The sequence below is a fragment of the Cyprinus carpio genome, chromosome B8 (genome assembly GCF_018340385.1).
Source record: "Cyprinus carpio isolate SPL01 chromosome B8, ASM1834038v1, whole genome shotgun sequence".
NCBI classification, from domain to species: domain Eukaryota; kingdom Metazoa; phylum Chordata; class Actinopteri; order Cypriniformes; family Cyprinidae; genus Cyprinus; species Cyprinus carpio.
In genome coordinates, this window is record NC_056604.1 from 10152842 (window position 1) to 10274737 (window position 121896).

A 121896-nucleotide genomic window follows, 5' to 3' on the forward strand; every position below is an offset into this window, starting at 1 on the left:
ACAAAACTTAGTTTTCTGAAAGTCACGAAAGAAATAGTCGCAGATCTTAGTGTTTACAACACATTCAAATAGCTGCAATAATTATTTAATAATAATAAAAAAATTAAGTAAAAATGTAATAGATGTGAAGCAGTGGGCTTTGGACATGCTCAGGACATATAAGAGCTCTAGGCTGCTGTCCCAATCCCGTTCTCCCTTCTCTTCTCTCACATCTGATTATCTATAAGCGCACAACTTTCCCACTTTTTTTTCCACTTTTGCAAAAAGACCTGCAAAATTATATACAAATATTTAAGTTTAATATTAATTTTAAATAATAATGTTTCATATTTAAATATTATAAATGATATATAAAACGTATACAATATATATATATATATATATATATATATATATTTTTTTTTTTTTTTTTTTTTAATATATATTTTTTTTTATAATATTATAATTGTAATTTTACACTTTTTCATATTTTTTCAATATTTAGGGGGTCTTTTTGGTCTTTGTGCTCTCTCCAAGCATGCATATATATATATATGAGGAGTTTATTTGCAAAAACAGAAACTCTGTTTTTATTAATTTTCTTAAGTAATGTTATTTTTAATGTGTTATGTTTTTATTGTGTTTTATTGTGTGAGATAGTTGTATTTTTTTTAGTTATTATTTAATCAAAACAACCCAACCATTTGATTGACATTAATTGGTATGCAGAACAAATAAACATGATTTTTTTAATGGTATTATTTATCTGTTTTTGCAAAAGAACTCTTCATATATATATATATATATATATATATATATATATATATATATATTTACATTTAAATACACAGAATATCATGTGATATTAGATACTTACTTGGTTCTTTGTGCTCCTCTGGGCCAGATGAACCCTCAACCAACAGCCCAGACAAGCCAAAGAGCTTCTTCCCAGCATCCTCAGCTACCTTCAAGGTGTTTGGTGAACCAGTAGGAACATGAGCACCCCCAAAGTCAAAATCTTTTCCCTCCACTTCTCTGTAGCGGAGATGGGGTGATGCCGCTGGTTCCAGACAGCCCTTCAAGCGCTTGGCAGGGAGGAAGGCAGACTGGTAAGCCCCTGCATCACGCTCCTCGGGTGGGGAGGAGAACGGCCGGAAGGCCCCCACAGCTCCGTGGTTGAGCATACCCAGCGGTGAGCAGTCAAGATTGGGTGGGGCAAACTGTGGGTGAAGGTGGAGCAGAGGGGTGGGAAAGTCGCGAGTGGGAAAGCCTCCTTGCCGATGATACATGGAGGCAAAGGTGTATGAGCTGCTGGGGAACGGGAGGTGCATGTCCTTTTCCAAAGTGACCGGCACTCCAAACGGCCGAGGGGGCTGGCAGGGTACAGAGGCATCTCGTCCAGCCTCGGCTGTTGATGCCAAAACCATGAGGGCAGGGGAGGTCAGCGGGCTGGGCATGTAGGAGGAGTTCTCCATCTTAAAGGCAGTCCGATGGAGGTCCATTTGAGCAATGAAGTGTCCACTCAAACTCAATGTAATGTGATGAAGAGGCCTGAAGAGCACTCGACTCAATGCTTATAGACTTAAGTCTTACAGATCAGTCATTCTCTGACGGAAATCTGTTGAAAAAAAAAAAAAGAAAAGAAATCCAAGTCAGAATTATGAGCCCAAAAACAACTTCTGGTGGACAAAAAAAAAGCAGTTATTTAAGTATACAGGAAGACATTCCTTAAAGTCTATATTTTCATGCAGTCATTTTCTTTCTTTAAAAAACTAAAACATTTAGTGACTAGAATAATTAGACCACAAATGAGTCCTTAAAGAAATGCCTAATAGTGCGTGCAGGATGAACATTATTGTGTGAATTTAACCAACAAGGTGCTATTATCAGAAGTCTGTCCTTTAATACAGCCTTTATGTTAAACAAAGTTAAACAAAGGTTGAGCTAATTAATGAAATGCATTTTCATAAAAATAAATAAATAAACCATCACTACATAAAATGATTAGTTTAATGTATTCTTGTTTAGACTACCTGTCTCATGTATGGTGATGGTGCTGCTGTTCTACATTAATCTGCGTTTATCAATCCTAAACAGCTCTACACTTCCCTTTATGATTTATATATGTGTATATATATGTGTATATATATATATATATATATATATATATATATATATATATATATACATATATATATATAAAGCTAAACTGAATCGAAGCTCTATTATTACTCTTAATTTTGTGTTTGGCAATCCTACTTTAAATAGCTCAAGATTAATGATGCTAGTGAACTTTTTGTATTGCTAATTTTAAATGGATAAAATATTTAACTAGACACTTTATAACAATTTAAATACTGAATATATTTTTTTTAAATAACTCGCTATTTATATACATTCTCGGTCATTTGGAAATAATTGCGTATAAAGACAACAACAATAGCCCATCATATTAATTATTATTTGTAATAATAATAACAAAAATAACAATGATAATAAATAAATTCGAAATAATAAAAACTTTAAAACTTAATAAAAAAGCTAATTAATTATACATATGGAGCAATTGTTTTTATATTAAAAATTAAGCAAGTAAAACCTTAATATTTTTACGAGTTCGCATAAGCGGTGTGAGTGATTGTCTTACAAACTGGAAACAAACTTTTAAATATTGCATTTAAGAGGTGATACAGAATCTGAAATCCGCTTTAGACTAAATTCGATATAAATAGTACCATTCGGTTGCAGCCAGATGTTAAATTTAAACGTAAACTTTCTAATTTGAAGGTGTTATAAGTTGTTTAGGTCACAGGTGTTTTTCCGTTCTTTGAAAGATGTAATTATGCAGCTTTCACAAAAATCAATATCATACAACTTTTCTTGAAAACATGATAAATTTGATGCATCTTACACTCAAAGTTTTAGTGGACTCCGGGAAAGTTAACTCATAATGTTCAGCATGCGACAACAACTAAACGTAGCAAAATGATCCTTTAAAAACTAAACATCTAGCATAACACAACAAATATCCCATTAGTAAAATATAGGGGGAAAAACTTGAAGACTTGTAGTACTCACAATACTGTAGTCAAACATCTTTATCTCAGTCGGACATCAAACTGTTATTTTATCCAACTCGAACCCAGATGATGTCAGTCAAAAGAGTTCGCGAATGACTGAATGAAAAGCGCGGAAAGACGCCTTAGAAAAGCTTTTTTTTTAGTTTTTGAAAACAATCAGGGAGGTTTAAAGAGTTGAGCTGTTTAGCCCGTGCCACCGCTGTGATGTAGATTATGCAGATGCGCGCGATGTGTCAACATCCGATCCGCGCGCACTTCTGTTAATGCTGGCTAGTCGCTCACTGTACTCGCTCTCTCTCTCTCTCCTCTCAGCCCGTCCCGCTCTGTTAACTTTAAATTTATCATCTTCTACCTCCCTGTCCGCCTCGGATGTTTTGTCAAATTTAGATCTCCATCCCGCGCCTCTATAGGGAATGTCAATTTATCTGAAGCATATAAATGAACACCAAATATTTCCAATGCTTCAAACATACCATTTGTATGTGTATAGTACGGAATCAATACACTACCACGGGTGTCCATCTGCTGGTTAAACATCATATAGCACCTTTAGCGGGGCATTCAATTCACTTAATCTGCCACCCTCCAGAGAACATTATTATTACAAACAGTGTAAGTGTAAAAAGTAGCTACCACAAATATAAAACTGTGACAAAACTTGGCTTATTGACTGTAAGACAAATGCTGCTTCTTTTTCCTGTTATCAAATGATCAGTAGTTGAACAATAAAATGAGAAAACGTTCCATTTATTTCAGTATCTGTTTTGAATCTCATTTAGCCTATTAATAGAATTTTTATGTAGTATTTTATTATATATAATGCATGAATGCAATCTTAAAGTCAACAGGCCAATATTAACGCAATAAACAATTTGGCCACCGTAAACGTATTTGAGCATAAATAAAAACAAACATAAGCATACATTTACTGAAGACTTTGTCCATCCTGTCTCATAATGAGAAACTGTTCATATATAGAGAGAGAACACAAAATAAAGTTACTCCCTCATAAAGAACTAAGGTATTAGCTTCAGTAAATTAAATCATAGTTTAATAGAGGTTTCAGACCCGCTAATTATGACTTCCAAGATCATTAACAAAGTCTTTTAAGTCTCTTCCTTCATAATCCAAGTCCTTAAATGAAAATAAACGAATAAATTTGTATGCTAGAAGGCATGTTTTTGAATATTGAGTCGTACTCTTCTTTTTGAAATTCATTTATTCAGTGGTGAATCAAATTACTTCAGTTAATTCTGCAAAGCCATGCACCTAATTGGAGTTTAATTGCTGTTTGTAAGTTTTCGGGACAAGCAAGAAAGCAGCGTCTTTAGTCGCAGGTAAAGATGCTTCAAATAATGTCATGCACTGGCAGAAAGCTTTATATAAATTATATATATTTAGTTCTGGAGGAGATAGAAATAAAATGCTATTTTCTCTCCAAATATACATATATAGAGGAAGATATTGTTGGCAGACTCAGGATGGAGAACTGTAGTAAGTGTCAAAGTGATGAGCTGTCTGTGCTGCCTCACCATCTGTGCATATATGTGCATGTTAACCGAAGAACTCCCAACACAGGCAGAAGGCTTGAGTGTGACAAGGAATACAGCGAGACGCATTATGGTGTCCATCATTGATTGATTGCTTCCTGGAGTGTTTGTTGATGCTTGCTGGAAGCAAAAGGTTAAAATATGATACTCCCCTGTTCTCTCCCCCTCTGTGTCCCAGCAGCACCTCTGTTTACAAATTCACATCGCGTTCTCTTTCACTCAGAGTATCCCGCAACCACATCTCCACAACAGAATGCAAACAATACAGTCTTAAAATCCGACATCATAGAGTATTTTCTAATCAAGAAACGCAACAGAAAAACTGTCTTTCTTTCTGTGCTGAAATAATTTCACATGCATAAGGCTTTCTAAAACGGACAAGGACATGCAGCAAATCCTCATGTCTTTTTGGTCAAGTCCGGGCGGGCGCACAGAGCTTAGGGGGCTGAACAGGAGTGTATGGGCTGTGAAGTGAGTAACAGTGAAAGGCAATGACAGGCTGAGACCCCCAAACCCACTGCCTCCTCCTCCCCGCCTCCCTCTGTAAGCTCTGTCTCTCCTCGCCACAGGGCTGACATTGACATGACACTCCCAAAATAATGATCAACAAACACTCCTTGCCCGAGCGCAAACGGCCTTCCTCACAGTGTCAGCAGTGATTAACAAAGACCCCTGCGTCACTACAGACAGAAACACCTAACGAGGGTCTGAGGTTGAAGGTGGAATGCATTGAACAAATTCACACAACGTGATCAACTTTCTTATACTGGGCCATTGTGTTCATACTGTTACCAGAAGCAAAAATACAGACTATATATTGCTTTATAACACAAACATAGGAGAAGTGTGTGGGAAAAGTCATTATCCTCACCCATATTGACGTCTTCAAAAGCCCTACAGACATACCAGGCCGCACTTCTGTTCTCTGTCGTTACTGCATGTTACCTTTAGGACACAGAGAAGCAGAAAGAACGATATTACGTCCCTCCACAATTACCAAGCTAAGCGAATATTAAAATGTCTGGCTCCATCAGTCGAGGCTATCGTGATTGGTATTTTAACCTTTGACTACAGTACAAAGGAACCAGCTCTTGGAACCAATATTGGAAGGACGAAATCTAATTCTGGAATGATCCTTAGTAATGAGGGGGCTGCCGTGGGGGCTGGATAATGCATATATGAGATATTATTTTGGGGCTGAAAGTGTTGGGGCAGAGGGGGCTCTCCGAGAGTTGAATAATCACAGGCAATGAGGTGTAGCCTGTGTGACAGAAACACCTTACTGTCTTGCCCGAGGATAGCACTCTTAAATCAAACACAAATGATTTTTATCACATGCAAATACCCCTTAGGTTTTTTGTGCGTGTCGTGGGGCTTTATTTTCAGATTTTTAGTGCAGAGTACATTTCTGTCTGTGATTTGAATGGACAGTTTGTCATTGAAGAGCTAAAAAATAATAATCAAAGCTTAAAGGTGATGCAATATTTTCAAAGTTAAATATTTGCTAACAAAACATGCACTGTTTGAGCATCCTGATCAGTGTAACATATTGTTTTAACATTGACTCAACCAATAGAGTGAGTTCGGAGAGACTTCCTGTTTGTCACACCAATGGAAGACAGGAAAAAACTTGTTTGAAAACAAATTATTTTTGCAGTTCCATTTGGTGTTGATGCTATAATTAATAAAAGGTTTTTTTTTTTTTGGTTAGTTTTTTTTTTACAGAAATTAAGCCGAAATAAAATATAAATTTTTGATGAAAAACTACAACTTAAAAAAGAAAAAAAAAGAAAAAAAAAACAAGCAGTACATTAAATTAAGTTTATTAAAATGTAAATAAAATTACTTTTTAAAAAATCGAAAACAGAAGTAAAAATAAATAAAAGCAAAAATTAAATATTTAAAAACTAATAAAAATACAAAAGTACATAACAAAACTACAAAAATGCCTCAGAAATTACTTTCACTTTAAATGTTTTGACAAAATGAGAATGATGTATGGAGTCAAAATATGCCTGATAAGCAAAAATAAAAAATAAATAAAAAATAAAATAGGGACATCATTTCCTCACCCTCATGTTCCAAACTCAAATGACTTGATGTCTTCTGTAGAGGATAAAATATTTTGAAGAAAGTTGTTTTTTCCATATATTCATATATGACATGACTAAAGTAGCTTGTATTGTAAGTCTCCTGAGTGACATGATCATTTTGTGTGATGAAAAGACTGAAATTTACATCTTCGTTCACTCTCAGTCAAGTTGAATCAAATCAAATCAAATAACTGATTACCTCATGTATACAAATCAAATATGGCAGCACAACACAAGCACCACAGAAAGCCAAACAAGTTTAGAACGACATAAGGATGAGCAAAATATGACAGAATTTTCATTTTTAAGTGAACTCTCCCTTTAAAACTCAAATCCCCTCTCTCTACTCTCCCACGCCCGCTGTCCCAATTAAACAATTCCGGCTGTGTGAGTGACTGGCGGGGGCAGTGGAGACAGGTCTGGCTCTGTTAAAGCCACACTCGGCTAGTCTACCGTCGCCCAGGACCTCCGCCGGCTCTATTCCCGGCCCCTAATCAGTGTGTGAGCGTAATATCAGGCTGGGTTAGGTGTCACCATGTTAGAGGCGTTAATGGAAGAGCTCCATCCACTCAGCCGGGGGGACGGCATTACCTCGGGCTGTCACAGTCGGCTGAGGATTGGGACAGTATTACTGCCGGCTTTCATACAACGTTGGTCACTAAACTAATGGGGGCCTCGGCGGAGGAGACGGAGCTGGGAGAGATGGAGATGAGATGGAGAGGCGTGGGGGAGGAGGAGGAGAGGAAATGAGAACGGGGAGTGGTAAAAGAGAGGGAGATGGAAAGGAGGAGAGGGTCGTCTAGCACCTTCTCCTAATTTGCAGGCTCTAATGTATAGGAGAGTGGGAAAGCTCCTGATGCTGAGAGATTCAATCTGATGTGATTTAAGAGGGTGAATGAATAACTTTCTTGAGAGAGTCGAATCCCCGAAATGATAAATGTTAGGCCGAGGACACTTCAGAACATCCAGCACTTACCCTAACGGTTCACATGCCACAATTCAGCGGCATCAGCCTCTGTGAAAGATATCTCTATGCAGGGTGCAGATATGCCAATTCATTTTGTGTCCAAAGATTTGACAAGCTAGACTGAGTCTGAACAGCGTTGGTCAAACGCTCCACTGCTGCCAATCTCTCTCTCTTCTCCTCCTCCTCTTCCACCCTGACTCCTCAATCTTCTTTTCTCCAGAGATCCTTAAGCCGTTCGCCAAGAAATCGAAAAGTCAAGGCAGCAACAAAGACTGTTATATCGAAAAAAGGAGCTAATACCATTTTAAGTGTCGGGAATGAAATGAAAGCCTATATATGCAGCTTCGGAGTGGGAGATAACACCTTGAGAATGGGTGACATCAAGTGAAAAAGAACTGAGGTGGCGGGGGGATCAGTGGCCTGGGCTCAGAGTTGAGGAACTGACACTGTCTCTAATACAAGTGTTTAAATATTTGATGCACTGGGATAAAGAGGGCTCCCCTTTGAATGAAATTGAGTGTCTGCTGGAGAATCTATTACCAAGAGTCTGATGCAATTTGACAGTGGCAAAGCAGCCTGGGTGTTATTCTTCAATGGCTCCCCAATCTCCTTTCATTACTCCTCTTAAATGTTTCTCTGTCGTGCTTGACTTACTTCTGATTACAGCCTCTTTCAAGGAAGGGAAAGAGAGAAGGGGGGACGAGAAGGAGAAAAGGCAAGGGGGGGGGGTGATTCCGTATACTGATTCAATCATAGAGAAGGCCAGACATTTGTAGTGGCATTATATTTTTCTGCGCAACAGATCTTCTTTGCAGTGTACTGGTGACTGTATCTATTAGACAACAGGAAAAAGAAAAAAAATAAGTATGAAATATCAATTTTTATTATACAAGACACTACCATTCAAAAGTTTAAGGTCAGTAACTTTTTGAAAGAAAACTAATCTAAAGTGACAGCAAACGTGACAAAAAAAAAAAAAAAAAAAAAAAAAAACGTTCTTTTGAACGTTCTATTAAAAGAATCCTGAAAAAAACTATTTCCACAAAAATATTAGGCAGCACAAGTGTTGTCCACACTGATAATAATAAGAAATGTTTCTTGACCAGCAAATCATATCATAGAATGATTTCTGAAGGATCATGTGACACTGAAGACTGATCTAAAGATGCTAAAAATTCAGCTTTTCCTTCAAAGGAATAAATTATATGTATTTTAAATATTAATAATATTTCAAAATATCACTGTTTTACTCTGTTTTGATCAAATAAATGCATCCTGGTTGAGCAGTTTATAAAAATTAGGTATATGTCCTCACACCACATAATAAGTCTTATGGCTGATACCTCACCTTAAAAATATCAATACCACAGAACAGAAGCTGTTTGGTGTACTTGATTTATAATATTCTTAATAATGCAGTATCTTCATATTGTGAATCTCTGGTGCTGTGAGCTGCCCTGTAACAAGCTGCTGCAATAAACATCATTTTGGATTTCTCTGTATCACCCAGCTGCACCTGCTGTGGCAGTTGGCGTGCAGTCAGGCAGTCTACCAGGTGTGCATAAAAAGACAACAGCATCCTTCAGGATTGACACTGATGTATGGCTTGTTAACACCGCCGCTTCTTGTATCCTTCTTGACACCCATTATGGCAGGCTCACCTGGTGCTGGCGCGTGAGTTGCCTTTTCTTCAGCAGATCAATAGTTAATGGCACTTTGTTCCACAAACCAGGAAAAGCAAGTAAAAGCCATTGATCATGTGCCACATCACTGTCATTAATATGCATATTTCCTTAACCTTCCATATGGAGGAGTTTAATCTGCCTCCTCCTCTTACCTTGGGGGTGCCAAGAACCCCAAAATAAGATGATTCCCTTGCAAGAACCCCCTTCATAAATTATAAAGGCAGTTATATACATTTTCACATATACAAACCCATTTATAATGTGACATTTTTTTTTTCTGAAATTAAATAATTTAGCTTCTGCATCACTGTATGAAAGCCAAAGCAAATGATTAATATATTATCTGCTAAATATTTTGTTGTAAGTTGACGGCATACCTACTATTAGAGAGTTGTTTGATGTATAAAAAAATTAAATTAAATGCTAATTTATTTGTATAACAATTTTCACAATAAATATTATAATAAAGCAGTTTTACAGAGATTTATTTTCTGTCAATAGGATAAAATAACCATTATTCATTTCAATAATTATTTCCAATCTGTTTTAAATTTACCTTAAATTAAAATAGTAATGAAATATTTTGTTAATATTATTACAATAAACAAAATAAAGTAATATGTTAAATTTGGCAGTCTTAAAAAAAATTCTTGTAACATTTTTTGTTTTCTCAAATATTCAGTGGACGCCCAAGCAACCTTTCCAGAATCTAGTATAAAAAACATGGTCTAATCTACAATTTAAGACCAGTCTATTAGTTCTTACAGTTTATCAGCATGATTTCTGCTTTGCACAGATGTGCTTCTCACATAAAAATTCACATCTGGGGTCTGTACAATAAAGCAAGAATTGTACGTGTGTGCAGGAAAAATACAATCGCCCGCACACATGGAGACACACACATCCGTGAATGCACAATAAAGAGATCATCGGATCATCATTTTATAGATGCATCCAGTTACAGTCATATGTAATCTATACAGCACAAGGGCCTGTGTTAAATCACATACTGCCTGCCTCTAAATTCCTCACTGCTCTGAGGGGAGAGAGAGACAAAGTGGAAAAGGCCTCTGAACTGCAGCTTGCTACCTCTCAGCTTTGATTTCCTGCCTGGTGTCGCATCTGTTTTTACTGACGACACCGTTACAGGCGGGAGGTGACAGGTAATCAGCAAAACAAGGTGAGAGGAGAGTCAATGGCGGCCAGCAGAATTGCAGGAGGCAAGAAGATCAGATGGGTCATGCAAGGAGGAGGTGATCTAAAAGATTTGAATCCAACAGACACAAAATATTTGAATTACATGAAAACAGACAAGGCAAATTATACGGTTCATTCAGCCATGCACAAAACAATGTGCTGTGCATTATCTCCTCAGTGTGCAAATAGCTTTGGCAGTCCACTCTTCAATATTTAATTCATATATAGAAAGCTTGATGGAGCGATGCAGCGCAGCCATTTTTAACCTTTCCTCTATTTGTGTGTGACTAATGTAGCAGACATCAGTCTGCTGCTCTTTTTCAGGCTTGTGTAAAATGTTAAGTGGGAGCAGCACCACCTAAGGGGAAGCTATTCCTGCCTAATTACCACAATACTAAGGACATCTGCATGTTAGCACATACAAGCTGCTGTGGCACATCACTTCACTGTCATTATGAGGCCCTGAGCCTTTGCCAATGTCACCACGAATTAGTGGAGGCAAACTCTGAGCCTTAAGGCAAAGTCACAGATGGGAGGGGGTTAAAAATGAGAACTGTCAGGAACCTTGTGGCACACGCCTTACTGACCTGTTATACTGCTGTCCTTAAGGGAAATCATGAAAAAACTCAGTTTTGAAGTAGTTATCAAGACAACCATGGGGTTGACATCCATCCATTTTCCAAACTGCTTGTTCTATTCATGCATGTAGATGCAAATAAAATATTTTACTTTAGTGTAGCATATCAAATATAATTCTGACATTTAAATCTTAATTAATACACAACATTGCACAGCAAATATTACATATTAAAAAGTTTAAAGAAATCACATTTACTAAACTGTTGTCATGTTTTTCTGCACTATTAGAACTGTGCTGTTTTTAGCTGGGCCAGAGGTACAGTACCTTATAACAGTATAGTAATACTAATACCAGTACTAATAAAGTAAATAATAATCTATAATGTATTTAAAAATTATAGCACTACGTAGTATATAGTAATAATAAAGTAACATTATACAACTTTTCTCTCTAAATTAACAAACATTTCTAACTTTACTTTTTTTTTCTACATGAATTTTATGTGAAGACAAAACTGTGTGTGGTGCACACTTTGGTAGAAATTTCAGAAAAAAAAATCAGTTTAATATAATATAGATTTTGGCTCTCTGCTGCTTTTTCCTGCTATTGTTGAAAAAGCAAAAGAAATGGTTCCTCTGCCCTGTGGGTGTAATGCAAGTCATAACGGGCAGCAAGAAATCCAGAACAGAGAGAACCACAGTACGTCCTGTTATCCTGTGTCCAAGATAGGTAGCGGTTGAGGGGGAGGGCTATGAGAGGTAGCGAGGCATCACATCTCCTCCATTTAATTGGCAAGGGAAATGAGTAGGGATGTGGCTAGTATGAATCCAGTCAGTCAGTCACATAGTCTATTACAGGCACACTGGCATTCCAAACTGGCTCTTACTGTCCTGATGGAGGTGTCAGGTCAGTGCCGAGCATGGCTCCCCTCTGGCTCTAACGCCTCTGTCCCGCTCTGTGCTGTCCAGGTGACGGTGATTGTCTCCAGGATTCTCGTGGCGGGACGACTCACCTGTCACTAACTGGTCACAAAGCATTTACCTTGTGACAGAATTCCAATTAGACTGTGATAGAGGTGACACCGGAGAAAGAAGGGCGGAGGTGAGATGCAAAGACGAATGCAGGCACAGAGCGAGGGACGGAGGAGAGAGTGCTTATGTTTACAGACTGAGAATGAATATTACACTTTACCCATTTAACCAACATAAACTTTCAAAGGACTAAAGCAAATATCATGAGCTGTATTGTAGTAATCCTGTGTCTCTCAAAACCATTGTTGACAGAGCAATAAAATAATACTTTGGGACTAAAGGAGGCAATGGAAACAATCCCTGAAGAATGTTACCTTCATCTTAAATAGGTCTCCAGTGGCAGATGGTGTTGATCCTCACCTCTACGATGTTAAGCCGTGTGTTGAGGTTTGTCAGGAAACCGTCTTGACAGTGAAGTGTCAGAGGTGAGCATGCCTCTGTGTTGTGGACAACTGCGCATTTACACATGACACAGTTCTAATTATTGTAGACAGGATGTCATCACCTCACACAGATAGGGTCACTGGGGTGGATCATATGTTGATATAACTGCAACACATTTATATTACCATGACAGGACTCTGTTGACCCATAATCTGGAAAATGGAAAGCATAAACAAATAAGGACTTAAAGAAACAGTTCACCCACACAAAAAAAAAAAAACAATTCTGTCATCATATTCTCACCATTAAGTCATTGTCAATCTGTTTCACTGTCTATCTTTTGTGGAACAATATGCATATATTGTATATAACTATATACTGTATAGTTATATAGCATAAATGTACTATAATTTATATTTTATATAAAATATTACACACATTTCAAAAATAAAAAAATAAAATTCCGCCTCGGGGCCCGGTGCAACCGCTCCAGTTGCAGGACGGCCCTGCTCTCAATTATACTGAAATGTCAGTATAGCCAACATTACATATAGTGTACAATGGTTAAATATTGGGGGAGGGGGTCAATTTCCTATAGACATCAGTAGTACTGGTATCAGTGATACTCGCCTTCAGTCATAAAAAAGATGGAATATTAGATTTTTCATATCACAGTTATTGTGGCCATAAGAATCCATGATATCGATATATCGTGATAGCTATAGAAACCTTGGGGCGAAAAAGATGTCAAATTATTTTTTACTTTGTTTATTGAGTTTTTCTTTTTCATCCAACGAACATAAGGATACAGACAAACGTAGCGCACAAGACTCTGGCTTTCTCCGTTTTCTTTGAAGCTCCTATGAAATAACATGAGAGAAAATACTGTCAAGTTTCCCATTCTATGACTAGTAAAATAATGACAACTCTGCTGAACACGGCTCTCCTCGGAGTAGCTGCGAGCACTGCTTCTTCTTGTTTGACAGGTGTCAGCGTTAAGGCACAATACTGTCACCTGGGCGTTCAAACAGGTACTGGCGCTGGAGTATTTACATGTTCTGTTATCATAAGAGAACTGTTTATTTTAAATATTGCGGTTATCGCTAATACCGGTATACATCACTCACCAAATTAACATGATATCGATAATTGTTACTTTGAATATCACTGTTATCATCAATACCAGTATATCGCGACACCCCTAATGTAAAGCGATTGAAAGAACGGAAAGTAGAAATAAGAATCTCCAACGACAACTGGCAGTGCTACATTTGCTACAAGTGCCTGCACTTCAGCGTCCATCCATCTATCGCTGTTCATAATACTTGCGAAATAAGTTGACACAATGTTTACAGTATGTTTACACAGCATTTTAAATCATGGCAGGTGAGGGCATTTTTGAACGTGTCTGGCCAATCAATGTCTACTTACATCACGGGTAGTACCAGTTGTGCTGGTTAGACCCTGCTCCGGAGTAGGAGCTAATCTGGTTCTCGAAAAAGGCAGTCCGGTACTAAAATCGCACCCAGTTCCGGCGGTGTGAAAAGGCCAAAAAGTTAATTTGAAGTAATTAAATTTCATTAATTTGTAGATTGAATGTGAAATTATTGCAATATAAAAGTACATTTAAGAAACTTAAATGTTAGGTGGGACTAATAAATAAATTTACTGACTCCAAACATTTGAATGCTAGTGTATAACAATTACAAACTCAAGTGTGAACCGGACAGTTGATTGCAAAAGACACTTTCAGGAGCAGGAGCAGGAGCTGCTTTGTGGAATACAACACATCTCTTTTTTTCTGCTCTGGTTTAAGAACTGAACCATAACAGATACTCCATAACAACTGAAGAGAGTGAAGTATCGCTCCATGTCCAGATCGATAGTGAATTAGCCAGTTCGCTCATCTCTTCAGTGGACTGTTTTGGTGGATTGATTTCTGGCCGCGTAGGGCAGCCGAGGTGACGCTGACCAAGAGCATTGTAAAACTTTTTTCAACATCCCACTGGCTGCATCCTGACCTCACAAGGGAAGGGAGTGCGTTTACATCCCATTTCAGTTTGAGGAGAACGAGTTATAACGATTGCATCCATCTCACCACACATGAATGAGAGTGTGAAAGTGAGTAAGTGTGACATTAAGCAATCCCTGCTGTTCTTCATTGGTTCCTGTGGTCTAGAACAAGTCAGGTATGTGTGTTTGTGGTTGCAAGTTGGTGGTTTTTGATGGATGAGCAGGAAGGGAACTGATGGATGAGTCAGTTCTCTGTTGGGACAATATGATGAAGACTATGAGCCAACATACCCAAGAAAGAAGTCTCATCTCTGGCCCTTCCCACAGTCCATTACACACAGGCATGCACTCTGGTGATGGAATAATGATTCACTGAGATGAATTGACAGTATGCTGGTCTGAACTGGTAAAGAAAAAGACCCACGACTGTACTCTTGTTTTAAAAATACCCAAACAATCATAGTAACTAATATTAATTAGTCAGGGCATCAATATTAAGGTTAGGCGTCCATACGTATTTCCAAATTCTATGCAATTTAGATTTTCAGGCACTCTATTTGATTCATGTGAGTTTCAAACAAATGTTTTTTTTTTTACAAACAAAATACACACACCCGTCCCACACATATACATTTGTCTCTATGTGAATACAGTTTTCAGAATTCAGATCAATAACATCTTTTTGAAAAGTTCATTAAAAGAACCGACTCTTAACAATCATTCTTTTTGGGAATCGGACTACACAGGTCATGTTATATGTTTTTGATCCACTACAAAGAGCCAGTTCAAGATCAATTAGTTTACGAATCTGACTACATTGGTCACATTGTATGTTTTTGACTCACTACAAAGAGCCTGTGCGTAAGATTTTTTTTGCAAATCGGACTACATTGGTCACGTCGTGCGTTTTGACTCACTAAAAAGAACCACTTCATATAGAATCATTTGTTTGCAAATCTGACTACACTGGTCGTGTTATATGCTTTTGACTCACTACAAAGAGTCAGTTCATTAGAAACATTTGTTTGCGAATCTGACTATATTGGTCGTGAGTTACTAAAAAGAACTTGTTTATAAAAATAATTTGTTAAAATAAGACTACACTGATCGCATTCACATTTTAAACTCACACTTACAACTGATAGCACTATACAAATTAGCTTGCACACAGCAACTGAAAATAAAGAAAAAGATTTATCTTGGGATTTTAAGTATTGAAATACAAAATACTGCTCCAATAAAAACAGCAAGTAATCAAATAATATATGTGTGTTATGTTTTTGCTTTGAATATGACAATTTGATTTGCTTTTACTGGTGAAACGATCTATTTTACGCATACACTCACCATGCAAACCATCAGATAGCACTTTTACCTATTGTGATGATAACAGCTTTAACAAAATCCCTCTGCTGTCCTAGATATAAAACCTAGACATATTTGTTATCTTCCCTTTATCTCAGTCACCTCACTGTGTCTCATGCCATCAGATTCTTCAGTGTCTTGATGGCATCAGATTCCTCAGCCAATCTATTATGGCCTCACAATGGGAAGTGCGGACCATTGTCCCAAGTCGTTCTATCGCCGATTACTCTTTGCAGTATTGAACGAAATGCTGTCAGATTGCTTGTCACCTTGGTGATAAATTATAAGTGTGTGTGTATTTGTGCTGTGTGTGTACATGCCCTTTATCTCTCTGAGAATTTGATAAAATGTGATTGATCTCTCTTGAGGCTGCCAGAAGCTAAAGAGGCCCTAGGTGCAATTGTTTTATCATCTTATAATCAAATGATTCCCAAAAAGCAAATCAGAGAATCTTTTATCTCTCAAGTAGAAAACTGGATTAGGCAGGGAGAACAAGAGAGGAAAACCATACATTCAGCTACGTGAAACCAGCACCCAAGAGGGACTCAACATACTTCCAAGGGGGCCAAAAGATAGCTTAAAATGACTGAAAATAAGACACAAAAAAACTTTAAACTAAACAGAACAGACACAAATCAAGATGTAAGGTGACATCATATTTTCATTTTAATTCGTTCACTCAACAACTGTCATTTTTATTAAAGAACAAAGGTACTCATATAAATTTTTCAAGTTATGTCAAGCTAAAATATTTTATAAGGTAGAAATTCCTATTTGTACGAAAGAGGATTAGGGCCAAGCAATAATAAAAAATAAAACCATCTCGAGATGCAAGTCATTATAATGACTTGAAGATTTAAACACTAAAGAAAAAAATGTCGAAATAAAATGTTGAGAATAAACTCAGCAAGAATAGTTGCTGTGTTTCCAGAAAAAGCTTGTTAAATTTAGAGAAAAATGAAATGTTGAGAATAAAATACAAGAAAAAAGTTGTTTCGGGATAAAAACTTTTTACATTTTGAGAAAAATTTCCAAATAAAATGAGACTAAACACATTGTCAGACAACAAAGCCCTCCTTAAGTTGTTTAATGTCGATTAATACGTCATTATTAAACACTCGTAAGGCAATTGATTTCCACTTTTCCGATGTGATATATGATTATGTGATGAGAAAAGGAAGAAGAGCGAGTTTGGCCAAAAGTGGATTTGAAACCTAGTCAATTGCATCATATGCTACATCCACGAGCATTACTCTCCAACCTGATGCTGTCAACCACTGTCCAATGAGATAAAATGAAAATGACACAAGTGTGTTCATTCTCAGCATTTTATTTTGACTTTTTTCGCGATTAGCGAAATTTTTATTTTTTTTTGTTGTTTTTTGAGTTTATTTTATTTTTTATTTTTTATTTTTTTTTGATGTTTTTTGTGTTTAATTTTGAATTATTTAGTATTTAGTTTTTTTTTGTTTTTATTTTTTATTGTTGCTAATCTTCTTCCATATATTTGAGAGGTAAATATAATAAAAAATAAATAAAATAAATATTTAACTGCCCATGAAAAATGTAAATGCTAATTAACTTTATTTTTTGAAAACAAGTTTGAAAGTCAGCAGATTTGTCATTACAGCAGAAATACAATGGAGTGTCATGGAGTCAAAAAGGATGAGAAACACCAGTCTAGAATCCCGTTTAGAATGCCATTAAACACAGGGTATTCATCTAAACTAGCTACAATTAATACTCAGTAATACTGCAGACCATAGGAAAACCCAGTCAACTAAAACAGATTCAGAGTGGCTTGTGAAGCTAGAAATCTTCACCAAATCACAAGTCGAGAAAAACTACACAAGTTTGAGGAGATGTCCTGAGCAGAAAACATTTTGTGATGCTTCTTAGACCACTGACTACCAAAAATAAAAATAGAGCCAATTACTGCAATATCCTCTCTGAGGGATGCCATGATAGGTTGTCAATAGGCAGGCTAAGTGAATGAGTTTGCATTGTCAGTGCAATGCATTCTAATTGACTCCATCTCCTCCTAGTGGCAGTCCGATACTGAAGTGGGCAGACTCGAGTTTCTCATTATAACGCAAGTAATTGTGGTCTGAGTGGGTCTGTGGATTCAGTCCTACAGCAGTCTGACAACCTCTGTGTGCGAGAATGAGTGTGCGCGTGTGTTTTGTGGGACGGAATGGCCCTTCTGCGACTGATTGTGGAAGTAAATGAGTCTTCATCTACTCGAGAATGTCTGTCCCTCAGCCAGAGTGACAGAGAAACAAGAGTGGTTAACTTTTCTTTCTCTGTCTGTTAAGTTTAGGGCTCTGCAATGCAAATTGAAGCTTAAAATAAGCCATAGGAGATGTGCAGAACAGTGTAAAAAGTTAACTTTTTCTATATTGTCACACTTTCTGTGTTTTAGGGTATAAGCATGCATCTGTGTGACAAACAAGAACTCAAAATGTTTATAAATGAAACAGACTTTAACCTTAAATAGCCACACGGCAATATTCCTTCTCCTGAGGAGACAAGACACATTTTTTAACAGTCCTAAATCATAAAAATCCAGCTCAAATCCAGCTATATTTCAATAAACCACAAGCTGGTTTCACAGAAAGAGTGAAAAAGCCCTCCCATAAACTCAAGGGATATAACAATGAAGAAATAAATCAAGTTCTCTCAAAAAGCGTGCAAATGACATCACACCACGGCATAACAATAAAGCCTGAGCATAGATGTTGTTCAGATGGGAGATGCTTATGGGGAGCGTCTCGCTGCTGCCTTACGGCCGTGACTGTCATTTGGCTATTATTATAAAGAGTGAGTGTAATGCCTGGCTGCATGAATAGGATTGTCGTGCTGATTGTGATGTATAGTTTTTCATTACCATTCCCTGGCCTTTGCCATCCAGCATGTAGGAAATCCTATTTATCCCCTAATTTGTAAGCCCCCCAACCTTGGTTGATAGCAATCAGAGCCTGTAATTGTGTGCGCCGCCGTCGGACAGCGTAAAGGGTGACAGCGCGAGAAGGCAGGGGAGGGGCGGTGAGAAAGGAATAGAAAAAGTGACAAAGAATGAGAAAAGAGAGGGAAACATCTGACCTGAAAGCTCTTTTAAAGCACACAAAACACATTGCACTCTTCAAAACAGGAAAACTGGTCTATTTGTAGCTCCTGCTGCCCACCAGAGAACTGTTAGATGTGAGAGAAATATGATATCACTTCTGGAAAATTTTGAGTGTATTAAAGAAATAGTTAACCCCCCCCAAAAAAAAATTGTATATATATACGTTTTGCAGAAGAAATATATGTCATACAGGGTGAGTAAATGATGACAGTATTTTCATTTTTAGGTGAACTATCCCGAACATCCTGCTTTCTAAACTGTGCATTTAGGCAGTTTAAATAGTTTTTATTAGTAGCTTTTTAAACATTGCTATCAAGACAAACACTTCATGCAATTCACACTACACTTAGTCTGTCTGCGCCGCTAATGAATTCGTAATTGACTCATTTCTATGCACTGTGCCAAAAGGGATCTTTGCATTAAATGTGTGATTGCGCCCTCTATTAGACATCATTAAACCAATTCCAGATCTGTCTTAATAAGACTTTATGAGCCTTTCTTAAAGCTCTAATTCTCTTCTCTGCCCTCATTCAATACAAGTCAAATATTCAAAAATATGAAAATTGCAAATTATATCCTTATTTTGTGATCATTTTGTAATAGCTTAATAATGGACTGTGAATGGTAAAGATGAAGACTTGCTGATGAGGTTTCTATGGAAAGCCATTTATGCCACATTAAAAAATAAATCATAAGTCGAAATTATGAGACAATAATTATAATTATAATAATGAGATTATGACATACTAAGTCAAAATATTAAGATTGACATTATAAAAATAAAACAATTATGATATTTAAATGCCACAATTAAGACATTAAAAAATCTAAATTGTGAGATAAAAAGCAATAATTTTAAAAAGTGTCCCCTTTAATTTTCTAATTGATTTTTCACTATTTTTTTTTCATAATTATGACTTAATATGCCATAATTTCAGCTTTTTTAAACCATAATTTTTTTATCCTATGTAAGCATACATTCAAATAAGGTTTGCCTTGTTAACTATTATAAAGATGCTTTAAACACAACCTTATCCCAAACATGCACACACTGAATGAATCCAACCAATCTGACATGCATTCCCAAAGCATCTTGTCTTTCTACAAGCACCCTGAGCTGTAATTAACCCGTCTGCTCAGGATTCCAGCTGAACGTATTGATTTTCTCACATTGGGAAGGACTGAAGATGACACTTTAGTGCCTTTAGTGAATTGATAAGTCTGCCTCGCTCACCCGAGGCCATGTCAACAACAATCTGTTTATAGATAGAAAAGCAATCAATATCACTGGACTCAAAAGTGAAATTCAAATGTTGGTTCAGAGATATGACAAAGTCTTGACAAGAGGTACCAAAGTCTTGCAAATTTTATGGTCCAAGCTTTATTCTTGGGTTTAATCTCTCGCTGAAATTGACAGCAGAGGAAGAGGCCTGTCATCCGTGATAGCTCAGCAGCATCTTGGGGTTGAATCCTTTAAATCTGCCACTTTCCCTGGGCTTAGCCCTGCAATAACCTCTCTCAGAGTACACACGCAAAGCCTGTTTCAACCAACAACTAAATTTTCACAGGCTTTGATAGCAAATGTAACCCTGGCTTAGGCATTTTTGGGATTTAATATAATGGTTCCTAAAATTAGCAGCCTAGGTTAGCAACTAGCATGAGTCATTTTTACCTTCACTTCTTCTCACCACACTTCAGTGCTCCTCCGCTGTGGCATCAGCTGCTGGAGCTAATGAAACGTCAGTCTGATAATTGAGGCAGTGCTGGTCAAAGGGATGGAGCAGAATAACTACTCTCTGTCTTGCTCACAGCCATCTGGTTCATTGGCTTGGCTGCTATAGATGGGACAGAAACAGCTTTCTCTCAGTGCACTAAACAATGTTTTACTTAACAGTGTGAGTAAAAGCTTGTCAATGTCACTTCAAAAGCATTTCCTTCATACTTAATACTTTCTAAAGGATAAGGATCTTGTTACATATATTCATTAGATGTGACCATAATTATTTTCATAAGTATATATAAAATTCTATTATGCCTAAATAAATTAAAAAAAATAATAGCCAAAATGATTTCAACACATTATAAACTAAATAACCCAAAACTAAATAACCAATTAATATTTTATATATTGTAAATAAAATATTTAATATAAATGTGTGATAAAGTATGCATCCCTAGTATATATTATACAATATATAGACTACCATTGATAAGATTGCGGGAAGAAAGTATTTTTTTAAATGTTTTTGAAAGATGTCTCTTATGTTCACCAAGGCTGCATCTATTTTATCAAAAATTCAGTTAAACCGTAATACTGTGAGATATTATTACAATTTAAAGTAACTTTTTTTTCTATTTTAATATATTTTAAAATGTTATGTATTACTGTGATGGCAAAGCTGAATTTTCTGCAGTTATTACTCCAGTCCTCAGTGTTACATGATTCTTCAGAAATCATTAATAGACTGATTTGGCCCACAAGAAACATTTCTTATTATTGGAAACCTTTTATAACATTATAAATGTCATACTTTAACTTAAATTTAAATGATAAATTTAATGCATCCTTGCTGAATTTAAGTATTTATTTCTAAAAAAAAAAAAAAAAAAAACCCTTACCACACACTTGCCCTTATAATACAATTAAAAAGTTAACAAGCTGCATTCAGTAAATCACAAATGTAAATGTTTCTGCAGTATATTCTAGAAAAGTGTATTATGTCTGTCCCCAGTTACATTTCCCCCTCTTACCAAGGTGTCCTACTGAGTGAACAATGAGTTTTCTCCAGAGAGACACAAAGTGTCCCCATTTAACAACCTTTTCTAACCATCTTAAGGGCATTGATAATGAAACATTGTCCAAAGCAGTCTGGGGTGGTTAAAACTGGCCGTGAGCATAAGTACTAACGGGTGAATGGGACAGTAACCTCATCTAATAGGTAAAAGGAAGTTGAAATGAGATACACTGACCTTTACCTGCAGACGTCCACTACTGATTATCAAATCTGAAGTCAGCAAACTCCACTGTAACTCAAATAAAGAATTTCATCGTCTTTGTTGTTTATTGGTTATGATTTGATGTTTTTTGATATTAAAAAAAAAAGTAATGTTAATGTGCGTTTTTTTCTAGATTTTTAAACGAGTTTCACCCTTTCAGAACATTTACTGTGGAGTTCAATGAAAGCTCATTATCATCATCTGACTGTGATGGAGATCTATGCATTTTGATAGAGTGATGAAAACTGTATGAAGCCTCGCTCCCTTGATGACAGACCTCAAGTCGTCTTTTTCTTGACTAACTCTTCTCCATCATATCCCTACCGCATCTGCTTCTAGGCGTGCTCTCAGACAATGACGTATAGCCACAATTAGCCCTGGAAAGACTTCAATTATGATAAAAACCCTTCACCCCTCTTAGGCCATGATTAAAAAGCTCTCCTCCACTCCAGTGCCTCTGATAAAGAGCTCTCGTTTCACACCATCACTTCTTCGTCGGGATAATAAACCACTCCGCCAGGGTTCTGCCCGATGCCTTTTACCTCTCCATCCCCTTACGTCTGGTGTCCCACTGAGGAGGAATGCTCAGCCATTTACATTTTCACATGGGTAGCAATGCAATGACCCTGTTTGGGCTCCCAAAGTCACATTAACATGAATGCAAGCCATTCACCCTGCACTCAAGACAAAAAATAAACATGAAAAGCATAAGAGGAAAGACATGAGACTGCTCACATGACCTTCATCCTCATCTGAGAATGACACAAATGCCTATTCAGAATTTTGGAATGAGATTTGCTTAGTAACACGTTTGATAAATGGATTTGCTGTAATGAGATGGAGCCATCACAAAGTCATGAAAAGAAACATAGAGGAAGAGAGAGAGGGGAAAAGAAGGATCATCTTTCGGCTGTGTTCTGTCAAGGGAGAAATTACACACTTACTGATTTTTTTTCCCAAGGATGGCCACCATAGATCATACGTCGGGATTTACGAGCCAATTTCCAACATGAAATATAGACACCAAGAATCAATTTTACCACTGTTTTTCACTTTCTTTTCTCTCAACAGATCACAGCTGCTAGCTTTCCGCAGGTACCATGTTAACCGCTTTATTATCTAAAGTCAGACAAGAAAGATAAAGAGGATTCATTCTTTTCCAGTGGACACTACCACTTACCTCATATTTAAAACAATGTTAAGGGAGCTTGTAAAATAATTAAAACTTGCTGAAACTAATTACTTACTCTGTTTCTGAATTTTGTCCATAATTACTTATTGTGTATATGATATTAAAATAGCACACTGATAATATTGAGTAACATACATTACAGTTTGTGTGAAATTGCGTAAATTTATAACGTGTGTCTCACAACGACAGGTACTATATGAGAACAAGTCCACACCACAGGAACAACGATAATGATACACAGGAACGATGTAGTTCAGTTGGAATCACTTTCAGAACACGATAAAACACTGACAGCCAATCAGAATCCAGATTTCAAAGAACCTAGACATTTAAAACGACGGAACTACACACCATCAATTGCTGTGTAAGCTAATATAGTTATCAAAGAGAAATATTCTTACCATTGTTGGTGAGAACGGGCCTCCTGAAAGCCAAAATCATTTTGCAAGTGATTCCAACAAAATCGTTTCTCTGTGGACTTCCATAGCCTATTTAATACAAAATTATATACGACTGTTAAAGCTTTTTAGTTTTATTTTTCGTGATAAATGTGGTATAAACGCACTCATTTTCATAATTATAGCATATTAAACAAATATTAAAGCGTTACAGTTGTCCTTGGTGTTAATCGCTTTTTAACTCAAATTATACATACATTTTAATAAAATATATTTCCAACTACAGATAAACGAGGTGTTACCTTCTAAATAAAAATAAATTTGTCATATAAAATACAGGCTACTTTAATAGCAAACCTTAAAGTCAGAAGGTCTTCTGTTACGCTACTTCTGCCTCAGTTGAGAGGCTCACTACCGCTCTTTAACTGTCTCGAATAAATTTATCACGGGTTTGCGGGGTTGGCATGTAAATTATAAATGTTCTCTGTCATGTTCAATACTGTAATGAATTTACTGGAGGTGTCTTTATCGCGACGAATTCATGAAGTGGCGATGACGAGCAGCAGAGCTCGCGCCGTTCACGTTATTGATGCGCGCGCTTGACAGCTAATTTAAAACGCACCGAGCGCCTCACAAATGCGAAGCGAAATACACGAATGTCACGGAACAAACAACGCATGGGTGTGTTTAGTTAACGCTTTCAGCTTCAATATCAAATGATGGTAAAAATTTTACCTTGGATTTTAGTGTTTTTACAACTACATTTTTTTTTTTATCTAAACCAGTCCATAACCGAAATAGCAATCATATTACAGCACTGAATCATTACAGGATATTTATATTCTACCTCGTAGATGATAACCAGTGATAGAATACAAAATATAATTTTTTTCCTTGCATTTAACTTTGAATGCAAGGCTTCGAAAAAACATTTATTAAACACAAGGACATTTTACAGGTAACAAGCTCAACATACAAGAGCATCTGTTTGAGATAGGTGACACTCTGGCTCTTCTGAGAAAACGCAGGATTGCAGGTGAAAACAGGCAAATCAGGCTCACGCATACCATCTGTCCAGCATACATTCATTTCAGACAGACAAGCAGACTTCTCTTTTTTCTGTCTACTAGCTTCTGTTTTGTCATGTGCCGATTAGCTCTCTTTGCCAATTTACAGTTCATCTGGGTTTGGGCTGCCTGGTTGGACAGAAGAGGTGCTATAATGGAATAGGTTGTCAAGGGTGGTCTGTGTCATGGTAGAGGTTTGGTCTGGAGAATGGAGAGAGGAGGGAAGCAGTTGGGATTGAGGAGCGGTGGACAGAGAGGGTAGTCATTGTGTTGAATACATTAACAGAGACAGCGGTCATCAAAAGAGCAGATAACAGATGACCTACAACCACAACCTCACCCTCTGACCCTGAAGCAGGCAATCACTTAAAGAAGCTCCACAAACCTCTCTATCCTCTTCCAAAAATGTCCAACTGAGTTTACTAAATCATGTATGTCATGGTTTCTTCACCTTCTTGATAGATGAGGAACTCGAGGCAGATTCTCTGCGTTTACGCTGTGAAAAGAGAGGAAAACATGTTGAAATAGAATTTTATGAAAGATTTTATTTTCATTTTAAATCACATTCATTAATTCAATAAAAAATGATTCTTTTATAATTCTGAAAAAAGTATGCTTTAAATCAATACATCAAGGTAGACAAGGTATAATTAAAAACGATTATGTAAAAATACATATGAAAAAAAAAAACAATATGAAAACAATTGAATTTAGGTTTCAAATATTCAAATAAATATTTCTAATGTTTAAAAGGAGATCAAATTGCATGATGATGCCTGCTGAGGTCTATCACTAAAGTAGTTCTATCATATGAATTACCAAACAAATAATTTCATGTCATGGTAATTTACAGACATGAACTTCCCTCTGAAAACTCACCGAATTTGGCGTGAGTGGAGCTCCAACCACATCAATTATCTGCTCTTTGGCTTCGATTTTGATGTCATCAACGCTGGGCCAAGATTGACTGTCAGGTGCTCCACCGCTCTCGCTCTGTGGTGTGACGGCGCCCCCTGCTTTTAGCAGAGCATCATAGCGGTGCCGCAACATCTGCTGTTCGTACTCACAGTTACTGCAGGCCTGCTTCAACTCATACACCAGGACCAGGTCGCTGCGAAGTTCATTAAACATCTGCACAATCTCCTCTGTGGGCATTGGGTTGAGGTCTGTCGAGGAAAGGAAAAAGGGGATATGTTATGAGATGGTTCAAAGCAAATTCTGTGTTTAGAACTTGTAGTTATCTTTTTTGTTTCCAAGAATTGATTTTAGAAGGTTTAGCTGAAGAACACTACACCTGGGTAAAGAATTTCTCCTTTCACAATCCCAATACTGATTCTAAAAAGTCCATGATCAATCTTTAATTTTATTCTATGCAAGTGTTGTCTGGACCATGGCAAAATAAGTCATATTTTACCTGAGTTTAAAGTCTGAACTGAATAATTCTGTTTTTATTTAGCTGAGTTTAAATATATACAGCATGAGCACTGATTAGTCAAAGTCAATGTTTTTTTTTATTTGTATTTATATGATTGTTTGTTTATACTGATTTGTCCAATGTGGTTAAATTCAGTATTTATTATTTTCAAAGTTATTTTAAGTGAAAAGTCCATATAATTCTTATTATTCTTTAAAAAAATCATTAATAAACCCCATTCAAAAGTCTCAATATCTATACTATTTAATGTGATTTTCAGCAATTGAGCTAAAAAAAAAACTTTAAAAAACGTTATGTTTTTTTTTAAAGAAATTTATGTTTTTGAACAAGAAAGAAAATTTCATCATATGCAAGCAAAATCAATATTTTAACATTTTTTTCTAAATGAATCACTTTAATTATAATTGAAATTATTAAACCTCTTTATTACCATTCACTAGAACCATATGATAGGCAGGAAGTCAGAACACTGAAGAAATGCTTATATAAAATGCTACTAACCCACTCCTTGTTCCGTCAGGATCTGTTCAATTGCTTTTATTTTCTTCTGACCAACTGAGCTGGGCAGCTTCATCTATGCACACAAATTTATTAGTTAACAAAATCTACAAATAAACTTTCAGTAAACATAAGTTGTGCTTGTGTACTTGTGTCTTAATCCATGAGGTGTTGGAACTCTAGCTGGAACATTAACACCTTTAATCTCAGATGGCTACATGGTAAAAAAAAAAAAACTTGGGAGCAATGGAATAAAAATGGGGTCATCTTTCATTCATAATACCCCTGAAATGCACTTCAGAGAGGGCAGATCAAAACATGTTTATGCACCCAAGTCTGACTAACAGATGACCAGCCACATCTGAGTCATACACTACCCCAGTACTATCCTTAATGTGTTTTATATAGAGCGACCTCCCTTCATTACTCTTTAATTGGGATGAATTTCTTTTTGTTAGTTTATTATTCTTATTATTGTTTTGTTAATTAATCTACTGGTTGATGATGGGGGAGTTGTTAGACACAGGCCCCTGCAGCGAAGAGGGATGTATCATAATATCCTGCATAGATCGTATATTAAGAAATGGATCAGGGGTCAGTTTTGTTGAAGCGTGTAAGTTGATCTTACTCTCTGACTCCGTAGTGAAACACCAGCAGATTTGAAGTCTGGGAATTTTATGCCTGCGGTTTCAGGAACAGCCTGCCATTGGACAGATGAGAGGGCATTAGAGGAGCAAGTGCTAGAAAGTATTAAAGTTTACAGATTTTTTATTTTTTTCACATTTTGCAAAGAAAGTGCAAAATTAGAATGATCACTATTGAAAATATTTTTTTTTCCTCCATCAATTTTCCCCATTTCCGCTATTACTTATCACAGACAGGTTAAAAAAATTGAATTTAGACAGTTTGAGGTGTAAATAAAGAGATAATTACAGGTTTTTCAGTCTCTCGTTTCTGCGGCAGCTTCTTCTTGGTGGCTTTACGTTCAGCTCTGCGCATCTCTGTCGTCGTGTCAGCCGCTGTAATGAGCTTCTGGAGGTCCTGGGCCTTCTTTTCACGCTCCTTTTTGCGTGTCTCAATCTTCCTCAGCTCCTGGATCAGGTATTCCTCCTCTGCCACCTACAGGAAGGAAAAAGAAGCACATTGTCTAAATGAGATCAAGCTTGTCCTCATCAGATATAACGAACTTACACACCAGTATCTCAACTGTGTCCCATTAATTGCCAGCATTATTTACAGAAACTGCAGTTTTCCACCAAGATTTTACTGAAAAGTAAAATAACATTTTTATTTATATTTATTTGATGATACAGTTGTATTACAATACTAATATATTTGTGTTAAGGGATGATAATAATAATAATAATAATAATACCAAAATTATTATATTCTAATAAACACTGAAAATTGGTGGGAGCTCTCAAAGTGCACCAGATTGATGGATTTAAATTTAAAATGCATAAATGTTTCTTCCAACCCCCCACAGTCTCACAAAATCCTGTGTGAAAACACTGCATCACTGTTGCAATAATTGTTATGTAGAATGAAAAAGATCAGTGTTGGTCTCACCTGCTCTGGAGTGCGGCTGAAAAGTCTCTCGAGCTGCTCTTTCCTGCGTCTCTCATGACCAGCATCAAATATGTAGATCTTAGGCTCTGTCCCTGTTCCTGCCCGAACTTTTGTCAGTTTGCCACAAACGCTGTAATAACGCTCCTTAAGATCCTCCACAGAGCGCTTCTACAACAATATCAATGAAACCAGTGAAAAAATGTGATTAGAATAAAGTAAACTGTAGCATAGTCTAGTTACTTTATGTTCAGTACAATGCTGAATCTTTATGAGGAACTTACTCTATACTGCTGGTGATCATAGCGATCATGGATAACAATAAACCGCAGGTCGAAACGTTTGCACAAGTCGAACAGGTGATCCGTTTCAGCTTTCGTCCATCCATCATCATGAAGATACATCTGATACTCCTGCTCTGAGTACACAGGCACCTGCACAGTCTTGAAACAGAAATAATATTTTTTAGCAACATGCAATTACATGAATTTCAATTTCAAAACAAGAACACTGCATTATCTCTTCTCTCCTCAATCAATGCCATTTTTTATTTTCTGCTACTCTGTTCAGTATGACCCTCTCTTTCCTACCTTGTTGAAGCGAGCAAATGGGTAGTCCTTTCCTTCCTCTGCTGCACGTCTCCAGTGATGGAAGATGGCACCATCTTTTCTGGCTGTATTGGAAAAGGGCATCCACTTCCAGGGCCGCACCTTCTTACAGCCAAGTTTTGCTTTCACTGTCCGGTAGCCTTGCGTAGTATCACTCGGTAACAGGGGAGGGGCATCCCGACTGAAAGAAGCGAAAAAATACAAAAGTTAATTATATGCTGTCACTTTTCAGTGTTACAGTATCAACATCTAAAGGTAGCATACAGGGCTCAACAATAGAAGTGTTTTGTTTATGCTGGATTGGTCAAACTAATAGCTCAAAATTTTACTTCCACCTGCCAACATTTTAACTAGTCCCACAGTATCAATGTCCAAAGGCAGCATACACTATAAGATAGTATATAGATTATATATAGATATATATATATATATATAATAAATATAATATAAGCACCTATGATCTAGCGGTTAATATATATATATATTCTCAATTCTAGTTTCTATATATATATTTTGTATTTAGGGCTGTTATTATATATATATACCCATTATTGTTAAGAACTTTGGGGTCAGTAAGTTTTTTTTTAAACAAATTAATATTTTTATACAGCAAGGATATATTCAATTGGTCAAATGTGACCATATAATCATATATAATAAATGTAATATATAATAAAATCTCATGAGAGCTATTAAAGCAGCACTATGTAAGTTTTGGCGCTCTAGCAGTTATTAAACAGAACTGCACGCATCTCGCGGAAGAACATTCTAGCCCAGCGGTTCTCAATTCTAGTCCTCGCGCCCCCTGCTCTGCAAATTTTGTATTTAGGGCTGTTCGATTCCACAGTTTTTGGAATCGATTCTGATTCCAATTCCTGGTCCTGGAATTGATGGGAATTCCAAGAATCGATTCCTCACTGTTGTTTTCGATTCTTTTCCAATTCTTGTTTGTTTTTTTGTTTTTTTTAGAATAAAGGAACCTAATCTCACCATGATGACTACAGGATCGGTCGTATAATGCTTTTTTTTCAGCTTTGCCCGTGAAATTAGTCAGGAGCCCAGCTCAGCAGGGACATGCGTTTATCGCATGAGTTTAAATAAAGACATGAACGTCCAGGACTTAAATAAATGCAAAATGGTTAAAATGCACAGTTCAGCTGAATGATGAAGTTTACTTTGTATACTTTGCACAATATTAACAAACTGTACACTGAAACAAAATAACCAGAACTTATGGTTTATTTGTCAATCAGACGCGCTCTCGGCCACTGATCTATGCTCGTGACGTGTCCTTTTATAATTATCATTGGCTGATAGAAATGTTTTAAAAAAAAATAGTATTTTAGATGGTAATAAGATCAAGACCCTCAATGACGTCATGATCTATTTTGTCATGAACCGCTCAAAATTGTGGACAAGCCAGTTCTACCGTAAAATAACCTCTAAATCGTTTTATATATATATATATATATGTATATAAAATTGAAAATAATCTTTTATCTCACAACTGTTGTAATTATGGCTTTGGTGAACTGTGCTTCTGAAACGGAAGGCTACGTCCTAAAATTTAATTGATCAGTACCGACTTGTTTTCTTTCTGGGTTTTTTTTTCGTGAATTTAAATGTGTGCAGCCTTTGTCGGATGTAGCCTTCCGTTTGAGAGACTCCCATAGATAAGCTTTGTTGAACTGAAAAAGACTCTGAATGAGGAGTCGACTCCCCTCGGAATCGAGGAATCAATTCTTTTTGGAATCGATTCCCAGCCCTATTTGTATGTCTCTCTTATCGCTTCAGACTTTTGTTCTATTCGAACGTAAGTGCCCTGTGAAGTGGACATCTCAGGATATTTCGCCATGATTCCAGTTCGAAGCAAACATATATGTTCCATTCAAAGTGCATTGAAGCGTGCGAGACGTGAATTTAAATTGTATTTATTTACAGAGGTATACTTGTGAAGACGTTGCGAAGACCTAATCCGTGAATGAATGTTCCGAAGTGAAGTAAACTTAACAGATTCCCCCTGCTCTGGGAGTAGGGAAGCAATGAACACTGTGTAGGGAGCATGTCAATGGGAACACAGTTCATGCACGGAGCTCACTTCTAATGAGCTGGTTATCTGAATCAGGTTTGTTAACACAGAGAGACGTGCGAAATATGCAGAGCTGGGTGGGGGCGCGAGGACTGGAATTGAGAACCGCTGTAACCGGAAGCTACTTCTCCAAGTTTATGTCTATGGCGATTCACGCAGGTATGTGTTATTCCGCAGCGGTGACGACCCCAACAGGCTACAATAGTCCAAAAATAATCACTTATTATAAACGTATCGTAGTGATTTGGGATAAGACAAAAAGGCGGTTTGGTAGATGAATTTATGATGTACTCGCTCATTATATACATTTAGCAAATTTTGAACAGAAAAAGATACATAGTGTTGCTTTAACTCATACAAACCTATTTGCTGTACAACTAATACAACAAAACATGTTATTCTTTTTTTCTACTCATTTTACTGATTTCAAAGAATGATCAGTTCAAATAGCAAAATTATATGCCATTAGTCATAGGAATCATTTTTAGAAGGCAATGCAAATACGTAATAATAATAGTTGCAATAAAGCAGCGAGGTAAAAAGGCTGAGCAGAGAAAGCCAACTTACTTTTTGTCTGAATACAGCAGGGCATAAACTTCTCTGTGCATTCCTTCTGGTCTCTTGAAGGTTAATGTCTCTGTCACTTTCTTGGCTTTTTTCTACAACAACAAACAGAATAAAAATTGTCTCAATAATACAAAGCCAAAACGTGTCACAGTAAAATATAAAACCCATTTTAAAGCTCCATCTACAGTCAAAAGCCCAGTGGTGTTGGTTCTCCTCTGTGGCAGGTTACCTTGTCTGAGTTGATGATGTCCTTCTTGCTGATGGGACCTGAATCGTCTCCTCCTGCCAGCTCCAGAATATCCCTTACATCAGCACCGGTCGCCATGGCGAGGGACTAATAGTTTAGACAAAATGATAAGCAAAGAGGTGCACTATAATATACAAATACAATGAAGTGTTTGGTTTGCTTTTGAATATGAACTATTCACTGAACTAACGTACATCTGATAGTCGTTATACTCTAACACAGAAAATACATCAGGGTTAAAGGTTCAAAATTGTCTGCTGGGTCTGTTTGAGCAAGTAGAAGATAAAGACATAAACCATAGCTAATAAACGAAGCGCTAATGAACTCGGAATCAATGGGCTTACATGCTAACGTTACCTGACAGTCGGGAACCGCATTGAGCGTGTATAGTATTTTTAGAACTGCATTTATGAACTATAATTGTATTTAAAATAACGTTTGATCTTACCTGATAAAAATACGGATAGTCTGATTATCTAAAATATATGCTAGTCTTTATTTACGGGACAGTTATAGCCGAAATGCTATATTCAACGGCGGATGCAGATCTCCTCTTCGATGGTTAGCTCCAGTTCTCTGTGCGTCTTGACACACTCTTGCAAACGGTTGCCACCTATCGGACAAAAGGAAGAAGTGCATCTACAATACTGTCCTCAACCAGAGTTCATGAAATGCCTTACCTTGGGGTTTGTGCGTTTAAAAATGTCATCTGTCACTGCATAGAGTCAAACAAACAAAACAAGTTTTACAGTGTAATAATACATTTATTGTAAGTGCATGGTAATTTGCAGACAAAAAAACACATGCATTGTGTTAAACTATTATCGTCACAGCAGAGAGGCAACAGTAACCCTTAAATTGACCTTACCACTCTTATGAAATCTACAGTCCAAAACCAATAAAATCCTTATACATTAAGTAAAATTCAAAATCAATAAAATCCTTATACATTAAGTAAAATTTGCATTAAAATGAGAAAAATATAACTGATGAATAAAATACTGCATTTAACCACATACTATAAAATTGTCCCTGATAGAGCAGCGCCACAGAATTTTAACAACACAGGGCAAAAAAAAAGCAAGTAATATAATGCAGTGATAACCTGTTTAGTAGTGATAACAGTGAAAAGTGATAACCTGTATTCACATAGATAGATAGATAGATAGATAGATAGATAGATAGATAGATAGATAGATAGATAGACAGATAGATAGATAGATAGATAGATAGATAGACAGATAGACAGATAGATAGATAGAATGATAGATAGATAGATAGATAGACAGATAGACAGATAGATAGATAGATAGATAGATAGATGATAGAAAGATAGAGCGATAGATAAAACGATAGATAGATAGATAGATAGATAGATAGATAGATAGATAGATAGATAGATAGATAGATAGATAGATAGATAGATAGATAGATAGATAGATAGATAGATAGATAGATATGCATACCAAAAGCTCTATAACCACTGATCGATGTAAATTACATTTATTTACGCTACTGTAAAACAGTGTTTATGTAAGCAATGTTATTTTTGATTGATTACAAAGCAATAACTGAAGCCATGTCGTGCAGATTGCCTGATTACATGTGTTGAAAAATGTTATATCTAAAGAAATATCATTGATTACCATTACAGCTAAAGCTTTTCATCATAATCTTTCCTTGTGGGAGAGCAACACAGCTTTTCAAAAACTACAAATAGCATGTCAAGTTTCACACATCACTTTCAGCCTCCAAATATGTTCTGTCCCTTGAATTATGGGAAGGGCAGATTAATTTTTGTGCGGATGTGGTCTCGCTTGACCTCTCGTTCCCTGAGATAGGCCTGCAGCTTGTCTGTTGAGAAGCAGACCACAGAGTCAGTGTGTTTGGAAGGAGGACGGTCTCCTTGTATCCAGGGGTTTTGGAGGCACTCTGCAGCTGTAGGTCTTGCCCTGGTAAAACATGAAGCCACGTCAAATACTGCCTTTGTCCACATATTAACTGATTCAGTCAACACATTAAGTTTAGAAGCAGGATACATCTAACTATTGGTTTTGGGTCTACTGATGGAAAGTCATAATGATTAGTTTTCTGCCATTAAAGCATCATCCGACTACAATAACATGAAATCTCACTGTCTGTTGTTTGGATTTAAACACTCAAAATAAGCAAACATCATCTGTGAATTTTACCAGGCTTTGTTGCTCAGGGTGTTCTTCATAAAGTTGATGGCTCCCTCTGAGAGACCTGGGTAACAACGATTAAACTGGATCTTGCCTTTTTTGATGTTTCGGTCCCTCTCCCAATTTATTTCAGCATGGAAGGGACTGTCTGCACTCAACCTAAAGATGAAAATTAAAGAAAATTTGAGGAAATCAGTGAAAAATGGTTGAACAGTAAGTTAAGGCCTAATGGTGCTGTAACTATTTCTTATGGTTATGGATTTACTGAATGAAAGGACTTACATTATAAAAGCCAAAACACCAACAGCCCAGATATCAGTTTCAGGTCCAACTCCTTGTCCTTCTAAGATTTCAGGAGCTTTAGGAAGGACAATATAACCTAACAAACAGAACAGAAAATATTTTTCATAAACTAATTGGTTTGTTGGTGATAAGATACTGGATACTATTTTTCTCTTTTTAAGATGACAGGCAGCCCAGAAAATGAAAGTAGTTCCATTTACATTTACCATTCAACAATTTGAGATCAGTACAATTTTATTTTTTAAAAAGAAATTACTTTTATTTAGCAAGGATGCATTAAATTGATCAAAAGTAACAGTAAAAATGTATGACTGTTTCCATATAAATTAGCAGCACAGCTGTTTACGACATTGATAAAAATGTCATCACAAGAATAAATTACATTTTAAAATAGATTAAAACTATTACTATATTACTGATTTTGAATGTATTTTTGATCAAATAAATGCAAGTTTGGTAAGCATTTTAAAACATTAAACAATTCGACTAAACTGACCCCAAACTTTGCAACAGTAATCTATAATGACTGAATAAATCACAGCAACAAATTCTAGATCTTATACAGTATCACTGATATACCTTTATTATCTGTCATTTCTTTGATGTGTTCAACGTTTAGTGCCTGTCCTGGAGTGAAGGGCTGAGCAGAGCCCAAATCAACAATCTTCACTGCATTTCGGCCCGTCACAAGCATGTTGTCCGACTTTAGGTCCAGGTGTACAATGCGTCTGCTGTGCAGGTAATCCACAGCACTCAGAATCTGCTCTAGTAGGTCAGCCACCTGTGTTTCTGAATACAGATTCCTGTAGGCCATCAAGAGTAAAGAGTAAGGTCATTTTGTACAACACTGACTGTCAAAGATAATGATTTTCACTAGTATCTGTCAATATATAATTTGTAATTTATAGGACTAAATAATTGAACAGAACCCTTTAAACAGTATTACTCTCACCTTTCTGCAAGGTTATAAAGAAGCTCTCGTCCTGAGCACAGCTCCTCTATAAGCACCAGGAAGGTGGGGGTGAGGATGGCCGACTGCAGCTGGACGATTCGAGGGTGGTTCATTCGGCGAAGCAGCTGATATTCCCTTAACACCAACTGCCTTTGCTCTGGTCTGTAAAGTGTCATCTTAGCAGCTAACATCTGAGAGCTGCGGCTATCCTCACACTGCATAACCACACTGAAACGGCCTCTGTCAAAAGAGATACAAGATTATGTACTTAAATGTAGTTAATAAAAAAAAATTACATAAATGAGCAACATAAAAATATCGGAAATAATGGTAATCAGCGTTTTGTGAGTCAGCAATTCTGCTTTCATTTCATATATATATACAGATTCATTAAAGCTATGTAGAGCTTAAATATTATAGTATAAGAGCTTAAATACTATAAAGGCTGGTTCATACTGTCCCAACAAACACCATCAGGGTAAAAAACATACTCATCCAACAAAAACCAAATACTATTTTAGAAGTGTTTGTTGTGGCAGTGTGAACTAACCCATAGATTGAGTTTACATAACTTATTAAAGAGGAGTAAATACTCAAAACACACACACACACACACACACACACACACATATATATATATGATGTCAAGTACCTGTTGATTTCAGACAGGAAGCTGTAAGATTTCTCAGTGCCAAGACCTCCAGGTACAGTGACCTTTGACCCAATAGATTCCATTTTAATGAGAGGATTGTGAGAGTCTGCAAAAATAAAATGAAATAAAAAATAAATTATTCGTAATAAATTACAATAAATTCACTTTCTTTAAATTTCCTTGAAGTAAACTCCTTTATATTCTGAGAATATTCCATTTATTTTATGAAAAGATATGATTACATTATATTTAAAGATAATAGGGTGTACATATTTAAAGATGCAGGGTGAGGTAATAAATTTTAAGTACTTTTAGATAAAAATAAGTATTATTTCCAGCAAGTCTGTACCTTCATAAGGTGTGGCCATAAAGGCTGGTGGGGAAGGGTCACTAAAAGGTGCCAACCCTGTCTTGGTGTTATGGGACACTCTGAACATATATCCCGGTCCTCTCGGAAGGGCATTTACTGTATAACAGCTGTCTGTAACATTCTCTGCCAACATTCTCCATTCCACACCTAATATAAAGGACAAAACATTCTTTATGAAGCACCACAGAAAAACACAATGAGAAACAATGCTCATAATACAGGATGTATATTCTCAGTATGTATTCTTACCATTTACACTATACTGAATACAATATGTGACAAGTTCTTTTGATGGCACAGGTTTCCAGAACACAAGCGCTCCTCCCCCTGCTAGCTGAATGACATCTGGCCTGGATGGTTTGACTGGACTTTCTGGTTGGAAATCAGAAAAAAAAATTCATAACTTTGCGAAATACTCCACCATTCAAAAGTCTGGGGTAGGTTAGATTTTTAATACCTTATTTTCAGTGAGGATGCAATAAATTGAACAAAAGTGACAGTAAAGACATTTATAATGTTACAAAAGATTTCTGTTTCAAATGCTTTTAAATGTTCTAACAATCACAATATCCTGAACAAATGCATCATGGTTTCAACACTGATAATAATAATAGTAACAAATCAGCACATCAGAATTATTTCTGGAGAATTTTGTGACACTGAAGACTGGAGTAATGATGCTGAAAATTCAGCTTTACCATCACAGGAATAAATTACATTAATTCAGCCTTGGTGAGCATAAAAGACTTTTCAAAAACCATAAAAAAAATCACACAGACCCCAAATATTTCAACGGTAGTGTATCTATAAAAAGCAATTATATGGAACAGATTAATGATTTATTAGTTGTTTAACCTTTGGTTTTCTTAAATATCGGCACTTTCAGCGAGAACAATTTGGACTTCTTCTGAGGATTTTCAGATGAGGTGGCGGCTGTTACTGTGGTCATTTTCTCTGGCATGGCAGGGGAGGAGTTCTTCACAATTGGTCCTGTTAGAAAGAATCTGAGATATAATTATTATGCACAAGCAAATGTATTTTTGAAAACTGAATAGTGTATATTCAACAGTAGCATACCACCTTTCTTCTTCCCTTCATCCTCGTTGCTGGACTGTCGGGTAAACAGTTTTGTAATGCTAGAGGCTGAAGCTCGCATCTTCTTCCTCAGAGTTAGAAGAGGGGTCTTGGGTTGTGAGGATGCTCCTTCTGTTTGTTTCTTTTCCGAGCCTTCTAGTTGAGGAGAAGAATGGCTAGCCCAAGAATGTTTACGGAAGATCTTCATGAATCCAGGCTTGGAAGATTTCCCACTAGGAGGTTTGGCTTGAAGAGCTGGGGCTGAGGCATGTCTTTGAAGTAACTCTTTGCTTTCTCGTCCTGCTACTGCAGCCTGGACAGGAACAGCAGAGGAGCTTCTTCTCAGAAGGACGCCACTCTTATTGCGCATCTCATTTAGTCCAGAGCTTGAACTGTTGCTGCGCCGTCTTGGCGGGGCTTGCGGGAGATCTTGGCGAAGAGATCTCAGGACCCTCTCCATGTCTTCATCCTCAGAGTCTTGTAGTAAAGAGCATGGAGATGTTTTTCCAGAGGATCCAGCGATCAAGTTCTCATCATGGTGGTGTCTGTGGGAGAGTTCTTGATGTGAGCCTATCCTGCTAGAAGCTTCTGAACCGTGGTCAAGCGAACATGCTAGTGAAAGCTGTGAGCCATCCACGCTCTCCTCATCACCTAAATGTCTTGTCTCTGTTTCCCTGACCTGCAACTGGTTGTCATCCTCACAAGAACTTTGCAAGGCTGGCTGATGTCCTTCTTCAGGCTCATGAACCTGTGCTCTGACCTTTCTCACAATTAATGGGCCCTTCTTTGACAAAAACGCAGAGCGACGGCAAAGTTTCCTTCTCACTTGGACTTCTTCAGATTTCTCCTCTTCTTCATCAGTGACATCTGGTTTCTGGCTTTCTTCAACATCATGCTCATCTTCCTCTCCCTGCACTGTTGGCTCAGTTGAAGTTGGAGAGCGTTGTGTGTATACATCTAATGACCTGCTTCTTCTCTGGGTGTGTATGCTTGGATGGGCAGCACTCACTCCACTATCAAATGAGCTTGACTTGAGGATAGATGAATGCATTGATCCTCTTCTTTGGTTACGATTAGCCTCTAAGTCTGGGGAATCTTCTACATACTCTATGAGGGGCTCATTTAACCTGCCGGAGAGGCTGGCACGGAGGGGTTTACGGCCACGCTCTTGCTTTTTAGCTTGGATTTTATCCCGAAGAGTCATGTGACGAGCAGACATGGGTGAGAGCTGCTCAGAACTGCAGTAAAAAGTGCTCTTGATGAGGCTACGACGTGGTATGGGATCCAATCCTTCATCTCTCTCAGAGAGGTGAAGATTGGGGCTACTGTCCCTCCTCTCCAAACTGACTGGCTCTGTTGATGGTGCGGTCGTGGGAATCACCAGTGGGCCACTGTGAATGCGGTCCTCACCAATAAGCACATCTTCTTCATCCTGTTTTAAAACTGTGGGTGTCTTTGACACATGAGCGTAAGGGTCATATTCTTCCTCTTCTTCCAGTTCATCTTCATCCTCCTGGCTCACCTGTTGGAAGAAGTCCCAAGCATCTGCTTCATCAAACTCTGAGGAGGATCCACTACTTAGGGAGGTGCTGCTGGGCTCCTGGGTTTCCCTTGTAGCTGTAATCGAAACGTCACGCAGAGGAGCCTCCAACAACTCTGGGATTGGTCTCAAAGTCAGAACCGAGCCGAGACATGTCAAGGAACGCTGAAAGAAAAGGGAAGAAGCACAGAAAAGACATGAAAGAAGAAAGTTTTCCTGCATAATCAATGACAAAGTAAATCATTTCAACTCTTACCTGCCATTTTCTTCTTGAAATAAAAGATTTTAGATGTTTGGTATTTATGTCCTCAGGTTCTTCATCTTCATAATAACCCTAAAAATTATTATATTTCTGATGAATGTCAATTTTAACTTACTTGTGCACACAGCTTATTTTATGTTTGCTTGTTGGTATAAACAGATGACTACCTACCTGAAACCACTCATGACTCAAACACTCAGATGCAGAGGGTCTTATTCTGTGAAGGTGAAACAAAGCAACTCTATCAACTGCTGCTCACAAAAACTTTAATTACATGTAAGTAAGCCGAGCTTACTCTGGGTCTGGCTGTAGAACCCTATGTAGGAAGTCCTGTGCCTCCACACTTCTGCTTGTGATCTCAGGTGTGTCCCAGTACAGCACGCCCTCAGCGACCTTCATCAGTGTGGAACGGTCATTCTCCCCGAAGAAAGGACAGTGGCATGTTAAGCTACCCAGAAAAAAAAACAATATTCAAGAAAACACTTAATATTTTCTAATAGTACAATTATTTCTCAGTTTTATAGCCATACAAAATTGCAGCATACAGAGAAACCAGAAAGAAAAACAGAAAAATATCTGCTTGCTCCATTTCTTCAATGCACTCACCATAGGTAAGTAACCACACCAAGAGACCTGAATAAATGAATAATGAAAAAATTCACCAAGCAGTAAAAGGACAATTGCATTTCTGAATATGAGAAATTCTGTGTTTACCACAATTTGCAACAAGCCACAATAGTTTGTTTACCAGATATCAGTGGCTACTGTCACAGGTTCTTGGTGGACAATTTCTGGTGCAACAAATTCAGGTGTCCCAAACTTGCTGTACTGGTGTCTGGAGTTGTCAATTTCCTGGCAGAAGCCAAAATCACAGATTTTGATGTCTTCTCTTGCAGGGGACACCATTAGGATATTGTCTGTCTGCAAAGAAGAGGTTTAAAAATAAGTTTGACAAAATGTTAGAATGACAATGTAATATATGTATTTATAATATGTATGTATTAAAATATATTGATGCTTAAATTAATGCCACATATAATACTGCACTATAAATATATAGGTCATTCATAAAACTCTAGATGGCGCAGACTGATGGGTTGTTAACGTAACTGATGATATTCAGAGAGTTACATGACTTGGCACAAGCTGATTGGTTCATGCTGCATATGCAGCCAATGAGCTTACTGCCTTGAATTTATATGGATGGCTAGCATTCACTTGAGATTCCTGAAGTGTGCTTTCAGAGTTTCTCTGAAACCCTCCACCTTCCCCAGCTCCACCTGTATAGATCTGCTACAGGTTATTTTATATGCTATTTGTGCAGCAGCAGTATGCCTTAAATACTCACGACACATTATCGCCATATGCATTGGCAGTAGCAAGTTCCTGTACATGCTTGAAGCAGCAGCAATCTACAACTACAGCTATAACCAACAGCAGCAGCAATTCAGCATCAGCGTAGTAGATCTATTTCGCCAAGACCAAATACATTAACATTGTCATATCCATCACCATGCTAAAATCTTACGAGAGTTGTCATGATTGAACTATAATTTTTTTTTTTTTTCTTGATTGAACTATAATTCCTACTAATATAAATTAAGGATAAACACTTACTTTGATATCGAGATGTAAGATGTTCATACTGTGCATGTATCCAATGCCCTCCAGAACCTGCTGAATATATAACTGGACCTAAAAACAATGAATAATAATTATCACATTTTCTTGATTACTGTATAAAAGTGTGAATGACATTCAATGATTTCTCAATATTACCTCCCTCTCCGAAACCGATCCCTTTAAAAACAAATGATCTAGTAACCCCTGTGTAGAACATCTGTGGGAGAGGAAAAAAGAAATGTATATATTTGATTACATTTTGAAAAAGCTAATGGTAATTATTGAATAATTAAAAAAAGCAATAAAAAATTTAATCCTACAATTCTACAACCAAGACCAGTGTGCGTCTTGTGGTGAAAAAGTCCAAGAGGCATGTTAGTCTGCGGTGAGCTAGACGGGACAGTAGGTCTCTCTCCTGGAACGCTCTGGTCCGCGTGCTGCTTCTGAGTGGAAGGAACTTAGCAGCAAAACATTCACCACTCGCCTTGTGTGTGACTTTTTTAACCACTCCAAAAGTGCCCCTGGTTGTCCAGGAAAAAAAAGAGAGAAATGTTAATAAGGGCTATAAAGGATGTTTTACAACAAATCAGATATTACATTAACTATTATGATATTTAAATAAGGAGTTAATGCTATATTACATAAACGTCAAGATTTATATGATGATATTACCTCCCTATTTCTTCATGAACATCATATACAGAATGTAATTTCCGTCTTTTTCCAAACTCCACTTCTCTGTCTTCCCCAATGTCAACTGGACCTTGAAAAAAAAAAAAAAACTTAAACACACTATTCCTTGGCAACAGACATTCAGGGTTTGTAAAGATAAAACACATGGTAATAATAAAGCTTTCCAACTCACCTGTGTCAACACTGAGTTTGGCGAGGCAAGATGCTTGTCCTGCACTGTTAATAGCTATGCAGCTGTAGGTGCCACAATCCTCTATTTGAGTATTTAGCAAAGTGAGAGAGCAACGTGCACTACTATGAAATATTTCTGTGTAGTCATTGGATAAGATTTCCTTGTCATCCTGAAGGAAACCAAATAAATAAATTTCACTGCAGTACACACAAGTAAAGATTATTGTGTTTCCATCATAACATAACAAAATCGGTAAGCATTGTCACGTTTTGTATTTATAATACCTTAAACCACTGAATATCTGGGGTGGGCTGGCCAGTAATAATGGCTGAGAATGTTGCAGGCTGACCAGGCCGGACTGTCAGGTCTTCAATGGCCACTTGCACAGCTGGAGGCTCTGAGTAAATAAATGATAGATTGAGAAATTCCTATGGTTATAATTTTTCACACAAGTTGATTATAAGCCTCATATAGTCTGTACCTGTCAGAAATTCCTCCTCTGTGTCTGAGTAAAAGTGTTCCTCAGGCTCCATGGGTCTCTCTTCCTGTGCCGCCTGTGCCTGCCTCTCCACTACATCCTGTTCTTTAAGTGTTTGTGTGTCTTCAACACTAGCAGCAGGTCTTCAGTACCACACATTTTGCATTAAATTGATTGACAGACAGTAAAATGAGATAATCAACTGTCCTGAATATCACTGCTTAAAGAACCACACAGTACAGCATGTATGCAGTATAATTAAACTATACATAAAGACTATGTTTATAGCCCAAAGACTACACAGACTGTATGTAAACTTACAGTTTGGGGTTTCCAGGCTGAAAGAGTATATGAAACAGGTTCTTCACAAAGGAACTGGACCAACCTTCTGACTGGGGCTCTATTTGAAAACATTTAGGTTGTCAAACTGATAAAAATGATTTAATTTTACATACACTAACGTTCAAAAGTTTGAGGTCAATAAGATTTTCCGTTTTTTATAAGTATACTTTTATTCAGTAAGGAAGTCTTTTTTAAAGACATTTAAGACATTACAAAATATTTCTATTTCAGACTAATTCTGTTCTTTTGCACTTTCTATTTATCAAAGAATGGAGTTCCAGCTTTGCGATCACAGCAATAAATTATATCTTAAAATATAGTAAAATGAATTTGTACAGATACAGTATTTTTTAACAAATAAATACAGCCTTGGTGAGCATAAGAGACTTCTTTCAAAAACATTTTTAAAAATCTTACTGACCCAAAACTTTTAATGGTAGTGTATACTGTAAAAAATAAATATAATCTATTAAAAATATATAATATTTATGGTTTAATGTTAGTGTTTAATGTAATATATTAATATTATATATTATTTATATATAATATTTATGAAAATTAGATAATGCCCTAAGTTTTTTTTAAACTAAATAACAATAATAAATAACTGTACTTACATAAATACTGCAAACATAAAAAAAAAAATAAATAAAAAATGAAGTAGAATATTTGTTTTCTTTCTTCTCTTAACTCAACTGTAAAATAATATAAACACTTACCCATATAAGGACAGGTATACAAACAGAGCAAGAAGTGACATAGCCTTTCCCGACCAGTGTTTTAAAGTCACAGATCACATGTATACAGTCACATTGCCTCACAAGCAGCGCAAAGAGCCACTTGGCCATATCTGCAGCAAGGCTTGAGTCTTAGCACATAACCAGCTTTGAAGATGGACGTGGCATGTTAGCGGAGCATGCACTGACAGGGAAACCATGAGAACATGTATATAAACAGATATGTGGAACAGACAAGGAGAAGAAAAGAGACAGAAAGAAAGGAAAAAGGGAAAGTAGCATGCATGCAAAATGCTGAGGCATCTGTGTGAAGACACTTACATGATGATTTTGATCAGATCTTTAGTCTCCTGCTCTGTGACTATAAAGGAAATTGGATGGAAAGTGTGTTAAACTAGATGTGGAAATGCACATGATTGACAAGTGTTCAAAAGTTGCTTATGAACCACGTAATGTATAAATGAAAACATATAACCACAAAGGTATATTAAAGAAAATGCATGATATGATACTGTATACTGTACATATGATATATGAAGTAGCATGCAGTTTTATTTAACACCAAATGAATTAAAGACAAATAAAATGAAACCTTACACTACAGTTCCAAAAATTGGGGTTGGTAAGATTTGTTTAGTTTTTTTAATTAATACTTTCATTTAGCAGGGACACATTAAATTGAACAAAAACAACAATACAGACATTTATAATATATATATATATATATATATATATATATAATATATATATATATATATATATATATATATATATATATATATATATATAATATATATATATATTTTTATATTTTTTTAAATAAATGCCTCAAAATACTCAAAACTTTTAATTCTTCTCAATTTTAGAATTTTCTATTCATCAAAATATCCTGAAAAAATCAGTGTATTAGAATAATTTCTAATGCTTTGCCATCGCAGGATACATTAAAATAGAAAACAGTTATTTTAAATTGTAATAATATTTCACAACTGTTTTACTGTATTTTTATTTCAAATAAATATAGCCTTGATAAGTATAGCAAAACATTTTTAAAAAAGATTAAGGAATTATACCGACCCCAAACTTTTGAAAAGTATTGTATATGTACATATAAAAAAAATTATATTATAATGTAAGTAAATGTTTCCAATGACATAATGCAATGCAGATGCCTCTATGAAGATGGCCGATGAAGTTTTTGATAGTTTGAGTGATCCCATCAAAGGTTTCTTCCAGACCAAGAAGCTCTTGAAAATGGGAAACTGTTGGTGAAATTCAGCACAACATAAAAGTACATTTTATTAATACATATGATTTTAATTTGAAAATGGTCTTCAGAATACAGAGCTAGTTGTTAGAGGAGTGGAATGGATATTCAGAAGATCTGGTGTTCCAGTGACGAACGTGAGGAATGGGTGGGAAGTCGGAGTTGGAGATGACTGTGGTATGTGCTCCTTCAAAGCCTACTGGTGCCCACCAACACATGGTGAGACTTAGTGGCCAAATACACACCTTCTCTGCCTTAAACAGCAACTGCTGTTCACATTCCTCTTCATCCTACCTGGAGTTGGGGTAGTTTGTGATTGCTTTTGGGTCCTGACTGTCACAGGTAATGGTGCTGGAGGGCAGAGTTCAGCTTTACACTTGGCACTGCCCACTTCATTCTGTAGCTGTATCATAAACACAGAGAAGAAGTATATAATGGGATCCATATATGATATAAAGTCATCAAAAAGTAGCAGAAGACTCTGGTACCTCACACTGGTATTGACCTAGATCTGCCTCTTCAGCTCTCTTTATAGTGAGAGTGAGAATTCCTGTTTGGACATCAGATTGAATCTGGTGTTTCCTGTTATCCTCAAGCTGAATGCCATCCTTAAACCACCTGTGCATATAGATTGTCTGAGCTTTTTTATGACCATATAAATGCCATTACATTAATATGAGTGAATGGACCCAGTTGTACCTTATTGATGGTAAAGGAGTAGATTGTGTGGAGCACCTGAACTGCACATCTTGTCCTTTTACAAGCACTGAGTTCTGTAGTCTGGTTGTAAAACTTGGAGGCACTGTGGGAAACAAAAACCTTTTTCTCAATTTTTGCTAACCAATTATTTACTGTGTCACCTTTAAAACTTCTTACACTAGCATTCAAAAGTCTGGGATCAGGAATATTTTCGAAAAGTTACTTATGCTCACCAAGGTCGCAGGATCAAAAATACAGGAAATCAGTAATATTGTGAAATATTATTACAATTTCAAATAACTGTTTTCTATTTTAATAAATTTTAAAATGTAATTTATTCCTGTGATGACAAAGCTCAATTTTCAGCAGCCTCATGTCTTCAGTCACATGATCCTATAGAAATCATTCTAATATACTTTTTCGGTGCACAAGTAATTTTACTTATGATCAGTTTTGGAGATATGTGCTGCCTAATATTTTAAGGATTAAATTATAAAAAGAATGGTTTTTGATCAATGTATGTAATACATCCTTCCTGAATAAAACTATGTAAACAAAATCTTACCGACCCCAAGTTTTGAACAGTACTGTAAATGCAAGAAATGTGTTTGGAAATTAATACAAACATTATAACAGATGGCCATAATAACAATTTCTCAAAAACTTACCATCAATCATGATATTAGCCAGAGTGCTTGCGTTCCCTGCATGATTGGTTGCATAACACATGTATTGACCTGAGTCCGCCTCTATGACACCAGTCAGTACAAGATAACAAGCACCTAACTGTCCTTCTGATGTAATGTGATGCTCGTCTTCTTTCACAGCATGACCATCTGAGGACAGCACATCAGCAGAACCCATTTATACACTATGTAAATGTTAACTTTCTATATTTATACACACACATAGATAGTATTATTCACCTTTATACCACTTTATTGCTGGTTTTGGTGTACCAGTGACTTTGCAGACCAGTTTTACAGTTTGTCCAAGCTTTGCTGGATAGTCAGTAAGATGCTGCTCAAAGCACGGGGCAGCTGTACATATAAAAATAAGAGATGTTGCAAAAATGCAATCATTTCAAGCAGTCACAACGGATTTTTCTTAAGTTTGCTCTTCTGTGACCTAACTTACTCCAAGTGGGCTGTTTGCTGCGCTGCTGCAGGTCTCTCAGATCTTTGAGCCAGGAGAGGCGGAGGAGGATGGATCGAGCTTGCAGAATGATTTTTCTCACCATTCCCCGGTGCTCGTGCCAAAGACCAAATGACCTGTCATCTCCTTCCACTGTATCCTTTACATCAATATCACTCAGCTGTGAAGAAAGCAAATGCTTTTGGAATGGATGTGAAATGGACTGCAGTGATTAGTGCTGCCTTGATATACATGATATTACATGCGCAGTGTACTATACACATATCTTTTCAAATGCAAGGTGAACCTTTTCATTGAACTGCATTTAGATTGAATTTCATCAGTGACATTTAGCTACAGTATGTTTTCAGTAGGACAGTATGTAGAATAGACTGTAAAAGTTTTGTATTACTAAAAATGCTATACTAACAAATGCATAGCTGATTATACCTTCATCTTATTCTTGAATATGTAGGCCTCAGTGTATGTGCCAAGTTCTCTCTTCGGCTTGCAGAAGACAATACAATCTTTGAAGAGAAAGACGTGGCGGTGATGTCCTCTTTGAGAGGTTTTGACCTCAGGAATTTCCTCCCATACTGTAAAATGGCCCTGGAAACACATTGACACTATCATTAGCAGAATGATACCTTCCAATCCTTACTCACACTTGTCACCCTGTCAACCTGCAAACAGAGAGGTTTAGGTTATAATGATACAGTACCTGTCTAATGGGTTCTCCAAGCCCCTTGAGAGGTGCAGGGTAATTCTCAATCATGGACAGATGATGCAAGTTCTCTGCACGCCAAGGCAAGCTGGAAACAATGGCAAAGGCGTCCTCCAGCAGGCAACAGTTCTGTCCGCTTTTTGCTTTGTTCCTGATCAGCTCCTAAAAAGACAAAAATGGAAGCTTCTAACAAGCTGTATTGAAAGCAATAATTTTTTTTTTTAAATTGTTGTTTTTTGCTGTTTGTGTGTGAATATATTTAAATACAGACTGCCCCCAACTTTTGAATGGTTGTTGAATCTAAATCATATTATATATATATATGTGTGTGTGTGTGTGTGTGTGTGTGTGTGTGTGTGTGTGTGTGTGTGTGTGTGTGTGTGTGTGTGTGTGTGTGTATTTGAAAGAAAATGAATAAGCTACCACACCTTAAGTACATTTTTGTACGTTTGAATTCTCTCCATGGGTCTCTGCAAATAGGTGCTAACATTGAAGACCTGGGTATCCAAATGTGCCAACTCTGTGTTAGCATATTGCTGGAACACAGTAGAAATAGAATTTTGGTTTATTTTAAGATACTTCACATAATTTAAAAGAAGGATCACTTTCTGCCAAACTTAAAACAGTATGTGCTCTTGCCTTGAAGAAATGCTGTGTGTTTTTGTCTGAGATGCAAGCCTCAGCTTGGGGCAGGCCTGTTATGAACTGGAGATACATCTCAAAGTCCAGTGCATAACTGACAAAACACTGGGCTACATCATCATCTGAGAAACACATCTCTAGCTTAGGGAGAATACAGCTGTGATGAAGGGACAGAGGGACCAAGAAGTAAACAACCACAATGTGAATGCATATATTATATTATATTTAGTGCTGTCAAACGATTAATCGTGATTAATCGCATCCAAAATAAAAGTTTTTATATACATAATATATCTGTGTACTGTGTATATTTATTATGTATATATAAATAAACACACAAACAGTATATATTTAGAAAATATTGACATGTATATTTATATGTATATATTATATAATATATACATATATTTAATATATAAACATAACATTTTTCTTAAATATATACATGCATGGGTATGTATTTATATATACATAATAAATATACACAGTATACACACATATATTATGTAAACAAAAACTTTTATTTTGGATGCAATTAATCGCAATTAATCATTTGACAGCACTAATTATATTATATTATATTATATTATATTATATTATATTATATTATATTATATTATATTATATTATATTATAGAACAAAAAAGATGTATTTACCATTCATGGACACTTGCAATATCTCTGATATTGCGAAATATGTACTCTTTTTGACTTAGGATGGTGAGAGGAACTTGAGAGCTTGTCTCTAAGTATTGTAAATGGTGCTCCACAAAGAAGTTCATCTCACGTACAAAATTATTCTCACCATCAAGAAGTCCCTTGATCAAGCGACTGGAAATAATAAAAATCATCAAGTTAGTCAATTTAGGGTTTCACAAAACCTAATAATACAATAAACAATAAAGACATTGTTATTTGTAATCTGTGCATCCTTAAGTGAAGCTGAAATAACTTCAGAATGCAAAAATACAAATACATCTAAATTCTATATATATATGAAAAACTTAAACTAAAAAATGACTAGTCTTGTAAGACTTTGAACTTCTGGTAGACTTAAGTCTGATTTACCTTTGGATCAAACTGTGCTCATCCTTTGTAAAAACTGTTTTGCCTTTCTCAGGGGATTCTTTTGTCTCTGCTTCATGGGCCAATGAAAATATTTCCTTAGAGAGAGAAAAAAAATGAAGTATTATTAAAATACTGTAACAACATTTTATATTATATGTACACACACATCCATTCACCCTTGTCTTCTTTTCTAGGTACGCCGGGGATACCCAGCCTTGATGGGATGGTGTGATCTTGGTTGGCTTTGTACGGACAAGCCACCTCACAGGATGGGCTGAGTCCAGGACCTCCACAAACTGGCCTTCCTTTAGTACAAAAGCCTCTTTGTTTCCTCCCAGAGGCTGACAATCACTTTTGGCTACATAAATATCAAAGGTCTACAAGGTGACAAACACATATACTCCATATCAGTGCATTTTCTGTTTTACTTTTCACTTGTTTCGAAAGCACTCTGAGCGACAATATGCACAATGAGTTCCAAAATTTTTATTATTGTTAATTTATTATAAAAACTTGCTACCTCTCCTCTATCATCATCTCCATCTGACTCAGAGAATGACTCAGCATTTGCAGAAGACTTGTAGGAATGCATGCGTTTGGGTGAGGGTGTCTGGCTCTGTGAATCGCCACCTATGCCAAATACAAACGCAACAATACAGAAGTCCACAAGGTACAGCATATTAAGCTTCTCAAACTGCTATTAGGTGCATATTATTTAATTATCTCTGAGCTTTAAAACATAACTTGTAGTACCAAAAGAACTGACCTTTCACTTTAAGCTGGTCTGTATTCTTTGAGGATTGCACACTAATTATTTTTTCTTCTTCACAAGTCTGAGTAGTAGAAGCCTCAGTTTTTGACTTCTCTGCCTTTTTACCTCTGTTTGAGAACATTTTCATTTAAAAAACATTGCAAAGTATTATTCCAAAGTACAAATAAGTGAAAAATGCTCTTACACTGCCATCATTCTTTATAATAAAGAACCCTTGAGAGGTCTTTACAATGTAAAACTCACCTAGATTGGTATTCTGTCTCAACATCTGGGGCTGTGTCATAATCTGAGTAACAGGATACTAAAGAGGATGCAGAATTACAAAAAACAAAAACGTTCAGCTGCTATTCATGTGCAAAATACTAATACTAATCACGTTTTCCAGTTGTTTTATTTTTGTTTAATTTTTATTTAATTTAATTTTAGATTATTTATTTTTTTATTTTTGTAATTTTTTATTTTCAGATTAGCTGCCATTAATCAGTCATAGAACATGACATAATACATGGAATAATTATTGTCTTTAGTGGCATCAGTCAGAAGTTAATATCAGTGCGGACCTAATCTTGCTTCTATTATATAGCATAAAAGTATAATAAACATTTTGAAACAGACAGAATATTTAGACAACTCACTAGAGCTGACTGAAATTAGACTTCTCCTTTTCTCCTGGATCTTGCTGTAGGTGTCATCTGCCGGTAGGTCATAAACCAGTCTCAATGACTCCTCTTCAGTGTTAACTGTTGGCAAAACCTCTTTCTCAGAGACCATTTCTGTACCTGGAGTTTGTGCAGTCTGAACAGTTTGCGATGGCTTCTGTGGTTTACCCACCATCACATTCCCATTGTAACTAACTGCTCCAAACTTGTTTGCAACTTCGCATGTGTAGATTCCAGCATCTTTGTTTGTAAAACTGGAAATTTCTAGAAGACACCTACCATAGGCATTATGGGTGATTTTGTGCCTTTCCCCAGGCTTGAGAGTTACTCCATCTTTAAGCCAACGGAAAGTGCTTATTTTACCTTCCACAACACACTCTAGGAATGCAGTGCCACCAAGTTCAATATTCTGGTTCTTGAACACTTCTTTAAAGATGAGCCGCATGTCCTTTCTAGTTTTGTAGCCCTTGAAAGCAGCTTGTATTTTAATCGCAGCCTCAAGCATCTCTGGCTCATCTTCAAAATCTAGGTCTATACCAGGACCATCTTGTTCTGCTTTTAAACTCTTCGGTTTGTCAGTATCCACACTTGTGATCTGCTCTGGCATCATCTCCTCAGGTTGAGTGCTGGATCCTCTAGAAACATCTTCCTTCTGTCCTTCAAGGACACCCTCCTTCACATTTTTCTGATCTTTATTATCCATGTGTGGCAAGTTTGGTTCAACTTCCTGTGATGCCTTCTGCACTTCCCTCAGCGATATTGTTATAGCTTTCTCTGCAGGAATTATTTGTTCTCTTAACTGCTGTCTTGTAATACTTGGTGCCTTTTCCTTAACGTGCTTTGGTACTTTTATGCTATGTTCATCTTTGACCTGCTTCACTTTTTTCTCATCTCCGCTATCAATGTGTAGTAAGTTTGGTTCCACTTCCCGTGAATCCCTTTGCACATCCCTAATGGACATTGTTGTAGCTTTCTCTGCAGGAATTATTTCTTTTTTGAATTGGCTTGCAGTTGCAATATTTGTCACTTTTCCTGTAACATGCTTTAGTACTTTAACCTTATCTTCATCCAGAGCTTGCTTCACATTTTTCACATCTTCACTATCAGTGTGTGGTAAATTCAGTTCTGAATATTTCTGCACATCTTTGATTGCTGTAGTTTTCTCTGCAGTAATTATTTCTTCTTTGAATTTCTGGCTTGTAATGGCAATATGTGTTGCTTTTCCTGTAACATGCTTTGGCACTTTTCCATGATGCTCATCCACAACCTGCTTGACATGTTTTAGTTCTTCACTATCAGTGTGTGGTAAATTCAGTTCACCTGCCTGTAATTCCTTCTGCACATCTCTAACGGGCATTTTGGTGTCTCTTTGTGCACAAAGGATTTGCTCTTTGGGTTTCTGGCTTGTAATTACAATACTTGGTGCTTGTTCTGTAATATTCTTTGTTATTTGTCCATGATGTTCATCCATGGATTGAACCTTTTCACTTTCTGTTCTCTCTTCAGATTGGACATTTTGATTTTCATGTGCTGCATTCTTATCCAATGATTTCTGTTTTGGTTCCTTCTTTTTATTTGTATGCAGGGCAAATTCTTCCAACTCTGTTTCCTTGTTCACAATTTGCTCTTTCTTTGGTTCCTTGTTTACAGTTGATTTCTGTTTGATATACTGATTATCTTCTTCTAAATTACATGGTTGTTCCTGAGATGATTCAATGTGTTTCGCTGTTATCTCTTTGAAGACTGGGGTATTTAAGCCATGTTCTGATATCTTCAAAGTGGTGTCCACAGTTTGTTTTATGTCTATATCTTGGATCTTTGCTTCCAAAACATAGGGTTGCCTTTTGGTTTCAACATGTAGCTGAGAGACATTCTCTTTAGGGAGTGATACTGTTAGGTCACCATGCTTTGATGCCTTTGTGATCTCCAAAGCCACAATGACAACATCTTGTTCCTTGCCTCTCTTGTCAAGAGTCGGCTCTTTAACACTGTGCTGGTCTTGGAGTAAATCATCTGGATGTGTGGCCTTACCCTTTGACCGCGGTGGAGGCAGGGGAACGTCTCTGGGTGGTTCCTTACTCTGTTCACTTGCATCTATGCTTGGAGTTTTCTTTTGAACTTGCCCTGAGATCTCTTCATTGTGCTGGTCCACAGAAATCTTAGTAACCCATTTGGAATCTGTGTCCAACTCCTTTTTTCTTTGTTCTTCATGTACATTGGTTGCAAGAGAAGGAATTTCAGGTTCTCCAATGGTGCAACTAGACTCATTGATAAGCATTTTGGAAATCACATCTTTTCCCTTTTGTCTAACCAATGATTTAGTCTTGACTTCCTGGTCATCTGTCGGTTTCTCACAGAGATCCTGGAAGTGAACCTCTGATGGCTCTAAGATAGAGATGTCTGATTCCTCAATGACTGCAGCTTGTTTCTTATGATCTAGACCACTGTGTGTTTCTTCCATAATGTTTTTTCCTTTTATTCTTGGTGGGGCTTGAGGGATGTCTTTAATTTTAGGTGGAGCTTCTGGTGTAAAAATATAGTAAATGCAATAATACTTTTTGAATTCTAAGTAAAGTTTTAAGCAAATATTTAAATTTGGCAAAAATGGAAATGCACATAAATGTACCTTTTACAACAACAGAAGCTGTTGTCTCCATCCTAGCAGCACAGCATTTGTAGACACCACTGTCCTGACATTTTAAATCATGGATTTGAAGGTGTAATTCAGAGCCATTCTGTTTCATCTCATACTTGTTTCCTGGTTTTAGCAACACTGATCCCTTTTTCCACTGCACGGCAACTCCAGGTTTTGAGAGCTCACATGTCAGGAATGCAGTTTCACCTTCTTCGGATTCAAGGTTTTGAAGGTTCTTGCAGAAGAATACAGGTTGCTCTGTGCATGTGAAAAAGAAATAAAAATAAAGTGTGGTTTCTTCCATGTATGAAAAAAGTTGGAAACTAGATAAATGTTTCACTAAAATAATATCTGTACCCGTCGCTTTTATAGAACAATTAGTTGCCAGGCTTCCAGCACAGCATTTGTAGACCCCACTGTCCTGAGCTGTTACTTCATGGATTTGAAGCTGTAGTTGGTGGCCATCCTGTTTGATCTCATATTTTTTACAAGGTTTAAGTATTACTGCTCCCTTCTTCCACTGAACAGAAACTCCAGGTTTAGAGAGCTCACAGATCAGGGTGACTGTCTTACCCTCCACTGCTTCTTGGTTTTGGAGCTCCTTAGAGAAGAACAAGGGATGTTCTAGTGGGGGAAAACAAAAATATGTTTACATGCCTAACAGAAAATATGGACAAATTAATAGACTAATGAATTCATTTATGTTTCATCTATAAAAAAATATGTGGAAAATTGCATTTAAATCAAATCACTCACCCTTTACCACAAGAGAAGCAGTTGTCACCATGCTACCAGTACAACATTTATAAGAGCCACTATCATCACTTTTCAGGTCACGTATCTGGAGTTGTAGCACACAGCCATTTTGTTTCATTTCATATTTGTTTCCAGGTTTTAGAAACACTGTTCCCTTCTTCCACTGCACTGCAACTCCAGGTTTTGAGATCTCACAGATCAGGGTGACTGTCTCACCTTCCTCTGCTTCAAGGCTTTGGAGGTTCTTGCAGAAGAATATTGGTTGCTCTAGACATGGGGCAATAAAAATACATTTCATGTTTCTACCATTTGTGGCTATATTCACAAATCATGTGCTCTTAACAAATTATCATAAAGTGCTGGTTTAACACCAATCAAGGTTGTTAGAGTGCTCTACAGTACATTTTCACTTAAACATGTTTTTATACCATTAACTGTAACAGAGCAAGTAGTCACAAGGCTTCCAACACAACATCTGTAGGCCCCACTGTCCTGAGCTGTTAGCTCATGGATACAAAGCTGTAGTTGACGGCCATCCTGTTTCATCTCATATTTTTTACTAGGTTTCAAAAGCATTGTTCCCTTCTTCCAGTGCACTGAAACTCCAGATTTAGAGAGCTCACAGCACAATATGGCTGTCTTACCCTCCTCTGCTTCTTGGTTTTGGAGCTCATTAGAGAAGAACAATGGCTTTTCGAGAGGGAAAACAAAAACATATGTTGTCACATGTTCAACAAAAACAAATAAACACATGAACAGATTAATAAATTAATTCTTATTTCAAGTCAATTTGTGAAAAAATGGTATTTGCATAATTCACTTACCTGTTACCACAAAAGAAGCAGTTGTGACCAGGTTTCCAACACAACATTTGTAGGCCCCACTGTCCTGGACTGTTAGCTCATGGATCTGAAGCTGTAGCTGACAGCCATTCTGTTTTATCTCATATTTTTTACTAGGTTTCAAAAGCACTGTCCCCTTCTTCCACTGCACTGAAACTCCAGGTTTAGAGAGCTCACAGCATAATGTGACTGTCTTACCCTCCTCTGCTTCTTGGTTTTGGAGCTCCTCAGAGAAGAACAAGGTATGTTCTGGTGAGGGAAAATCAAAAATATCTGCATCTTTACATGCTCAACAGAAAAAAACTGGACACATAAACAGTCCAAAAATGGTTATACCAAACACCATACTTACAGCTATTACATTTGAATAACTTCACTCACCTTTTACCACCAGAGAAGCAGTTGTGACAAGGCTCCCAACACAACATTTGTAGGCCCCGCTGTCCTGAGTTGTTAGCTCATGGATCTGAAGCTGTAGCTGCTGGCCATCCTGTTTAATTTCATATTTTTTACTAGGCTTTAAAAGCACTGTTCCCTTTTTCCACTGCACTGAAACTCCAGGTTTAGAGAGCTCACAGTGCAATGTAACTGTGTTACCCTCCTCTGCTTCTTGGTTTTGGAGCTCCTCAGAGAAGAACAATGGCTGTTCTGGAAGGGGAAAAAATATCTCTGTCTTTACATACTCAGCAGAAAAAAGCACATATTAAATCATAAACAAACTGATTATGTCAAACATCAAAGCATGGAAAAATTGTATTTGAATAATTCACTCACCTTTTACCACAAGTGAAGCAGTTGTGACCAGGTTCCCAACACAACATTTGTAGGCCCCACTGTCTTGTGCTGTTAGCTCATTGATCTGAAGCTGTAGTTCACGGCCATCCTGTTTTATCTCATATTTTTCACTAGCCTTCAACAAAACTGTTCCCTTCTTCCATTGCACTGAAACTCCAGATTTAGAGAGCTCACAGTGTAGTGTGACCATCTTACCCTCCTCTGCTTCTTGGTTTTGGAGCTCCTCAGAGAAGAACAATGGCTTTTCTGTAGGGGGATAACAAAACATATATGTCTGTAATCTGTTCATGTGTACTTTATATCAAAATGGGCAAGTGAATAATCGATTTACCTATTATTACAAGAGAAGCAGTTGTGACCAGGTTTCCAGCACAACATTTGTAGGCCCCACTGTCCTGAGCTGTTAGCTCATTGATCTGAAGCTGTAGCTTGGGGCCAACCTCTTTAATCTCATATTTGTTACTAGGCTTCAAAAGCACTGCTCCCTTTTTCCACTGCACAGAAACTCCAGGTTTAGAGAGCTCACAGCACAATATGGCTGACTTACCCTCCTCTGCTTTATGGTTTTGGAGCTCCTTCGAGAAGTACAATGGCTTTTCTGTAGAGGGAAAACAAAATCATACATGTCTTTAATCTGTTCATGTGTCCATTTGTTTCTTGCTGAAATTATTTAGTTCTTATGTCAAAGGTCAAAATGTGGAAATTGGCATTTGAATTACCTTTTATCACAAGAGAGCCAGTTGTGACCAGGCTACCAGCACAACATTTGTAGGCCCCACTGTCCTGAGCTGTTAGCTCATGTATCTGAAGCTGTAGTTGACAGCCATCCTCTTTAATCTCATATTTTCTACTAGGCTTCAGCAACACTGTTCCCTTCTTCCACTGCACAGAAACTCCAGGTTTAGAGAGCTCAGAGCAAAATACTGCTGTCCTACCCTCCTCTGCTTCCTGGTTTTGGAGCTCCTTGGAAAAGAACAAGGGATGTTCTGTAGAAGACAAACAAAAAGTATGCATTCATGCTTTACTGAAACAACTGGAAAGATAAAAAAAAAGATTAACGATTGAGTGATTTTTATGTCTGAATATTTTTATGTCCCTTACCCTTTACCACAAGTGAAGCAGTTGTCACCAGACTGTCAGCACAACATTTATACAAACCACTATCTTCATGTTTCAGATCATATATTTGAAGCTGTTGTAGACAGCCATCTTGTTTCATCTCATACTTGTTGCCTGGCTTAAGCAACACTGATGCCTTCTTCCACTTCACAGCAACTCCAGGTTTAGACAGCTCACAGGTCAGGGTGGCCGTCTCACCTTCCTCTGCTTCAAGGCTTTGGAGCTCCTCTTGGAAGACAACTGGTGATTCTGGAGAACACCAAATAAATTTGAACAATTTTTACTACATGAAATAAAGCTAATCTTGTGCTGGATCGCTTAATACTTACTCGTTTTCCTATCCAGTGCATAGATTATTGCATCTCTACTTTTCTGTATTTTATTCAAGTCAGCTGATTTAACAATTTTGTAGAATTTTCATTCTAGAAAAACACATACCTTTCACTTTGATAGATGCTGTGGTCGCCAAGCTACCAGCACAACATTTATAGACACCACTGTCCTGACTGTTGAGCTCATGTATCAGAAGCTGTAATTTACAGCCATCTTGCTTCATCTCATATTTGTTTCCTGGTCTAAGCAAAACAATTCCCTTCCTCCAGTGCACTTCCACTCCAGGTTTAGAGAGCTCACAGCTCAGTATGGCAGTCTCACCCTCTTCTACTTCTTGCTTTTGGAGCTCCTCACAGAAAAACAGAGGTTGTTCTGGATGCAGCAAATAAGTATGTTAATTGATGTGTACTCTAACAACTCATCTTGGAAGCTAAATTGAATATACCATACCTTTCACTTCCAGAGATGCTGAAGTCACTAGACTACCAACACAGCATGTGTAGACACAACTGTCTTGGCTTGTGAGCTCATGGATCTGAAGCTGCAGTTCACTACCATTCTGCTTTATTTCATACTTCCTTCCAGGCTTTAGCAGCACAGATCCCTTCTTCCACTGTACGGCAGCCCCAGGTTTGGAAAGCTCACAGCAAAGCAAGGCAGTTTCGCCCTCTTCTGCTTCTTGACACTCAAGCATCTTGATGAAGTACAAAGGATGTTCTGAAAAATAAATTGTAATCTTTCAATTATTCAGTCTTTAGGAATTAAAAAGTCTTTAATAAATAAGCATATTTGTTTATGTTTATGTTATTTCATTTTGTTTTTATTTTTAAATATATATTTTAATATTGTACAATAAATCAGAAGGGGGCAAATACTTTTTCACAACATCATAGTATGGTGCTCTAATTTCACGATTCTCACCTTTGAGTACAATGGATGCTGTGGTTACCAGGCTTCCAGAGCAGCACTTGTATGTGCCACTATCCTGACGTGTCAGGCCATGGATCCGTAGCTGTACTCTGCAGCCATCTTGTTTCATCTCATATTTGTCTCCCGGTCTCAATCGTATTGCCCCCTTCTTCCACTGCACTTCAACTCCAGGTTTAGAAAGCTCACAGCAAAGGAAGGCTGTCTCGCCCTCCTCTGCTTCCTGGTTATGGAGTTCCTCACAGAAGAAAAGAGGTTGCTCTGAAAAGGGAAAGCAAATTAGCGCTAACTAGATTTGCAGGAAATGGTTTCTTTTAGTCTTTTGCTACATGGTCTTACTTAAACACCAATGACAGATGAATATCCATGCCTTAATTAAAAAACTATATTATCATTATACACATACTCTGTTGCAAACATTTAAGGATGCACTGGTAGTAAAATTGTTGTCTGATACCAACAAATTATTATTTACATTATATGACTGATAATTGATACATGATCAGTATTAAAATTCTATATATTTATTTTTTTCACATTAAAAATAAAACATTACAAACTAAAATTAATAGTTTTAAATGCTACAAATAAATGTATGCATCATAGCATTATAATATACATTATGAAAATGAGATTTGCTAAAGATTACATTTAATAATGTTATATAACTATTAGTGTTTTAAGTGATCTACATTGAATGTAAAAATAGGGGGAATGAGCACGAACAATAAAATATCCAATATCGACTAAAACTACAACAATGAATAGAAATATATCCCATAACCGTATTATTATTGTGCATTCCTACCTTTAACAATGATATTAGCCCGTGTCTCTATGTTGCCAGCACAACATCTGTAGGTACCACTATCTTGACTTGTGAGATCATGGATCTGAAGTTGTACTTCATTGCCCTCTTGCGTCATCTCATACTTCTGTCCATTTTTCACCAGCATTGCCCCCTTTTTCCACTGTACTGCTACTCCAGGTTTAGAGAGCTCACAGCACAGGAACGCTGATTCACCTTCTTCTGCTTCTTGGTTTTGGAGCTCTTCATGGAAAAATAAAGAACGCTCTGTGGCACAAGGGAAGAAGAAACAGTAAAAATAAAAAATAAAAAAAAACTTTTACTGAACAAAGTACTAAGTGCAATTAATGCATTTTATAAAGTATTACTGAATATTTCCACTCATTCACTGATATTCAGTTCATGCATAGATCAAATCCTCACCATCAAATGAAATATATAAACAAGCAATTATTTTTGTATTACCTTTTACAGTAATACTAGCCCTTGTCTCAATGCCATCAGCACAACACCTGTAGGCTCCACTGTCTTGACTTGTGAGGTCATTGATCTGTAGCTGCAGCTCACATCCATCCTGTTTCATCTCATATTTGTTACCAGGGCTAAGAAGAACTGCTCCCTTCTTCCACTCAACTGCAACTCCAGGTTGAGACAATTCACAGCACAAGAAAGTAGTCTCACCCTCTTCTGCTTCTTGGTTTTGGAGCTCCCGGCAGAAAAACAAAGGACGTTCTGAGAGTAAGCAAAGAGCCGCTTAGATATACGTGACAATTTCACAATTTCCTTCTCTGAAACAATATTTAAAAATTTTATAACTGAAATATGAAGTACTAGGAGTACCAATTAAAAATAAAAAATAGGGAATGAATGTATGAATTTAAAAATAAATCATGTTTCAAACAAAGACATACTAAAGCTGATCATTTAATTCACTTTTAAAAAAATCTAATAATTATTTATTTCATTTTATTAAAAGTAATAGATTATTATTAAGAATATTATTGTTATTATTAAAATAATAATCTTTAAAGTTTGAGTAAATATGTTTCAAGCTGTTCCCACCTTTGACTGTAAGAGTAGCACTACTCTGCATGTCTCCTGTATCACACATGTAAATCCCAGCATCCTCTTTTCTGACTTTATGAATCAGAAGAACGCTACGTTTCCCGTGTTTCAGAGGTTCATACTTTTCCCCAGAGAGCAGGGTTACATTATTTCGTTTCCAGGTGACAGGTGTGCAGGTGTCAGAAGTCACACAGGATAGGGTGGCAGAATCTCCCTCAAAAATGGTCATGTCCTTCAGTCTTTCCTCTATGAAAACTACAAAGAGAGAATGCACTTTAGAGTATGCAGTTAAAAGGATACATTACATTTTGGTAAATCAGTTTATTTTATATATCAGTTTGTCCGCTTGTTAATAGTAAATAAATAAAAGAAATTACTTGCAATAAGGATTTTTACACTCACCTGTAGGTTTGCTGTTCACACGAAGACGAGCAGAGGTCTTTTCATTTCCTACCACAAAGGATACAACACCTGACTCTTCAGTTGTGGTCATAGTGAGCACCAAGTGATGTTCTCGACCACAGATACTCATCTGGTTCATCTCGTTCTCCTGAAGTTCATTGGAACCAAGCCACCAAACCCCATCAAGGATGTTCTCATGTGAAAGCTCACACACAAAGTGTGCGCTCTCACCTGCAGTAACTGTCAAGTCACGCAGTCCTTTCACAATCCTCACACGCTCTGGAAAGGAACCGAATAAAGGAACACCTCTGTTGTGAATTCACAGAAGTCAAGTCCTTGGACTTTGTTTATGTTTGAAGGCAAGCTACACTTTCTTGTTAACTTTTTATGTAGGTTTGTTTTGACTTACCTATCACTCTGAGGGTCGCAGAGGTGTTCTTGCCTCTGACGCTGCATGAGTACATGCCAGCATCCTGCATTCTCAGTTTCCTGATTTCGAGCTCCTGGGTTGAACCTTTACGGTGGAGGGTATATCGCCCACCCTGTGTGATCTGATTTGTATCTTTTCTCCAGGTCACTGGGGCATTATCGCTAGAGAGCAAACAACGAAACAGGACAGAATCCCCCTCCATTGCTTCTTGACTCTCAAGCTCTTTCTCAAAGAACACAGAGGCAGCAGCTGTGAGAGGTTTAAGAAGTATGATCTCAACAACAGCTCAAAAGTATGTTGAGAGAAAAATTGCAAATTAGAAATCATGTCGGAAAGTTAATTGGTAGAGTTTATGATATGATATGACACTGTGTGTGTATGACCCTGTGATTCATGAAGGGTATCATACAGAGTTCATGAAAGGATCATGAGGGTATCAATAATGGTGGAAATGGCTGAGGTTCAGTTGTGAGACCCTAGCTGAGGAGTCAGGAGAGATTTTTTTCATTATTCCAAGGCAATTTTAAGATGACAAGATCCTATTCAAATAAAAATACACATATACGACCATTCTAAAGTTTGGGGTCAGTAAGATTTTTAATGTTTTTGAAAGAAGCATTATGAAGCTTATGCTCACCTAGGATGCATTTATTTGACAGAAAATAATCTAAATATATAGAATATAAAAATATAATATTGTGAAATACTATTGCAGTTTGAAATAACTGTTTTCTTTTTTAATACATTTTAAAATGTTATTTATTCCTGTAATGGCAAAGTTGATTTTTCAGCAGCCTTTACTCCAGACATCAGTGTCACATGATCCAAAATGAGAAATCATTCTAACATGCATCTATCTAATAAGGATTTGCTGCTCAAGAAACATTTCTTATGAATAATGAAAAGTTGTGCAGCTTAATATTTTTGTAGAAATTAATTTTTTTCTTTGATGAAAAACAAGTTATCTATACAAGTTATATCTTTGAGGAAAAACAAGTTTTCTTTAAAAGTTTCTATTAAACAAGTTAAATAGAAATCTTCTGTAATACATGAAGATTAACTTCCAATCGCAAAACAGGTTAATTTTATAACCCGTACAGCTTTATCGAGGCTATTTTGTAGAAACAAAATCCTCTTAATTTTCCTTACAAATATAACTAGTTTGAATCAAAATGGCATCCCCCCTCTAAATTCACTATCTGGTCCCCCACATTCTATCATTTCCAGTCTTGGGTATCATAGTGTTTACAGCACTGTGAAAATGTTGTCAAGCTAATGGGTGTAGACACAAACAGGTGTCTTTAGACAACATTAGTTAATTTGCAATGACAAAATCTGATTTGGCTGAATCCGATTATTCAAAAATCAGAAGGATCTTGTTTGTACCCATTGAGAGTGTGTACCCATTAAAGTGGCATTGGACCTACCCCTAACATTAACTTCAGCTGTAGTCTTCTGGTCTCCAACAATGCAGCTGTATTCCCCAACATCCATGGGAAGAACGTTTTTAATGTGTAATTCGGCAACCAATCCCTCCTGCTTTATCTTGTATCTAGTCCCATTGCAGAGCTCCTCGTCCCCTTTTAACCATGTTACTGGTACCCCAGCTTTGGACAGCTCACAATGCAGAATAACAACACCTCCCTCAGGGGCCTCTTGGCTCTTCAGGTTTTGGTTGAATGTTACTGGTGTGGCTGAAGAGTAGCACAGTAACACGTTAGCTCATAGTGAGCTAAAGCTGCCAAAAAAAGCTAATTTTTCTGTAAAACTTTCATCCATACCGAATACTCGGATCGTGGCTTTGGTCTTCTGCTCCCCACAAATGCAGCTGTAGACTCCACTGTCTTCAGGCATGGCCTTTGTGATGATCAGCTCCCTTGTAACATCATGTTCTCGGATTTGATATTTATACCCTGACCTAAGAAGCTCTTCCCCCTTCCTCCATTCAACAGGACATCCAGCTTTTGAGAGCTCACAGTGCAACACAAGTTTATTTTCTTCTTCAACTTCCTGATTTTTTAACTTGACTTTAAAAGTGATAGGTGGAACTGGAAACGTTAACAAAAAGATATGGTATGCCAGATTATTTTACTACAAAGCCATGCAGGCCCTCAAAGCACAGCAAAGCTCAAAACTACAGCACAAGAAGCAATACAATGTAATAGCAGCAAGCCAAGAAAGACAAAATGTGCTAAGCTGCCGCTGCAAAAAGCCTGCATGCCTTACCCTTCACAGTTAGCTCAGCAGTTGACTCAGAATCCTTGGTTTTACATGAATAGTTCCCAGCATCACTTGCTTCAACATTACGTATGACCAGTTTGGTATGTACCCTCTTGCTTCATTTCATATTTATCATCAGGCTTGAGAATAACTCTTCCTTCTCCAGTCGACTTGTGCACCGGGTTTAGAGAGCTCACAACTAAACACAGCTTGCCCACCTTCTTTGGTTACTTCGTTTTGAAGTTCTCGTTTGAAAGTGACAGGTAGAGCTATGAAAACCATACAAAATGTATTCAAGTTGGAGAATGATCCAAAATGGAAAGTTACTACGTAATTGCAAAATTAATGAAAGATCAAGATCAGATCTTGCAGTATTATAGCGTACCCCTAACTTTGACCTCCGCTGTCGTTTTTTCCTTTCCGGTAGTGCAGCTGTAGAAGCCGACATCTTCAGAGTTGACATTTTTAATGAGAAGCTCAGCAATCCGTCCCTCAGTCCTCATCTGGTACTTTTCTCCAACCTGCAGCACCTCTTCACCCCTCCACCATTTCACCGTAGCTCCCGGTTTGGAAAGCTCACAACGGAAAGCAACTGTGTTTCCTTCCACCACTTCTTGATTTCTCAAGTTTTGTTTGAAAGTGATCGGGAGAGCTAAGAAATCGCAAAAATATCTGAGTCACCTAAGCAGAATATTTGACCTAAAAGTCTGCATTTATTTAATAAATTGCTTAAGTTTTGTACCATTGATTTTAACTGTAGCTTTGGATGTCTGATCAGGGCATACACAAAAGTAGACTCCACTGTCTTCAGGTATGGCTTTTCTGATAACAAGCTCCATTTTAGTTGCTATCTGTCTCAACTGGTACTTTTCTCCATGCTTTAGGACTTCCTCTCCCTTCAACCACTTCACATCAGTACTGGCCTTAGAGAGATCACAGCGCAATGTGATGATATTCCCTTCTTCACCTTCTTGATTCTTAAGTTCTTGTTTGAAAGTGATGGGGAGAGCTACACAGAGCAGTACAATGATGAAGATGTTGCATGATCTGATAAGCTTTTTAATTGCTTTAGAATTTCTAACAACAAATTCAAATTCAATCCTTGAATACAGGAACCTGCATATGAAAACATCTTGGATCATACCATTTACTTTGATGGTGGCTTCAGTCGTGTATTCTCCACATACGCAGCGATACACTCCACTGTCTTCTGGTTGTGCCTTCCTTATTAACAACTCTACTGTTGCTTCTTTCTGTCTCAACTGATATTTTTCTCCAGTCTTGAGCAGTTCTTTTCCTTTCCACCACTCTACTCGAACACCAGCTTTAGAAAGTTCACAGTACAGATTGACACTGTTCCCCTCCTGAGTTTCCTGGTTCTTCAAATTTGTTTTAAAGGTAGCAGGTAGTCCTTTAGAAAGCCAAGAATTGAGTAAGCCTGTATTCATGAAGGTTATAAACTGGCAAAAAGCGTGAATGTTGTGTCTTTCCATCAGCAAAGGGCTACCTAAATGTATCAGTGTATACTTTTTGAGCTTGAGAGCAATCACCTTTAATAACTACATCAGGTGGTCATCAAAGAAATGTCATCTATTGAGGTTCATTTGATTGATGTATTATGTACACCAACACACCACAGATCTTTATAACTAGCCCATGTTGTGATTAATGGGTCAAAAATAAAGCCTACTTTTCTGCTGTAGTTTAAATCAACTAATAACAAATAAAGGGATTTCAGAGCGCAAAACTCTTCTGATGTCAAATAATGAGTGTAATTTGAAGGTATGAATTTAAACATCATATAATGAAAATCCAACAGTGATTTGTATCACTGTTGAGAGATGAATTAAACCTGTGAACGTGGCTGATGTAATGTCATGACAGAGTGCTAATGTAGCTGTGGAAGAAATTGACATTTTTAATGAAATGGAAGAACTTGATCACTCAACGCTAGACAAAAATCAAATGGCGATGAAAATGAAATGCATATGAAATCCATAATGTCCAAAAATTCAGCAGTACTTTGTTTATATTTATAACGGATTGGATCTTACCTTGAACCGTCAATTCAGCTGTCGATTGTGAATCTTTGGTTTTGCAGGTGTAATTTCCCGCATCACCCTCAACTAGATTATTTATCAGCAGTTTGGTTAATCGCCCCTCAAGCATCATCTGATATTTGGCTCCACTTTTCAGCATCACTCTACCTTTCCTCCACTCAACTGGAGCACCAGGCTTTGAAAGTTCACAGGTAAATACTGCACTCTCACCCTCTGTAGATATCTGATTCTGAAGCTCTCGCTTGAAAGTAATTGGAAGGGCTGAGAAAACATTGACAGGTCTTTTAATATGATCAATTGAACTCACAGGCAGTAATCATATTATATATACACTATGGTAAAATGCTGCTGAATATTTTTGCAGAAATTATACTTTTTTTAGGATTCTTTGATAAGTAGAAAGTTCAAAAGAACAGTATTTATTTGAGAGATATTTTTAACATTATAAATGCCTTTACTTCCATATTTGATCAGTTTAAAGCAGCTTTGCGGAATAAAATTATTAATTAAAAAAATCTACTGACATTAAACTTTTGAACAGTACTGTACAGTATACAGTATATATTTAACATGTTTTTGACATTACTTTTGACTTTCACTTCAGCTGTTGTCTTTTGGCTTCCAGTCACACAGCTGTATATCCCAGCATCATCAGGGAAAACATTAGTTATTTCCAACTCTGCAATCTTTCCATCCAGCCTCATCTGGTACCGTGGCCCTGGAAGGAGCGGTTTATCTCCTCTCCACCATTCCACGGGTACTCCAGCTTTGGAAAGCTCACAGTGAAGGGTCATAGATTTGCCTTCCAGAGCTTCTTGGTTCTTAAGGTTTTGCTTAAAACTAGCAGGAGCACCTGTGAAACCACCATATGAATTTTATAATAATATACATTTTATAATAATGAAAACAAATCAATGATACAAAACCCTACCAACAACTTTGACTGTAGCTTTGGTCTTTTGGTCTCCACAGACACATCTGTAGACTCCACTGTCTTCAGGCATGGCCTCACAGATGATCAGCTCAACTGATGTGTCTCGTTCTCTCATCTTATACTTCTCTCCAGGCTGGAGCAGTTCCTCACCATTCCACCATTCTACTGGGACACCGGTTTTAGAAAGCTCACAGTGCAATGTTATCATTTTCCCTTCCTCGGCTACCAGGTTCTTCAGCTTCTCTTTAAAAGTAACAGGTTGAGCTACAAAAGAAAAAGAAACAAATAAGAGCATCCATATTTTTGTTCTTTCAACTTTGGCAAACCAACAGGTGAACAGATGACTGTATGTTCTCACTTTATGTGTGTGTACATATATATATATACACACACACACAGACATGCTTAAGTTTTTTCGTCCACCTGTCATAAAGACAAAAAAAATAAAAAATTAGGAATCTGTCAAAACTTTAAACCTAAAACTGTATTGTCATTTATTAGGCAAATAACAAACTGAAACAACTAAATAGTCTTTATTCACTTTATTAGTGAATTGAACTACTTACCGCTAACTGTGATGTTGGCTGAGGTCTCAGCAGTTTCGCTTGTACAGCTATAGACTCCGCTATCATCTTGCGTCAAATTAAAAATCTTCAGCTCTAGCATGCAGCCTCTCTGTCTGATTTTGTACTTCTCCCCAGACCTGAGAAGGCTGCTTTCTTTTCTCCACTGGACAGGGGTGTCTGGTTTGGATATCTCGCAGTGTAAGATTATACTGTTTCCCTCTTCAGCCATTTGATTTCTTAACTTCTGTTTGAACGTGATAGGTTGAGCTAAGGAAATATAAAAGGATATATAAGCTCCATTTTCAGCATTCAGAGTACTGGAAAATCAAATTCTACAGTATATATTTAATATGTTGTCTTACTTCGTATTTTGACAATGGCTTTGGTCCTTTGATCCTCACACACACAGATGTACGTTCCACTGTCCTCATGAACTGGACTTCTGATTACCAGCTCTAGTATGGTGACTATGTGCCTCATCTGATACTTCTCCCCAGGCAAGAGAGTTTGTTCACCTTTCAACCATTCCACTGGGATTCCAGCTTTAGAAAGCTCACAGCGTAATGTCACATTTTTACCTTCATCTGTCTCTTGGTTCTTGAGCTCTTTAATAAATGATATAGGAACCGCTGGAATGGATGAAATGGCATAAGTAAAGCTATAAGATCAAAGTTGAATACTATAATTTCATTTTCATTGCAATCAATATCAATACCATTGACTGTAAGAGTAGCCATAGTTCTTTGGTCTCTGCAAATGCATGTGTAATTCCCTGAATCTTCTGGCTTCAAATTGTGTATTGTAAGAGAAATGCAAGATTTCCTCTGCCTCATGTGGTACTTCTCACTAGATTTTAGCGTCTCGGGTCCTTTGCGCCACACAAACTGGACCCCGGGTATAGAGTATTCGCACATCAGCGTTACACTCTCTCCCTCTTTGACCTCTTGGTTCTGAAGCGCTTTTGTAAACTCAGCAGGAATAACTAATGTGAAACAAACATAAAGATTTCAAATTTCAACCAAATTTAAAAAAAAAAAAAAAAACTTAGAAAAACTAAACCTTATTTGGTAATTTGCACAAAAGAGACGTTTGAAATACCTTTAACAGTCACGGTGGCTTTAGTGCTGACAGATCCTGCATCGCACTCGTACACCCCTGCATCACTGTCTTTCACATCACGGATGGCCAGCCTGGCTTCATTTCCCGATCGACTCACTAAGTACTTTGAGGAATTCCAGATTAAACAGCCATCTTTGTACCAAACAATATGACATGGCTTTGAGGTCTTGCATAAAAGCACTAAACTTCCTCCTTCAATTGCTTCCGTGTCTTCCAATGCTTTAGTTATTGTGGGGCGTCTCTCTGTAATTCAAATAAGTTGTATTTTAAAGACAATCATTTTTGGTAACACTTTTATTTTAAGGTGTCCTTGTAACACATATTGCATGTAATTATCAAGTGCTCCATTAGATCCTAATTAGATGGTTCAGTTGTGTTTGATCAGGGTTGGAGCTGAACTCTGCAGGAAGGTTGATCTCCAGGAATTGGGTTTGGCACACCTTCTGTACACTTTGATCTGTATTGCATTTTGTTTCACATTTTTTTACTTTATAATAGTCAATACAAAGACAAAAAAATTTTTAAACAAGACTTAAAATAACTTTCTGATTTAAAATTCCTCTTTTGAGGTTTTTGAACCATCAAAAAGTTGTCAGAAATTATACCAAAGCAGTAAAAGAAACTGACAGTTTCATCTCAAAGTATCTTTTGTAAAGGTGTCCTTATGAGAATTTTTAATAGTTATCCACTATATTTGCCACAGGCATCTTGTCAAGTGTCAGGATTTATGACAGTTACCTCTAACTAATAGTGATGCGTATGATCTTTTGTCCCCAGCCTCGAAAGAGATGGTGCCGGTGTCTTTACGTGCAAGCTGTTTGAAGGTAAGAGTGTGGTATCCACCAGGTATCATCTTGATCTCATTAAGATCATTAGTGTAGAGCAAGGTCTCATCCAGGTACCATTTGACATCAGTGTAGTCACTTGGGCAGATCCGACACTTAAAGGTGATGGTATCTCCTTCTAGACACTCTTTATCTTCTAGTTCATCCACAATGACTACTTTTTGACCTGAGGGCCAGTTTCATATGAAAAATATGACAGATGTATAAAAACTGAACATGTCTTAAAATTCACAGGGCCAGTTTTACTAAACAGGGCAAATTAGCGCGACAGCACAATCCCAAAACAGAGCCGATGTTAGGGTACATTTCTGCAGGTGATTTACTAACAATGCACAAAATAAAGAACACAGACACAACATCTCATTTACATATCAACCAACACAATATACCAAGCGCAGAGCAAATTAGCATTGTCACAAATAAAGAATAAAGAAATAAAGAAGCCACAGTACGTTGAAAAGAACCGGAGGCCAATCCTCTCCCTTCTACCACGCAATCTCTGTTTTCTACGGTGCCTCCTCCTAGCAACAATAATTGCAGCCATTTAAAGTGCAAAATAGGTTAAGCTTTTTTGGGGTGTTAAATAAATGCTAAAATACCAGTAATTTGACGAATGCAAAGTTAGTAAATTGCATTGTGATTCATTTGAATACTCTCCTCCTGTAACTTTTGCATCTGAAAGGAAAAATCTAACAAATGTATATTCAATAAAGTCAGGCGCTAAAATAACTGTGTCCTTGCCTTTCCAGCGCTAATTTGTCACTGCGTGTCTTTGGTAAATACTGACAGTACTATTTTAACACCAAAAGATGGTTTTCCGCTGGCGCAAGCCGTTAGTAAAACTGGCCCATAGTGTCCAAATGTTACCATTCTTGTAACGTATCATCTAGTAATCTCAGATTTACAACCTTATTATTATATTATATTTTTATGACATTTATTAATTTAAGTCAATAAAGACAAATCTAATTTGTCTACCTTGAATTGTAAGTAAAGCCCTGCTCTGCATTGTCCCAACATCACAGGTATAGACAGCACTGTCACTTTTCTCCAGATTGAAGATGGTCAGAGTGAGGACAACATCTTTCTTCTTCATCATGTACTTCTGTCCCGAGCAGAGCACCGTTAGGCCTTTTAACCAGGTCACGGTAGCAGCAGGCCTCCTGGTTTCACACTCCATGGTCACTATACCCTTTTCCTCTGCACGCATATCCTTCAGTTCCTTTGCAAATGTATGTTGCAAGTCTGAATTCACAATGAGAAAAGATTAACAGAGTTTATGACACTCAGCAGAATGAACAAAGCTTCTGCACTGGGAAATATTAAAAACAAGTGTATAAAATGAGTATTTACCTCTGACATCTAATCTCGCCCTTGTAGCAATCCCATCAGCCTCACAGCAGTACTCTCCTGAGTCCATTATAGCTGCATTATGGATGATGAGCTTCACCAGATAATTATTTTGGTTAATTTCATATTTTGGGCTTACTCTAATTAGCCGCCCATTTTTCAGCCATTTAACTGTTGCATCAGGTTTCGTGATCTCACAGCTGAGCTCTGGATCTTCACCAGGTGTTGCTGTAACATTTAGCATATCCCTAAAAACCGTCACAGGTCTCTCTAAGAACAAAATAAACAGAAAATGAGCAATACTTGTAAAATGTGTGATATTTAAATAATAAGGGGACTCACCTTTCACAAACAGCATAGTCCTGCAGCTAAGCTCTTTAATGGTAAAAACCACTTCGCCAGCATCAGATATCATAACTTCCTGAATGCTCATTGTGTATTTGCACGCTTTGTTAGCGACTATGATCCGTCCATTGCTCACAATCAGTTGGCCATTCAAAATCCACGATGCTTCATCAATGATATCATGGGACAGGACACACTCAAAGCTGCAGCTTTCCCCTTCCAGCACAGCTGTTGTCCGTATGCGTTTGACAATGGTAATGCGCAGGTCTGAAAAAAGTCCCTCACATTAAATAAGTGTATTTTTGTTAAATTAATTAGATCTCATTTTAAGTAGATTCAAATATAGATTTTAAAACCTACCACGAACTATGACTTTCGCTTTAGTTTGGCTGCAGCCAATATCACAGCTGTACTCTCCTCCGTCGTCCTTTCTCAGCTTATGAATTATGAGAGTCAATGACTTTCCCACATGGAGAATCTCATACTTCTCACTGGCGGTCAGAATTTCACCATCTTTCCTCCAGACAGGTGTCACTGATGGCTTGGAAACGTCACACTGCAAAAGGATTTCACCACGTTCCTCACCTGCTACGTCCTCCAATGACCTGAGAAACACTGCTGGCTTCTCTAAGAGACATAGAAAGCAAATGTCATATAGCAACGAAATTCCACCCGATAACTGATAAATGGCTCATATCAGAAATCTATACTACTTTGTTAAAAAAAAAGTTAACAACATAAAAAGTAAAAAATTTGTATACTAAAGGGAATTTAGGCATTACAACATTATGATGTACAATAAGATATTTCCTATACCTTTCTACTATAGACACAACAGAATTTATAGTAAAAAAATATAATAGAGAAGGGATGACGGTAAGATAATCCTTAAACCTTGAGAATTATAATCACTGGAATTGAATGATTAGTTTTGTGTCATCAGTGTTTTGAATTGATATTTTGTCTGTGTGGCCTTAAATAGGTTGTTATAGTATGTTTATTTTTTTTTAAAAAAAATATATATATATAATAATAATAATTTTATGCATGAACTCACACAGCTCTGGTAAAGTTACATGTAAAGGAAAAAAAACTCTACAAGAAATAGTGCTTTGAAAGAGTAAAAATATTTCCATAATATATGGATATTCCTTTAAGAAAGTGCTTGACACAAACAATTAAATATCTGATATCTGTTGTTAATTTGTGTGTCTCTGCTTTAAATCTAGAGTAGTTGGACAGCAGTTTATTCTAAAACCTTGTTTTCCTAGTCCCGTGGTAACTGAAAACCTCACCTCTGACCCTGAGGAACGCAGACTCGCTGATATCAAATGTTTTGAATGTTACACGGCTCTCTTGAGGAGCTAGTCGTTTTAAAATCAGACTGTACGCTTTTCCAGAATTCTGGATTTTGTTGATGTAGTTGGTGTATAGGACTCGGTCATTGAGCAGCCACTGGACACTGGGTGACTCGTGATTCAGTTCACAGCTGAACACTGCAGTTCCATCCTCCTCGACCTCTACTTGCTCCAAGTGTCTTATGATCTTCAACCTTTTCACTGCAGGAAAAGAAAAATAATTTGTAATGTACTGTATGTGTCTTATCTGTGCTCTAAAGATGCAATTCTAAGACAACTCCAGGACATGGATAGCTAAAAGCAGGTACCTTCCACACTGACTCTTCCTCTTGTCTCTGAGCCACCAGCCAGACAGCGATACTCTCCTGAATCTGATGCTTTCACACCCATGATGGTCATCTCAACCCGGTTCTTTTCCCGCTTCATTGTGTACTTATTGGAAGCAAACAGGGGGGTCCTACCCTTGAACCAGCGCACCACTCTGGGGGATGGACAGAACTCACAGCTGAGAGTAACTGACCCGTTCTCCTTCACCTCCAAATCAGAAATGGGCTGTCTGATAATCAAAGGGCGCTCTATTTGGAAAATCATAAACAAGAATACATTTAAGGCACATGATTCACAATCCATATAAAACAAATGCTTTGCCCCAAAGATTAACTGATTAACAATAAATGGTTAATATTAAAAATGAAATACTAGTTTAAAAAAACACACACTAAACTAAAATTAATGCATTACAATATTTTCATGTACATTATGAAAAAAGGACATTCGTTTTTAGATCTGCTAATATTTAATTATTAAAGAGGGTTATTATTAACTTAAACCAAACTTTTTTGTTACCTGAAATAAAATAAACTTTAACTAAAATAAAATAATTTTTAAAAATCCTTAAGCTTATTTCAGCTAGTTGGCAAATCAACATTTCTTACAGTTCATATTGATGTACTAAAATAACTTAAACTGAAATAAAATAAAATAAATGAAAACTATATAAAAAATAAGAATGACACACAACATACAACAAAATTGCTGAATCTAAATTAAAATGAAAACAAATATAAAAATAAAAACAAATTCAAAAATATTAATAAAAAAATTTAATAGTATCTCAATGATACTAAAATAACCCTGATTATTAGTGGTTTTAAAGCTTAAAGTTTATTTGAGCGTTACATGACTGCAAGGAAATCTAAATGCCAAAATAGTGGAAATGACCAAGCACAAATTAATAACTAATATGCTGATAGCAATTAAAGCCTGTAATTTTGGCAACTAATAATTAGAAGATAATTACCTGTAACTGTGAGTTGAGCTTCTGACTTGCTCTTCCCCGAGGTGAACTGCACAGTGCCACACATACTACTGTCGGTTTGAGTGAAAATGAGTCTGTTCGAGGTTCCTTGCCTCTCAATCCTGATTTCTGGACAGGGACATAGTATCTGCCCATTCAGGGTCCATTTCGGTGCCCTCTCTAACTTAATACTTGTTTCCACTTTAAAACGAGCCTCTTTAGGCTCCATGACCTCCACAGAACTGAGTCCTTTCAAAATGCTGATGGCCTGCTCTGTAAGAATGGATCCAATATTCACTGCATAAAAGTCTTAGCATTTCAAAAGGATAGACTAACAGACTAAATGAATTTAAAGTAGACTAAGAATAATTCTGTTAAATCAATGCTTATATTGAAACTGGGTAGTAAATTGTACTTAAAATCGGATTAAATTTAACTTCTCACCCTCTACAAACAGTTGGCAGGAAGTCCTGTCATCGACAGCATCACAGATAAAAGTGTCTTCATCTGAGGATCCCACATCATCTATGATAAGCTGTCGGTACACGCCTTCACTGATAGTTTGGTACTTCCTATTTGGCACAATTTCATAATTTCTTCTGTACCATTTAACCGCAGCATTGGCACGAGAGACCTGGCACTCCAGCAAGGCACGATGTTTGTACATGGCGATCTTCACTCTCAGGGGCTTCACAATATGAACTGGAAGCTCTACAATGATCATCATTGTTAAATTTGAACAAAATTGGGGAAAATGTGATTTGCTCTTTTTTTTACCTTTGACTCCTAGTGTTGCTGTTGAAGAGACCCTCTCAGCAGTGAATCTGATCTCACCAGCATCTTCTGGTTTGACTGATTTGTAGGTTAGGGAGTGTATTTTACCTGTGTTTATGAGATTTGATTGAATTTGAAAGAGCTGAAGAAAATTAGAATCCAAAACAAAATGTGATCATATTCTGTGATCATCCTCAAAAAGATACACACTGTGACTTTTTAAACAATATAACACCCATGACTAATTTAAATGAACTACATGGAAATACATTATAATTTAAAGGTAAATTTAAATCATGAAATAAAAATCAACATACATAGGTTTAAACAGCTTCTTTTTACTCTGAACTCAGAAGTATTTTTCCACAGCTTTCTGTACTTGCTGAATACAAAGTTTGTAACATTAAAAAACGTAAATATCAAGTAATCTAGGGACAATTTTTTTATTATTATGTTTGTTTAGTTTTTTTTTTTTTTTTTTTTGCAAGCTTGTTATATACTTAAGTGTTTAATTTTTTTTTTTTTTTTTTTAGCAACAAATAAATTACTAGAAGTAGGTGATACAGGGTTTTAGGCACTTGACAAACTCAAATATATATGTATTTATGTGCAATATAGCATGAAACTTTAATAAACTTTAGGTTAGATTATAGTATAATGCTTTTCATATGGAGTTTGAAGTCTTCGTTCTTTTTTCATGACTGGAAAAAAAAGTAAGTTGCCATGTTTTTCACCATATTTTGTGAACGACCCATGAATGTACACAATAATCCACCAGTCAATGTGTTACTCAACCTCTCACACATACCCTCACATCTTATTTTAACATTGTCCCCAGCTCTCAACCGGCTGTCATCCTTGTACCACTTCCCATCCACATCTTCCCAGTTGACCTCACAGATAAATGTCACGCTCTCCCTCTCGGTCAAACTGACATTCTGAAGAGCCTTCACAATCTTTATATTCCTGACTGAGAGAAAGTAGACATGACAATAAAGAACTGCTACTGTATCACAGGCAACTCTAACAATTTTTAAACTGCCAAAACTGTAAATTATCCAAAACTTCTGGGTTCTGAGACATCCCACCCATTATCCCACAAAGAAATGACTTTATACTGCATTAAATACAGGTTGCATATTAATGATATAGTACCTGTGACTGTCAGCATAGCAGAGCTTTCAATCCCTTCAGCCTTGAAACTGATGACACCCATGTCAGCAACCGTGACGCGCGTGAGTGTGAGTGTGTGTTTTTTGCCCTGCGTGGCAATTCGACACACAGGCCTGGATTTAAGTGGGACTCCATCCCTGCTCCATTGACCCTGGACGTAGGCATGACTGAGGACCACCTCAAATATACAGGCTTCTTTCTCACACAGCGTCACATCTTCTAGCCCTTTTACCAATTGAATTCTATTCACTTAAGACAAAAATATAATAATTATCAGTGTTTCTTTTTTGTAACAAAAACTGCCCTATACAAAGCCCCCAAAGTGACATTCGAGGAGAAATCACCGCATGCTCAAGTTTTCTAGCTTTTACTTGCGCGGGATACTGTCACGTGACACGTGACTCGCGCCAAAATTTTCTACTGAATCGTGCGCATGCGAATGTCACTTCAGGGATTTCATATCTTCTTAACAGCAGCAATAGTGTAAAATAAAATATGATATAATAAAATTCAGAATGCTTAATTAATAAATGAGTCTTACATGCCATGTTTAGGAACGTGTCTTCTCACAAGCCTTTAGGAATGGCCAGCAACTTCAACATTAGGCCTACCGCTCCAACTTGAATTCTAAAAAGTGTGATCATATACTTATCGACATTGTAAAATAAAAATGAATTATAATACAATAAATATGCTTATTAGGCTTTTGTTATTTTCACATGCACATCATTCCTGTATCAAGTTTATTCGATTATTAACTTTGTGCTTAACTGACAAAATGCAGTAGCCCTATGTCTAATTTAATAACTAAAACCATTTTGTGTATCACAGAAACAGATCTTATTGGTGAATACAACCTGTGGCTGCTCTTATAATATGAAATATGATACTGACAGAAATAAGACTCCCTACAGCTTGCACTCCCTCTATGTAATTAGTTAATCATTTGGAATGCACCAATGTCTCTGCCACTCTAGCTTACTTTATGGTTGGTTCATTAATTTTTGTCCATATGTGCAGATACAACTGATGTTTGTCTGGGTCAAATAAAGAGACAAAGGCAGTAACTCCCTACACACTTCTTTCTCACATTACAAACAAACACTTTTCCCAGTTGTCCCATTGGTATGTCACCAGCGTTCAATTAATAGTTGGTCTCAGATGTATATAATACTTTGAAACATGACACTATCCTTGAGATTAAAACACCGAAGTTATGAATATTCTATTTTTTTGTATTAATCAGACTATGCAAAACAACTGGGAATGTAAATTGTCTAAAATTAATTTAAGTCTCAAATCTTCTTTGTGAATCATGCACCAGAACAACAACTTGAGATCAAGCGTGAGAAAAAAGCTCATACTGACCAGATTTTTAAGAAGGAACAAATAGATAATCTTCCGTTTTACTCACCATTAGCCAAATCTGACATTTTCTTCACATAAAAGTCCAAAAGAGACACTTCTTATCATAATGTTTTTAAGCTAGCGACAAAAATACCGAAAGACATTAAGGCCCACCTATAAGTTTATAGTTCACGTATATTCCTCCAGTATTATCCCCAAAACTTTGACCAAAGATACCCAGGTCAGTGTGCTATCTCCTGTTTCCTTTGGCAGACAAGCAGCTGAAAGTGTTTTTCTTTTTTTACAGCTTTCCCAAAGGCTAATACCGAACAGCTGACATATCTCTAAAATAACTGTGCGTCATTATACATAAAGATAGAAACATCTTTGCTGCATGGAGCAAGTCCTGCCTGCTAGCATTGTTTTCATCCACCGCAAATGACTGACCACCCACCTTTCTCAAAGGATGGTTTGGTTCATAAAAATTTGTCTATTTACTATATGACATAACTGACTATACATCCCTTAACAAATGAACCCAAAGAATCTGATTCACAGGATTGATTCCCAAAGATTTAATTGATTAATGTTGTGTGGACCAAAAGCTTTTCACAGTAGCACATGTTCATGAATCATATTTCTCTGATAGTTGCCAAAATAACTAAGTTGGAAAAGTCAAAAAGAGTTTAAAAGATCCCAACTGTCATTCAGCCGTGAAAGAACTTGTCAGATCATTCTGAATGCTGCAGGACTAGCATCTGATCAAGCTGTTATGCAAAATAAGCAGGATTCATTCTGACAACAAAAGCATCAGTGTCTCTACATGTTTAAATGAAATTTTAAAATTTGTTTTCCATTGTTTGTTCTGTTGCAACTTTGTTAGAGAACATCTTTAAAAAAAAAAAAAAAAAAAAAAAACTTTAAAAAAAGATTGTAAAGTGAGAAAATTTTTATTTTAAAACATATTTTTCATTTTACATTTACATTTAGTCATTTTTTCCAAGTATAAATATAGTTTATAAAATTTTAACATCACTGACATTAGCTGCACAGATTTGTCTTGGTTTGTCTTGATGCATAATGCTTGCAGTCTAATGTGAACATTTCAATGTTAGCCACGACACTAATTTAATTTGATTTGACAGTCTAGCTGAGCTAGACATAATAATTGGCTCAACCAATGACATGAGTTTAGGGGCGGAACAACCTGTCTTTGCTAATTGAAAGGGAGCATTTTCAAAAACTGACATTATTTCTGTTTGGTGACTAAATAAATGCACTACTTCACCTTTACCCATTTTCACTGAATAAACCTGCAGGACTATTGCATTTAGTAAAGTCTGTCTGATGACTTGCAATCATCCACCAAGCATTTGCAGAAGAAATCTCAACTCAAAGTGACATGGACGCAATATTACAGATGGCCCGAAGACACAATATAAATAGCAATTTGTTAAGGAACCAGGGCCATGTGAGGATGTGTTAGGTGAAATTAGAACTTGACAAAACAGCTGAACACTTCATCTAAGCTCACAGGTCCTTCTTTGGATCCCATCTCTGCGAGTTTCATATGTCCTTTGGTACTGTCTCTCTCTACCCTGCTGACAACAGATTTACCAAGTGCCATAAATCAACTCGAAGTCACCTTGTTGCTCACACTATTATATTGCATTGCACTCCATACTATAATTCTTATGATTATAATTCTTAGCAGTTCAGCTTGAATCAATATAAATAGATTACTAAACTATTTTATATACACATTGTCAGAATCATGTTTTAGAAATATATAATTAAATAAACGTAAAGCAATTTGGCTTAATTTACTCTATAGTACCCATGACACAGTTGGAATGTAAGTGTATTTATAAGGAAAGCAAAAAATGCATGTGCTTCTGGACATCAATGATGTTGATGCGTGCAGCTTATTCCTGTATCATAAGTGAAATGAGGCACTAAAACCTTACTTTTAACTTTGTGAAAGCAGAGTGCACTGCAAAAAAAAGTTCTACTTCTATAAAATATGCAGATCTACATGTTTACCAGGACTGAGTTGCACTGCTCTGACAGAGTGGCTGTCCATTTGTTGATCTGAGATAATCCCTTAAACCCTAGTCTGGGGGGCTGTCTCAGTTTCAGCCCAGACCAATCACAACTCCACATGTGTAACTGGGGCTGCAAAATCCCAGTCTCCCATTAGTTGTCCTTGATCTGAAGCACGTACTGTCTTTTCACCTCTATGTATGGACCCCAACAACCCACAGCAGACCCAGGAAGAATTCTTATGCAGGGAAACTTTTTAGCATGACATTAATAAAAACACACATTTTTAGTTCAGGTTCAGTTTAGGATCAATAAGTGGTTATTATTAATCTATTTAACTAGCAAGGATGAATTAAAATAATCAAAAGTGACATTAAAGTACTGCTACAAAAAACTATTTTAAATAAATGCTGTTCTTTTGAACTTTCTATTAATTTAAAAATCCTGACAAAATATGTTTTCTGCAAAAATATTATGAGGCACAACTGTGTCTAGTACTAATAATGATAGGAAATGTTTCTTGAGCATCAAATAAGCATATTAGAAAAAAAAAGATTTCTGAAGGATTATGTAACACTGAATTAATGGCTGCTGAAAATTCTGCTTTGTCATCCAAGAATAAATTACATTTTAAAATACAATAAAATAGAAATTAGTCATTTTGTAAACATATTTTACAATATTACTGTTCTCCTGTTCTTTTGATCAAACAAGTGCAGCCTTGGTCAGCCTTCATCTGAGATTTTAGCAGCCATCATATCTCTGACTGTTATATCACTCAGATTAATGCATCTTCATTATTTTTGTCCTACAGCACTTTGCTTTTGAGGTGTAAGCATGTTAGTACTGACAGTGAGACTTTCTTGTCAGTTGCAAAAATATTCAGGCCATGCCAGTTTATTGAGGGGAAGTACAGAGTGTTAGATACGATAAGCCCTGTGATCATGTTTTTCACCCTTGGGTTTACACTCTTAAATGGACTAGGAGATACGCCTTTTCCTCTTTAATGGAGATATCTGGGTATTTATAGACCCACAATCTACAACTGAACAAAAAACATGCATACTGTCATAAGATACTGTTGTCATAAGCAAATTGATACATTTATTGGTAAAGGCAGGGAAATGTGGTACTATGGTTGCTCATGTCAATACTTATATTGTTACTTTTTTCCTTTCTTCTTGCCACTTTTGCTCCCTGTTTTTGAGGACTCTTCATCACCGTCTTTCCCTAAGGCAGCTTTAATTCTCTTCTTTCCAAGGGGAGTCTTGGCATACCAGTTCTATGGAGAAAAAACTAAATTTATTCAAAAGATATAGAGAAGACAAGAAATCATTGTCAAGTTAGCTATTAACTTCAATGTGCAATGCAATGAAAAGCCATTGTATCAGATATTTGAAAGAGTTTACTTACTTTAAATGCCTCTTCTTCCTCCTGAAACACAGGGTCGATTCTTGCAAGTGGAGACACAAACTCTGAGGCAGTTAGTGGACGTTTAGGAAATTGCTGAATGCGCCGTTCGGTCAAGATGCTACGCACCACCTGCACCATGTGACCTTGTGTGTAGCCATCAGAGATCTTTGCCAGAGAGCTGAGGTCCAGGTCACTGGTAACTTCTCCTCCATTCTTTTTTATCAGCTCTTTCCACATTACTGTGACAATATGCATGATTGGAAACACTGTGATTTTGGTTATTTTTGTTAAAATATAATATACACTATTTTAGGCTAAGTAAGTTTTTTTTTTTTTTTTTTATAAAAACGATAATTTAAATTGTAATTATGATTCAAAATATTACTGATTTTACTGTATTTTTGATCAAATAAATTCAGCCTTGGAAAGCACTTAGCTTACCGTATCTTGATGCATAGTCTGGCCGAGGTATGAGGATGATCTTATTGTAGAATTTACACAGGGATTTCAGGTCTGCACTGTGTGGATCACTTGTCGTTCCTACTATTAAAACACAATCTTCTCCTTTGATGGACTTAAGGATTTTGGGTAAATCTTTCTTCAGACGTTTCGGATCTAACTGTGTACCAGAATGAATACCAAGGACATAGCTCATTACATGTCATTTCACCACTAGACAGACCACAAGTGGCTTACACTTTTTACCTCCTTCTCCTCTTTTGGTACTTTTTTGTAAAACATCTTTTCAGCTTCTCCAATCCATATTACAGAAGGCTGCATCAGTCTGGCAACCTGAACAGAATACAGAGTACAAAATACATGAAAATATCAACAATTAGCAGGCCAGTATCACAGATTTAGGCCAATTTCACATTAAACTTTACCTTAAACACCACATGCAGCATCATCTGCAATCCACTCTTGCCAGGGTATTTTCCAGCCACGTTTAAAGGTGAAAGGTCAAACAGATTGGCTCCAGTCTCCTGGCAGATGGCATGGACCAACATTTTCTTACCCACCCCTGACGGACCTACTAGCAGCATGGTCTTCACCAGGGGAGCCTTCTCATGCACTGCTTGGGAGCCTATAGGACAAAGAAAATGTTTTATTTGATCCAACATATGAAGAAGTTGTCATTTCTAAGGTAAAAATAAGAAAATCCTGAGCGATTAATTTACTCACCTAATGGTAAAACAGCATAGAGTGCTACAACTTGCCGAACATCAGATAAGGACGGCATAGGCTCAATGTCAGACTGTCGTAGAGTTGTGCCGAGATAGCTATAGTCCCCTTTAAAAACAGAGCAGGTGTGTATATTCACTTATCGTATAACCCCATTTTAACTGATGAAAGGGCCAAATAATTTTTTTTTTTAAATATGTATATTTCTAAGAGAATTATAAACAGATTGTAAATACCTAGATAATCTTTTAGTTTAACATTATCTGCCTTTTTCAGCAATTCCTGTTCAACCAGCTCTTCAAACAGTGACTCAATGGTCCTAAAAATGAGAGCGAGAGAGCGAGCGAGAGAGAGAGAGAGAGAGAGAGAGAGAGAGAGAGAGAGAGAGAGAGAGAGAGAGTTTGATTAACGTTCAATGAGCTCCCCATTTAAAAGTTTGGGGTCTGTAATATTTTTACAAATGTTTTTGAAAGAAGTGTCATGTCAACAAGGCTACATTCATAAAATCAGAAATGGAATTAGGAAAAAACTTAATATTGTGAAATATTGTTACAATTTATTTCAAAACATAATTTAGCCTTGTACTGGTACAGGTAAATTTTTTAGCAGCCACTGTACTGTATTACTTCAGCCTTCAGTGTCACATGATTATTCAGAAATCCTCTAATATGCTAATTTGGTGCAGTTCTTATTATTTCTTAATATTATCAATACTGACAATATTGTGGATATTTTTGTGTTTTTTTGGATTTTTGTGGTTTTTTTTAGTTTTTTTTTGGTTTTTTTTGGTGATGAATTTAATTGAATTTAACTGTAAATGCCATTACTCTCACTTTTGATCTATTTAATGGATATCTGCTGAATAAAGTATTAAATTCCTTTTTAATCTTACTGACTCCAAACTTGAACAGTAGTGTATTATTTACCATTTATGGGAAAAGTTCATAATGTCATACTTAAGTATTTATATTCAAATATGTGTTACTTTCTCCATTGGAAAAAAAAAATATGAATTTCTGTGGTATATTCTGGCATTTCCATATAATAAAAGTTTATCGATATCATAAAAGTGGATCATATAACTTGTGTATGTTTTTATTTTTTATTTTATACCATTTTAATTGAGCATTTGTGTGTGTGTTTTCGAAGCTTGAAAGCCTTAGTCATTATTCATTGCAACTGCATGGAAAAAACATCCAATACAATAATTAGAAATTTCTACAGTCATACAGGTATAAAACATAATGACAGTGAGTAATTAAAAATATGAACTATCCCTTTAACCATTCCAAATTTTGGAATGACAAGAAAAAGGTGTAAAAATTAATGAAAGTGTGTAATTAAAAATATGTTAAATTAATAATATGAAAAATAAAAAATAAAAAAACCTTTTGTGTGTTAGGTATTTGAATATGCATAAAGACAAAGTTTTCAATTTCTTCATTTACAATTTGTAACAAAACACATACTGTATATAAAGTCAATGTCTCTGATGTTATCCAATAAATCCATGTAAACAGAAGTGATTTACTGTACTTTTGCAGCACCCTTGACCTTTCCACTTTTTTCTTTATCCACAGCCAGCTTCCAATTTGCCAGTTCCTGTCTCATCAGTTCATCCACCTGAACAAGCAACAAAAAGCGATGTCTCTGAAAGCTAGGATTAACGTTAATTAAATGGAAATAATTGTAAGGGACACGTGGCCTTAAATGTTTGATCTCAGGGAGACTTTAAAAAGAAAAATGGCAGTAAATGGAAAACAGCACGTACACACAGATCAGTTTAACAGCCGTAGCTGTAGTTTCACAACAAGCTAAAAGACATTCAGTGAACCATCAGTCACCTGTTTTCTTATTTCCACCTCAATCTCTTTTCTTTTTTCCTCCTTGATCAGCTCCAGCTCGTGTCTTTGACTAAAATTCATGATCTCGTTTCTGTTTTTCCAAACCTCTGCAGATCAGATGAGATAATCACACTCACACCCTCTCTCTTGAGAATGATATGTTGTTATTGTAACACACAAATGTTTAAATATTAAATTGTCCTTGCCAGAAAATGTCTTGTGTCCCCTCTGAAGATCTTCCAGATAGGCAGATGGTAGCATCTTCAGTCCAGGCTCTTCCTCCTGTGATAGAACAATTACTGTATGTTACATATTAGTAGAACTACACTCAATGAGATATACACTAGAGAAATACTTGGTAATCACGTTCAGTAATGTTCTTTGCAGTGTTTTCCTATTTCCTATTTTGTCATTGTGGTTTTACAAAATGTTGTTTTAAGTGCATGTGAAGTCCTTTCCTCAATTCTTACCTCGTCATTGACTTTCTCTTTCTTTCCTTTTTCTTTTGTCTCCTCCTTGCCCTTTGGCTTTTTGTTGGCATCTTCCTCCTCCTTTGCTGCCAGTTCTTCTGCCAGTTCAAAGGAAGACATGATTGTGACAGTTTTGACAGTTTGACAGTTTTCTTTAACCATAATCATACTGAATAGGATGGGTAAAGAACATCACAAACAAATGTAACTTTACTAAGCCTTTTCTATATATATATATATATATATATATATATATATATATATATATATATAGGTTTTGTACAAAGATGAACATATATTTACCTCCTCAGGTGTTTTCTCTGCGAATATAAGAGCTGAACCTCCATCCTCCTCCTCTGGGTAGTCAGGAAATGAACCTGTTGCATCACTATTCACAAGTACTCATTTTAAATGTAGATAACATATGCTCAGAAAACACCAAGGTAATATTAATTGTGTGCAACCATCGGCAAGGGATCCCACTCACCGGCACTCTATGAACCACTGTCGGATCTGATCTTTCATGGTCTCCTTCATTTCTGGGCCCTCCACTTCCCTGAGCTGATAAATAACAGATCCAATGGATTTCTGATAGTCATCTTCATGTTCGCCTTGTCTGGTCCGCCTGTTGGCCTCAATGTTTACGGTGTCCAGCTCGGTTTGAGATGGATAGGACAGATTTGGATCCATGGCCTGAAGATGGCACAGGCAGAGAATGAAATAAAAAGGAACAGTATTAGAGTTCCATCTACTGGTGGCAACACTGTGGTTGCACCCTCACTATGTAGTCAAGCTGCAGAAGCACAATGAACTCCAAAATATTTATGATTGACTATTAATACAAAGCAGGTACCTTTGTTAATGTTTGCATGTATTATAAAGCAGCCAAAAATTACCTCTTTAATCAGCAAGGATTGATTAAAAGTGGCAGTAAAAAACTCTACATTGTTGCAAAAAAAATATTATTTTTAAATCTATATCAAATAAATGCTTTGTTTTTCTGGGGGGTTTGTTTTGTTTTGTTCATTCAACACTGATAATAAAAATAAATATTTCTTAAGCAACAAATCAGCATATTAGGATGATTTCTGAAGGATAATGTGACACTGGAGATTGGAGTGATGCTTGATAAAAATTCATCTTTGCCATCACAGGAATGAACTACATTTTGAAATATATTAAAATAGAAAAGTTTTTTTAACTGAAATATTTCACAATATTTCATTGATGTTTTACTGTATTTTTTGATCAAATAAAGACTTCTTTCAAACACATCAAAATAATTTATCAACCCTAAACTTTTGAATGGTAGAGATACATTTTTCATCTTACCATTCCAAGAAATATCATTTCCTCTTCACGTAGCCTTTTTGTAATTTTCCTTTGCATGAAACCTCTCCAAACCTAAATAGAGATTAGAATTAGTTTAAGAAATTTACTGTATTTCGAAACCTTTTTAGTGTAAACTAATCGTAATATATTAATTATAACTATTTTGTGTGAACCTAATAGTATATTTTACCTTCTGGATACAAACTGCGGCCTGGTCAGTGCTTACTGCCTCTTGTTCCTCAGCTCTCCTCTGTCTCTCAGAGTCTCTGTGGATCTCTCTCATGAACTTTGCCCTCAGTCGGCCTTGCCGTGCTCTTTCAGCCACTTGGACGATTTTAATGGCCCTCTCCAGAGTCAACGTGCGCATTACAGGAGGCTTTGGGAGGCAAGAGAATTCATGTAAGTACAAACCAATCCACTTATTGTTGTTTATGATGAAACATGAGCAACTGAACTCTTTCCTGCCTTTTCTGTCACATCCATTTGGTTGAATATAGCAGCAAACATTCTTTCTCTGTCCTGCAGCACTTTGTTCCGCTCCCAAATGAAATACCTGGGAACTGGAATCTCAAGGTCCTCCTTTGATAAATATGATTGAAATGATGATGATTTACGGTTTAAATATGATGATTAAGTCCATTACAGCATTAAAGACACTCACAGGGGTTAGTTTCAGGTCTTGGATGATGTCATCCATGTAGTGGTACTCAGAAAATTCCTTTTCCACCATTTCGTTCTTGAGCTCCAGAACACGGCCTATCACACTGTCCAGCACCTGCCTAATCGCACGCCTCTTTTGGGGGTGAACGCTTTGGTCATAGGCCTCTTCCAGCTGCCTGAAGATCTGCACATAGCGGACATAGAAGGTGGCGAGCCTTTGGAAGAACACCACTCTGTCTCTCTCAGGACGGAGAGGTTCTTCTGGGAGTTCTTCGTCCAGCAAACAGCTGAGCTCCTCATGAGCTTCAGACCAGAGTGTATTGTATGTGCTGCCAGAGACAGTTTTACTCATTAGATTGATGCATACAAGCTAAGATATTTATATGAGAATACAATTAAATAATATCTTAACCTTAAATTAAACACGAAAGAGACTAACGTATATGTTGTAACATTTAGAAGAATTACTAACAGACATTTTACAATTTACATTTTTGAGGCAACAATTTCTTGCAAGCACATTTACTGTCACTGTAACCTACAAACCTGTGCGACATCGTTTGAGAAAATCTCCTTGGTTTCTTTGTATCGTAGGAGTTACAGAATTTCCTCTCCACGTCTATCACAAATAAGAGTCTGTAGCGGTAGTTAAGACATCCACGTTTGGGGGGGTAAAGATAAAGTTATTAACAGTTAGAACGACTCTCCTGACAAAAAAATAATGTGACTCTTGAATTCAATTCATTTCTAGAGCAGGAGGAAGTTGGATACATGGCTGACTAACTTGCCTGAAAGTTGTTGTCAACTTGTTTCTAAGGTAACGGTTACGTAAACGGTAGAAGATCAAATGTCGAACTGAAATTTGACCCGGTGATTCAATTACATCATCGTTTTGCCTGACGGACGTCATTAATGTACACATATATGATGTTGTTGGCATGTACACTTGTTAAATAAAATTACGTAAGTTCAAAACATTAACCGTAACAACATAGAAGTGAAACGGACAACTTTTAAATGCTTTTTCTGTTTTAAATTTAGGGCTTCTTATTGGATCAATAAAGGTAAACGTCATATTATGCGACTAAACATAACTTCGAGGAAAGTTTATTGACTGTAAAAATGTATATGCCTTCAAGTGGAACAAATTACCAATATTTGGTGTTAGTTGCAAACTAACTTTATTATTAGTTTATTGTGAGTTATTCAGCCCCAGGTATGAACGTGACATTTTGACATCTTAACAACAGTTACGCGAAAATTCGCAGAATTTAATTTGCCATTTAATATAAAGTTTTAAGAGATTAATTCAAAATCATATTTATTGACATAAATATCAACTGGAAAAAAGTTTTTTTTTTTGTTTTGTTTTTTTATGGTGAATTGCCCTAAAGTGGGACACTGACTAATGTGGGCACCTATGGTCTAGTGTTTGTAACTCCCTCATAAATACATGAATGTCAAAGCTGTGGTATCATGTCATCAAAGTCACATGACCTCTCAGATGTCCAGTCATATTTGAGGGCAGAGCAATCATCAGACACATTGTGCGAAGACCACTCAAAGGTCAGTGACATAGAGTTTGGACAAGCTTGATATTAAGGAGTATAAATTAATTTTAAACAAGACAGTCTTGTTACTTGTTGGTCTAATGTGCTTATAAAATGTTTGTCCATCAAAATATAGTATAACTTTGTATGTACAAACTATATATTTTATATTTTTATCAAATTTCCTAGTGTCCCACTTTAGGAAATGTGGTTTTGAAAAGGGGGACAGTATGATTAGCCTAATGTGGGACAGTACTTCATTCAGTCAAAAATGTGTGGTAGGGCATGGTTTGTGGGACAAACATGGTTATTATATATATTTTATATATTATGCAATATTAGAATGCTATTACTGCAGATGTTTAAGGATAATTTGAAGCCTCTTTGTGGTTCTTGTGCTGGGGAAGTCGTGGCCTAATGGTTAGAGAGTTTGACTCCTTACCCTAAGGTTGTGGGTTTGAGTCTTGGGCAGGCAATACCACGACTGAGGTGCCCTTGAGCAAGGCACCAAACCCCCATCTGCTCCCTGCAGCATAAATGGCTGCCCACTGCTCCGGGTGTGTGTGTTCACTGCTGTGTGTGTGCACTTTGGATGGGTTAAATGCAGAGCACGAATTCTGAATATGGGTCACCATAATTGGCTGTATGTCACATCACTTCGTGTGTGTGTGTGTGTGTACCTGGTATCCCTTATGTTATGAGGACCAGATGTCCCCACAAACTGCAAATCTTTTTAAAATAGCAGAAAGTTTTGTGTGAGGGGTAGGTTTAGGTGTTGCAAGATTTTATATTTTGCCTTCAAAAAGGCCTAGGCTATGCCTGTTTTTGTTGTATGTGTTTGTTGTTAATTAGAAAACAGTCAAGAAATTGAAACTGTGCATTTAACTCTTTTCTATCTACATAACAACATAGGGCAATGATAATTTTGCTTAATGTCTTTATAATAAATTCATCAGTGCATCGTATTGTATTATTTGTCTGATGATGTTCAGTTATCCAAGTTTCCACCATACATAACCAAAAGCATTTTACTATTCCACATGATACAAGGTGATCTTGGCCTTTTATCATATACTTTTCGGTGTCCCACATTAGGAACACAACTGTCCCACATTAAGAAGCTGCAGATTTTCTCAGACAATTTGCACTAAGAGCACTAATATGTCTATAATTTATTTTATGAATGTGTTATCTGCATTTTCTCTTTTGGACACATCCTGTTTTTTTTTTTTTTTTGTTTTTTTTAATGGTATTGGGTGTGATTGTAATGTTTTGGCTACACATCACAATATTTCACAAAAGTCTGAAATGCAAAAAATGTCCCACTTTAGGGCAATTCACCCCACTTATAGGCCCTGTCCCAAATGGTACCCTAAACCCTCGCGGTCTTCCTCTGAGGCCGCACTTTCGTGACGTAATGCCGCTTTGACTGTTGGGTAGAAGTCTGATGGGGAATTCGCCCCAGCGCTGGCTCGACAGAAGTGCGGATCGAGGGCGCTCGCGAGCACCCTTCTGAACGCTAAAATGACAAATGGGACACCCTACTGTCTCGTGGACTTAACGGACACGCGCACGCGGCGGCCATTGTAAGTCAATAAGACCGCAAGTGCACAATGAAGTGTTCCATTTGGGACAGGGCTTGAGTCTACTGTGGATGTGTGGGTGTAAAGCGATATTACATGTAGTTTGAAAACACACCGCTTGATGTCGCCAAGTACAAAATCTTTATTGCTTGTCCGTAAGTGTTAGAGTTCATATGAGGCTTTAAAACATCCTAAGCAGACTACAGCATTCCAATAATCATATGTCTTAGGTATTTAGTTAAAGGCCATATTAGGACAGCGATCAGTATAGCCTCTATCTGTGTTGAGATTAAGCTTTGCAATGCAGAAAATACAGCATTCCATGACCGTATGTAAAGTTTAAAAGTTACTTCAAAAGTAAAGCAGTTTGAAATGTCCTCATGCAAATGTGACATTTAAGTAGGCTATCTGAAGATGATTTTTTCTGTTCCTAATGTCAGTATGAACCCAGTGTGCATCTTGAAGTCAGGAGGGAGCAAGGCAGTTTCCTTCAAATTCCCATATGAGAAGCAGTTTGAGAAGTTTGTCTTTTCACATTTTACTTTTACATGGATTCAACAGAGCAGGAGTTTATAAACTTTTATACACCCAGGGATCCCCTGAATAGATCATTAATGTCATCAGTCAAGGGTTAATGGGTAGATCACAGCTTTAAACTATTGTCACTTTAATTATTGTCACTATTATTTCACTATTGTAGGATTGTCCACCACCCAGGCTTTTTAATTTCTCATAAAAAGTGTCTAATTTTTTGTTTGTTTGTTTTCTTAGGGTATATAAGAATTTAAATTCATAATTTCTTATTATTTGTATAATTTAAAATGAATAAGGCAAGGTTAGTATAGTTTTTTATGTTATTTATTTATTTACATTTTTGTAAAAAAATACATTTGTTTGGTATTTATGTATAGGCTACATTTTTATTTTTGTTTTCATAGTAAATAACTTCTGTACATTAGTAGTAGTAGTAGTAGTTGTATATATATTGCCATCAATCCCACCATTCTTTAGATAATTTCATTCTTAGAGCATTTCAGAATTTAAATTCCTAACCATTTTTATTTCTTTTTGTACTTTGCAATTAATACAAGCCAAGTTTCATTCAGATCTTCCCTCAAAAGTGGAAAATGTAATTACCATCACATATAATTACGCACATATAAACTCGATATCAAACTTGGAAGGCCAGATTTCCAGGACATGACCCCTGCAGGACCTTCACAGACCCCCGGGGGGAAACTCTGGCTACAGAGAATTATTAAGAAGCTTAAAGAAATAATCAAGGTTTGAGTGTTTTACATAAGGCGTGAGAACAGGTTGAAATAATGTGATAATTTATAAAATATTTAAATGCTCAATATCATTCCAATCAGACCATTGATCTGTGTTTGCTTCTTATGACATACAAAAGTTAAAAAACCTGGAATGTAGGCGTTCAGCGTATAATACCAGCACAAAGCCATGTGCAAACTTCAGTTGGGAGGTGGAAACAAGCGGGGCTTACCAGGATAGCGCGCTTAGTGCAGTCACAAGACCCGAACATCCATGAACAAAAACATCCAAGCGTTATTTTCACAGCTCGACTACGTTTAAGCAAGTATATTTGGCTATATGGATACTTGAGGTTCCCCATTCATTTCCTCGGGGGGACATGGCGCGATGGATATCTCCAAGAACATTTACGCATCCAGCCCTCTGCCAGCTATGAATCTTTTAATAAACCGCAGAGAGGAGTTTTGAGACACTTTTTTTCTAGTTATCTGAACTTATGTGGTGAATTTGAAACGAAAGGAGGGGCGAATGTCAAAGGAACTGACCACGAGTTGAGGAAAAAAAAAACCTAAGGGAAAGATGTCTACATTTGCCACCCACCCGAAATCGATTGTATTACATTCAAGAAGCTTCGCACTTGACGTATAAAAACAAGACGCATGTTCTCAAGAAAGACACGAGACAACAGGGACTGTTGGAAGATATATTTTTCTCTGACAACTTTGCGTGCACATCTTTAGAGGTAGAAACCACCTACCAATATATATTCGCGTAAGTTTCTATTTATGTTTGCTTATGTGAGTACATACTTTAAGATTAGAGTATATAGTGAATTGATTATTTCTCAGATTTAAAAAAGTTTTAACATGTAGCCTAGACAATGAAGAATAGTTGGATTTAGGTCATTTCATGTACATTTAGGTACCGTTGTATTATTTATTTAGTTAGTTTTGCCTTTATTTGCATAAAGTACAGAGTGTAAACAGGTCGAGAGTTTTAGGTAGGACTCGAATCTGGATTTAATATTTACTGCATAAACACTGGACCACTGCGCCACTGCTCTGCGTCTGCGTATTTTACGCACGGTCAGGACCGTTTAGTACGAGGATGTAATGACTATGTTTGCTTGTTTTCTTCGTTTATCAGGCTGGAAAGCCATGAGGGCTGAGAAGAGATGGCACATATTGTTGAGTATTATTATTTTGCTCATCACCTCAAGCCACTGCATGGACAGCAAGGAGGTAAAGGAGTCGGAAAGGAAAACTCTGCTTAATCTAATCCTGCAAGTGATCGAGGACAAGCCCGCGTCCAGACGCGTCACCAGTGGCCTCTACTCTGTATCTCAAGATATGAAGTTTTCCTCTCGTGAAAAGACTGCACATTTGTCCAAGCCGGACAACAGCAGACCAATAGGTAAGCTGATTTGAGATCAGGTGATGATACAAAAGTAATCCTGGGCATTAACTCCTTCCTGTTAGTGGGAGTTTTTTCGTGCATATCAACTGCACTTTTAATGCTTTAATCACTTAATGCATGGACAGCTGTTCATATTTTGCCTTACTTATCTTGATTGAATTGCAAAGACAATACCATAACCTGTATTCTGTGAGTAATTTTGAAAAGTTCAGTAATAAAAGACATGAAATTGAAGTAAGGGACACTCTTTTGATCTCCAGAGTGTAGTAAAATGAATGCTCATGTTAGACAGATCACATAATGCTGAAATCATCAGTGTAGATCTAAGAACTACTCTGAGACAAGTTTAAAAGCTTGAGAAATCGTGATGCTGGTTGTCATGTAATGGTGTGTGGTGATGAACTGCACTTTGTGAGTAACGACTTGGTTAATGCATTTATTAAGTAAAAAAATATATATATATATTTCATATGATTAATCAACCTGACCTCACTAAAAAAAAACAGCATTGATTGAACAGCAAGAAATGATTCCCCACATTTAGGCACAGACATGTCCATGTGTCTCACAAATATAACATTTGAAATATGGCTTTTTAGAACTTTTTGATGTTATGTGTTCTTTACTTATTTATAATTGCTGTTACATTATATGTTATGTTACATATATATATACATATTCCATTGAGATATCTTCCACTGAAATTACTGAACATTGCATGTGCTTTTAAATCATATGAACCTCAGATTGTTCATGCTGGAAGAATAATATGTGCTTATTGGTGTAATTTTCCAAAGAGTCTTGCCATTTATGCTGAACTAAATATTTCATTTAACAGCAACTACTTAATGTTCTATGTCACATCTAGAAGCTGCCCAGTGTTTTGATGTGTTCAGAGGCATTTTAGCATTTCTGTTACTCTTGGGAATAGTTTATTATACTTAAAAACAGACAAAGACTTGTTTTTGTGCCATTGACGTGGTTCCTTCACTGCTGTGATACCCCATTACTTAATTTAACTTCAAAACAAATTTCATGAAATTTTGACAGTGCCAGTTTTCTGGTTGGGCTGATTCTATTCAATTGTCTTACCCATAAAAAAAAAAATCATAAAAACAACCTGATTGACATGTGTTGTTACACAGAATTTGTGTGCCAAAAAAAAGAATTACACCCATAAACATCTGCTATTGCTGATCTAGATGACCTTTGAATGTGTTTATTGCCTTTAAAGTTTTGCAGTGAGAATGATTGTAATCCAGAGAAAACATGCTTGTTTTGAAAACTGAGTTGATTATGTACCTTTATATAATCTAAACAGTCAACACACTGCACTGTACTATACCCTTCTGAATAGAACAGCCCATTAGTATAGGCATTTAGTCATCTTATGTAAGACTCAGGTGCGACAACATGCGTAAAGACCTGGAATTATTTTGATGGGTGTTTAATAGTGAATCATCTCTATGATTTTCGTATTAAAATGGAAAAGAATGGCCCTCAGTAGAAGAATCTGTGTAGACACCAAAAAGGTAGAAAGTCACTGGATTTTGAATGAAAGAGGAACTCATTCATAACACAGTGTTGGTTATCCTACATTTTGAGGCAGGTTAAAATTAGCTGCTGCATGGATTTGTGGACCTGACATTGATAGGCATTACAACTTTGCATGCAATAATCTCCTTACTCCGATAGGCTGGAACTGATATGGTCTACATGTGGGGACGGTGTCCCAGGGTCGGTCGGGCCACAGATTGTACATAATTAGCAAGGACCCCAAGCCTCTAGCAGATTTACTGAGCACTGGATTATCAATCTGGGATTGCATTTTACATCTATGCTTGAAATGGCTGCCCATCTTTTTTACGTCAAGCATGTAGTCACCACAGTAAAACCCATGGCGTATATGAATGTAATCGGTTATATCATCATCTTGCAAGGGGAAGTTTTCCAAGAGGTTGTTGCATGTTTGTACACTGCAGGCATTTATGAGTTTGAGATCTGACAAACTGCTAACAGTATTTACAAGACTATTTACAAACTGTCTGTAAATTCATCATTAACTGTGGGCAGATGCAAACTGAAGTCATGTTACCTTTGGGGAGGTTGTCAACAAAATAAATGGTTTATGAAGAATGTCTTTATTAAATAACAATAAAAGTCAGTGGTATGTCTCTATATAGATAGCAAAGTAAGCAGACTTACAAATGACTTCATGCCATGTGCTAGACAGTGTATTCAGTGACTAAGCTGGACGCAAGCTGATGACATAATCATTCCCCAGCTAAATCACATTCATTAATACACAGTAAATGGTTATACTGTACAAAGTTGTCTCTTTGTAATGTTTCTTTTTTAATACTCACTAGTCACTCAGAACTGAAATCTCAGTGTTTTATACACCCGCAGTACATTTCTATAAAACATATTTTATAGCGTAGTGTTTATCAACATATTAAACACTTACCCAAAGGGATACTTGAGTAGTTTCAGTTTTGTTTTGTTATACATATGAATCAGACTTTCAAATTGCAATAGGCTATCAAAAAATATTACACTAATGAAAGAATTAATTATTTTTTAAGAAAAGAAAAATAATGTGTGCATTTTGATTTGGAAGACACAAATTATAGTGGAATATCTGATAGTATGTCCAGACACAGTCAGATTTCTCCACAAAAATACAACACTCTTTCCCATTTTCATCCATCCAACCAACGTCAAGCTAAATGCAATAACAGCTTCTATGTTTCTCAAACTGCTTCAGCTACTTGGTGAGTCTGTTTTGTTCACCCACAGTATCGATTGCTTATTTCAGTTTATTTAAGAATTAGGTCAAATTGCTAATTAATATCCAGTATTATATGAGTTAAAAGAACACAATTCTGGTTTGGTATTGAAGAAGGGGTATATTTACTAGCTTTGAGTCTTATCGATTAGGCTGCGTACGGTGGTGGCAAAAACATTAACACTGTCTTTCTGTCTTTTTGTTTCAGAGGTTGTCCCAAGAGACATAAGCGTGAAAGACAGATTTATAGAACATTTTACAGGTAAAACAAAACCCATTTCAATATGTTTCATTTTTTTTTTTTTGCAGTATAAATATTTCAAGCAGCCCTCTAGATGAGGTCTAGATGTGTGGCTATGTATTCTGTACAGAACAGCGTACTAACATACTACTCTTACTGTTGCTGCGGTATATAATATGTACAGTATACAGTGCTTGCACAGTGTGTGGAATTTCTTTTTCTTATGACCTGCTACATTTGCCACATGTTTACTTTGTCGAATATTGTATTGTACAATGTAGTGCATTCAACCTGACCTTCCATTTCTAGTGTGAGGAATGAAACAGAAGTAATATCTATATAATGACTCATTTAATTTAACTGCCAAAAATGAAAGCCATTTTTATACAAAACTGGGTTATGAAAAAGATAATAACCAGACACCAATCAGTGATCTGCATGTAACTTGAGGTCATGTGACAAAAATGTAGCATTCTGTTTAAAATGATGATTGTGGAAAAACACCAACTGTCCCACTTGCTATTTTTAAAAAGCAGAATGCAATATATACTGTGCAGTATTCAGTAGCCATTATGAATACATCCTCTGTTTTTATTCTCATTATAGGCATAATTGGAAATCTGTCTCATTAGTAATGAGCAGTTTTCATCCTATAAAACATATTAAGGCCAGTCAAATAAGTTAAGCCTGGAGTAGATTAATTTACTGTAGTTAAATAGTTTTTACAGCATCTGGGTTGTGAAATACACTTTGTACTCCAGCCAAGTGTTGTTTGGAAAAGTGCTTTTAAGATGATTATTCATTGCAGAATCTTTCTTCACCTACGATAATTAGCGTGAAAATTTGTTATCCGGAAGCTCACACAATAAAACTTTGTAAGAGCTTTGCCAGAATAAGAATCACTAAGTCTCTGCCCTTGTGTTAGCATGTGCTAATTCTACTTCTGGGTTTCTGCACAAGTGAAAGAGTTATAGCAACTTTACCATTTTCTTTGTTCAAGTTTTTAAGATTAGACATAATGCTTAAGCAGACATTTTAAAATTAAAAGCTAAATTATTTCATTCACCAAAGTAATTAATCTATAAAATGCTAATATCATGGTTGAAACCTTTTTTGTTTCAGCAGGACCAGTCAAGTTTCCATCTGAATGCAGGACACATTTCCATAGAATTTATCACAATACAAAGGAATGTTCCAGACCGTCATGTACGTATATCTTTAACTAAGAAATAATTCACCCAAAAATTAAAATGTTGTTTTTATATATCTTCATTTTGGGGTGAACTATCACTTTAAAGACTTGAAATGTTTCCCTGTAGTTTCAAATGCAAATTATGTTATGATCTTAGTTGATTTTTGTTTTATGCTGCTTATATGTTTGTGCTTGTTTATTTTGTCGAGACTTTAGAAATGCTGCCTATGTTTCTATTTTTCTGAAGTAAAAAAAAAGTTTTGATAGGGCGTTACACCACAATGAAAATGCTCCTCCACCCTTAGTCCTCGTGGACTTCATAGTGTTCAGGAGAGGTTTAGAGTTTTCTATTAAATAACGCTTATCTAAAGGCACAGCTAAAGTTTTACTCTGTATAGAAAGCATAAATGTCAAAACGAATCAAGTCTCTTTTTCTTCACTTGTACTACATTTTATATTTTATAAAATAAAAGACAAACCAGCTTCCCATAGTGATGATCAGATTTATATTTTGGGTCACAACAGATGCCTGTTTCCTCTAGACATTGGCCGTTCAAGTGTTTTGTTTTATTTTTCTTGAGTAAAAACAATTGTGTGTTAGTGGCCAGCAATGTTTTATGAACTTGCCTCACGACCCTCCTCTGTGGTTCTCAGTAGAGAAGGAAGAATTGTGAAATTCAACTTGAGAAACTGTGGATATGTCTCTTCTAAATTAGGATCTATGAATTGTTGCAAGTAGTAGTAAAGAAAGTGCAGTATGCGTATGATGAAGAGATATTCTTTCATACAATGGGCTTTGTAAACATGCAAATCCGAACAGCTGTATGTGAGTATTTGGCAGCCACAAGGAACGCTGGGAATGGCAAATGCATAATAATTCATACGTAAATCAGAGTTTCTGTCTTCCAGAGCATTTTTATGACATTAATGCTCCCTAAACTGCAGTAAACTTAACACAAGATACGTTTTCATGTATGGCAACGGTGAATCCAAAGCCATTCCACGCCGTATACTTTCAAGATACTTTGTAGTATTTGAGTTCTGCTTTGACAGTGTCACTTTTAAACAGGATGGAGGGAAACGTGCCAGTACCTTGAGAGAAAATGACGGCAATGGTGCTTGGAACAGGACAGCAATGGGATGTTCAGACTTCACAAACACCATTAAGGGTGGAAGCATGTGGTGCTTGAACCCACACAGTCATTTTAGGCCATCAAGTACATTACTGGGGCAGAGATGAAGCTATTTACAGGGATCCATCTAACCCTTAGCCATGTTCATACTCTATACGTCACCCTGTGATGGCATGAGAGCTCCACTTAAAACTGAATTTCATCAGTGCGTTTGAAGTGGTGACGTGTGCTTCATGTCACACAGCACAAGCCAGAGAGTCAATGTCTGTTTAACATTATGAAAGCGAAATTTCCTTGTTTTCATTTCTTTTGTCTTGTCCCCAACAGATTATAAAAGATGTGCACGATTGCTAACAAGGCTAGCTATGAGTCCCCTTTGCACACAATCATAGAAACCGCATGTAAGTATAAAGCTGTTTTAACACATGTAAATATGAGTATAAACTATTTATTTTGCATATGTGTGTATTGATTATTGTCTTAAAAACAAGAAAACTGCAAGATTTGTAACATGATAGCAAAGCCTGCTCCCGGTTACTGTTGGGAAAGTTTTGCATGTTTCTTTAACTGAAACCTTAGAAGAAATATTGAGTAAGATATAATGTCAGTTTAATCATGGCCATCTGGTACATTCTGAGGCATGCAGTTAATGCTCGGTTCACACAGGCAGAATAAAACTTCCAGAGAGTCACATTTAAATTCCACTTGTAAATTTGCATTGTAACTAGGAACTAATCCCTTTGACGTAATTATATACAAAGTGATGTAACGAAGTATCTCAAGAGTCCATGTTCTGGCAATTGAAATTTAAATGTATAAAGTCTTAAAGAAACTCATTTTGACTTCAGATTTATGTCTTTATGTCTGTATAATTGATAAGAAAAGCAATGCACAAGCTTGGATCTAGCAGACTTTTCCTGTCCTGTGATATTTTTTCTTTTTGCGAAGTTGCAGTTGCAATGCATTTTTTTCTGATAGATCAAATAACTGTATATTAGATTGTGTAATAAAGTGATTAAATAAGAATCTTGGCAAGTCAGTCAGAGCTCATGTGTCAAAGAATCAAACATTATTCATTTAATTCCTAGAAACATATTCAAAATAGTTCACCACCAAACTGTGATGCTGGAATCAGTCTGAGCTGTGACATCATCAGCTGGAATGAGACATTCAAAGAGCCTGTTAGTGAAAGGTGAAAGAATCCATTACCAATCTGAATGTCAAATGATGGGGCTGGTGAATTATGGTGGTTTTATTAGCTTATGATTTCTCTTGCTCAGACTGGTTTTCCTCTGAATCAATTAGAAATGGTTAAATTGCCTTTTATGATGTGAATAAGTGATTTCCATTGAAGTGGAGAGAAATTCATTCAAGTCTGAAGTTCATTGTTTCTGTGTATGACAGGTTGAGCTAGTTGAGGAACTTCATTTTGTACACTGTCTTCCTCATACTTTTTTCTAACTGTAACCGAATCCTAAAAGTATTGATTTAAAATACAAAGGAAATTTGAATATGATTAAATATTAACATAATAATTCTGTTCAGTTCTATATGTGTCACAGGTCCTGAGGATATAAAAGAAGAAACTCCAGAGATGTTGGAGTAAATGATTTTTTCCAAGGAAGTGCCTTCAAATCACTGCAATTATCTGTCATTGTTTTCATGTCATTTCCATTTCCAAAGTATAATAATACAATATTTCTTTTGCTTTTTATCATAATTTATGTTCGTTTTAAAATGCTCTTAAAATATAGTTTTGTTTAATAGCTTTGCTTTTTATATTATGAGTTTTAAAGAAAGTATTATTTATCTTTGCAGCCAATTATTTATTTAAATGATATGTAAATATTCTGTCCTGATTGCATTTGAATATGTATCTCATTAAAGCACCATTACTCAAATATATTTCTGTTCCAAATATATTATTTCAAATCTAAATATTTTATTTAATTCCTTACACTTTAAAAAAAAAGCATTGTGAAAGTTTCTTACCATGCTGTCATTCCCATGATATCTTGGCACTTATTGAAATTCAAACGATGAATTATTTCAAATTATAAAAACACATTGTTTGATAACAATGGTAATATTGCACTGATGCTTTGAAAGAATAAAAACATTCAAGCACAATATTTGATTTCCTGTTTTTTTTTCTCTCTCCTTTTTCTTAAAATATTAATTCTAAAACTGTTTGATCTGATGATATATTTCTCTAAAGCATTCCTGTGGCTGATAATAAATGACTTGAGCATGAAAAAAAAATCATATTTTGGGTTTCTTTTAGATTATTTTGTTGGATGATTGATTAGAATATGGGTTGTCAGCTATTATGAAATCTGCTCCATTCCAGTAATTGAGCAAATTTCATAACAGTTGACAACCCATTTCTTCTGTATCAGGGGGAACATAAGATCATAAATCTCTCACTATATCACATTCATATATCCCAACGGTGGGCACCAAGTCTCTGTCACTCTTCAATGTATTGTTTGACTTAACTGCTTACATGCTTCTATAATACTTTTTTATATGTGCTGTCATGCAATTTGATTTGCACCTTTATTTTTACTTTATATATGTATTTATTTTTAGAGCCGAGTTCAGTTCAGAGTCATAGATCTGTAATTGTTTATCAGGATTTCGAAAGTTGCTTATCTTGACTTTGTCTTGGATTAAAATAAATGATCTGTTTGTTTTCAACAGCTTTGCAGATACAACATTGCTATGTTGTGTCTTTTTAGCACTGGAGTAAGACTCCATATGAGAACGTCTTAAAAGTAAAGCACACAAACAAGAGTGGACCCTTATAAAAAAGCAAATAAACAGAATATTCACTCTTGGAGATCCTGTTCTCATATTAGAAATGACAAACATTTTGTCTTCCCCTTCTGTTGGTTTTACTAAAACGATGTAAATTAGATACTTTTGAGATCCACTAAAACTGTGGCTTTATCTATATCTCCATCATAATCAAATATTTCCTTGATCTGATCTGGATGGTTATTAACACAAACATGAGATGTGGCCTTGAGCTGTATTTTAATTGTTATTTAGAGTGTGACATAAACATATTAAAGCGACCACTTGAATGCTGCTCCAGAACTTACAGTGCTACAAGTTCTCACGCCAGAATGTCTCTGAAAACTTATCAGAATAATTAGTATGGCAAATTCATGACAGGATCTTGCTTATCAGACATATTTGTCTTTCATTCTGTCTGAATTTTTTTCATTCTGGGTGAATTTGGGTAATCTGGGACACCTAAGCTCCAGTGTGTTTATTTCCTGTTGAAACAAAATTTATTCAGACTTTTACTATTGTTCCCTCAGGGTAATTTATAACGCTGTTTTTTCTTTCTTTCATTTTTCGAGTTTTTAATTAACATTTTCCACTCTTTCTCTGAATTATGTAAACTGATACATTTTTACTTTTCTGGCTGCTGTGCCTTTAAGACTCCTATGTAAACACTATGCATGTGCAATGAGTAAAAGCAGACGTCATTGACGTGTAATGTGAATTTTCAAATGTATTCATCTAGCCTATATGACGTCAGAAAGTTTCTTTTATTTTTTTTTATTTATTTTTTTTACAGATTTGTAGGCCTATCAATAAATCGTACTTTTTCATTTTGGAAGGAAGCTTCTAAATATAGCAATCAAAAGATTAGCTTGATTCTTCATGATATGACCCCTTTTAAGTGTTCTTAATAAACCAAAACCCTCTCCACAGATTTTGATGAATGTGAACTCGTGAACATTTTACGTCGCTGACGCCACCAGCTTTCTGTCAAAAAATGGGATTCTCGCTCCAGCGCTCCTCAGTGAAAATCTGGGAAAGTAATAGGGGAATAATTTTCCTTCACCATTCATCATTGTTCTCTCGTGTGACATGGTTTGAGTGGTTTTTAGAGACTTCTATGAAATAGCAGTTGGCTTTACTGCTCTAGAGGGAATATAAATCCTCAGACATAGTGACTTTAAATGTCTGGCAACAAATGATTCAGCCACTAGGCCTATTTTTTTTTTTAAATCTTCAAATGCATCCCTCGCTAAATGACAGTTTGCGTCGTAGACTCTGTCTGAAAGCATCTCACTTCAGACTGAGATTATTGCAGAGTCAAAATGGCAGGTATCTTGGGATTTCACAAACAGTCTAATTTGATTCCGAAGCTATAAATAATGTGTATCCACCAGGGCTGTTACAGAGCCTTCTTCTCATCAGGTGGGCATAAACAGTCTATCGTGATCGAAACGGGATATCACTTATCACAAAGACAAACAGCGGAGATTAAAGAACGAGACAGAAGACGCACAAGGGAGGATATGTGGGAGGGTTATAACACAATTACACCCAAACACACAATCCTCCAGTTACCGGCAAGCTGTCCGGGGATAAGTCTAACAAAGGCATTCAGAGTTCTTCATCATTGAACCGAAGAGCCCTGGCTCCATTCATGAAGTGATGAATTAGAGAGACTTTTTGTCCAATAGTTTCCCTGGTTGGTCATGATTCTTGACCGCATCTTCAGTGACTCACCAGAGAGTGAGGAGGACGTGTCTATTATCAGCAAGATCCAAATCTATTGACTTCACATATTTGTTTGTGTGTAAATATATAGGCCTACTTCATGTGTGATTCATATGCACACACTAAAATAATAATGATGTATTTAAATTGTGCCTGATTTAAAGTTAGGGGCTGAACATTCTGCATTTACATGCAAACGTGTTCAGTAGCCTAAGTTTATGAGGCACTTTCCACGAATGGCCTAAAATAGGACTTTTTAAAAATGAAGTAGCCTACTTTTATCTTTTCCTGTAAATCAGTGACAAATGATGCTTAACCTTTAGAAAATGTTGACTGTCTAGTTCAGGAGGTCAGACTAAATATGTGAGTGTTTATTTTCTACTAATACTTTGGGGTTTCAAATTCCACATGAATATACCAGACAGAATATATCAAAAAATTATACAAAGTTAGCTGGGGCTAGCTAGTTTGACATCAAATGTTGATTTGTAGTTGATATATTTCCAATAAATAAATAAAAAAGTATTAATAATGGTTGATCTTAGTGAATGCAATCATAAGGATTTTTTTATTCAGAAGTGACATAAAGATATCTCATACATATATACATACAAAAAGAAAAAAAAAAACTGAACTGAACTATTGTTGCCTAAAAACTACTGCACTCAAAATAATGATAATAGAAACCAATCTGACATAAAAATGATTCTTCAGGAAAAGGATGAGGAAAGGAAAGGATGCTTGTACTGAAATGAAACATGACATACTCCATAATTTTGCCTCTGAGGCAACACTTTGCAAAGTAAACATTTTAATCCCATTAGAAGATCCTGAGGGGCCCTGTCCTGTTATTTATAGCTGATTCCATATTCTTTTAAACCCACACATCTCCTTCTGAAAGACCCTTGATCTATTTTGTGTAGTCTAACGATTTATGGTTCATACATCAGTGAGAGGGGGCAGGGCCAAGCTTTGTGTTTGCCAGTTTATGACTAACACCAATTTAGGAGAAATACAAAACATGAATATGAATTAGCTGACACTCAAATCAATACCACCCAGACAAATACTTTGACATGTGAAGTGAAAGAGCTTACAGACAGGCTGTCTTTTAATTAATTCAGCACTTAACTTTGGTTGCCATTAAGTGGCATTTGCATTTAAACTCTTCTTGATGTTCAATAGGGGCCTCAGGCTTTATTGGTCCCAAAAATAAAAAAACTACAGAAAAGATTTTCTCCTCAGGACATGTGTTATTTGTCAGGTTTCTAAATCTTCTTTTCCTCCTTCCTGACATGTCACACGGGAATCTTTCACCACCTCCACTCATTTTGCGCCTGTTGGCTTATGATACTCAGGCATGAATGAAAAGAGACAGGTGATGTCAGTATTCTTCATCCATGAAGACATAATGGCAACAAGGCAAGTTTGGAAGCAAACTCTTAACACTAAATATATCCATCTTATTTTGCATTGCGGAAGTAAGCTGGGCCATTCCACCGAATGGGTGCCATTTGCTTCCAAAATTCATTTTCTATCTTTTTTAAAGACTGATTTCCCTCTCATGCAGGTGTTTATTTCAAAGAAATTGTTGGTTTCATGGTCAAAAAATATACTTGCAGGAATGTAATATGAAACAACAATGCAGTAACAACCACAGGTTTTCTCTGGGCAAAAGCATTGTCTGTGGATAGAAAGCCAAAACGTTGAAAAAGATGCATTTTCAAAATTTTCTAGATTAATATGGATGTAGCCTAATATTTACATGAATAAACCTGATGACACTCCTGTTACTTTTACTCAGTTACTATATATAAGTATAGGATGAGTATATGAGTAACAGGACTGAAAGTAACAGGATTGAGATTTTAGGATAAAATTAGCAAATATATATAATCTAGCCACATGGAATACATTATGAGAATAATTATGAGAATATACTCAGCAAATTATAGTAATTCACCAAAGATTTGTATTTTTAAAATAAACAAGTAACATCTAAGAAATAATTTAGGTAACAGGAGAGTATATTTATAATGACGCTCCCAGCCACCGTTACAATATCAGTTAATATACAGAAAAGAAAATAAGACCACATGATTCATGTCTTTTCATTGCCTTCAGAAGATCCAGATGTTGCAATATCATGTTGAAAATATGTCTTGTGGTTTTTTCCCAGTTTTTCAGAGGGGGGAATGTGTTAGGGTAACGGGACTGAGTGAAAACTTGGGGACATAACTAAAATGTGTATTTTATCCAAAATATTATCAAATTATTTTGAAATAAATGTAATGAAAGCAAAGTTTGGATATGGAGGTACACAAAAATGCAAAATAAAAAATTATTTCTGAAGGACAATTTCTTTAAACATTATATTTCATGTTAAAATGTAGTGTTAGACACTGGGAACATTAACAAATGCTATATTTTCAGTTTTTAGGTAGTTTTTAATACTTTTCTTGATGATATTTTTTTAAATTTGCAGTTAGATTAATGTGCAGGACACTTTGCTTAATAATAAAATGCATTTTATAGTTACGGCACCCATTTGGTGGAATGGCCCATTTTCTATGAATGTGCTCGACTGATTCCTATGGTAAATGATAAATTATATAATAATAAAAAAATTACTTTGCACATCAATATCAAAAACAAGCAGCATAACAGACTGTATTTGTTCAGCTAAAATAACTGGAAACTGATGACACCGGACGTCTCGTGCACATTCAACTTACAAATGCACACACTTCGCTTTTGCATTAAAAATAATATGCCCTCTCATAAAGGAAATTCAAATAATAAAATGTACATAGAGCTAGAAAATGCTCTTAAATATTAAAAACAACTGATAAAATCAGAACACATAATATTGAGTCTACCACTGACAGGAAGCAACGTCAGAACAGCTAACTAGATTCCTTACCGCTTCTAAATGATGTCAATTGAGTAATATATCCCCATGGTGGGTTAACGACCGATACTTTCTGTATTTATGACATCACCATGTGTGGGTGGAAATTGTTCCATTATCAGGGCCCTAAAAATAAAACACCAGATGGCCCTTATAAAATGATTGGGAGCCTTGGACAGGAGACTCACATATGATAACATCAGGACCATTGTCTGAGATGTCATTCTGTATGGATTATGAACGCTGCTATGTTGCAGTCGAGCACAAAAATAAAAAGTGTAGAGAAAAGAAAGTGAACAGAAAATGTCATTGTCAAACCAATCACTTCTGATTCTAATTATTTTCAGACAAAGTGCTTTCACTTTACATACAAACATTTGTGATTGAAATTGGATTCATGACACAACAGAGGCACCTTGAGGTCAGTTTGAGTACTGTGACAAACACGCTCACACACACACACACACACACACACACACAAAATTCAGTGTCACTGATTTACATTTAGCTGTCAGTTAGTAAGGACACTAAATCGGACCTTCAGACATGGCCGTTTATGAGTTTTATTTGTAAGATAAAATATATTTGCACTTTCAGCTGCGGGATGGAATCTAGTTCCACAGCACAGAGATATGTTTGCGTGGAGTGATGCAATTTAGCTGTGTGGAAGGGAAAAGACAGATCTAAGTGAATGAGTTAGTGTGATCAGAGTCAGATGTTGTAAAAGTATGATATACTTTTGCCAGGAAATACTTCCTTTCAAATGCATGTCTGTTTATAAGATCTGGGATATTTGTGTTGTAATAAACACTTGATTGGTGGAAAAACAACACAATATTTGTGCTTACATTGGTGTTATAAGTTCAAGAATTCCACTATGCTGTAAGCGTATCTCAAATTCCAAGCATACGTGCAATACAGCATCAAAACTCACATAATCAACTCTTAGTTCAAGCTCTGACCTCAGCTGCAGTTGTTGACTATTAGCCAACTATGAGACCCTGAGTGACCACTGGTGTGTAAGGTTCATCCAGAACTACTACCAGTAATGCATAGCTATTCAGCCTTATTTTAGTGGCAGTGGTGGACATTATGTGCTCAGTTATGTGTGCCATATGAACACATTTTGTGAGTCATCAACTGCTTGAATCTGTTTTTGCAGGTTTGCAGTTAAACCTTCTGTGTTGTATCACGAAGACTGTTTTTGTATTGACAAAATTTGATTAATGATCAAGCAAACATCTTGTAATGGGGTCATAGTGTTAATCAACTAATGCTATTAATGTTCTACACTTTGTTCTTTTACATGTGCACAAATGAGTATTGCTTTGTTCAGTTTGTTGCTATAGGGCTGTAATTATTTCATAGAATGGTAACATTTGAAGTCAGATGCTTTTCTATATAAAGCATGTTTACAATACTATGTCATTACTAATTAAAAATGACACTTCTAAATTGCAATGACTAATTATAGTCATATGATGATAACATTACTAGGGCAGAAATACTACACCAGAAATAATAAATGATCAAACATAGAGAGTAAACTGTCCTCTAATGCCATAAGCAGAATGAAGAGAGCTCTAAAGAGACATTGGCATAACTCATTGATCCAGTTCAAAGAAGATTTAATATTTGAAATGCATTTCTTGTGACATTTTAGTAAGCCAAAGTGTCTTCACCATGCAAGGGTCCCTCCTTTTGGGACAGACTGCAACAAAAGCATTCTTTGCACAAAATGAAACTGTATATCCTCATTAGAAATCTTTTTCTTGCATACAGTAAAGGGATAGTTAACCAAAAATTGAAAATTCACTCACTCTAATGCCATTCCAAAAACCATATGAATTTCTTCAGTGGAACATTCAAGAAGACATTTTTAGAAATGTCTGATTTTTGCCCACAGTTTAATGGTCATGCATACTGGTTACCAACATTCTTCAAAATATCTTCTTTTGTGTTCCTCAGAAGAAAAAGTCATATGGATAGGTTTGGAACGGTATGAGGGTGAGTAAACAATGACAGAATTGGAATTTTCGAGTGAACTATCCCTTTAATAACTAGAGAGTGAACAATGCTAATTTATTTACACATCACTCTGATAATTTAATCATGATTTGAACAAAGTAAAAAAAGTCTGTCAAAGCATAACAATTGCTAATGCCATACTGTCAATCTGACACTATGAGAGACATAAATATAAAGTATAAAACAAGCAAGAGGGGCAGCAGACTGATGAAAATACTATAAATATTGAGAAAGGCAGCAATCATAAAAGGCAAAATAAATACTAAATACATGCAGTTTTAAATATAAAACCTAATTGAAATTTGTTTAAGACCAGATAAAATCATACGGGGTCAAATAAATCTCAAAGTGCATTATCAAAGAATGGGATCTGTATTATTCCAGCTGACCACTGCATTTCTCCATCTGTAAGACATATTTGAAGCATTAATATCACCACATGTTTGTATTTCACAATATCAAAATTACATGTTATAGAAAACATTCTGATAAGCAAGAGAGATAGACTTCTAAGCACTGATGAAATAAAAGGCTTACTTCGTCCTGATGCAAAGTTCCAGTGGAGGAATAAGATCACTGTCTGTGTTGCCATTCTGAGCAGCACCAGCAGCAGAATGTGGATCTGTTCAGAGACACAAAACACACAAGACCTTTTAATACTGATTTATAATAAAGCCTAATTACAAAGCAAGCGTGCAAAGGTTGCGTTTATTTTGTTTTTCTCAAATCCTACGGATAATACAACCAGTGCTTGTTTTGTGTGTGTGAGACTCACAGACTGTTAATCTAATCGGTTCCTGCTGGTTGGCCAGCCCATCATAATAGTACAAGTCAAACTCTTCCTCTTTGCAGTGATCGGTTGCCAGGTCTTCAGAGGGGCAAAAAAGCACACTGAAATGACTCTCACTGCACACTACCCATATTGGAAACTTGGGAGCTTTCAGGTGAGATCCAACCTTTAAAAAGAGAGGAATATAGATATAAGACATTTGGATATAATATCCAAGTATATGTTAGAGTTTTTGAAGCCTTATTACCTTACATATATTATAGTGCTCAAATAAAGACAACAGCCCAATATTACAACGTGCTTTAATTCCCTTTAGAAGTGTAAAATTTCCATTTCCGGAATCAAGCTTCATTTCATCATCAAAGACGTTTGAAACTGCCCGTCCACAAAGCAAAAGATTTACCAATTCTTAAGAAAAAAATGAAAGGGAAAATATAAGACTTAATGACTCTATCATATCAGAACACTATACACAATGGAGCTGTACAAAAATCAAACATCACTGTGTCCATTAAGAGAAAAATCAAATGCTTGCATATGTGTATCAGGATAAGGACTGTCAAGTGTTAAAATGGCAAACCTGTGTGCAGTAGCCGTGAGCTCCAATGAGGGTGGAAGTTGGCACATCCATATCACTTTGTATACTAAATCACAAAAAACTAAATCGATTAGCTCTGTGAATATATGAAAGTAAACAGTCTGCACTGATTTGAACAAGTGGAAACTCACATTGCAATAGTCCTGGAAAGAATGGCAGAGACGGTAAGCAAAACACAGCCAAAGGGACCAGACTCAAACTAACAGGAAGAAAGAAAAGTGCTACTAATTGCCATCATCAATCACATTAAGAGCTATTAAACAGGTGATATATGGCTTAAAATGCTTCCAGAATATCACTGTATGTGCTCAAATACAAATCTTGTTTACACATGCAAACATTATAAATATAAATAACAATGTTATAAACAATAATAGTAACACTACATATATATAAAACAAATATTTAACAATATCGTACATAATGAATCTTACAATATATGTTTTCATACCTTTTTGAAAATATAGATTCTACAAATATCAGAAATCAAGCATACGGGATGTGTCCTCATGAGGCATTTAAGTGCAGACTTACCTGTCTAACATGCTGCTCAAGAACTGAAGTGAGATCATCTAAGGTCTCCACAGTGACGTACATTATCTACGTGGAATATGAAAAAAATCTATTAACAAAAGAGAACTATGTAGTCATCAAAAGATTAAGAAGCAATTAGAAGGCAATTTAAGGGTCAAAAAATGACCGTACCATTTCTAGAATACCATCTGATTTGTAGCGTCCAATCGGGGGGAACAGACTTCTTCCTGTGTTTCTGCGGGCGCAGGTCGGTTGAGAAATTAACAATGGGTTTGTAAATAGAAGTGACAATTCTAAATGTGTGACACTTACATTGCGACTGTGGCTCTCTTCATATTCCCCGCTCTCCATAGTATGTCAGCCAAAGCCAGAGACAGACATTTTGTCCTTAAAACATTCGATACCTCTAGTCTCCTGGAGACATTTAAAAAAAAAAAGAGACGTCAATTAAATTTTGTATAAAAATGCAAATATATCTGAGATCAATAAGAGCTATGAAAACTATATTACCGTGATAATAAAACATAATATCTAATCTTTCAGCAAAAAAATTAGCAAAAATATGACTGATGTTCATACGCACTCTTCCAATGAGTCATCGCTCGATTCTTCAAACAGAAGCTTCTGCAGAACACAAGCTTGAACTGCTGCAAGGACTCCACATGGTCCTCCCTGATAAAAAACAACCCCAGAAGATCTCAAGAGGCAAAGGTTTACACACCAAAACTACCGTAAATCTTGAGGTTGTCTGGAATACTGTACCTTCTTTTGTACAATCCCATACTTCAAACCAGGAGAATCTGAAAAGGTCAAATTCTGTTGTTTCCACTCCTCAGTGAAACAAGCCATAGAAGAACCAAAGATGATCTCCTTCAGAGCCTGAGTCAGACACGAGAGCACAGATGTCATATCAGACTGGTCTGATATCAGAAATAATGGTTTGAGGAAGTTAAAATGATAATGCACTTACAGTGGCTGTCATCTGGTCCATGGGAGTCTTGTCCAAACTAAGTTCTGGCATGGATGTTCTAGAAACATCACACAGGCTCTCCTCATTCTCTATGTCATCTGTAAAATATTAATAATAAAAAAAAAGAATCAGAGGCATCTCAAAGCTACACAATTTTGAATAATGGATTGTTTTAAAGCACATTTTAGTTGCACTGATTTCAAAATGATAGGATTAGGAAAATAAATATTAAAAGTGGAAAACTGCATAAGTATTTAATGTGGACAAAAACAGCACTTCATTTATTTTAAAGCAATACAACAGCTGCTAGTGTATTGGCTATGATACAAAATGTAATCTGTTGAAGATTTTAGGTGCACTACCCAAAACCATTTCCAACACATGGAGTCCATCCAGTTTTGGGCTGGGTGCCGAATTCTTTCTGGAGAGGAAACAATAAAAGTTAATAATCACACAGTTGACATATTGCAGCTGAGAATAAATACCAACAGCCTCTTTTACCATCCCAAATTTCATAGTCTTTGAGCTATACTGTTTTACGTATAAGGGATTTAATTCATGCCTACATTCAATGTTGTGGATAGGAATTCTGGGCCACGTAATTGTAAATTTAAATTTTTTTTGTTTATTTTTTTTTTTATAATATTCAGTTAAGTGTTTTTTGTGTGTCTGGATGTATGTGTGGGTAGATAGATTCATTCCTTTCTTTTATATATTTTGTTTTGATTTATATGCTTTAATGCCTCAAAAATAAACATTTTTCAAATCAAATTTTCAAATGAAGGTTTGCGTAAAATATGTAGAGTAGGTTTCTCAGACACAGGTTAAGTACTGGGCATATTCAAACAAACTTACAAGCGACGTTTGACATCTGACGTCCTCTCATGTCCACTACGGTCTATGATTCCTGTATGTAAATTAGAAAACATGCTGCTCTCACAAGGGGCGAATGGGATAGACTTTGTATTTGTAGTATTGACACCATTTGTCCAGTTTGCTGCTTCTTTACAGTCCTCCAGTGTTGCCATAACAGATGACACTGCTTTTCGAACTGGACGCCTCCTGTTACTTTCCTGAAGAAAATTAAGCAATGCAAGGAAGAATAATGTAGAATTAAATATTTGTGAATAAATTAAACAAATAGCTTTTTAAACAAATGAATATTAACTTTATTAATCAACATTCATCACCTGCGAGGAGCTGGCAATGGGACCTGCCATAATGCCCCGTCTTATCCTGCTACTTCTGTTCTTCTGGCTCTCAGTGTCTATGACCTTTTTCTCAGAGGGAAATCCCTCTTTCGATACTGTTAAGAGACTATCCTGGCTGGACGATAAACTGTACATACTTCTCTCACTTTCAGGGTGAACAGCAAAGCTCTTGTGCAGCTTTTCAGAAGGCGTTTGGGAAGGCACAATAACTTGTGACACACTGCTTTCAGATAACCTGTGTAAAAGGTGACTGTTTATTGCTGTCAACAGATCTTGAAAGTCTCAAACAAATGAACACACTGGATTTTTGTAAAATAAATAAATACCTTGGACTGTCACACAACAGATTTTCCATACAATCCTCCTCTCTCTTAACATTCCCAGCCGTGTCTATGGAGGAACTGGACGTGGTCTGATTGTCACCATGTCGGCGTGCTTTGGTTTTGCCACCTTCATTCATTCTGTCCTTCACAATCATCTCCAACATTGACTTCAAGGGATGTTCTTCAGTCTAAACACAAATGCATTTTATGACCTCTCTGCTTTTTCAACATTATTGATATCTTAAGTACAAATCTTGACCACTTTGATACCTTATTCTTTTTGTAAAGGCCCTCAAGGTGAAGTATTCTGCGCAGATCTGATCTGTTATTAATGCTTGAATTAGTTCGTGGAAGCTCTTCATCCATACAAGCTATGGTTTTCTTCAGGCCCTGCAAGTACATTTCATCATCCAACCAGAGAAAAAACTAATTTACAGAAGCAATCTATCTTTAATACACACAATATGTATATCATACTAAGTAAATGTGTTTAAAGATCACCTACAATGCTGCTTTGAGTGCTACAGGAACGTTAGCATGTGTAACTTACCATGTTTACAATTCTTCCAAATAGAATAAACTGAATGAAACTGATCTGTCACCCACCTTTCGACTGAGATATTCCCGTACTAGAGACGCGGAGACTTCCTCAACATCTTTGCCCATCATGGATCACAACAACACAGCGGTATTTATGGGAACAAGATAGCAAGTTGGCTAGTTCGACGTAAAAATCCCCAAACTTCACACACACATCGAATACTGTTGGTCGACACAAGTCATATTTTCATCTTCACGCCGTTACTGCATTTTCAGCATGGTATTTTAATGTTTTATGAACTGACTGTGGGATAAATGAGGTAAGGATAGTTGCAGAGGCTTGCTAACTAGCGGTCTAGCTTTTTGCCTTGTTGCTATAGTTACCAGCAGACCACTGTTGATAGTGCGTGGATTAATGACACAGCTGCGCCTCCCTACGGATGCAACGTGTAATACTGTTACAGTGTGCAAAGAAGAAAATAGTTATGACGCGTTTGTGTTGGCAAAATTAAGTACAAAATACTATTTTGTAGTATTCTGGTTGGAGAGTCGTTGGCACAAACAGAGCTTTTCTATTTTTATTTATGTTTTGTCTGTTGTTCTGACATTTGGAGCCTTCAAGTTTTTAAAAGACTTGATATTATGGTTTTTTTGTTGTATTTTTGTCAAGCTAACATGTCTCGATGTCTAGTTAAATTGTTTTTTGTTTTTAATACATTTTCATTATACTTACATTCAAATTAGGAAGGCTTTTAAAGGTGATGCTGCTAAAAAGAACATTATTTTGTGTATTTGGTGTAATGAAATCTGTTTATGCTGTTTAAGGTTCAAAAAACACATTATTTTCCACATACTGTACATTATTGTTTCTCCTCTATGCCCCGCCTTCTGAAACGCGTCGATTTTTACAGAGCTCATCGGTCTGAAAAGCGTGGTGTGCTGTAATTGGCCAGCTATCCAGTGCTGTGATTGGCCAGCTATCCAGTGCGTTGTATGACATGGCGGAGGCGAATAAAAGGTACGCCTTCTTTCTTTGCGTGAACATATGGGAGGCGTTATGCAAATCTTCCCACATAGTGACGTAGAAATGTGGGGGCGTGTTAGAACTGAGCGGCAAACTCAAGCTCTCTCTCGTGAAGCCAACAAGGAAGTGACTAAAACTGCATTCATCGACAGGCCGCTTAAGGCTGGCTGCAAAAGGAAGTCAATCTCCTAGACTCCCCATGTTAAAATGCACAACTTTACAGCAGAAAAAAAAACGTTTACAACCAGGTTCAAAAAATGATTTTGGTCTATATAGCTAATTTTGTCCTTCATGACAACTGTGAGGGGGGTGAATTTTTTTATAACTCATCCATTTAAATTATATTGAGCCTTAAAGTTCTACATAATTAAGGACGTGGCCACTTGAGTGACAGGTGGATTGCCGCTGCTGACGCTGCCGTCAAGCTAGGTGGGCGTGGCTTCAGCGACCAACTCCCGCCTTTTGCCCATTTTCGATTATCCGGGAGTGACGTGCTGCCAAGATTGTGACGGCCCGTTCCGCCCACTATGTGCTCCATATACGCTCTTCAGAAATCTGCGGGTGACGTCACGGACACTACGTCCATGTTTTTATACAGTCTATGGTTAGAACGAGCCGTTTTAGGAGGGCGTGGACGAGTCTCAACTTTTATAAAGAATATCTCTTTGGATTTGATACTTTAGTCTTTGCAACTTTACAGATCTTCTTTATGCACCAAGAGCTTGTAACACTCCAAAGAGAAAGGAAAAATTGAAATCATATCATATGACCCCTTTAAACCAATTTGCATTATGTAATATCTAAAAGAATGGCATATTTACAGACAATCATGCATTTAATTCTATTTGAAACAGTAGTCAGATGAATCCGTCAGGCCTCGTCTCTAACTAATGACTTTGTTTCAAAGAAAAGTATTGTAGGAGCCATGTAATGGGAAAATCATGTGACCTAATGTTTGTGGGAGTGTCATTCATTAAGTGGGGTTAAAACACCTGTGGGGTGTGTGCGGGAGGAAGGGAAGAATGGGGGTGAGTGCTGGAGCACATATTTTGTTGACCGTACAAGCCTGTACAAACCTGTACAAATAAAACAACAGTTAAGCTTTTAAGGAAATGCGTCACGAAAGTTATTCCTCCACTCAGCTCCCTAGCGGTCTTTGGATTGTTCTTTATGCGCCGCTACAAGTATCATAAAGTTGTTACTTCATAAAACAGACAACCTCACTTCAGTTTCATGAATTTTATTATAATTTTGTACATTACACAAATATTCTGCCTAAAACCTAAAATCACCTTTTTGCTAACCTACATACACTGTCCATACATTTCATTTACTCACTACACTTTAACATAGAAACATCTGGGGTTATGAAAGCTCCATGTGTACATTTTATTCAAAACTTTAAATACTCAGATCGAAATGTGAAAAAAAAAAAAACAGAACATCTGAGTCTGAACAGAGGTGCTTATAAGAATTTAACAAAGAAAATGCAACCACAGCCCCTTTACAGATACTGAATCAAACTCTCAAGTAACGTCTCATTCATTAAGTTACATGGGTATAACATGGGTTCCTCAGTGACATGGTGGCTGTATTTTGAACATACTCAACTGTATTTAATCAACTGGATTTCTCTTTTAGCTATGTTATGCTAGAAGATCATGGGAACATTATCTGTGTTTTTGGCACAAATTCATCCCAAATATGGATTTTGTTGTTGTTTGTTAACCGTGAGTGCAGCATCTAATGTAAACAACAGATTGCACTTCATCATTGAGCATATCTTCAGAAGGAATGGCAAAAAAAAAAAAACTCCTCGGTTTTTGGCCCTACCTTCAGAAATGAACTTCTATAAAAGAAAAAATAAAAGTCTGGGAAAGTTCCAGAGAAGGAGAGCATCAGTAGTCCTCAGCTGGAAAGAGAAAGACAAGGAGACAGAGAGAGACAGATTAACAAGAAGAAGAAGAACCGAGTGGAAGCGGAGCGTGCGATCCGTTCGAGGTTAGAGACGGCATAAGAAATCTCAGCATGCAGGTGGTTAGTGGAGACGGAGGGCAGCTTACTTTCAATGGTGAGAATGCAGGTGCTGGCGGCAGTTCCTCGGCTGTTGACGGCTTTGCACATGTACTCTCCTTCGTCCTCGGGGAACGTTTCCGGTAAGTACAAGCAGTAGGTCTCTCCTCTCTCAATGTACTGGTAGTCTTCAGAGTCTGGCAGCAGCTCACTTTCAAACCACCAGGTGACCTCTGGTTTGGGTTCTCCTGTGATCTTCACTGTGAACCGCACAGGCTCTGCGTCGACCACCGACTGGTTCTTCAGGGGCTTTTTAAACCACGGAGCGCCCGACCTGGCGTGGTCCTCTTCATCCTCGTAGGCGGCGGAGCCGTTAATTATGCTACCCTCTTCCTCCTCCTCTTCTTCCCTTTTCTGACAAGACACATGACAAAGTGTTTCACACTCAGAAAAAACAGCAAAGCAACAGAAATCACATGCATGCAGCTCTGCCATGCATTAGTGTTGAGATCGGTCCACCATTTAGCTCTTAAACAAAGCAGCTCAGGAGAGGTTTACTTTTTGAAGAGCAGCATCAATTTCCTGTTGTTCAAATTGCATCCTTTGTAATTTCTGCTCTTCGATCTTCCTCTTTTGCTCTTCTTCTCTGGCCTTGGCCATTTGTTCAAATCGCGCACGCATGTCCACTTTCTGTCTAAACGGGACATCCTCTCCTTTAGCTGGAGTTGTTTTATCCTCATCTTCATCCTGTGAAAGAAATGAGCAAAATTCCTCATTTCACTGCTCTTTAGTGGGGATGAAAATGTGAGAAATTCCCTTGTTCTTTTACCTCCTGACAGCGCTCTGCCTCTCTCTCCTTGATTTTCTCATCAATTTCTTTCCTTCTTGCTCGTTCCTCCTCGATCTTCTTCTGGATCTCCTCCTCTGTGAGCTGCTTGATCTTCTCGAACTTAGATTTCAGGCTTTTGGCCTGGATGGAGCCGGTTCGCTTCAGCTTTGTTAGTTCTTCGTACTCGGTGCTCACCACCTCAGAGCTTTCATTGATCTCATCCTGAATCAAACCCACAAAACGACGTAAATAATTGAAGCGTATTGAAACTGTAAGTGTAATGATCATTTTATTGGCACACGAAGCTGACCTCATCCATCTCTTGTCGCAACTGTTCAAACTCTTTCTTCTCCATCTCCATTTTCTGGCGTCTGGCCTCCTGCTTGCGTTTTCGCTCTGCCTCCTCTTTCATTTTCAGCATCTCCTCAAAGTTGATTTCTAGTTTGCCTGGGTGCATTGCTTCCTGTGACTCTGTCCTCACCAGAGTTTCATCATCATCCTGCACCTGTCACAAAAATGGGACAAACATCTCATAAGCGACTGATATTTAATTGCATATGAACATAGGTATTATAAATCTTTAGCAGGCAACAAGAGATTTCCTGTGTTACCTGCTGTTACACTTTTTGTTTTAAGCCTCACTAAATTTATAATTATTTTATTTTCTTTTTTCTTTTTTTCTTTGGTATAATTAATCATTGTGGCAGTTCTTCACATTAGCAGAATAGCTGTTTCTTTTTAAAAAAGTTTCTTACTTCTGTATCTCCATATCCAGTAAAATTATCCTGATCCAGTCCAGGGCTCTTAAAGACACAATTAAAAAAAGCATAACAGACAAGCATTGCAGCAGGTATACCATTTGAGCACACGGGACATTTGGACGTGTTCACATTTGCATCTGAATTAACTGTTTTAGACTGAATCAGAGACCATAAGTAAGTTGATGTATTGAAATTGACACCGGTTAACAGTTGTTAGCTGAGAGACAACATGTGCTCAGATGATATAAATATAATGAGCAGATTGCATTACAATAAACATGCAGCATAATGTATGTTTATGCTATATTATTAATAAGCAGACCAGTTGTATAGTTTCCTGAATAGAATGTTAAATATAAGCCCATTAATGGATTTTCATTGTTGATTTGTTTTGTTAGTGCATGCAAATGGACTGTACATGTGCAAAAAAGTTCTCATGCATGGTCCTACCATATTCTTGCGAGCTTCTGCGAAAAGTCTTTTCTCTTCTTCCAGGCGTCGCTTGGCTTCCTCCTCTTTCCTTTTCTGCTCTTCTTCACGTCTCTGTCTTTCCAAATCCTCAAAGCTGATGGCCAGCTTCCCGGGTTTAGCCCCATCTGAGTTCATCATGGCCAGCAGGATGTCATCATCACTATTTACAACCTGCGAATCAATATATTAGGTTTGGGGAAAATGAGTTGAAAGGAGTCAAGAGTTTGATCTGGTGTCCAACCTACATGTCCAACTATGCCAAGTCAGTAATCCCTTATCTCTGTCTGATTGTAGATTGCAGCTGTTATATTTCAAGTCAGACATTTCGTACATGCTTTCTATGACCTTTTGTAATAACAGTGAGCAGTTTATGTCTATTAAACATTACATAGGCCTGATCAGAACATCACACTGATATATGCTGTCAAAGAATATCATGGTTACCATAGTACACATTAAAAAACAAACATGATATTACCATGGTGTTGTTTCACAAGCACACAAACTAACCATGCTCTTTCTGGCCTCGGCAAAGGCCTTCCTCTCTTCTTCGATGCGTCTTTTCCTTTCTTCCTCCACTCGCTTATGTTCCTCTTCCAGCCTCTGTCTTTCCACCTCTTCAAAGCTGAGACGAAGTTTACCAGGTCTGAATTCTTCCTTCTCCTCCTTAGTATCCTGAGTATCCTCATCATCCAGGGCCTGTGATTAATAGTTTATTATTATTATTCATATTACATTATTTTAGTTTTTTTTTCTCAGAAACTAACTTCACTTTCTGAGCCACTTTAAACCTAGTGGTCTTGAGGCCATTTTTCATGGGCATATTAAGTAATTTCTTCTTAAGTTTACACATGGTTGTTGCAGAATAGCCACCAGTGTAGCTCGTTACGTTAACTGTAAATATCACAATATTTGATTTGAACTGTTCTGGACTGTTTCACTTGTAAATGGTGCTTGATCTGTGAATATTTCTCTCCTGAGTTAAATGAGACATATTTTACATCGGAGAAAGTAATATTATTGATGAGGGCAGAAGCCGGAATCAACAGTTTGAAGTTAAAAATATCTTAATGATGGATTTGTTTATTCCAAATGCACAGCTTTTTGCTTTATAAGACATTAATTGATGGACTGAAGTCATGTGGATTACTTATGGATTATTGTGATGTTTTTATCAGCTGCTTGGACTCTCATTCTGACGGCACCCATTCACTGGTGAATGGATCTACTGGTGAGCAAGTGATGCAAAGCTAAATTTCTCCAAATCTGTTCTGATAAAGAAACAATCTTATTCACAGTACTTTTTGGATGGCATGAAGGTAAGAGTAAATCTTTAGCAAATTTTCAGTTTTGGGTAACTATTCCATTAAGTGTCCAAATAGTAAAAAAGTATCCACTCTATATATTGTATATGCAAACCGATATATCGACTGGTTGTGGAAATATACCCACCATGCCCAGCTTGGCCTCTTCAAAAGCTTTTCTTTCCTCCTCCAGTCTGCGTCGGGCCTCCTCCTCTGCCTGTTTTCTCTGCTGCTCCTGTCGCTCCTTCTCCTGTTCTTCAAAGGTCAGTTGCAGTTTACCAGGGGTCACCGGCTCCTTCTCCTTAGGAGTAGAATCTGCATCATCCACCTGTTCAATCATGGAGTGACGTTTGGCCTCTCTGAAAGACCGCCGGTTTTCGTCGTATCTTTTCTTCTTTTCCTCCTCAGTTCGCTTCTTTAGTTCCTCTTCTCTGTTCTTCTCCAAGTCCTCAAAGTTAATCTTAATCTTTCCCGGTTGTTTTTGTGATTTTACAGGCACCACTCGTACCAATAGACTGTCATCACCATCCTGTGATGAAGAAGAAGTGAAGAAGTCACCCTAACTGATAAAATAACAAAGGTATGATGAAATGTCTTCCTGTTTTGTTAGGATTTTTTGAAAATCAGAACCAAATGTGAGGTCTAATCTGAAGCAATAACAAATTTCTTTTTATTATTTATACTGCTTTGACCTGCAACATCTCTGCAGTCATGGACAAGCATCCAGACAGGCTTCATAAGGCCTGACAGCAGAAGACATTCTTCTGGCACAGTTGCCTTCATTTGTGTCATACTAGACAGAGATATGGGATTGCTAATTCAGTCAGAGAGCATGGCCTGCAAGTGGTGTGGGAAACAGTTGGCAGTCATATGTTGTCCATGCTTGTTAACTCCAGCTCTAGAAAGTGTGGCATTTTCTTGAAATTAACAACCAGTGCCATGTTAAATATGAACAGTCACATTTTACATATTATTTCACAGTTTCTATATTATACACTATTGTTCAAAAATTTGGTGTGCATAGGAAATGTTTCCTATGCACACCAAGGCTGCATTTATTTGATAAAAATTCAGTAAAAAGAGTAATACTGTTAAATATTATTACAATTTAAAATACCTGTTTTCTATTTTAGTATATTTAAAAATGTAATGTTTATTCCTGCAGTGGAAAAGCGATATTTTTCAGCAGCCATATAATCTTTTGTAACATTGTTTATGTCGTTACTGTGACTTTTGATCAATCGAATGCAGTCTTCCCGAATAAATGTGTTAAACTAACAGGTTTCATTTGTTAACTTCAGTTAATACATTAGTTTACATGAGCTAACAATGAACAATACTTCTACAGTATTTATTTAACTTAATGTTAATTTCAAATATATTTAACATTTAACAGTTGTAATGTATCTGTTAACAATGAATTGTGCACTAACATGATAATATTTTAAAAATGAATAAAATTAATAAATGCTGTTACAAGACATTGCTCAATGTTAGTTCATGACACACTGACTCACCTCCTGGGCTTTCTTGGCCAGCTCTCTCTGAATCTTGGCCTTCTCTGTGGCCTCCTGTGCAGCTCGCTTCTTTCTCTCCTCTTCGGTTCTTTTCCGCTCCTCCTCCTGCCTTTGTTTCTCCATCTCTGCAAACTTCCCCTTCACACTGCCTGTGAATGGACAGAAAGCCGACAGTTGGTGTCTATAACGGGATTAAAGTGCTGTTACAAAGATTAAGTTGGATCAGTCCTAAAATCTAATATTCGATATGCCTCCGTTTTTCTTATTTCACCCTACCTGTAATCTTAGGAACATACGATTTTTCTATCTTCGTCGGCTTCACCTCTTCCTCTTCATCACTAGAGGCGAGGAGTTCTTTTATCTGTGGAGGATCCGACAGTTATTGTGAGGTTAGCCGTTTTATCCAGGATCAGAAACCATGCTGGTTGTAGCAAGCCAAGCAGACCTTAATCCTTGTAAGACAGGCACATATGACCTACAGGGGCGGATACTGATTGGGCCATCAATCGTGACATGGGCAGGGGATCAGTAGAGTGTGCATGCAGCAAGCAGGCATCACAGATACTGGGGTGTTTTAATGGTAAAAGGCTTTTTTATAAGGTTTGTGTATATTATTTAAAATACCTGAAATCGCGTATCGATGCATGCCAAATCTTATGCAAACACTGCATAACCAGCAAGCAGTTTCTTCATTAACCTCAAATCAAAGTTTCCTACTATGCATTGTTAATGGCAGGGCAGTCAGTAGATGAAGTGACAAAACAAGATGCTGATAGGCACGTTTCTCTACTGACCATTTGCTTCCTGCGAATATACTCTTTCTCTTTAACGTACTGCTCTCTGCGTTTCTTTTGCTCCTCCTGACTTCTCTTTTGGTTTCTCTCTTCTCTAGCTTTCTGCATGGCCTCAAACTTATTCTTCACATCTTCTTTCCCCAACTTGGGAATATAACTTCTCTGTACAGGCTTAGATGTTTTAAGCAGTTTTTCAGAAGAAAGAGAAAATGAGGTATGAGAGATTGTTAGTAAAATAGAGAAATGGAAAATTAGTTCAATTCTATTTTTTCTTCTTTTTGTTTTGCAGAGTATTGATTATATAAAGATTATAAATGACATAAAACACAGTTGAGTACTTTTTCATTTCATAAAAAGCACATCATTACTTAAAAATTTAAAATTTAAAAACATTCATAAAATAAACATATATATGAGAATTGATTTTATTAAGATTATAAATTTATATAATTCATATTATAATTGCCTATTTTTATATTTAAATATGTATTTTAGATTTATTTATTTATATATTTATAATATATTTATTTTATATTTATTTTATAAAATAATTTTATTCATAATAATACACACAAAAATATACACTATATTTGAGTCTGTTAATTATTTTACTTTTTTTAAATGAATTTAGTGGTATGTAATTATTTGAAAATATTTAAATATTTATGTATGTATTAACTTATATAGCCTACTAGCATATTTTCTAGCCTAATCATACTGTACCTCTTGTTTTAGTGCCACCTCTGACATGTTTGTCAAATCAAGCGATGCATCCTCCTCTTCATCTTTCTCCACTTGGTTGATGGTTTCCTCATTCGTTTTTGAAACCCTCTCTCGTTTTCTGCTCCGGCCGGTCTTTGTCTCCTGTTCCGGCTCTTTCTTCTCTTCTAAGTTGGTCTTCTTTGCTTCATCTGCAGCACTCTTTATCTCCACTTCTTCAGACATGCTTACATCACATGTTTCCTCTTTATGGTTTTCCTCATTGATTGTGTTCTCTGTATCATTAGCATCAGCTATATCGTTCATGTTTTTTGTGTTGTTTATATGTATCATGTCTGTTGACACATCCGCCATGCTCATCACTTCAGTCATGTTGTTGTTTCTAAGTCACACTGTAACAGGGCCTGTTGCAAGATACGTCAGATGAAGCTGACATTGGAAAAAAGACATCATGACCACAAGATTCCATTGCAAAGGCACAGCTTTTGACTAACTGCAATCTTTATTATATTACAGATTCTTAGACTGTTACTTGTTTTCTTTAAAACGTAAGAAAATGGTAGGCTACTAAAATGAGCTTTGAGTCTTGATAGTGTTAGCTGGTGGTCTATAAAAGAACAGATGTGTGTGAGACCTCCACCAGGAGCCTTGTGGGACATACAGACCCTAAATTTAACTCCCAGTCTGGGTCCGGCCATGTGATTAGGGCTATTTTTACCTGGAGATATGAGTCTAAGAAGAGGTCAGCACCCAGATGGCACACGAGACCCCTGACTAATTGACTATATTTTAGATAATTCAGATGTGTTGTGTCTCTACAGTGCAAAAGTACAGTCAATTTAATTAGTGTGATAATGTGTTTTTACACTATGCACAGTTTTAAATTGTATCTTTGCATTTCATAAATTCTGCATCTGACATTCATCCAAGCTACAATAATCCCAGCGGAGCAGCAGCATTTACCCATTCAGCACAGAAAAACACAATTTTAGGCATGATTCACTTCATGTGTAATATTATATACCTGTAATCATCTAAATGTTGATGCCTAGTCACTTTCCTGTGCTATTCATATATGACTACATCTCATACAACTGGTGCTCCTCTGGTTTTAGAAGATGACAATATGAAGACAATATGGCCCCCGCAAACAGTGTTGCCATTTTTAAACATTGTTTCCCACCACATTTCCAATTGAAGTATAATTTTTTTATCAATTAATGTGAATTTATACAGTACACTAAACATTTTCCACAGACATATTTTCCTTACATGTGGCTACACTGTTTACCATCTTAATTAGTATTCAGACTTAAACTTAACATTTAAGGTTGATATCAGAATTTTATTGGATACTGAGGTTGCTTTTCTGTTTAAAAGCATTTAGCTAAAGGTGTCACAAAAATGTAAATATTTTAATATAGGCTAGTTGTTATTTAATAATGTATTCAACATACATTAATACATATATCTTTATACTTTGGCTAAACAATAATTTATTAAAATGTCTCATAACGTGGTCTCCACTAGTTTCTATGAAGATCTTTAGCTTTATGCAGTTGTGTTTTTTTTTTTTTTATAAGCCTTTCCCCCTTCATTATTTGGGGATCTAATATAATAACTAAAAGTATATAAGAAAAAGAATAAAAGAATAAATAAAAGGTTATTCTCGGTGAGTTAAGCAAAGATATGAGGTCGACCATGTAACACAGGCCCTCATCTGCCTGTGGACTTGCCCTCTGGATTTTTTCCCACCACAGGCTTTATTATATTCTTAACACTTCATAAGCGATAACGTGAAGCATCCTACCTTCTGTAGAGTGATATTCTCCCTTTGTCTTCAATCATAAGATTGTTTTTCCCGTAGTTCACGGTGACTTTGATGATGCTAAAATCAAGTCTAAATCCCCAAGCACAGGTTCAGTCTTCTCTTCCTGTGCGACAGAGAGTCAAATGAGCGCAGTCGGGTATCGGTGGGCGCTATCCATAAAAATATCCGTGCCCCTCTCCGTCTACCGCATTCCACACGCGCCACCGGCTCACGGCCTCAGCTGTCGCACCACATATGTCTCCTTATCTCCGAGTCTGAGGCTCTTTTACACAAAATTAATTGTTGGAACAACGTAATTGTTATTTTCAGTCTGTCATCGACACGAATTACCTGTAATTTATTATTTAGTAATGTACTTATTCATTAGTTTATGTATTTTTAATGGCAGCCTGCATGTACACAAAAAAATCATGTAAAATTTACGTTAAATTCAAACTTTCATTCCTCAATGGCGACGATTTCTCTTTTTATTTTATTTTTTTACTAATGTTATGTCTAATAGTATTATTTGCAGCTTATA

At 36.6% G+C, this 121896-nt stretch overlaps 7 protein-coding genes across 16 annotated transcripts in view; 1 reads left to right on the forward strand and 6 right to left on the reverse strand.

Moving 5' to 3' along the window:
* The window catches only part of rnf220b (ring finger protein 220b), a 34620-nt gene extending 31056 nt beyond the window's left edge, over nucleotides 1-3564 (reverse strand). The window contains exons 1-2 of one of the 4 annotated variants that reach the window (XM_042728922.1): nucleotides 3058-3564; nucleotides 857-1597 (exon numbers count right to left, since the gene is read on the reverse strand). In XM_042728922.1, coding sequence (XP_042584856.1) covers nucleotides 857-1481 — 625 coding nt within the window. In that variant the 5' untranslated portion in view covers nucleotides 1482-1597; nucleotides 3058-3564. The remainder of the gene's footprint in view (nucleotides 1-856; nucleotides 1598-3057) is intronic. The other 3 variants (XM_042728924.1, XM_042728921.1, XM_042728923.1) reach the window with 3 other exon arrangements.
* Nucleotides 3565-24520: 20956 nt separating this feature from the next.
* Nucleotides 24521-32325, reverse strand: dmap1 (DNA methyltransferase 1 associated protein 1). Of its 2 annotated transcripts, XR_006155325.1 has the most exons (12): nucleotides 32164-32325; nucleotides 31698-31802; nucleotides 31469-31560; nucleotides 28795-28993; nucleotides 28489-28647; nucleotides 28208-28375; nucleotides 27572-27757; nucleotides 27267-27338; nucleotides 26642-26714; nucleotides 25585-25871; nucleotides 25091-25201; nucleotides 24521-24906 (listed from the first exon to the last, which is right to left on the reverse strand). XR_006155325.1 is itself a non-coding variant. In XM_042728932.1 (11 exons), exons 2-11 carry the CDS (start codon nucleotides 31791-31793, stop codon nucleotides 25142-25144), a joined length of 1392 nt encoding a protein of 463 aa, XP_042584866.1. In that variant the 5' UTR covers nucleotides 31794-31802; nucleotides 32164-32325; the 3' UTR covers nucleotides 24521-25141. The 2 variants fall into 2 exon arrangements, 1 of the variants encoding a protein (XP_042584866.1); XM_042728932.1 differs by having other exon boundaries at nucleotides 24521-25201.
* Nucleotides 32326-33095: 770 nt separating this feature from the next.
* On the reverse strand, nucleotides 33096-74990 carry obscna (obscurin, cytoskeletal calmodulin and titin-interacting RhoGEF a). Its single transcript, XM_042730412.1, has 85 exons — nucleotides 74756-74990; nucleotides 74197-74463; nucleotides 73850-74011; nucleotides 73045-73149; nucleotides 72712-72978; nucleotides 72271-72540; nucleotides 71279-71545; nucleotides 70908-71171; nucleotides 69973-70239; nucleotides 69610-69879; nucleotides 69271-69537; nucleotides 68896-69162; nucleotides 67811-68083; nucleotides 67052-67315; nucleotides 66669-66935; nucleotides 66316-66582; nucleotides 65954-66220; nucleotides 65385-65651; nucleotides 65040-65306; nucleotides 64448-64714; nucleotides 63538-63804; nucleotides 63136-63402; nucleotides 62779-63045; nucleotides 62535-62662; nucleotides 61955-62045; nucleotides 61601-61867; nucleotides 60153-60422; nucleotides 59744-60022; nucleotides 59339-59596; nucleotides 58742-59008; nucleotides 58346-58543; nucleotides 57463-57729; nucleotides 56992-57258; nucleotides 56647-56913; nucleotides 56316-56457; nucleotides 56191-56222; nucleotides 56025-56075; nucleotides 55431-55687; nucleotides 55285-55335; nucleotides 55069-55177; nucleotides 54676-54942; nucleotides 54277-54543; nucleotides 53453-53719; nucleotides 53202-53320; nucleotides 52688-52931; nucleotides 50038-52584; nucleotides 49646-49703; nucleotides 49397-49509; nucleotides 49151-49260; nucleotides 48807-49007; nucleotides 48631-48725; nucleotides 48220-48393; nucleotides 47599-47719; nucleotides 47349-47528; nucleotides 46918-47082; nucleotides 46647-46805; nucleotides 46200-46377; nucleotides 45989-46102; nucleotides 45731-45898; nucleotides 45063-45165; nucleotides 44852-44981; nucleotides 44593-44766; nucleotides 42339-42415; nucleotides 42021-42160; nucleotides 41824-41936; nucleotides 41540-41708; nucleotides 41347-41437; nucleotides 40995-41195; nucleotides 40831-40891; nucleotides 40669-40746; nucleotides 39800-39972; nucleotides 39658-39684; nucleotides 39347-39499; nucleotides 39223-39268; nucleotides 39046-39123; nucleotides 37253-38954; nucleotides 37031-37165; nucleotides 36425-36547; nucleotides 36155-36322; nucleotides 35806-35911; nucleotides 35154-35393; nucleotides 34781-35004; nucleotides 34181-34277; nucleotides 33908-34057; nucleotides 33096-33667 (listed from the first exon to the last, which is right to left on the reverse strand). The coding sequence occupies exons 1-85, from the start codon at nucleotides 74760-74762 to the stop codon at nucleotides 33490-33492; spliced, it is 19305 nt and encodes a 6434-aa protein (XP_042586346.1). The 5' UTR covers nucleotides 74763-74990; the 3' UTR covers nucleotides 33096-33489.
* Nucleotides 74991-78262: 3272 nt separating this feature from the next.
* Nucleotides 78263-85351, reverse strand: zgc:153738 (uncharacterized protein LOC558115 homolog). The gene is made up of 19 exons (XM_042728963.1): nucleotides 85052-85351; nucleotides 84507-84834; nucleotides 84311-84424; nucleotides 84036-84221; nucleotides 83846-83917; nucleotides 83001-83206; nucleotides 82817-82901; nucleotides 82514-82618; nucleotides 82250-82325; nucleotides 82044-82150; nucleotides 81736-81822; nucleotides 80928-80977; nucleotides 80436-80530; nucleotides 80200-80307; nucleotides 79902-80101; nucleotides 79723-79809; nucleotides 79459-79636; nucleotides 79018-79256; nucleotides 78263-78886 (listed from the first exon to the last, which is right to left on the reverse strand). Exons 1-19 carry the CDS (start codon nucleotides 85060-85062, stop codon nucleotides 78767-78769), a joined length of 2454 nt encoding a protein of 817 aa, XP_042584897.1. The 5' UTR covers nucleotides 85063-85351; the 3' UTR covers nucleotides 78263-78766.
* Nucleotides 85352-89127: 3776 nt separating this feature from the next.
* On the forward strand, nucleotides 89128-97810 carry alkal1 (ALK and LTK ligand 1). 3 transcript variants are annotated; one of them, XM_019094659.2, is made up of 6 exons: nucleotides 89128-89652; nucleotides 90057-90323; nucleotides 93323-93376; nucleotides 94478-94561; nucleotides 96008-96081; nucleotides 97243-97810. In XM_019094659.2, exons 2-5 carry the CDS (start codon nucleotides 90068-90070, stop codon nucleotides 96070-96072), a joined length of 459 nt encoding a protein of 152 aa, XP_018950204.1. In that variant the 5' UTR covers nucleotides 89128-89652; nucleotides 90057-90067; the 3' UTR covers nucleotides 96073-96081; nucleotides 97243-97810. The 3 variants fall into 3 exon arrangements, with proteins under 3 accessions (XP_018950204.1, XP_042584889.1, XP_018950202.1); XM_042728955.1 differs by having other exon boundaries at nucleotides 89129-89681; nucleotides 97226-97810; XM_019094657.2 differs by having other exon boundaries at nucleotides 89129-89681.
* Nucleotides 97811-104729: 6919 nt separating this feature from the next.
* Nucleotides 104730-110588, reverse strand: mindy4 (MINDY lysine 48 deubiquitinase 4). Its single transcript, XM_042728913.1, has 18 exons — nucleotides 110179-110588; nucleotides 109843-109962; nucleotides 109576-109760; nucleotides 109229-109484; nucleotides 108894-109111; nucleotides 108401-108459; nucleotides 108039-108136; nucleotides 107831-107947; nucleotides 107652-107740; nucleotides 107381-107482; nucleotides 107240-107303; nucleotides 107069-107134; nucleotides 106666-106733; nucleotides 106516-106580; nucleotides 106184-106344; nucleotides 105922-106102; nucleotides 105684-105768; nucleotides 104730-105551 (listed from the first exon to the last, which is right to left on the reverse strand). Exons 1-18 carry the CDS (start codon nucleotides 110239-110241, stop codon nucleotides 105503-105505), a joined length of 2046 nt encoding a protein of 681 aa, XP_042584847.1. The 5' UTR covers nucleotides 110242-110588; the 3' UTR covers nucleotides 104730-105502.
* A 1772-nt stretch (nucleotides 110589-112360) lies between these two features.
* On the reverse strand, nucleotides 112361-121517 carry nexn (nexilin (F actin binding protein)). Of its 4 annotated transcripts, none has more exons than XM_042728907.1 (14): nucleotides 121356-121517; nucleotides 119549-119949; nucleotides 118826-119017; nucleotides 118308-118392; nucleotides 118032-118180; nucleotides 116663-117043; nucleotides 115721-115909; nucleotides 115190-115381; nucleotides 114734-114781; nucleotides 114289-114483; nucleotides 113979-114200; nucleotides 113708-113896; nucleotides 113200-113563; nucleotides 112361-113048 (listed from the first exon to the last, which is right to left on the reverse strand). In XM_042728907.1, exons 2-14 carry the CDS (start codon nucleotides 119915-119917, stop codon nucleotides 113035-113037), a joined length of 2589 nt encoding a protein of 862 aa, XP_042584841.1. In that variant the 5' UTR covers nucleotides 119918-119949; nucleotides 121356-121517; the 3' UTR covers nucleotides 112361-113034. The 4 variants fall into 4 exon arrangements, with proteins under 4 accessions (XP_042584841.1, XP_018950198.2, XP_042584843.1 ...); XM_019094653.2 differs by having other exon boundaries at nucleotides 119549-119974; XM_042728909.1 differs by lacking the exon at nucleotides 118826-119017 and having other exon boundaries at nucleotides 119549-119974.
* Between the last annotated feature and the right edge of the window lie 379 nt (nucleotides 121518-121896).

What these genes read in the sequence shown, in the direction of transcription:
- obscna (XM_042730412.1), bottom strand. An exon ending in GGCTACTCTTACAGTCAATG is followed by an intron (nt 66,583 to 66,668) that starts GTATTGATATTG and finishes CATCCATTCCAG; the next exon opens with CGGTTCCTATATCATTTATT. An exon ending in GAGCACAGTTTGATCCAAAG is followed by an intron (nt 48,394 to 48,630) that starts GTAAATCAGACT and finishes TATTATTTCCAG; the next exon opens with TCGCTTGATCAAGGGACTTC.
- mindy4 (XM_042728913.1), bottom strand. Translation starts at nt 110,241, where the DNA reads ATGATGGGCAAAGATGTTGAGGAAGTCTCCGCGTCTCTAGTACGGGAA. An exon ending in CTGTTGTGTGACAGTCCAAG is followed by an intron (nt 109,485 to 109,575) that starts GTATTTATTTAT and finishes CCTTTTACACAG; the next exon opens with GTTATCTGAAAGCAGTGTGT. An exon ending in GAACTTTGCATCAGGACGAA is followed by an intron (nt 105,552 to 105,683) that starts GTAAGCCTTTTA and finishes TATGTCTTACAG; the next exon opens with ATGGAGAAATGCAGTGGTCA.
- zgc:153738 (XM_042728963.1), bottom strand. An exon ending in CAGTGGTTCATAGAGTGCCG is followed by an intron (nt 82,902 to 83,000) that starts GTGAGTGGGATC and finishes ACTTGTGAATAG; the next exon opens with TGATGCAACAGGTTCATTTC. An exon ending in GGGACACAAGACATTTTCTG is followed by an intron (nt 82,151 to 82,249) that starts GCAAGGACAATT and finishes TCTGATCTGCAG; the next exon opens with AGGTTTGGAAAAACAGAAAC.
- nexn (XM_042728907.1), bottom strand. Translation starts at nt 119,917, where the DNA reads ATGACTGAAGTGATGAGCATGGCGGATGTGTCAACAGACATGATACAT. An exon ending in ATATTCGCAGGAAGCAAATG is followed by an intron (nt 118,393 to 118,825) that starts GTCAGTAGAGAA and finishes GATCCTCCACAG; the next exon opens with ATAAAAGAACTCCTCGCCTC. An exon ending in CAGAAGCTCGCAAGAATATG is followed by an intron (nt 114,782 to 115,189) that starts GTAGGACCATGC and finishes TGTGTCTTTAAG; the next exon opens with AGCCCTGGACTGGATCAGGA.
- dmap1 (XM_042728932.1), bottom strand. Translation starts at nt 31,793, where the DNA reads ATGGCGACCGGTGCTGATGTAAGGGATATTCTGGAGCTGGCAGGAGGA. An exon ending in CTGCTGTATTCAGACAAAAA is followed by an intron (nt 28,994 to 31,468) that starts GTAAGTTGGCTT and finishes CGCTTCTTTCAG; the next exon opens with TCGGGATGCCCCTCCCCTGT. An exon ending in CCTGACGGAACAAGGAGTGG is followed by an intron (nt 25,872 to 26,641) that starts GTTAGTAGCATT and finishes TTTCCTCGACAG; the next exon opens with ACCTCAACCCAATGCCCACA.
- alkal1 (XM_019094659.2), top strand. Translation starts at nt 90,068, where the DNA reads ATGAGGGCTGAGAAGAGATGGCACATATTGTTGAGTATTATTATTTTG. An exon ending in GGACAACAGCAGACCAATAG is followed by an intron (nt 90,324 to 93,322) that starts GTAAGCTGATTT and finishes TTTTTGTTTCAG; the next exon opens with AGGTTGTCCCAAGAGACATA. An exon ending in GGAATGTTCCAGACCGTCAT is followed by an intron (nt 94,562 to 96,007) that starts GTACGTATATCT and finishes TGTCCCCAACAG; the next exon opens with ATTATAAAAGATGTGCACGA.